Source organism: Pongo abelii, chromosome 1, assembly GCF_028885655.2.
Source record: "Pongo abelii isolate AG06213 chromosome 1, NHGRI_mPonAbe1-v2.0_pri, whole genome shotgun sequence".
In the NCBI taxonomy this organism is placed as follows: domain Eukaryota; kingdom Metazoa; phylum Chordata; class Mammalia; order Primates; family Hominidae; genus Pongo; species Pongo abelii.
Genome location: NC_071985.2, coordinates 127,540,232 through 127,684,410, shown reverse-complemented (window position 1 = coordinate 127,684,410; position 144,179 = coordinate 127,540,232). Strand labels below are relative to the sequence as shown.

At 34.6% G+C, this 144,179-nt stretch overlaps 1 long non-coding RNA gene across 2 annotated transcripts; it reads left to right on the top strand.

Moving 5' to 3' along the window:
• The first annotated feature begins 37,555 nt into the window (after positions 1–37,555).
• On the top strand, positions 37,556–123,109 carry LOC129049866 (uncharacterized). Of its 2 annotated transcripts, XR_008513251.2 has the most exons (7): positions 37,556–38,222; positions 39,459–39,572; positions 41,774–41,874; positions 116,753–116,935; positions 117,117–117,279; positions 118,478–118,601; positions 122,907–123,109. It is a non-coding gene; the product is annotated as an uncharacterized LOC129049866 (long non-coding RNA). The 2 variants fall into 2 exon arrangements; XR_008513252.2 differs by lacking the exon at positions 116,753–116,935.
• Positions 123,110–144,179: the final 21,070 nt, after the last annotated feature.

The following is a 144,179-nucleotide window of genomic DNA, read 5'->3' as shown; positions in this document are numbered from 1 at the left end:
GACCACAAAAACACCCGTGCTATCGATTATGTCCCCTTCAAGCTGTAGGGGGAAGGGAATTTGGCCCTACCCGGGTACATGTCCCCTTCTCCCTCTCTGATTTAAAGCAGATCAAGGTAGAAGATTTCAGATGATCCTGATAGGTACATAGATGTCCTACAGGGTCTAGGGCAAACCTTCGATATCACTTGGAGAGATATCATGCTATAATTAGATCAAACCCTGGCCTTTAATGAAAAGAATGTGGCTTTAGCAGCAGCCTGAGAGTTTGGAGATACCTGGTATCTTAGTCAAGAAAATGATAGAATGACAGCCAAAAGGGACAAATTCCCTACCAGTCAGCAAGCCATCCCCATTATGGATCTCCACTGGGACCTCAACTCAGATCATGGGGACTGGAGTCGTAAACATCTGTTGACCTGTGTGCTAGAAGGACTTAGGAGAATTAGGAAAAAGCCCATGAATTATTCAATGATGTCTACTATAACTCAGGGAAAGGAAGAAAATCCTTCTGCCTTCCTCAAGCAGCTATGGGAGGCCTTAAGAAAATATACTCCCCTGTTACCTGACTCACTAGAGGGTCAATTGATCCTCAATGATAACTTTATTACCCAATCAGCCACAGATATCAGGAGAAAGCTCCAAAAGTGAGCCCTGGGGCCTGAACAAAATCTGGAAGCATTATTAAACCTGGCACAGTAAGTGTTCTATAATAGGGACCAAGAGGAACAGGCCCAAAAGGAAAAGCGAGATCAGAGAAAGGCCGCAGCCTTAGTTATGGCCCTCAGAAAAACAAACCTTGGTGGTTCAGAGACAACAGAAAATGGAGCAGGCCAATCACCCAGTGGGGCTTGTTACCAATGTGGTTTGCAAGCATACCTTAAAAAAGATTGTCCAACAAGAAACAAGCTGCCCCCTCATCCATGTCCACTATGCTGAGGCAATCACTGAAAGGCACACTGACCCAGAGTGCAATGGTTCTCTGGACCAGAATCCCCCAACTAGATGATCCAACAACAGGACTGAGAGTGCCTGGGGAAAGCACCAGCTAATGTCATCACCCTCACTGAGCCCCGGGTACATTTAACCACTGAGGGTCAGGAAATTGACTTCCTCCTGGACACTGATGTGGCCTTCTTAGTGTTAATCTCCTGTTCTGGACAACTGTCATCAAGGTCCATTACCATCCAAGGAATCCTGGGACAGCCTGTAATTAGGTATTTCTCCCACCTCCTCAGTTGTAATTGGGAGACTTTGCTCTTTTCACATGCCTTTCTTGTTATGCCTGAAAGTCCCACACCCTTTTTAGGGAGGGATATAATAGCCAAAGCTGGAGCTATTTTCTATGTGAATATGGGGAACAAGTTACCCATTTGTTGTCCCCCTACTTGAGAGGGAATCAATCCTGAAGGCTGGGCATTGGAAGGACAATTTGGAAGGGCAAAAAATGCCTGCCCAGTTCAAACCAGGCTAAAAGACCTGCAGCTTTTCCTTATCAAAGTCAATATCCCTTAAGGCCTGAAGCTCATAAAGGATTACAGGATATTGTTAAACATTTGAAAGCTCAAGACCTAGTAAGGAAATGTAGCAGTCCCTGCAACACTCCAATTCTAGGAGTACAAAAAAGAAATGGTCAGTGGAGACTAGTGTAAGATCTTAGACTCATCAATGAGGCAGTAATTCCTCTATATCAGGTTGTACCCAACCCCTATACCCTGCTCTCTCAAATACCAGAGGAAGCAGAATGGTTCACTGTTCTGGACCTCAAGGATGCCTTCTTCTGTATTCCCCTGCACTCTGACTCCCAGTTTCTCTTTGCCTTTGAGGATCCCACAGACCACACATCCCAATTTATGTGAATGGTCTTGCCCCAAGGGTTTAGGGATAGCCCTCTTCTGTTTGGTCAGGCACTGGCCCAAGATCTAGGCCACTTCTCAAGTCCAGGCACTCTGGTCCTTCAGTATGTGGATGATTTACTTTTGGCTACCAGTTCAGAAGCCTCATGCCAAAGGGCTACTCTAGATCTCTTGAACTTTCTAGCTAATCAAGGGTACAAGGCTTCTAGGTCAAAGGCCAGCTTTGCCTACAGCAAGTCAAATATCTAGGCCTAATCTTAGCTAGAGGGACCAGGGCACTTAGCAAGGAATGGATACAGCCTATATTGGCTTATCCTCACCTGAAGATATTAAAACAGTTGCGAGGATTCCTTGGAATCACTGGTTTTTGCCAACTATGGATCCCCGGATACAGTGAGATAGCCAGACCCCTCTATACCCTAATCAAGGAGACCAGAGGGCAAATGCTCATCTAGTAAAATGGAACCAGGGGCAGAAACAGCCTTCAAAACTTAAAGCAGGCCCTAGTACAAGCTCCAGCTTCCCACAGGACAAAACTTCTCTTTATATGTCACAGAGAGAGCACAGATAGCTCTTTGTGTCCTTACTAAGACTCGTGGGACAACCCCACAACCAGTGGCATACCTAAGTAAAGAAATTGATATAGTAGCAAAAGGCTGGCCTCACTGTTTATGGGTAGTTGTGGCAGTGGCCGTCTTTGTGTCAGAGGCTACCTAAGGAAAGGATCTTACTCTCTGGTATACTCATGATGTAAATGGCATACTGGGTGCCAAAGGAAGTTCATGGCTATCAGACAACCACCTGCTTAGATACCAGGCACTACTACTTGAGGTACCAGTGCTTCAAATACACACGTGTGGACCTCATCCCTGCCAATTTTCTTGGAGAGGATGGGGAACCAATCGAGCATGACTGCCAACAAATTATAGTCCAGACTTATGCTGCCTGAGAAGATCTCTTAGAGATCTCCTTAGCTAATCCTGACCTTAACCTATATTCTGATGGAGGTTTATTTGTAGAGAATTGGATATGAAGGGCAGTTTATGCCATAATTAGTGATGTAACTTTATTTGAAAGTAAACCTCTTCCCCCAGGGACCAGTGCCAAGTTAGCAGAACTAGTGGCACTTATCCGAACCTTAGAACAGGGAAAGGGAAGAAGAATAAATGTGTATACAGATAGTATGCTTATCTAATCCTACGAGCCCATGCTGCAATATGGAAAGAAAGAGAGTTTCTAACCTCTGGAGGAACCCCCATTAAATATCACAAGGAAACCATGGAGTTATTGCATGCAGCGCAAAAACCCAAGGATGTGGCAGTCTTACACTGCAGAAGCCATCAAAAGGGGAAAGAGAGGGGAGAACAGCAGCATAAGCAGCTGACAGAGGCAGGGAAAGACCAGAAGAAAGGAAAGAGAGAAAGAGATGAAAATCAGAGAGAGAAAGAGAGAGAGGAAGAGACAGAGACAAAGAGGGAGTCAGAGAGAGAGAGAGAAAAAGAGAGACAGAAAGTCAAAGAGAGAGAGGAGACAGACAAAGAGGGAGTCAGAAAGAGGGAGAGACAAAGAAGAAGTTGAAGAGCAAGAAAGAGAGAGATAGAAATAGTAAAGAAAAAATAGTGTACCCTATTCCTTTAAAAGCCAGGGTAAATTTCTGTCTACCCAGCCAAGGCATATTCTTCTTATGTGGAACTTCAACCTATATTTGCCTATCAGATAGTTTGCAAGAAATAACGAAATCTATCCTTACTCTACAATCCCAAATAGACTCTTTGACAGCAGTGACTCTCCAAAACCACTTGCCCTGCTGTTACCTCCACCAGAGCCAAATGCTGGTATCCACAGCTAAAAGACCTGAAGATGGATCACATCACAGGACTCTTTGCAGACACGCCCCAGTGCCAGCCCAGAGCCTGGTAGCTCTGCTGGGTGGCTAGACCCAGAAGAGAAAAAACAATCACTGCAATTCAGCTCCTAGAAAGCCCCACCCCAAGGAGAATGGGGAGAACACCACATCAATACATCAATAGAGCACCCCATGCCACAAAAGAATCTGAACAGCAGCCCTTGAGTCCTCGATCTTCCCTCTGACATAGTCTACCCAAATGAAAATAAATAAATAAATAAATAAATAAATAAATAAAGAGACACAGAAAAACAATTCTGGTTATATGACAAAAGGTTTTTTAACACCCCCAGAAGGTCACACCAGCTCATGAGCAATAGATCCAAACCAAGATGAAATCTCTGAATTGCCAGAAAAATAATTCCTAAGGTCAATTGTTAAGTTAATCAAGGAGGAAACAGAGAAAGAGGAAATCCAACTATAGAGCTACAGTCACCAAAACAGTACAGTATTGCTATAAAAATAGGCACATAAACCAATGGCAGAGAATAGAGAACCCAGAAATAGAGCCAAATACTTATAGATAAATAATAATAATAATAATAAAACATAAGTGGGGAAAGGACACCCTGTTCAACAAATGGTGCGAGATAATTGGCAAGCCACTTGTAGAAGAATCAAACCAGATCCTCATCTATCACCTAATACAAAAATCAACTCAAGATGGATCAAAGACTTAAATCTAAGACCTGAAACCATAAAAATTCTAGACGGTAACATCAGGAAAACCCTTTTAGACATTGACTTAGGCAAAGGCTTCATGACCAAGAACCCAAAAGCAAATGCAATGAAAACAAACATAAATAGATGAAACTTTAATTAAACTATAAACACTTCTACAAAACAAAATAAATAATCAGCAGAGTTAACACACAACCCACAGAGTGGGAGAAAAATCTTCATTATCTATACATCCAACAAAGGACTAATATCCAAAATCTACAAACAATTCAAACAAATCAGTAAGAAAAAAGCAAGTAATACCATAAAAAGTAGGCTAAGGACATGAATAGACAATTCTCAAAAGAAGATATACAAATGGCCAACAAACATATGAAAAAATGTTCAACATCACTAATTATCAGGAAAATGCAAATCAAAACCACAATGCAATATCACCTTAATCCTGCAAAAATGGCCATAATCAAAAAATAAATGTTGGTGTAGTTGTGGTGAAAAGGGAGCATGTTTACATTGTTAGCGGAAATGTAACCTAGTACAACCACTTTGGAAAATAGTGTAGAGATTCCTTAAAGAACCTAAAGTAGATCTACTGTTTGATCCAGCAATCCCACTACTAGAGGTATCCACCCAGAGGAAAAAAATAAAAGTCATTAAACAAAAAAGATACTTGAACACGCATACTTATAGCAGCAAAATTTGTAATTGCAAAGATATGAAACTGCCCAAATAGCCATAAATCAACAAGTAGATAAATAAATGAATGTGATATATATATATGGTGTATATATATATGATATATATACATGGTATATATATATACCATGTAATATTACTCATCCATAAAAAGGAATGAAATAAAGGCATTTGCAGCAACCTGGATGGAATTGGAGACTATTATTCTAAGTGAAGTAACTCAGGAATGGAAAACCAAACATTGTATGTTCTCACTCATAAGTGCTATGAAGACACAAAGGCATAAAAATGATACAAGAGACTTTGGGTACTGGGAGAAAAGGTAAGGGGGGGTGAGGGATAAAAGACTACACATTGGGTACAGTGTACACTACTTGAGAGATGGGTGCACCAAAATCTCAGAATAATTAAATAACTTATTCATGTAACCAAACACCACCTGCTCCCCAAAAACCTATTGAAATAAAAAATGTTAATTAAATAAACATCTAAGGATGATATATTTTAGCCTTATTAATCACCTCTCTGTAACTCAGACATTTAATTAGCATAAAGAGCTCCTTATATTGTATCAATTAACTAAAATATCTAAATATTGATACTAGTTCTGTCTGCATATGCAGAACAATTTCAAATCTTTACTTTTCTCTTTAGGACGATGGAATTAGTTTGTATAGAAATATTTCTATACCTAAAGAACTTTTGAGATAACTTTTTTTTTTTTTTGGAGACAGAGTCTTGCCCTGCCTCCCAGGCTGGAGGGCAGTGGCATCATCTCAGCTCACTGCAACCTTCACGTCTTGGGTTCAATAAATTCTTCCGCCTCAGCCTCCTGAGTAGCTGGGATTACAGGTGCATGCCACCACACCCGGCTAATTTTTGTATTTTTAGTAGAGACAGGGTTTCACCATGTTTGTCAGGCTTGTCTCAAACTCCTGATTTCATGATCAGCCCGCCTCAGCCTTCCAAAGTGCTGGGATTACAGGTGTGAGCCACTATGCTTGGCCGAGAATACTTTTATGTGAGATTGCTATCGAAACAGCAAGGGCACAATGTAGGAGAAATACTAGTTGAAGATTACAAAGACCATATTTGCTATTCAGTGATTACATTTGTTTTTCATGGAGCTGCACTCAAAACATGGTAGCCTGTGCAAAGTAAGGGATATAGAAGAGTTCAGAACCACAGCCACTTAATCTTCTGTAAAGTTTTATACCTCTGAAGGGAAGGGGTGGGGTAGCCAGGAAGTATACCAACCTTAAAGATTTCATTCTCTTATCGTATAGGAACTTTTTTCCGTCCTAGGTTTGCATCATTCACTGTCTGTTTCTTACTGGCTCATAAGCCTTGGTCAAGATTTTCTAGCAGCAGACCTGTCCATAGCCAACAATAACTGGGCTTCAGTTATTTTAACACTGCCCTACTAACTCTGCTTCACCCCTTAAGGCCCAAGCCAGCTTTTACAAATTCGGAAACTACATTGACTAAGGAAAACAATAATGTATAAAGAAAGCAAAATAATGTAAGAGCAGAGATGCAGTCATGTCTCTGAGACAACTATTACGTTGGTGCAAAAGTAATTGTGGTTTCTGCCATTATGTGTATGAAAATTTCATTCTTTTTTACTACACAACAGCTTCTCCTACATGTTTGCAAACAAAGAACTTAGAGACACCAGTTTAATCTCCCTTCAATGTCACTTGCAGCGGAGATTTGCTTCAGTATCTTTGGGTGAGTGATAACTTACTGGTCAATATACAGTGACTGTGTATGGGAGGGAGGTCATATAATTTGCCCGGTTGGAGTCAGCTGACTGCCCCTGGAAGAATTCCATTGTTTTAGGTAGTGACATAATGTATAAAATATCAGCTCTGTAGATATCTAGCAAGATGGTAATAGCTGTTAGTTCTCCAGAGAAGAGAGGAGAGTGTTAAGAAAACAAACCTAGGCTGGGTGCAGTGGCTTACGCCTGTAATCCCAGCACTTTGGGAGGCCGAGGTGGGTGGATCACGAGGTCAGGAGATCGAGACCATCCTGGCTAACATGGTGAAACCCTGTCTCTACTAAATATACAAAAAAAAAAAAAAAAATTAGCTGTGTGTGGTGGTGGGTGCCTGTAGTCAGGGCTACTCAGGAGGCTGAGGCAGGAGAATGGTGTGAACCCAGGAGGTGGAGCTTGCAGTAAGCTGAGATTGCACCACTGCATTCCAGCCTGGGCGACTGAGCAAGACCCCATCTCAAAAAAAAAAAGAAAAAGAAAAAGAAAACCTAAAGATAAAAAAGAAAGGAAACAAACCTATAGTTGTATACTTAATACTTCAAGAATATGAGAGCCCGAAAGGAACACAACATCACATATATGGCCTCACATAACTCTTAGAAGTAGGTCTAAATTCATTATCATTATTCCTAAGTAGAAATTCTAGCATTTTTATCTTCCAAACAGCTTCCATTTCTGTATTGCAGGTATACTCCATGGGGCTTTGAATGCTAAGTTCCCTCATCTTTAAGACATTAAACATGATGTTTCCTTTACTTGGGATAATCTACTTAACTTTTTTTCTTCATCTGTCTATTCTCTACTTATTATTAAATTATACACAGTCATCCCTCCAAGAAAATTGTTCACACCTCTTTTGAGAGGTCGGTTCTCTGAACTCTATTTCATATCCCTGCATTTCTCCATATAGTGACTAAGATGACTTACTGTAATTTTCTATGCACTATCTCCAGTATCTTTGTTTTTAATTTTATCTCTAAAACCTAGCACAGCACATGAAATTGAATAAATATTTAGTAAAAGAATGAATGGATTGTGGGGCTTGATCAACATAGATGACAGTAGCAATTTTACTACCCTCGTTTTTGATGCAATTCTTATTATACTGCTTTTTAAGGTCAAGTTAACTCTTAGGAATAGGAATAAAAATATGATTTATATTAAACTTATAGCTTAAACATATTGTCTTTCTTTTGCAGAAATAAATGTGAGAATAAAATGACATAAAAAAGTATTTACCAATGGAAAAATAAAGACATTAATACTAGCAGTTAAGCTCTTTTATAAATTTATTGTGAAAATATAAAATCCAAAATTATTTTGAATCAATGAAACCATAATTGACTTGCATGTATAGTCTTCCAACACAAATAATTTTGAAGAACTAATCATTTGTTTGTGAAACTTCCATAACATTGTTCAATAGCTATATTTTATGGTTTGGCTGTGTCCCCACCCAAATCTTATCTTCAATTTTAGCTCCCATAATTCCCACATGTTGTGGGAGGGACCTGATAGGATATAATTGAATCATGAAGGCAGTTCCCCCATACTGTTCTTGTGGTAGTGAATAAGCCTCAGAAGATCTGATGGTTCTATAAGGGGTTTCCCCTTTTGGTTAGTTCTCACTTCTCTGGCTTTTTGCCACGTAAGATGTGCCTTCTGCCTTCTTCCGTGATTGTGAGTCCTCCTCCATATGAGCCACATGGAACTGTGAGTCCACTAAACCCCCTTTTTTTTTTTTTTTTTTTTTTTTTTACAAATTACCCAGTCTCAGGTATGTCTTTATCAGCAGCGTGAAAATGGGCTAATACACCATATATCAACTATAACTCCATAAAAATTTTATACACATGGTGCTTCTGGGATGATAATCTTTTGAATAGTTTATTGAGCATTGTTTTTTTCTAATTATGGAATTGTCCACAGATTCTCTGAGATTCAAAAATTGATTACATATTTAATTGAAATGTTTTAAATTTAAGCTTTTCTTTTTTTTGAGATAGAGTCTCATTCCATCACCAGGCTGGAGTGCAGTGGTGCCATCTCAGCTCACTGCAACCTCCGCTTCCCGGGTTCAAGCAATTCTCCTGCCTCAGCCTCCCAAGTAGCTGGAACTACAGGTGCGCGCCACCCTGCCCAGCTAATTTTTGTATTTTTAGTAGAGACGGGGTTTCACCTTGTTGGCCAGGATGGTCTCGATCTCATGACCTCATCATCTGCCCACCTCGGCCTCCCAAAGTGCTAGGATTACAGGTGTGAGCCACCGCACTCAGCTGAAATGTTTAAATTTAAATGTTTAAAATGTATTATTTTAAGAATGTTTTGTTTTATCAATGTGTCTTAGTTTACTTAATGTGGTTATAACAAACTACCTGAGACTGGATAATTTATAAAGAAGGCTATTTTTCTGTTTTGGAGTCTGAAAACTCCAAGTATAAGGCACAAATATCTGGTGTTTGGTGAAAGCCTTCTTGCTGTGTTATCTTTATATGGTGGAAGGTGGAAGGGCAAGTGGGACAAACCTTGTGTCCTCATATGGTGAAAGAGCAAAAGAGATGAAGAATCCACTCCCCTTTTTATAGCAGCATTAATTTATTTATGATGGCAGGGAACTCGTGAACTGTTTACCTCAAAAAGGGCCACACCTCCCAATACTGTTGCATTGGGGATTAAGTTTCCAACACACAATTTTTTTTTAATTATCGCTTTTATTCAGTCTCAGCTCTAAGAATATCACTACCCTTTTATTATATTGGGGACTCCCTTATTTTCTAGATCATGACTTTCTTTTTCTTTAGATTTATAATAGGGTAAAGTTTGAAGCTTTAATATCTAATGTGGCGTTTTTCTTTAATCAGAGACTTGGCTGTAACAATCCTTCTACTCGAGGTAATATGCCATGTTTCTTGACCTCCTTTTACTAATGATTCTACACTTATATGGTCCCAGCTTATGTGAGCTTGAAGCATGCCATCTTCCCTGAATAAGATTTAAAACCCAAATGTTTCACTCTTCGCCTATTTTTAGGCTCGGGTTTCACCTGAAATAACACATTTGCCATTATAACATGGTACTAATACAATGAAAATATAGGAAAAATGGTCATTTATACAGGAACTGGCTTCCTTCAATTCAAAATTAAGCTCTAATTGCTTTAAACATTTGTGTGTGTGTTTTTGTGGACTATATTTCTAGCAGATTCTATAGATCTTCCTTTTGATATTTTATTTTTCTGGGGCTTTTTTTTTTTGAGACTTTAATTAAAAAATTCTATCCAAACTCTGTCTATGTGGAAATTTTGATTAATTTAAAAATTGTGCAGAAACAATGTGATTAGGGACCTACACAGTTTATAAATAGCTCTCAGTTCCCTCCCACACAGCACAACATAAACCAGAATATCATTTTGACTTTGATATATAGTTTAATATTTCCTCTAAGAATATTAAAACTTCACTTTTCCCAAAATTCAAATGTGAAAGACACGAAATGTGTTTATATATCACATGGGCAGAATTGAACTTACATCAATTTACACTGATGGCACTAAGCAAGTTACATGTATATTATCAACTTTCATCACGTCAGCCAGTCTGAACATTCTTTTTTCTGTGGGGAGGCTTTTCTCAGGTCCTTTCTCCTTCTTTAGTCATATTCTCAATTCTAGGACAGTACTGTTATAAATTCAAAATGTAAGTTCATAGAAAAGGAAAATATTGAAGTTAAGCTGAAGCATGGTAAGAGGGCAATAATAAGAAAGTTTCCTATCTAAAAGAGAAAGTGCAGTGATTATAAAGAATGTTTGCATTTCATTTTATTCAGTTGTATTAGAGAAACATCCCACAACCACAATACTTTTTTTTGCAAGTTTCCATTCAACTGTACATGTTTAAATATGCTTTATTATAATATTTTCATAAAATTTATCATGTATGTTAACTAAAATTGATTTTATTTTACTCTCTTACTAGAATGCTAGTTTCATGAGTTAATGAATTTAGCTTATTCAACACTACTATGAACACTAATGAAATGACCTGGTATTATTATATCAAGAATATTTGCTAAGGCAGTGAACAAATGAATATACAAGTTAACATTTTAATCCTTTCTGAGAGCATTCTAAAGTGATATTTTAAAAATACATTGAGTAATGGAAGTATCATTGGGATGAATATATAGCATTCCATGAGAAATAAAGACACTTTGAAACATTTATTAGAAAGTGCGTGTGTGTGTGTATATGTATAATATACATATATATAATACATATGTATAATATACATATACACACATACATACATATATACATGTGTATTTATATATACATAAACACATATACGTATTACACATTATATATTATATTAGTTTATTTGGACTACTACATAAATTGTCATAGACTGGGGAACTTACAAGCAACAGAAATTTAATTCTCACTTCTGGGGAATAGAAAGTCCTGGACCAAGCTACTGGTGTCTGGGAGACTCTGTTCCTCATAGATGGTTCCTTCTAGCTCTGATCTCACCTGGAAGAAGCATATAGCTAGCACTCTGGGGTCTTGTTTTTAAGGGCACTAATCCCATTAATGGGTGCCCTAAACTCATGACTCAATCTCTTCTTCAAAGCCCCACCTTCTAATAGCATTATCTTGGGCATTAGCATTTCAGCATTTAAATGCTGGGACACAAACATTCAGACCATAGCATATACGTACATATATTAATGTGTGTGTGTATGTGGAGAGAGAGAACAGGAAGGAGGGAGGGAGGGAGAAAGAGAGAGACAGAGAGAGAGCAAGAGCAAGGGAGAGAAGAGAGACAGAGACACATAGAAACAGATAACAATAAAAGAAACTTTAAAACTCATATTACAGAATATATATGTCTATGTTCGCAGTTGTGTGTATGCACACCTACATCACCTATGTATTGAATGTATTGAACAGTTACTAAACATTTCTGTAAACATTTTATTAGCATTAGATAATTTTTCTCTTTCCCTCCAAATACTTTTTTTTATAATGCTGTTGGAGTGTTCATGTGCATTTTTGGAATCAGTTAAAGGAAGTAGACAATTTTTTTTTTTAACTTTGTGTTCAAAAATACCTCCATACATACTGAAGATGTTCCTGGTCATCCCCAGAGAAAATAACCATGCAAGAGAATAACATTCTGCTGCTCACCAAATTGACTCACCTGGCACAATGACCCAAGGTTGCAACATCAGATTCTATGTAATGGAAACAAGTCTTCAGGTCTCTGACAATTAAGATATAGGGAGGGTAGAAAAGAATCAAAATATTTAATGCATGAAGCCAGAGACCAGCTACGGAAATTTTTCAAATCATTATATTGTATGTATAAAATGATTCACAGGAGATTTAATTCTATCAATGCCTAGCAAAAATGAAAGTCTCATCCATCAAAATATACTGGATAATGCAGTATTTATAACTATATGGGCCTTGTAGATATGTGTGGAGTTTCCAGTGAATTTTCACAAAATATACTTTGCTCATGGGACACAAGTCTTGTACAATACTTCAAATAATAAGATGTGAAATCTCATTTCACCGATCCCCAAATATAGACCTGAACATTAGCATATTTGACTCACCAATTCTCTTGACAGAATCCTGTAGTTCCAATGTACGGCATACTAAATTACCACAGATGCTGTGAAATTGTCTATAAAACATTATCAGTAATAAAATATCAATACTTATTTATCAATAGATCAGGGTATATTATATAATAAGAATTTTGTTCCATAGTTCAGTATAGAATGGTGGAAATTTTAAAGAACCTTGATTACATATTAATATTAATTTTTCTGTTTCACAATTATAATTATGCCAAAATGTGAATACAATAGAAAGGAATTGTCTACACAGAAGATAAAAGCATAAACAAAAATACCCAGAATTATAAAATATCAAGTCTCTTTTTCAGCATTATACTGCAACTAAAATCATGGGTCAAGATCATAAAAGTAAGAAAAATCGTCCTTATAGCCCATAAATTATAGTTAATAAAATGATAATTGGCCAAAAAAATAGCAGTTAGACCACACTCAAACTAAAAAATTCTAAGCAGAAGGAAAATAAAATTAATACAAAAATATCACTAGACTCATCGACAGAGTATAGATGAAGGTCATCAGCAATTTAATTATGTGAATTCATTAAGAACTACAATTCTTTTGTTATGACCTCTTATAAGCAATGATTTTATATAGTTTTTTAATGTTATTGCAGTTATATTTACAGAGAACCAAAACAAACATAATAAAACAAGCAGATATGTCTAAACAGATGATTTTTAATAAAAACAGTCAAACTTAGATATTGCTAGCATTTTTTTTTCACAACCAAAGTTTGAATATATTCTTTGATTTTTATTTCCAACAAGAAATACATTACATCTGATGGAATTACAAACTGGATAAGTATATGGAAAATCTCAAAATATCTTGAAGATGCCACAGAGCAAAATAAGACTGTTTTTATTTTATGTATATTATATAGAAGAATATTTGTGTTATCCTTAGCTTTTAAAATTTCTATTTTAGGCCGGGCATGGTAGCTCACGCCTGTAATCCCAGTGAGGTATGGTTGCAATATCCTTCCTTTAATTGGATATGCATTTGGTCCAGCACTGTTTGCTGAAGAGAGTAGTTTTTCCCTATTGAATGTTTTTGTTGAAAATAAATTAACTATATATATGTATGTATGTTAATAAATCAAATTATAAATATATATATTTGGGTTAATCAATTTTATTAACCTTTTATTTTAATATTTCTAGTTCTCATTGTTTCTTTCTTAGAAGACAACTACTCAAAGTATTAAGCAAAATGGGGGAAATGAGAGAATTATTATCATAAGAAATCACTTGAAAGTATTTGGAATAATGGCAATATTTTGTAATTAAATTAAATGTTTATTCCTGCTAATATAAACTCATTTGGACTACTGAAACATTTTATTTTGAAATTAATAGAAACAATTCAAAAAACAAACTGGAGCTTATAGAAAAGTAATAATGAACTTAAAATAACACTTATTTGATCTAATATTCACGTACTATTAAAGAAATTATAGACAAATAGAACCTAGGTAATACTTTTTTTTTTTTTTTACCATATTACCTATAGGTTTCAGTGTGATTTCTTGATGTGTAATTGTGGGTGTATATTATTAAAGTCTGCAATTATGTTTTTTTTTTTCTTTTAGAATAATGAAGTATAATATTTTGTGTTGTATAATTAATTTCATTTACATGTTAATTTGCTTTTTTTCAAGGAAAGAAGCTATAAACACAAAATATAGACAATATATTTTCAAGTCTAAACCATAGAAACTACACAAAATAAACATATTTATATTTCCAGCATTCTTGTGAAAATTATTAAACTTAGCCAGCACATTTTCTGAATACTGAATTATAGATGCATATATAGTGGTTGGAGACAATAACTTTAAGATGAATATTATGAACATAGCAGGGCAATAAATCATCAAAAACATTTTAAGTCCTTGTATTACACAGAATAGCTATTGTTTTACCTCAGCTATATAATTTTCTGAGTTACTAGCCTCACTAGTCAAGAGGTTTTTAGAACATGCATCAATTAATATTTAACACTGCCTTTTCTCGATTAATGATTCAGATAAAGACCTAATAGCATTCTGTACAAGTGTAGTACCAGCAGAGTAATTAAAAATTAAGGTAGTCACAAAAGACAGAGGTTCTACCCTGGGAGGGCATAAATACACTAACTGTTTAAGCTAGAGAGATCATTTGATTAAATCTAATGTGATAACCTTATTGAATAGAAAATTTAGGAGATACTGACTGGGGAAGTTTTTATTTATAGTGTCTAAACTAGAACTAACATCTATGTAAGTACCATTAGGCATAGTAGCACTCTTAATGTCAGGTTTAAAATATTTCTAGAACAAATGATCTACAGAAGCCTCTGTGAGTTCTAGTTTCCTTAAATCTACAGGTTTATTTAAGTGGCATAATATAATGCTATCCAAACCTATCATTTACAAGACAGTAATGCTTGGTAGAAGGTATATATCCACTGTTACAAAATCTTCTAAAAATGTAAATTCAATCTACTGAAATTAAAGCTTATCCTCCAGATCTGCCCCCAATCCTTGAAAAATATTACATCTCTATTTTTATACTGAGTACTTTTATATAATCATTTGGTGAATTCTTTACCTGATCATTTTATTATGCTGTCAGACTTTGTGAAATCTTTGACTTAATTTTAAATTTATTTAACTAAATATGAATGCATAAAAGGATATTCACATAGCTTGTGTAAAAGATACATAATTACAATTAAATTAACACGTACCCAATATCCAGCTCAAGAAACGAAGTATTACAATAAAATTTATATATTTTTTGTCTCTCTTGATCCTCTTACCTGCTTCTGCCTTCTACAAAGGAAATCGCTATTATAAATTGTTTTTATAATATTCTTCATTTTCATTATGTATTTACTACCTATGTCTCTGTAGTCCCTACATTATTTTCTTGCTTTGAAACCCTATGGGTTTATTCTGAACATATCCTTCTGCTACTTGTTTGTTTACTTTAATGGCATTATATTCCTGATAATTACACAGATTGAGGCACAGAGATATCATTTATTAATTTTGCTGAAATATAATATTATTCATATATATGTACAATTGTTTTATTATATGTAATAACTTTATTCCAGTTAATTACTATATTATTTGTAAATTTTAAATAGATCAATGCATATTTAATGAGTATAGTGAATAGTTTCTTAAAATCACAAAGTAATATGACTGAAAAAGAGTAATTAGGATTGAAATACAAATATATTACACTTTATTCATTCTGTTCCTCATATGATGTGTACTACATATATTGAGCTATACAAATTCTCTCATACATTGTAACATAACATTTTTTTTCTGCACATCTGCATGTCCTGTTGCCTGTGCTTGCTTAAGCTATTTTGCAAGACCCATTAAATTTTAGATCTCCTAGTTATCATTCATTTTATGCACAAAATTATACTTTAACTTTTCAAATTTTGTACTCATTTTCAAGCTTGAACATAAGATGATTCATTATTTTGGAGCTGCAAATGTGCTTTATGATAGTAATTAAAAATTTCTAAGAATTAGTTACTTTTGCTGTACCTCAAATAATACTAGTAACAAAAAAGTTATCGAAACACAATTGTTTGCTGATTAAATTATATGATAATAATTTAAATATAATGTATATAACAAATTAAATAATGTTAACAGCAATCTATAAATGATGTATAAGCTGTTATGTGGTGAAAATTAGAATTCTCATTGTGTGATGTCAAACTATCTAATCTCATAAATCAATAGTATTATATATTTATAATGTAGTATTCATTTAGTTATTTTTTTCTAAATTTATAGTAACATGTATCATTATATTGAATGGAAAGAGCATAAAGCTTAATTTTAAAATGTATTATATAGTTTCAATTGTTCTTGCTGTGTCTTTGTTTTGGGGTATTTCTTCTATTTTCAGAGGTTTTTTTAATGAATGCTCTACTTGTTAATATTTAAATTCTCCATTCTGCATCAGGCATATAAAATTCTCACAAATAATAAAGGCAGTAATAATATAGATAAAAAGTTTATCTCACCTTTTCAAGCGTTTTCTTTTTTTTATGATATGTACCCCATCTTTTGATATTTGCCCTGAAGATAATTTTTTGCTGGTAAATGATAACTTTTCAAGAGTCTCTTTAGAACAAACTTTTTCAAAATTGTTTCCCTTTCAAGTTCTCTATGTAGTCTGTAATTGACTGTTTGCTTTGACTTTGGCATTTTGTTTATACCCACACAAAAACTGGAAACCAATAATAACATTGTTTTCTTTTATTCTGACAGTTTCACATATAGACATCATTTTTTCTTTGTTTCCTTGACTAACACCGCTTGGGGCCATTCATTTAATCTCAGTTGACTTCTATAGTTTCTAGATTTTTTTGTGATTTAATCCAACTGTGATAAGTGTATTGTCACTTTCAATGGAGACTTCAATATCACAGTGATTTCTATTTCTATAGTCTCACTCTACTTATTCTTTACGTTACTACATTTAAAAGACAATGATCATATTTTTAAGTAATATTTTAAATAATTATTTAAGAGGTGACAGAAGAGCTCATCTCCAAGGCATCATTTAGAAAAAAAAATTGTATTTTTGGCATCACTATGTGACATCTTCTTCCAAAGTTAAATTTTCTGCCTGGTCATAGGATGTACTGCTACCTCTTATCACTAATCAGAAAAGCAGAAATTATTGGTCATGATTAGGTATCAAGAAGAATGTGTTGCTTAGAAACAGAGCTGAGCTCTATCAACTACAAATGTTTTCTATAAGAATTATCTGTGCAACACCGTGGCTTGTTAAGGTAACTGCTATTGCTGAAATACCTATTCATGGAGGTTTCCAAGGATACACTACTACAAACCTTTTCTTAAATTAAGTGGGAGGTAATAAGCATTCAACAAACAGCCTGAAAACCACTGGTCTCTTTAAAACATCCAACTTCCCTATAAGAAATTATATTCAGTTTGATTTGGGCAATACTGTGTAGGGTGTTTTCTTCAAAGGTAAGGTTTCCTTAACAATTATCCACTAATTTAAAATTAAGCTTTATGCTCTTTCCATTCAACCCTTAGGAGGGTTAAAGATTGGGGGTGTGAGTGGGGTCAAAGGTGACTATGTAGAGTGGTCTTAGCCTTCCCAATTGTCAAGTTCGAGCACCAGCTGAAGTCTGAGGGAAGTGGGTGGACGCGGAGAAGGAAGCTGGAAGAACACTTGAGAGGCAGCAGGTAGATGAAACATAGCTTTATTCTGGAGCTCTCTCACATTGCCAGCCTTTGTCTCTGCTGCCTCTTCTGACTGCAGCACCTCTTTAGCAGCCAGCTCTGCAGCTCCTGCTGCTCCCAAGCTTATAGCTGCACTCCCTGGCGCACTTGCTAGTTCCTAGCTACCACCCACGCCTCCTGCGCCCCCCCAGCCCCCACCCCCACCCCCCACCCCCCCAACACGCACCAGTGTTTATCTGTAAGATGGACAGCTCTCCCTCACAGGGTCAGCAGTTTCACTCTCTCCCTCTGGGCGCACGCCAGCACTGCTTGCCTAACTCCTGCAACTCAGTGGGAGTATAAGCACTATAAGAAGTGTGTTCCACCACGGTAGGGGTGCCCTTGGCCTACTCCTGGGGCCCCATGGGCTGCTCATGTTCTATCTTCTGGGAGATCATGGGGACTGCAGAGGAGAAGCTTCCTCCTCCTCCTCAGCATCAGACAGAATGGGAGTTTCCAGCCAGAAGGATGGGCTCAAGGTCGCACTGACGGCCGTCTCCAACTACTGTTCCAGGCTGTTTATCTGGGCCTCTAAGTGCCCTGTTTGTACCTGGAGGTCCCTTACCCCCAGGTTTTGCTCCAAGCTGTGCATTTGGGCCCCCAGGTGCACACCTTGTGCCTGGAGGTCCCTTGTTTGTGCAGCATCTTGCAGAGACTGAGCATGTACTTCCGCAGTACAGTCAGAAACTCCAATCCGACGCTGCTGGCAAAGCTGCTCTCCTTCTTGGTGCTGTGTGCTTCCAGCTGCTTCATTGCCTTCTTCACAGTCATGGGAGGCCCTTCCACTTCTTCCCACGTTTCCGTTGTGGCCCATCCTAGCAGCACCACTGCATCTAGGTACCACAGCCCATGCTGTGGCCACATAGCCGACCTGGGACCCTCAGGGGCTGAAGACCCACTCATCTCATCCTGCTGACTCTGTCAAATGTCAGGTTCCAGCCCTAATTGGGGTCCGAGGGGATGGAGTGTAAGGAAAAGAGATATGCTTTGGTCAAGAATAGGCCGAGGCAGACATCCCGGCCAGCGTGGCGCAGGCCCACAACTCTGCTTGTTATATAACCTGTTTGTGTAATCTTAAACCTGGCTCTGAGCCACCATTTTCTATAAAAGGTAAAACTGCCCTGCTGACAGTGTACATGAGGTGCGCACCCAGAGGGAGAGAGTGAAGCTGCTGACCCTGTAGGGACAGCCAGCCGTCTTGCAGATGGACTGGGGGAAAGGGGAGCTAGGAACAAGCAAGTGTGCCTGTGAGTGCGGCTGTAAGTGTGAGAGTGACAGGAGCCACAGAGCCAGCAGCTAAGAGAGGCTGCAGCTAGAGAGCCAGAGCAGGCAGCCGAGACAAAGGCGGACAGTGTGAGAGAGCTGCTGAATAAAACCATGTCCCATCCACCTGCTGTGTCTCAAGTGTTCTTCCAGCTTCCTGCCCCCCTGTCCACCCACTCCCCTGGGACCTTACCTGGGGCTTGAACCTGACACCACTGCCATCATCAGTTCCAATGCCAAGAGTTTCATCACTGAAATCTGACTTGGATCCACCAGAACTAATATCATTATGCTCTTTTTTCCTATTTTTGACTATGAATATATGCGACCCCAAAATTCCAGACAGGTTTTTTACCGCTGGCTCTAATCCAACCCCTATGAAGCTTTGCACACCCTCAATCTTGTCCATTGTATTCACCTCACACTCAAACCTCAATCTTGTTCTTTATGCCCTCTAAAATTCACAGTTTGCCAAATCCCTACATCATTAAATTCGTTTCTAAACTTTGTCCTTTCTAGTTCTAATAGAAACCTAGCCTTTTCTATCTTGCTCTCCCATAATGAAAATGTGTTCCCAAAAGCCCTCTAAAATATTGGTGATTTTTTCTCCCATATCATTTATTCCAATAGACCTGAAGAATTGGTAGGCATCTTTCTTTAATCCTCGCGTCTACTTTTTAAGTTTCCTCCTTTTATTATTAATAAATTCTTCAATCTTGAATTTCATGTAATTAGATTATATACCTAATTACTCCTCATTGTTGTTATCTAACTACCCCTCATTGTTCCTTCTGAAGGAGATATTATGATGGATTCAGAAATCAGAGTGATGTCATAGCTTGGAAGGGGTCCACAGGCCAAGAAATACCAGGAGCCTTATAGACGCTCGAAAAAGCATTGAACAGATTTTTTTCTAGAGATCCCAGAAAGCATACAGACCTTGCAACACATTGATTTTAGCCTAGTAAACATACTTTTAAGTTATGACCCAGAACTATACGAGAATACGTTTGTGTTGTTTTAACCTACTAAATTTGGATTAATTTGTTACAGCAGCAATAGGAAGCTAACACATCTTCTAAGATGGAAACGTGCATTTTCCTTTTGCACCTATGAAATTTATTTTCAATATAAATGTCAGAGTAATTTTTTAACACGTAGATAAAATTATGTTCCTTATCAGGCGAAAACTCTGCAATGATTTTCTGTTTTACTCAGAGTAAAAGTTGAAATCTTTACATAAGGTGCACTGCTACCTTTCTGATTTTCTCACTTGCTCCTTCTACTTCAACAACTATGAACTCCTTACTATTTCTGAAGCATATCAGGCACACTCTTACTTTAAGAATTTGTTTTCTTCTTGTATTTTCTTCTTGGAACACTTTCCCCCTAGATATACCTAGATGAATACCTCACCTCCTTCAAAGATGTGCCGAATTTTCACCACTTCAAGGAAGACTACATGAAATCTGTCCCTCTGCCACCTATTTTCTTTCCCTGACATGTTTCTGCTCTAATTTTGGTTTGTTTGATTGTTGTTTCCATTGTAGCATTTATCACATTATTGCACAGTAAAATAATATTTGTTATGCTTATCATTCATTTTCTGTGAAGCCCATTAGAACATAATTTCCATAAGGTTAGCAATCCTAGTCATGTAAGTGACATAAGTACTTAGAACAATGTTTGATACATATAAGGTGTTACAGAATTTTTTTAATAAAAAAATTAATTCAGGGACTTCTATGCAGCAGGTACTATACCATGAGCTATATTTATAACAGCATATAAAATAAGTATAGTCTACCTTGCCTGAAGGAAACAGTCAGGAAAAAAAAAAAGGCAATTACTCAAATTATATGTATCATAATATGTGGAGCCAAGATTTTACATGAGCATATAGAAAAACCATTTTACTGGTTTGGGGGACATCAGTGAGGATTGCCTTGAGGAGATGACAGCAACACGAAACATGAAAGAATATTTGCAAGATAAAAGATAACCGGATGAAGGCCAGGCGCCGTGTCCCATGCCTACTATCCCGGCATTTTAGGAGGACAAGGTGTGCCGATCACTTGAGGTCAGGAGTTCAAGACCAGCCTGACCAACATGGTGAAACCCCATCTCTACTAAAAATACAAAAATTATCTGGGCATGGTTGTAGGCACCTGTAATCCCAGCTACTTGGGAGGCTGAGGCAGGAGAATTGCTTGAACCCAGGAGGCACAGGTTGCAGTGAGCCAAGATTGTGCCACTGCACTCCAGCCTGGGTGACACAGTGAGACTCTGTCTTAAAAACAAACAAACAAACAAACAAAAAGGATAACAGGATGAGACAGTGAAGAGTATTTCAGGTATATCAAAAGTAAGTACACAGGAATGAAGGGAAGAAAAAGTGTGGTCTTAGAAATCACTAAATTTAGTAAATATAGATTGAAAAGAGAGGTCAGCGATGAGACATGGTGAACACGTGGGTAATGTCCATTTGATTTAGAGCTCTGTAGGCCAGAAATAGTGGTTTGGGCATTTACCTAAAGCAATGGGGACACATTGAATGGTCTTAAGCAGGGAAGTTAAAATGATTATATAGTTGTTTTAAAAAGTGATTAATTGTTTCAGTTATTGGGAAGAACTCACAAAAAGTAAGCTCTATGACGAGACTGTGATAAACTTGGAAATGATTGTTTCAGTAGAGTGATGGCCATGGATGCTGTGAAAGTGAAAAAGTAATGAAAGTGACCATTAAAAAATTTAAGAATTGGCCGGGCATAGTGGCTCATGCCTGTAATCTCAGCACTTTGGGAGGCTGGAGCAGGTGGATCATGAGTTCTGGAGATTGAGACCATCCTGGCTAACATGGTGAAACCCCATCTGTACTAAAAATACAAAGAATTAGCCGGGCGTGGTGAAGGGGACCTGTAGTCCCAGCTACTCTGGAGGCTGAGGCAGGAGAATGGCATGAAGCTGGGAGGCGGAGCTTGCAGTGAGCCGAGATCACACCACTGCACTCCAGCCTGGGCAACAAGAGCAAAACTCCATCTCAAAAAGAAAAAAAAATCCAATAATTTCTGGTGAATACAGAGATTTAGAATTTAGTGGAATAAGTAAGATTTATGGAAAGTCTGAGAAAAGTTGTTTGCATTTCTGGTTTTTTAGGGTTATATTTTAAAAAGAAAACAGGCCTTCAGCTATCAAACAAGATGAAATAAAAAGAACTAGATTTACTCTGCCTCCTGAAACAAGTAAAACAATAAAAAGTAAATGAAATAGATAAAGCAATGGTTTGCAAAACAGTGAACATCAGATAACGAATGACATTGATTCCTGAGAGACAAGAGAAACATGACATGAGGCCTACTCTTGCCTCAGGTCACTGCCTTTAATTTCCAGGAAATGGCACAGGAAAAGCTCAATGAACTTTCTTAGTTGGAGAGATGGAGCTGAGAGACTGGAGAAAGCCAGACAGATATTATTTTCAAGACGGAACTCCACTGAAGAGAGCCATACAGAAAACGTTAATATCTGTTGAGAATTCCCTTCAAGCATTCACTTGAGTAACGATCTGTGCATATGTGTGAGGAAACTACTGGCGTCCAGTGGAGGAACCAAGTGAGAGGATTAGAGAGAACAGAGTTCAGCACTCACATATGGTTGGGGATGATGCCTATTCTACCAGGCAAATCTGTGAAACCTCATAATTCATGGAGGAGAGTAGATATAAGTAGAGTACTCATAAAGGTTTTACATCCGTAGTAAAAAGTTCTACCTATTTTTTTAAAAAACTGAGAACCTGAAAGGAGCAAATTGTTTCCATGTAAGTTAATTGCATCCAACAACATTTATAACAATATTGAACAATTGTTCAATAATATTTATATAACTTTAAAATGCCTATCATTCAGCAAGGTAAAATTCAATAAAAAATTCCTGGCTGTGCAAAAAAGCATGAAATCTTGAGCCATAATGAGGATTAAAACCACTGATAGAAACTGTTTCAGAAATAACACAGATGATTGAATTAGTACTCAAACACTTTAAAATACTCTAACTGTATTTACATGTGTGGAAAGTTAGATAAAATGTTGAACATGTTAAGTAAAGAAAAATAAAATATAAAAGGGCTCCCAAATAAAAGTTTTGAACATAAAACTACATGATATTACATTAAACATGAACTCGATTGGTTTAAGGGCAGCTTGAACACAGCAGAATAAAAAAAATAGTGCATTTAAAGACACATCAATAAAAGTTATCTAAAATGATAAACAGGAATTTTAAAATAATTTAAATAAAAACATTGGTGAGCTGTAGAACAACTCCAAGTGGACTAATAAGTTATCCAAGTCCTTCAGCTGGGAAAGGGTTTGATACTTACAGATGTAACAGAAAAAAAAATTTAATTTGATAAAAATGACAAACCCATGAATCTAAGAAGCTCAATGATCCCTAAGCCCAAGGAACAAAGAAAAGGACACCAAGTCAAATCTTTCAAATTCAGTGCTCAGTACAAAATCTTAAAAGTAACCAGAGCAAAATATATATTACATATTGAAGAATACATAAAAGAATGGCAACATATTTTTTATCAAGATGTTGTAAATAAGACAGTGGAGAGCTATTTTTAAAGACATTGAAAGAAGCGGGCATGGTGACTCACGCCTGTAATCCCAGCACTTTGGGAGGCAGAGGTGGGCAGATCACCAGATCAAGAGACGAAGACCATCCTGGCCAACATGGTGAAACCCTTTCTCTACTAAAAATACAAAAATTAGCTGGGCATGGTGGCGCATGCTTGTAGTCTCAGCTACTCAGGAGGCTGAGGCAGGAGAATCACTTGAACCCCGGAGGCAGAGATTGCAGTGAGCAGAGATCGCGCCACTGCATTCCAGCCTGGTGACAGAGCAAGACTCTGTCTCAAAAAAAAATAAAAATAAAAATAAAATAAAGAGAGAGAGAGAAAAAAAAACCTGTTTACTTAGAACTTCATACTCATTGAAAATATATTTCAGAAATAAATAATTTTTAAAAAACATTTTCAGACATATGAAAGGTTAAAGATTATATTAGCTGCAGTCTCACCCTACCTGAAATGTATATATAATTCTGCAGAAAGATGAAATATATCACCAGATGCAAATAGTTCTACACAAAAGAAAAAAGAGCACCAGAAGGCCGGGCGCAGTGGCTCACGCCTGTAATTCCAGCACTTTGAGAGGCCGAGGCAGGTGGATCACCTGATCCGGAGTTCGAGACCAGCCTGTCCAACATGGGGAAACCCTGTCTCTACTAAAAATACAAAATTAGCCGGGCGTGGTGGCGCATGCCTGTAATCCCAGCTACTCGGGAGGCTGTGGCAGGAGAACTGCTTGAACCCGGGAGGCAGAGGTTGCAGTGAGCCCAGATTGTGCCATTGCACTCCTGCCTGGGCAATGAGAGTGAAACTCCATCTCAAAAAAAAAAAAAATACTGTAGCATTTATAACATGTGCATGTATAAAATCTGTAACAACCACAAAAATAGTAAAAAGAACAATGAGGTGAAAACACAAAGTGGTATCCTATTATTTAGATGTAGACTGATAAGTTAAAAATGTATACTGCAATCTCTACAGCAACCACTAAAATAAAGAAACAAATAATTAAAACTAATCTGCCAAGAAAACAAACTAAATAGAATCAGAAAATATGTTAAAAATTAATTCCAAAGAAGACAGAAAAAAAGAAAAAGGGAAAAACAGATGACAGCAGATGGTAGCCTTAAACCTAACCATATTGATAATCACATAAAATTATAAAAGTCTAAACATCTCAATTAAAATTGGATTGAAGAAAAAAGTAAGACAAAAAGATACAAATAGTTCTAAGATAAAAATTGGAGTGGGTGTATTAATATTAAAGCAGAGTTTAGAAGAGAGACATTTATTAGAGACAAAGAAATTTATTTGGTCATTTCCTAAAGATAAAGGGGATAAATTCATCTGTAGGATGTAACAGTACTAAGTGTTGTTACATATAAAGAGAGCTTACCATACATGAAGTAAAACTGACGGAACTAGAAGGAGACATAAGCAAATCTACAATTATTATCATGTACTTTAATTTCTTTCCTGATGTTGACTAAAGGTGAACTACTTCTTGCTAATCTCTTCCAAAGTTGCATATTTAAGAGAAAAAATATTTTTAAGGCTCTAAATTTTGGGGTTGTTTTCATGGTGACTGGAAGCATTTTGTTGTAGAAAACATTTAAAACATGTGCAAGTGTCTTAAGGACCAGCTGGTTAGATGAAGCTTGAAGGATGTTTAGAGAGTGTTGATCAAAACCTAAAAGGCTTCAAGGAGTCCGTTTCTGTAGCCTAATGTTGTTGAAGAAAATATCAGTGGAGGCTTAGAGGAACAGGAGGAACATGTGAGAAGCTAGAGGAAGTGGGATTTTCATTATGTACAGTAGGAATTAAAACTGTCAGCTTTGTTAACCTGAAAAATTTTAAAAAAAGGTACCTAAGACATGGGTAATTTATTTAAAGATATTTCAAAATAGAACCATCAATGCACCACTTGGATTTTATCCACTACCTATAATAAAATGAAAGGGAGAAGAAATAGACTGAAAATTTAATTGTTCAATTTTTAAATAAAATTGTCAAAAAATTGAAAGGAATCAGTACTAGGTAGTTTCAAAATTAAAATTATGTTTCTTATTCTTAGGCCTTCCACTATTTTCAGGTGAAAAAAGGGCATTGGCGCAAAGGTGAAATGCCAGATAAGACTATGTAACCCTCCGTGAAATGTCAGAAAGGCATAAGCAGTGCCTTAGAGAATGATTGTCAGAAAAGTACCAATGACACATCTCTCTATCCAACAATAGACTTTCTAAGAAACTTCACTATGTTGCCCAAAGCAGCCTTTCAAGTATTTGAAGGGAAAGCAAGGATTATCCTGATGGAATCTGTGGGTCTTATGTAGGTCAGACTACAGCCCGGGTTGATAAACTCAAGAGTCAAAGAACTATATATGAACCTTAGAATGGAGACTCTAGCATCAGAATAGTTTATCACTTCAAATACTGCAAAATAACTCCTCAGATCAGATCTCTGTTCTTAAAGGACACACAGTTCAGGAGCAGATGCTCCTTAAATTAAAATTTACAGGCCCTAAAAATTTAGAGATGGAGGAGAATAAAATACCCTAATCTACTTAGCCGCATGATTTTTCTCAGCTTTTCACTTTCACAGAGCTTTCCTACGGCCTTGATTTTACACATTAGTATACAAGTGGTGGAAAGTTGAGTTATTACTAATACTGGATGTAACTTTTTGCTGCAGAGCACGGTCGAGGGGAAGCAAAGAAAACTCCAACTCCTCTCCTCTCTTACCTTCCATAGCCTGCTTCTTACCCCAGGACAAAACCTCCAGCCTCATATCACATATCAATGCAGAACTTGTCTCACAATTTTCTTGGTTCCTCCAGAGTTGCAGGGCAGCCTTGTTCTGCTTCCTAACATTTGAGCTCTTTATTTACACTTTCTACCAAAGATTATATTAATTATTAGATAATATGAAGAATGATTTTCCACTACTAGTAATGATTCTTTGTTTTAACTATTTCCATAATCCTAAGACGAATAGAGAAAGAGAGTTTCTCCCACACTTAAATTTCAGGAAAGTTAGCTAGTCAGTACTATCCTGGGGTTGAATTTATCTGCTTCCGTTTTATATTGAGGTGGTTGATACTAATGATATATGATTGTAATATTTTCTTTACCATTCAAATCATTGAGACTTAAACCTTCTCTAGTAATTACAAGAAATATATATTAAGAATGCATTTTTAATCTCATAGAGCAAACTATAAATATAGAATAACTCTTATGCAGTGGTAGCATATCATTTATATGATCGCTTCTTTTTTAGATTATTATATAAATTATTACTGAGAGGCAGACATTTTTTAGCACATTTTACACTCAGATTTCATTTTTTTTTAAAGTTATCTGGTGAAAAAATAAGTTATCTCAACCCTAGCTGATGTGGCATTCTTCAGTTCTCCTTAAGAGTTGTGAAGAGAAAAATAGCAGGAGTGTTGGTATTTAAGACGTATTAAAATATTGGCTTTTTTAACTCTCAAAGATAGGAGGAAGAGGGGATTGGTTTCTATCTGGCTCAGCAACAATAAAGAATTGGAGAAAAAAAAAACACAATTACTTCAAGTTCAACAATAACAATATTCTATATTCTAAGGCATTAGTTACAATTATACCATTTGTTTGACCCAACCTGAAAAATCATTCATTATAGTCAAGTCCAAATTAACCTCAGCAGTCCAAGGATTATGTTTCTGTTTCACGTAAATTGTAACTTAAATCTTGTATTCTTTTTCAGGCCTGCCATTTTCATTCAATGTATGAGGTGCTCTATTAATTAAAGTATCCTAGGTTTGCTGCCTGTGGTCTTATGGGTTTTTTTTTTTTTAATTTTTCTACGAAGTGTCTGTTCAAATCTTTCTTTGCATATTTAAATTAAACATGATTCCTCAATCCAGGATTAGAATTGGTTTATCTTTACCCAAGCTTCAGAAAGCAGTTAGGTGTAACTGCTTTTCTTAGGAAAAAGAGAAGAGAAATCTTTTTCAATGAATCAGAGGCTGGGTTTCCCACGTTGACCAGTGAAATGAACCTTCTGAGGGTTAAGAATGTACAGACAGGTGGTGCTGACAAGTAGGGCAGTTAAACATTTAAGACAGTTTCTCAGAAGAATAAAATAAATTAAGTTCGTGAAGGTCACATCTGGACATTGTAACTTTTGGGCAGATTGCACTTCACATACCATTGGGACTCTAAATAGTATTATAACATGGAACTAAGTAAGCCATTCCTTCTAGATATATTTTATTATCATGTTATATATTAATAATTCTTCTTACGCTATAAAATTATTCATTCTATAGTAGATATTTCAGTTTGAAACATTACCTTTCACTTTTTTTTCAGACCTTAAGAGCAAGCTCTATTATTTATATGTTTTTTTCCAGAATCTACAACTTCAGCTCTTTTTACAAGGCTGGCCTCTTGTTTAGGTTGACTATGGCAATAGGTAAAAGTTGACAGCTCAAAAATTGTGAGCAATATCTCCAATACTGGCAGTGTTTCTGAGAGTTGCTACCCCTAGAGTAGAATTGTCTGTTTCTCACCAGTGATGTCTATGCCTTCCTATCCCGATTTGACCAACTTTGGAGTCTAAAGACGTCTAATGTTTAATGGGCGTAAGGACTTTGGACTATATTTTATAAACCTACAGGTCATTCAGATACTTAATATCCAAAATACTCAGCTTTTACTGTGCTCTAGTAATATTTAACAGTTTTACAACTCTGGACGTGAAATAATTTGAGGGTCTTGCTATTCAAAACACAAAATATTCACTGATTATTATATCCTCTTTAAATAAATATTTATTTTTAATTTTTATCTGTTGCTAATAAGGTTCTAATTATAATTGGCACCTGCTCCAGTGCATTTGGTTATCAACTTTAATTTTTACAATTTTAGATTTTTTTTCACAATTTAGGATTGTCTTCATAAAGCAAACTCCAACTAAGAACTACTTCTGGATATTAAGGACAATTGGTTGGGAGGAGTGGCTCATGCCTGTAAATGCAGCTCTTTGGTAGGCAGAGGCGGGTGGATCACCTGAGGTCTGGAGTTCGAGGCCAGCCTTGCCAACATGGTGAAACCCTGTCTCTATTGAAAATACAAAAATTAGCTGGGCATAGTGGCACACGCCTGTAATATCCCAGCTACTTGGGAAGCTGAGGTAGGAGAATCGCTTGAACCCGGGAGGCGGAGGTTGCAGTGAGCCGAGATCATGCCATTGCACTCCAGCCTGGGTGACAAGAGCAAAACTCCGTCTCAAATAAAAAAAAAAAAATTATAGTGGACTGACTGTCTTTGACAAGTCACATACTACAGAAAACCACTAATGTTCACGTGTTTTCATAAGGGGTTACCTAAAATGCTGTTACAAACTTTCTTCTCCAGAGGTAACTGCCTCATGTACTAAATAGAAACATGCAGATGGGTAGGCCAATGCCAGTACAGTGAAGCCTCAACTTAAAATTGTATGTGACATGAAGTTTGTGCATTAGTTTACCCTATCAATGCTAGAAGACATTACCACAAATTTTGTAACTTAAACAATTACTAATTTTACTATCTTACAATTCTGGAGAGCCAAAATCTGAAACAGGTTTTTCTGGGCTAAAATTAACGTACTGACAGAATTTTGTTCTTTCTGCAAGCTCTAGGGAGAATCTATTTCTTTCCCTTTCCCAATTTCTGGAGGCTTTCTTTATTTCTTATCATTTCTGACCCTTTCTTCAGTCAGCAGTGTGGCATCTTCAAATCTCTCTCTGACCTGCTCTTCTTCTTGCCTCCTTCACTTTAATGGTATTTGTGATGATAACATTAGGTTCACCCAGATAACCAAGAACACTCTATATATTTTAAGGTCAATTTATTAGCAACATTAACTCTATCTGCAACATTAATCCTCCCTTGTCATGTAACATAGCATATTCATAGGTTCTGGGGATTAGAACATGAACTTCCTTGGAGGCCAAATGTTCTTTTACAATACTTTCTAAAAGTATTTATGAAATAAATGAAACTTAATGGTCTGTAATGACTTTATATTTTAGACTTTATATTTTAAACTTTTAGATTTCTAATAATTTTTTATATTTAAAATATATACAATATTAAAATACATCTAAAATGTATACACACACAGAGGCATACCTTGTCTTATTGTGCTTCACAGATACTGAGTTTTGTACAAATTGAAGGTTTGTGGCAACCCTTTGTTGAGCAGGTCTATTAGTGCCATTTTTCTAACAGCAATTGCTACTTTTGTTTCTCTGTGTCACATTTTTGTAATTCTCACAACAGTATAAACTTTTCAAACTATTATATTTGATGTGGTGATCTGTCATCAGTGATCTTTGGTGTTACTACTGCAATTGCAGATGTGGTGGAAATAGCAAGAGAACTAAAATTAGAAGCAGAGCCTGAAGATGTGACTGAATTGTTAACAATCTCGTGATTAAACTTGAACAGATGAGAAGTTTCTTCACATGAATGAGCAAAGGAAGTGGTTTCTTGAAACAAAAAACTATTCTTGATGAAGATGCTGTGAACACTGTTAAAATAACAAAAAACAATTTAGAAAATGCCATAAACTTAGTCGATAAAGCAGAAGCAGGGTTTGAAAGGATTGACTCCAATTTTGAAAGAAGTTCTATTTGGGATTAAATGTTATCAAACATCATCACAAGCTACAGAGAAATATTTTGTAAAAGGAAATATTTTGTGAAATCCATTTGCAAACTTTAAGAAATTGTCACAGCTACCCAACTTTCGGTCAGTCAGCAGCCACCAACACTGAGGCAAGACCCTCTACTATTTGTGGCTCCCTGAAGGCTCAGATGATTATTAGCATTTTTTAGCAATAAAGTATTTTTAAACTGAACTATTTACATTAAGGTTTTTAGACAAAATACTATTGCATACATAAAAGACTACAGTATAGTGTAAACATAGCTTTTATATGCGCTGGGGAACCAAAGTTTTGTGTGACTTGCTTTATTACAGTATTTTCTTTATTACGGTGGTCTAGTACCAAACCTGCAGTATCTCTAAGGATGCCTGTGTGTGTGTGTGTGTGTGTGTGTGTGTGTGTGTGTGTGTGTGTTTTCTGGCAATCATGAGTTTTGAAACAGAATGAGTTAGGTTTTTAATTAGGCTCAATTGCTCTCTGTTTGACGTTGGTCATGTTACTTAAACTCAGGAAAATGACAAAACTACCTAAATTGCCGGGAAGTACTAAATTTGGGGAAGTAAAGTTTTTATCACAGCAGTTTACACATTGTAAAAGCTTAATTAATGTCACCTATTATTATTTGTGCTGAATACTATTCTAAAGCTTTTTTTTTTTACAAAGCTGCATAAATATTTTTAACTGTAACATACATAATAATGTGAAATTAAGTATACAGATCACAGAAATTTTATAAATTAAGCATACTTGTGCAACTCATATCTGAACAAAAAGAAAGAATATGGGTAACACAAGTTTTGTTTGTACTCTGTTACTTCTTAGGTAATCACTATCCTGACTTTTCACAGCATAAATTAGACATGTCTAATATGTCTAATACTGTATTTGTACTTTATATAAATGAAATGCCTCAGTGGATACTTTTTTTGTGTCAGACTTCTTTGGTTCAACAGTATGTCTCTAAAACTCATCCATATAGTTTAAAGTAGTTGCAGCTGTGCTCCTTTTCATTGTTGTATACTATTCCAGTATAAAATTTCATTGTGTGAACGTAAATTTTTAAATATATTATTTGCTGATAGACATTGGGCTGTTTGGTGTTTGGTTATTACACATAGTGTGGTTCTGGGTACTATAATATTTATCTTCTGGTTAAATTATGTATGCTTTTTGCTAGATATAAAAGTGACACTGGATTTACTGGATGTGCTAGACAAAATAATGTCCCCCACCCAACCCAAGATGTCCACATCCTAATTCCTGGAACCTGTATTCCTATTATCTTATATGGCAAAAGGAATTTTGTGTATGTGAGTAAGTTAAGGATTTTGAGATGGAGAATTTATCTCAGATTATTTAGGTAGGCCCAACCTAATTACATGGGTTCTTAAAATCTGTGAAAGTGTCCTGGCTGAATTCAGAGTGAAAGTAAACTATGATTACAGAAGATCAGTTAAAGAGAGCTGCAACCTTTCTGGCTTTGAAGATGAACGAAGGGATCCAAAAGCCAAGGGATGCCTTCTAAAAGCTGGATAAACAAGGAAATGGCTTTTACTCAAGATCTTCTATTAAAGAACCTTGATTTTAGTCTAATAAAATTTGTGTTGTAATTCTACAGAATTGTAAGGCAATACATCTATGTTGTATTGTCACTAATTTTGTGATAACATTTAATAACAATAATTGAAAATGAATACACTGGGTGATTGAATAGGCATATGTTCAGTCTATGTAGCCCTCAACATATTTTTTAAATGGTTGACCAAATTACAGTTTAACGTGCAGTGTGTGAGAGTTTCGATTGCTTCCCACCTCTACCAAAACTTACTAATTTGTACCTTTTGCATTTTACTCATTCTAGTGGATGTATGGTGCTGTCTCATAGTAGTTTTTATTTGAATTACCCTAACGGTTAATGTCATTAAAAACTTATTCATATGTTTGTTGACCATATGAATATACTCCTTTGTGAAATGTTTTTGTCTGAAGGATTTCAATTATTTTAAATTTGTCAAGGTTGTTTTAAATTATTTTACTGTCAGTGTAGTCTGATTGTCTTAACCTTTTATTTACAGTATGTAGTCCATATTTTATGAAATAATTCATATAATGGGGTTTATAGTTGCTATTTTATTACTTGTTTCCTACTGGATAAATCCGTTGTCTTTTTAAAAATCTGCTTAGTTTAAATATAATTTACATTAAAATTACACCCTAAGTGTATAGTTTTATGAGGTCTAAAATACATACACGTATATTTCTATAACTTTAACCAAAATCAAGATGTAAAGCATTTCTCTCACCCTAAAAAGTACCACCATGCCCCTTTACAATCATTCATCTACACTTCTGGCAGCAAGAAACACAAATCTGCTTCCTGTCAATATAGAATTATTTTGTGTTTTCTTGGTATGATTCGCCTTTTTTTTTGACTTTCATATGAGCATGTATTATTTTGTGTCTGGCTTCTTTCACACAGCACAATAGTTTAGAGATGTGCCTATGTTGTTGTGTATATTAGTCATTTGTTATTTTAAACTCATATTACAAAGTGGGAGATTCTATTATCTCATGTTCCCATCAACAATTGATATCATTAATTTTATTTATTTTAAATTTAATCACATTTTAGAGGAAGCAGCCTTTCAATGTAGTCTTAGCATTTCCCTGATAACTAATTATGCTGAATATCTTTCTATGTGTTTACTGGGGATGCATATATTTCCTTTAGTGAAATTCTTTTCTTCAAATTGTTCTTACCCAATTTTTGGATATTTTAACTTCATTAATTTTTATTTATTTGTTTTAATTGATGAGTAAAAAATTTATATATAGCCATTATGCCATGTATAAATTAAGTTAATTAACACATTACTATTACTTCATATACTTACCTTATATTCTTGTCACCTATTTTGTAGTAAGAACACAAAATTCACTCTCAACATATTCATTTATATAATAAATTATTATTAACTATAGTCATCATGATGCACAATAGATTTCTTAAACCTATTTCTCCTAACTGAAATTTTTTGTCTTTTGACTAACATTTTCCCAATCACCACCAGTTCTAATAATAACTACTGTACTTTCTTCTTTCGTGATGTGACATTTTTGGATTCTACATAGAAGTGAGATCATGGGGTATTTGTCTTTCTGTGCCTCACTTATTCAATTGATATGATGGTTTCTACGTTCACCCTGCAATGTGTTATAAGTGACAGAATTTTCTTTTTTAAGGATAAATGGTATTCCATTGTGTATATATTTGTCTGTTCTCATACTACTAATAAAGACATACCCAAGACTGGGTAATTTATAAAGGAAAGAGGTTTAATGGACTCACAGCTCCACGTGGCTGGGGAGGCCTCACAATCATGGCAGAAGGCAAAGAGGAGAAAGTCACATCTTACATGGATGACAGCAGGCGAAGACAGAGAACTCGTGCAGGAGAACTCCTGTCTATAAAACCATCAGATCCCATGAGACTTATTCACTATCATGAGAAAAGCATGGGAAAGGCTTGCCCTTGTGCTTCAATTATCTCCCACTGGGTTTCTCCCATGACAGGTGGGAATTGTGGGAGCTACAATTCAAGATTTAGTGACACAACCCAACCATATCAGTGTATATACGCCACATTTTCTTTATTCATTCATCTATTGAGGGACATTTCAGTTGATGCTATAACTTGGCTATTGCAAATAATGTTGTGATGAACATGAGAGTGTGGATCTCTTTGAGATACTGAATAATTTTCCCTGGATACATATCTAGTAGTTTGCTTGATCATACAGTAGTTCTATTTTAATGTTATGAGGAAGCTCTACATTATTTTCCATAATGTCTGTACTCATTTATATATCCACCAAAACTGTAAAATGGTCTCATACCCATATCCTTGCCAACACTTGTTATCTTTTTTTTTTTTTTTTAGTAAAACCAGCTAACAAGCATGAGGTGCTATTCCAAGGTGGTTTTAAAATGCATTTCCATAAAGTTAAGTGCTTTTACATATAACTGCTGACCATTTTTATATCTTTTTTAAAAAAAAATTGTTCAGGTCCTTTGACAATTTTTAAACTGAGTTATTTGTTTTCTTCCTATTGACTTGAGTTCCTTACATATTTTGAATGATAATTACCTAACAGATATATAGCTTGCAGTTATTTTCTTCCATTCTATAAGTCGTTACTTCATGCTATTGTTTACTTAGCTGTGCAGAAGCTTTGTAGTTGGATATAATCTCATTTATCTATTTTTGCCTCTGTAGCCTGTGGTTTGTGGATGGTACCAAAAAAAATCATTGCCTAGACCAACTATAAGAAAAATTTTCCCAATATTTTCTTCTAGTAGTTTTACAGTTTCAGGCCTTACATTTAAGTCTTTAATTATTTTTAGTTGATTTTCATACATAATGTAAGATTAGGTTCTATTTTTATTTCTCTGCATGTGGTTATGCAGTTTTCCCAGCACCATGTATTGAGGAGAAGACACTATGCTTGCCCTATTGTGTGTTCTTGACATTTTTGTCAAAATTCTATTCAGTATTAATGAATGGAATTATTTCTGGGCTCTATTTTGTTTCATTGGTCTATGTGTTTATATTTGTGCCAGTACTATACTGTTTAAATTATTTTATCTTTGTAGTAGATTTTGAAATCAGATAGTGTCACACCTCTAGCTTTGCTATTTTTGCTAAGGATTTATTTGGTTGTTAACATCTCTTGTGGTTACATACTAATTACAGAATTTCTTTTTCTCTTTCTGTGAAATATGTCATTGGAATTCTGGCAGGAATTTCATTGACTCTGGAGATCCTTTTGGGTAAAATGCTAACTATTCCTATTGATAACACAGAATATCTTTCCATTTATATATGTTATCTTCAATTTCATTGATTTATATATGTTTTCTTCAGTTTCATTGATCTATGTTTCATAGTTTGTACAGCTCTTTCACCTCCTTGACTAAATTTATTGCTAAGTATTTTATGGTTTTTGTAGCTATCGTAAATAGAATTTTTTTTATATACTGTATGGACAATACAGCTCCATGGATTGTTTCTTTATTTCTATTTTGAAAGTTTGTTTTTACTATATAAAAGTGCTACTGATTTTGTGTGTTTATTTTGTATTCTGCAACTTTACTGAATTTATTTATTAGATCTAACAGTTTTTTGATGGAGTCTGTAGGAATTTCTATATACAAGACTATGTCAGACACAATTAATAATTTAACAATTACTAATGTATGCAATTCAACTTTCTTTTCAATTTGGATACTTTTTATTTCTTTCTTTTGCCTAATTGTTCTGACTTGGACTTTCAGTACTATGTTGAATCGAAGTGGGGAAAGTAGGCATCCTTTTCTTGTATCTGATCTTAGAGTTAAACTTTTCACCACTAAGTACCATCTTATGGTACTTTATACATGCATAGCTGGGCTATTCATCTGTGGCTTTATTTTATTGAGGTATATTCCTTCTATACTTAATTTGTTAAAAGGTTGTATTATAAAAGGATGTATAATTTTTTGTATAATTTTTCTGCGTGTATTGTGATGGTTGTATGGTTTTTGTCTTTTATTATGTTTAAGATTATGTATCAAATTTATTATTTGACATACTTATTACATTTCATAAAATTCCTTCTTTTATTTCTAGTTTCATACAATTATGTTGGGAAAATATATTTGATACATTTCAAATCTTCTTAAATGTGTTAAGACTTAGTTTTTGGTCTAAAAACTGAATTATTCTGAAGAATGTTCTATGCGCACTTGAGAAGAAACTGTATTCTGATGCTTTCAGATGAAATGTTCTGTATATGACTGTTAGGTCAAGTTTACCTAAAGTATAGTTCAAGTTTAATGTTTTCTTATTAATATTTTGCCTAGATGATATGTCTATTGTTGAAAGTGGAACAATGAGATACCATATTATTATTGTAGAGCATTATATATTTTTGTTTAAATATATTAACGTTTGCTTTATATATTTTGTTACTTCAATCATAGGTACATATATTTACAATTGTTATATCCTGTTGATAAATTGACTCCTTTATCATTATATAATGGCCTTATTTGTCTTGCTTTACACATTTGCTGTCTAAAAACTCTTTTATAAGATTTTTATTATTTTATCTGTGTAGCTACCTTTGCTTCCTTTGGCTTTCCATATGCATAGAATATCTTTTGTTCATTTTTTAAATTCGTGATCTATCTGTGTCTTTGAAAGTGATGTGAGTCCCTTTAAGTAGCGTACAGTTGGGTCTTTGAAAAAATCTGTTTAGTCATTATATGTCTTGATTAGAGAATTTAAACAATTTATATTCAAAGCAATGACTGATTGATAAAGAGTTACTATTGCTATTTTGTTAATTGCGGTTTTGCCGTTACTTACAATGGCAAAACAGCAATTATTTTTGCACCTACCTAATAAATGTCTGGGAATGTCCTTATCTCTCTTTTATTTCTGAAGGACTTCTTTGCCTGGAAAATTCTGCTTTTTTTTGCAGTTTTTTATTCATTCCGCACTTTGAATACATCATCTCAGTTTCTTCTAGCATGTAAGATTTCTACTGAGAAATTTATTAATAGCCTTATTAGAATTTTCTGGTATGTGATATATTTATTTTCTCTTGAGCCTTTCTGGCATCTTTCTTTTTCTGTGACATTTTGCCAATCTTAACTATAATATGTCATAGTACAGTATTGTATAGATTGAACCTGATTAGAACTGTTTAATCTTCCTCTACCTGGACATTTATTTATATCTTTCTCCAAATGTTGCAAGTTCTCGGCTATTATTTCTTCATTTTTTGTTATTTTCTTCTCTTCTCTTTTCTAAATCCTATTAGATGAATGTTAGCTCTCTTGATAATATTCTATAACTCTTTCAAGATTTCTTCATTGCTTTTCATTCTTTTATTCTCATCTGACTGTACCTTTTTCAATAACCTATCCTTGAGTAACAGATTCTTTCATCTGCTTGAACAATTCTGTTTTTTATGCTCTTTATTGAATTTTTCATTTCATTCATTCTATTCTGCAGTTTCCAACTTTTTAATAATTTCAATTTCTGTAAATTATTTATTTTGTTCATTTCTTGTTTTCCTGATTTATTGGAATTGTTTATCTGTATTTCCTCAAAATTCACTGAGCTTCCTTCAAACAATTGTTTTGAGTTCTTTGTTAGGCAGTTTGTAGAGCTCCATTTCTTTATGATCAGTGACTGGGGAATTATTGTATCCTTTGCTAGTGATACTTTGTTTTTTTTCATGTTTCTCATTGTCTTATTTTGATATCTGTGCATTTGGTGAGGTTATTTTTTCTAAGCACTACTGGTTGGTCTTGGTGGGGAAGGCCTTTGTCTATGGAAGATTGTAAGGGTGATGGCTGGGTGAGGTGCAGCAGTTTTGGTTTCAGTGAGGGTGCAGTAGTGTAGTCTCTGTGCAGCTCTGTCAATCTTCAACTACTAAAGATTGTGAGATTCCTCAGCAGCCAACCATTTGAGTGTCCACATCAGGTGCAAAGCCTATTGGGGTCCTCAGTGGCAAAATCCACATGGGTCCTCCTGATATCTTTTTATTTTTTTCTATCAGATAACTTGTGGCCAAGAGGATCCTTCTTGGCACTAGATACGGCTTGCAGGCTCACTCATACTAGTGGCAGCACCAATGTCTAATGAGTGGTGCTCTGGCAGTGATCATGAAGCCAAAGCTTGAAGTTTGGACACATTTGGAAATACTACACCAGAGGCATTCACCCCCACTATTGCATTGGTAATTGAGTAAAAGGTGTTGATGCTTGTGAAGTAGCCAGAGAGCCAGGTTCAAGAGCATAGGCACGTGCAGATGTATAGCACCTCCTTAATCTGGGGCATAGGCTACCCTTCATTGGTAGCTAAGCTACTGATTTTAAAACACAGGCATTAATGGACGAAAATTAGCTCTGGGTTCTGGGGTATACACTAGCCCACTATGGTGGTGGCCCTAGTGTCTGAGGGTTGGGTGACTACAGGGCAACCACAAAGCTGTAGTCTGGAATATGTGCCCTCATGGATCAGGCACAGTTTGGGAGTCAGGAAACGTGTGCAGTTTGTAGAAGTCATGGCTTCAGTCCCAGGGCAGCACAATAGCAGCTGTTTCTGTTGAGAGGGGAGTGAGTGAGTAGCCATATCTTCCTTCCTGAGGCTCCCCAGCAGAAATGGCTTTGGTTACCTCAGTGACAAAAGGTATCAGTTTCCTCTGTGGAGCAGCCACTGGAAACTATGGTGGGTCTCACTGCATGGCTCACACTGATAGCCTTCAGTTTTCTCTTATGTTTCTAGCCATCTCTAGGCATCTCAGGTATGTCCATCTCACCATGAATTATTTTCCGTATGGATATCCTTAGTTATGTTTTTATTTTCTTCTATAGTGTTGCTGCAGATTCTTACCTGTGCCCATGAACTCTTCCAATGGTATTTTGATTTGTAGATTGCTATTTATAATTTTGTTTTGTAAGAAGATGAATGCTAGTATCTCCTACCCCGACATCTTGGGGATATTTCTGTTTATCTTTTTATTATTGAGTTTTTAAAAAACATTATAAGTACACTGTATACACATTATTTGTCTGGCAATCTGGAAATGGATTCAATAATTTTCTCACATTCTGAGACTATCTTTTTTTATTTTCTATTGATACCTTTAGAATATTATAAACATTTAATTTTGATGAAGTTCAATTTCATGCTTTTTCATATTTGGTTGGTGACTTTTGTGTCCTCAGATAATTTTCTACAGAATATTGTAATTATTGTATTTAATGTTATCTTGTAGAAGTTCTAAATTTTAGCTTTTTCATACATGTCAGATAATTTTGAATATATATAGTAAAGGAAGGGTCCATGTTCTTTTTTTTGTCATAGAAATATCGAATTGTTTAAACTCAGTAGTAGTAGTCCTTTTTGTGTTGATATAACAGAATATCTAATATTTAGTAATTTAACAAAATTATAGATTTATTTCTTATAGTTTCAGGGACAAGGAAAGATTAAGCTTGAGGAGCCCACATCGAGCAAGGGCCTTTGTGCCACATCATCTCATGTTGGAAGATGGAAGTCAAGAGAGCTCTAGAGAGAGCAAGAGGTGAAATTCACAGGGTCAACAACTTTTCCATTTTTAATTAATCTGTTCATAAGGGTGGAGCTCCATGACTTAAACATCTTCCATTAGACCTCACCTCCCAGTAGTGTTGAATAGGGGATTAAGATTCCAATACATGCTATTTAAAGAACAAATTTAAACTTTAGCATACCACCTCTGGCCCCCAAATTCATGTCACTATTATATACAAAATATATTAATTCCATTCCACCAGTCCTAATGCTTTACTAAGCATTGCCCCAGTTAGAATTTCGACATATGAATTTTGGAGGGACACTTTTTGGAGGGCTACTTTTTCTGTTCATTTGTTTTTTTGAGAGGGAGTCCTGCTCTGTTGCCCAGGCTGGAATGCAGTGGTGCAATCTCGGCTCACTGGAACCTCTGCCTGTTGGGTTCAAGCAATTCTCCTGCTTCAGCCTCCCGAGTAGCTGGGACTACAGGCACATGCCACCATGCCTGGCTAATTTTTTTTTTATTATTATTTTTAGTAGAGACAGGGTTTCACCATGCTAGCCAGGCTGGTCTCAAACTCCTGACCTCATGATCCACCCGCCATGGCTTCCAAAGTGCTGGGATTACAGGCATGAGCCACTGAGACCAATCATTTTTTTTTTTTTTTGTAGTTTTAGTACAGGCAGGGTTTCAACATGTTGGCCAGCCTGGCCTTGAACTCCTGACCTCAAATGATCCATCTTGGCCTCCCAAAGTGCTGGGATTACAGCCATGAACCACCACACCCAGCCTTCCCACTGCCTTTAATCTTTAGCTCTGCTTGAGAAGTATCCCTTATGTATGGAAGTTTTCTCTGATGACAATTAGGTACAATTACTAATAGTTGTGGGATCTTCTAGAAAATTAAAAAAAAATTGTTTTTTCTATCTAGTATTATACAATTAAATATTGAGAGTCTAATAGCCTAATTTGTGCCAGATTATCTTCAGGGCACTGAGGTTAAAGCAGTGAGTGGATAAGACATCAGCCCACTCAGAGCTCAGTAGTGGGAGAGAGAACCCAAGATAAATACTTAAAGTAATATTAATTGGTATAAGAATTAAATAGATATTATAAAATGTCAGATATTTATGACAATTGAGGTTAAAAACTAAGCAGGAAAAAACAACTGGAAAGTGCCATTGAGAGCTGGTGTTTGAAATTTTTCATTGTTTCCAGGGAAGATAACATTTGAATAACAGTGTTAAGGCTTCTGTTCAGTTTCATTTTTGCCTGATTCTCTTATATTTTAAATATTAGTGATTTTAAGGTCTTTTTTTTTTTTTACTTTTTATGTCTGTTTGTACTCTTTATATAAATGTTTCTCAAAGTGTTATCTGACAAGTAAATATTTTAGAATAACCCAGAGAACACTTTAACATAGCAACTTATTGAACTGCACACAAAACTTTGAGTCTAAAGATTATTTATTATATTCCCAATTATTAACAAGTGCTCAAGTTGATGCCTACGCAAAATAAATTAGAAAACAACTCCTTTTGATGAAAAAACAATTGAATCTATTTTCCATGGCTTTGTCTGCACAAAAATATGTTGACATTTTTGCCTCTCCACGGATTCATAATAAATCTCTATTGAGTAAATTAAAACTTGAAAGACTTTCAAATAATTTCTACACAGAGCTGTCACCTGTGTCCTACTCTAAATTCTAGCTGATTGCTAAATAGTTCTACCTAGTTGCTTTTTAAATTTTGTATAATGAAATTCATAATTTCAGCATAAAATTTCTATATATGTACCTATAGTCTAGTTTTGATATTACATTTTGGTGTACACCACATGCAAATATATTAACCAATTAAACTCTTAACTACTTGTATTAGTTTTTTGTTGTTATACAATGTTATTTAATGAAAAACTAGAAAACCTCAGTGGCATCAAGAATATACTGAACCCTCAACCCCAGAGGTCTATAGGTAGACTGAGAAATTATCTTGATTTGGGACTGATTAAACCAATTTCAGATGGGCTCACTCGTATCTGAAGTCAGCTGAAAGGTCAGGTTTAGTTTTCTTATTCTAGAATATCCTTAGTTATGACAATTGTCTCATCATTGATGTTATTCATGAAGATAAGCCCTGTGATATTTATAGGAGATGCTATGTATTGGATTTTAAATCTTGTAATCAGTCGATCTAGATAATCTCTACAATACTTTTCCATCATTACAGGTTATTTATTGGAGAATCAAAATTAAACAAAAATACAGTAATAAAAAAATGAGAATATTCATAAAATACACATATAAAAGTCACATTGGAATACATATCAGGTAAGATGTTATAATTGCAGATTGTTACATTATTGTTGATTAGTTACTTATCCGTGAAAGTTGAATCTTAACATAGCCTGTGACACAAATTTTCATATGCAATTTCTGTCTTTTAGTAAGTTATATGATATGCTTCCCTCATCTGAAAATGCATGGTTAGAGGACCTAAATGATGTGAAAGAGTGAGTGATGTAGATACAGGAGATGAGAAGAAATAATGTGTGAAGGCTATGAGATAAGCATATGTCTGACTTGATAAAATAACAAAAATATTTGTTTGGTTGGAACAACATGAGAGAAGAAAACTGTGACATTGAAGAGTAATTCAGATAAATGCTTAGAGGACTTTGAAAATTGTTTAGATTCTTATAGTAAAGAAGATGCAAAACAATGGCAGGACAATTCTATGGTAGTGCAGAGATGGTAGGGAAATATATATGAGAAAATGAGGTCAGTCTGAGTTATAATTGGCCAATAAGAGATGACGAAGGCTTAACCTAGGGTTTAGTGGTAAAGTGGTAAGGCAGGATTGCAAATGAGTGGCACTTTGCTGACAGTATTTGCTGTTGCATATACGAGTGAAAGTCAGTGATAAAATTTACTATATTCTCTGTGTTTCTGTTTCACCACTTTAACTGTGGACTTCTCTCTGAAGTTGACCAGGTCATAAATTTCATTATCATCAAACTCATATTATCTAATGTGTCCAAAATATATATGAGATATTATGTAAGATTATAGATACTATGAAATATATATTCTGACATATAAGATTAACTTTTATTTAATTGTCAATTTAATTCTTAAGTAGTAATTTTCTTTTTAGGAGAGATAATCGTGTATTTGTATTTTGAATGTGCATTGTCCAGGTATTATTTTGGTACTTGTTCATGAACATAGGACATTTTCAGTGTTATGCCATTTGCTTTCCCTATCTTTTTCCTCTTTTCTTCTTCTTCCTCTAAGAACTCTTCCTCTCTTTTCCTTCTTTTTATTTCTTTTCTTCCTCTTTCTTCTCCTTATTTTTGTTCTTATTCTTGCAAAGACTTGATTTTTTTTTTCACTACAATTAGAGTTTTACTAGACTCATTAATCAACAGTGGCAGAAAAGCTCCTACTAAGAATACCAACAACATGTGAAGGGTCTACTTTATCTATCTAATATGAAAAGTCTATAAACTGTCTAACAGTTTACTACTCTCATCCTTTATTTATTGTGTAACCAGTCTTAACTGTTAGGGGACTAGCAGTTCAAAATATTGTTTAAGTGAAGCAAAAGTGTTGTTTCCCTCAGTGTTAAAAGTGGGAATCTAAAAGATAAGGAGATGCTCCCATAACAAAGCAATAGTAAATATTTGAGTTGATGAACATTCTAATTACCTTGATTTGATCATTACACAATGTCTTCGTGTATCAAAATACCACGTATACCCCATAAATATGTACAGTTATTATTTATAAATTAAAAAATAAATAAAAAATGATTAAATGTCTTAATAAGTAAAAAGAAATAAATATAAGAACATGGCTTTTATGTGTCACAAAATTATGGCCTTTTAACAGGTAAATGCTCAAGTTTTTATTTTTTTCTAATAGTACCATTAGCCAGTTCTTTTCTTCTAACATAATCCAAATAACTTGAGTGCCATTAAAATTTACTTGTAATGCATAAGCCTCAACTGTTTTATCTGTATATTTTGACATATTGACATTAAATATAAATGACTATTATGATAATTCATACATTGAATATACATAGGATTTCTAGCATGAAATTGATACTCAACAAAATAAATTGGTATTAGAGATAGAGCAACATAATGAGAGACTGTTCATAAAATAATAGTCTTACCAATAATAATAGTAATGATAATCCCAATAACAAATAGAATAGGATTTTTTTTCTCATATGTGTTTCTAATTTGAAAAATGGAAGAATCCATATGAAATTTAGGATTGTTTTTTCTAGTTCTGTGAAGAATAGTGGTATTTTAATGGGAATTGCATTGAATTGCTTTTGGCAGTAAGATCATTTTCCCAATATTGATTATATCCACTAACGAGCATGGGAGATGTTTTCATTTGCTTATGTTATCTACGATTTTTTTTCCAGAGAGTTTTGTAATTTTCCTTGTAGAGACCTTTCATCTCCTTGGTTAAGTATATTCCTAAGTATTTTATTTTATTTCTTTGCAGCTATTGTAAAAGAGGTTGAGTACTCGATTTAATTCTTAGCTTGCTTTCTCTTGGGGTATAGCAGTGCTACGTATTTGTATACATTAATTTTGTATCCTGAAACTTTACTGAATTCATTGATCAGTTATAGGAGCTTTTTGGATGAGTCTTTAGGGCTTTCTAGGTATACAATTATATTATCAGGGAAGAGTGACAGGTCGACTTCCTCTTTACTGATTTGAATGCCTTCTATTTCTTTCTCTTGTCTGATTGATCTGGCTAGGACTTCCATTACTATGCTGAATAGATGTGGTGAAAGTGGGCATTCTTTTATTGTGAGAGTTCTCCAGGCAATGTTTTCAACTTTTCTCCATTTAGCATAATATTGGTTATGGATTTGTCATAGATGACTTTTATTACCTTAAGGTGAATGAAAAAAGAGCCCACACACATAGGTAAAGCAAACACTAAGCAAAAGGAACAAATCTGGTGGCATCCCATTAGCCAACTTCAAACTATATGATAAGGCTATAGTCACCAAAAAAGTATGGTACTGGTATAAAAAAAGGAACATAGAACAATGGAACAGAATAGAGAACTCAGAAATAAAATGAAATACTTATACCCAACTGATCTTTGACAAACCAAACAAAAACATAAAGTGGGAAAAGAACACCCTAGCCAACAAACAGTACTTGGATAATTGGCAGGCCACATGTAGAAGAATGAAACTGGATCCTCCTCTCTCACCTTATACAAAAATTGACTCAAGATGAATCAAAAACTTAAATCTAAGACCTGAAACCATACATATTCTAACATTGGTAAAACCCTTCCAGACATGGGCTTAAGCAAAGACTTCATGACCAAAATCTCAAAATCAAATTCAACAAAAACAAAAATAAATAGATGGGACTTAATTGAACTAGAGAAGCTTTTGTACAACAAAATAAATAATCAGTAGATTTAACAGAACACCCAAAAAGTGGGAGAAAATCTTCAAACTATGCATTTGACAGAGGACTAATTTTCAGAATCTACAAAAAACTCAAACAAATCAGAAGGAAATAAACAAACAATCCCCTCAAAAATTTGATTAATGACATGAATAGACAATTCTTAAAAGAAGATATACAAATGGCTAACAAACATGAAAAAAGTGCAACATTACTAATTATCAGGGAAGTGCAAATAGAAACCACAATGTGATACCACCTTACTTCTTCAAGAAAGGACATAATCTCTTTTATTGTGCAGAAGCTCTTTAGTTTAATTAGATCCCATTTATCTATTTTGGCTTTTGTTCAACAGGCAACCTATAGAATGGGAGAAAATTTTTGCAATCTATCCATCTGACAAAAGGCTAATATATAGAATCTACAAAGAACTTAAACAAATTTACAAGAATGAAAAAAACAACCCCATCAAAAAGTGGGCGAAGGATATGAACAGATACTTCTCAAAAGAAGATATTTATGCAGCCAAAAAACATGTGAATAAATGCTGATCATCACTGGTCATCAGAGGAACGAAAATCAAAACCATAATGAGATACCATCTCATGCCAATTACAATGGCGACCATTAAAAAGTCAGGAAACAACAGATGCTGGAGAGGATGTGGAGAAATAGGAATACTTTTATACTGTTGGTGGGAGTGTAAATTAGTTCAACCATTGTGGAAGACAGTGTGGCGATTCCTCAAGGATCTAGAACTAGAAATTCAATTTGACCCAACAATCCCATTACTGGGTATATACCCAAAGGATTATAAATCATTCTACTATAAAAACACATGCACATGTATGTTTATTGTGGCACTGTTCACAATAGCAAAGACTTGAAACCAACCCAAATGCCCATCAATGATAGCCTGGATAAGGAAAATATGGCACATATCCACCATGGAATACCATGCAGCCATAAAAAGGATGAGTTCATATCCTTTGCAGGGACATGGATGAAGCTGGAAACCATCATTCTCAGCAAACTAACACAAGAACAAAAAAACAAACACCGCATGTTCTTACTCATAAGTGGGAGTTGAACAATGAGAACACATGGACACAGGGAGGGGAACATCACACACCGGGGCCTGTTGGGGTGTGGGGGGAGTGGGGAGGCATAGCATTAGGAGAAATACCTAATGTAGATGATGAGATGATGGGTATGTGTATACCTATGTAACAAATCTGCACGTTATACACATGTATCTCAGAACTTAAAGTCTAATTTAAAAAAAGAAAAATGATTAACAACTGACCAGAAACTAAAAAAAAAAAAAAAAAACAGAATGGCCATAATAAAAAAAATCAAAAAATAATAGATGTTGGCATGGATTTGGTGAAAAGGAAACACTTTTATACTGTTGGTGGGAGGGTAAATGAGTACAACCACTATGGAAAACAGTGTGGAGATTCCTTAAAGAACTAAAATTAGATCTACCATTTAATTCAGCAATCCCACTACCTGGTATGTACCCAGAGGATAAAAAGTCATTATATGAAAGAGATACTTGCACACGGATGTATATAGAAGCACAATTTACAATTACAAAAATATGAAAACAGCCCAAATGCTCATCAATCAATGAGTGGATAAGTAAAATGTATATATATATATATATATATATATATATATATCATGAAAAAAGTAATATCTATGTGTATGTGTGGGTGTGTGTATTGGATTACTACTCAGCCATAAAAGGGAACTAATTAATGCCATTCATTGCAACCTGGATGGAATTGGAGGCCATTATTCTAAGTGAAGTAACTCAGGAATGGAAAACCAAACATTGTATTTTTTCACTCATAAATGGGAACTAAGCTATGAGGAAGCAAAGGAATGAGAATGATACAATGGACTTTGGGGACTCAGGGGAAATGGTGGGAGGGAGATGAAGGATAAAAGAATATACATTGGGTACAGTGAACACTGCTCAGTTGATGGGTACACCAAAATCTCAGAAATTACCACTAAAGAACTTGTTCATGTAATCGTAGACCACCTGTTACCAAAAAACCTATTGAAATTAAAAAGAAAAATGAAAGAAATATATCAGAGTTTTGGGCAATTCTATTGTAGACTGAGTAGATATTTTTACATTTATGTGATTAACCTAAACATATCCTGAAACCAAAGCTATAGCATAATAAAACAATTCACTTCATTCCTGTTGTGATAATTTTTCAAACTTTTGATAAAATTACGTTAATCTTGATTTAAAAGCATTATGTCATATATAAGAGGTGATATTATTTAATTAACATATGTATTTACATTTTCTGATTTATTAAAAGTTTGTTTAGTATGTGATTAAATTAAAAAATAGACACTAAATCTCAGCTCTGCCTCATGTGCTATATGAGCACAGGAATCTTAAGTAGTCTAGGTATCTTAACTTCACCATTTAAATTGGGTTAACTAAAGTAATTACTACATATGATACTTGTGAGAATTAAGTTAATGTATTAAAAAGGTGCTTAGAATGGTGTATAACACCATTAACTATCTGTCATTTGCCAAAATTGAAAATCATTTCCCCTTACAACTGATTGATAAGATAATAAAATTAAAGGCAAGGGCATTTTTATAACTGCAGAAACAGGTTAAACTTGGGACAATAATCCCTCTAAGATAAGAGAAATGACTCTCACAGGATAGAAGTTAGTGAGATAAGAAAAACACCCTGGTCATCTAGAGAAGATTTATCTCAATTTACACCTTGCCTAGAATAAGCGTTTCTTCCATCTTTTTCTTTTAACTCCTAGCATAAGGACATCACTGCCAAAAGGAAAGCATCAATATAGTAGAGCCTTGAAAATCTTTACATTCATCGCACAAATAAATGCTTCAGTTCTAGTTTGCAGAGAAATTGCAACACGTATAACATTGCAATCATTTGTAAGGAGAGTCATTAATATAATAGGCATTCCGGAAGTTAAATAAAATCCTCAAGAAAATCTTATGCTACTTGAAGTGTACACAACATATGCAAAAACAGAGACAGTAAGGAAAAAAATTAAATACACACAGGTGAAAATAAACTGTATTGTGACATTTGATTGATCAATTGAGTAAACTGAAGCATAGTACCTGATGTTGTAAAATAAACATTGTTTTCACTTCTAAAAATCATTTTTTTCTTAACTGCTTAATTTCCCATACATTCAACTATATCAAAGATATCCATATACTCTAATATCAGCTAAGAAATATGCTTCAGTGTTGAGAAAGTTTAATACTTTGTCCATTATTAAAGCTATTATATTTTGCTGCTGCTAAATATGTTAGAAAATTGATATAATCTTATCAATTAATGGCAGAACATCACTGTTTGATATTTACACTTATACTTAATGAGAAATTCTTTGAAGAAATAAATTGTAAAGTTCATTTATTTTAGCATCTTAAACAAGTCCTTTACTTTTTTACATGTCATGCATTGCTTTCCAGATGATCACAGACTAAAACTTTTATATACATTCGTTGAATTTTACCAATGACATATGTATTCTTCCTTGATGATGGAAGTTTTTATATTGATGAAATTTATTAGTAGCTTTGACCTCTCGAAGCACCACAAAACACATACATATACATATATTTTTTCATTTATATGGTAGTTTCACAACCAATCCATAAATTTTAAATGTTAAAGTGGAAAGATATTGTATTTTTTTTTAAAAAAACAAATTTATAGTACAATTGACTAAAAATATTTAAAAAGTATAATTAAATAAGTATTGACATGTACACAACTGTAAAACCACAAAATTTTTTTATAAAACTGATGTTTTATTTTCATATGCATTTAGTACTCATGGTGACATTTTATCCATACATTACATACTTTTAGATATTTCTCTGTGGTTTTGTATGCAAATTATTAAACAGTTTTTTTTTTTTTTTTTTTTTTGAGACGACATCTTGCTGGTATCCAAGCTGGAGTGCAGTGGCATGATCTTGGCTCACGGCAATCTACGCCTCCTGAGTTCAAGCAATTCTCCTGCCTCAGCCTCCCTAGTAGCGGGGACTACAGGCACCAGTATTGTCATTACAAACTTGCCCCTTACCTTTTCACAATGATATGACTAACTCAAAAGCTAAATATGTAAAATATGTACTAACAAAATAAAGGCATACAAACCTTCATTAGCTTAATAAAATCCTGTCAACTTGTGCTCTTGCATCCAAACTGATATTCACATAAAGAAAATGCGGGCCAATGGGCACATATGTGGAAATTCTTTAGAAAGATTGGTAATATTAACATTGTTTTAATGGATAAGTTATTATATAATTTAACTGATAAAATTATTTTTATGATATCTCAAAAATACTTGATTTTAAGATAGTTGCAACTGTTGTTTCTATTATACAAAATTATAAATCATGAAAAAGCACTGTCATTCTTTTAGATGAAAGTTATTTAAAATGCAAATTATGTATTTTCATGGATATCGTGATGAACTAAAAAAGCAGCAATAATTGTCTTCTGTAGAAATCAAAGGCGGCTTAAAATATTATAGTGATTTATTCATGTAACTTTATTTATTACTAAACAAGAACTATGAGTCTTCTTTATTACTTAAATTAAATATAGAGTTGTAGATTTTGACTTCTGAAGAGAGTGGCTGTTACTCTGAGTTTCAAATAAGAGAAACTGCCTTGTGCTTGGAACAAATAAATTGTAACAAAAGAAAAAAAAAACTTTTGTTAGCATTCACCTATTTTTAATTCACATAACAATTAAATTTTTATAAATACGCACTATTACCAAATTTCATTTTGTCAGTCTTTCAATGCTGAACTTTAAAATGATCGGTACAGGCAGTATGTCCTCTAAGGGGCTACTCAAAGGTGAGAAAGAACAAGATGGTGGGATGTGTCGCACACAACCCTAAAAGTAAGGTAAAATCAGCTATAATATTGAAGAATGGTTAGAATGGAGTATGTCTATGAATTAATGTTTATAAATATAATAAATAGAAGAATTTGTATGAAAAGTAAAACTTTTTACTGAGTAGGAAGCTAAGTGCAACGTATAAGATGAAGTCAGAAATATTTTCAAAAATAAATTAAAAATTGAGGCAGATCTTTAACCTTGTTGACTTGATTTTGGAAAGCTACAGAGTCAGAGAGTAAATAATTTTGTAATAATACCTAGACTCCTGTTGAGAGCAATGCTAACAAAATTTAAGTGAGATCATTTTACTATACCTCAACTGCTTACTTAAATAAAAACTTTGATTTTGGCATTTGCTCCTGGTAACACAGAAAAGAGAAAATGATAAACTTGGCCTCAATAGCATAACTAGTGTCACTCATTTCACTAGGTAACTCTTTATAATTATGACCACATATCGCTGTGTATTTCTATGCTAAATATTGTGTTCAAATACTGCAAAAGTACATAATATTATTATTCTGTAATAATAGTCTTTGTACTGCAGGTCTTGTAAGATTTAGTTAAATCCACTATTTAGGTTGAACTTACTACAGTTGATATTTATTTTATTTAGTTTGTTAATGAAAAGAACATAGCATTGCTGATATCATTTCTCATTTAACGTAATTTTTAAAATAATTTGAAATTTATTATAATAATTTTCTCAGAGTGAGCTTAAAATTGTTTAGGGTTTCTACAAACGTTTTTATTCAGTATCTTTTATGTACCAGGCAATGTTCTTGGTGTTTAGGATATTTCTGTGAAAATATATCTTTTTCTATCTATATCATTTATCACAGTTCTTCATTCATTCATTCATTAACAAACACATCATTTGTTTCCATATCTTAGCTGTTATTAACAGTGCTGCAATTAACATGGAGTGCAGATATTTTTATAGGGTGGTAATTTTAATTCCTTTGAGTGTAAACCTATGCAGGGATTTCTGGATCACATGGTAGTTTTATTTTTAGTTTGTTTAGAAACTTCCATATAGTTTTCTGCAATAACTGCACCAATCTACCCTCCCAGCAACAGTGTACACAAGTGTTTCCTTTTCTCCACACTCTTGTCAACACTTGTTATATCTTCTCTTTTTGATAACAGCCACCCTAACATGTGTGAGGTGATATCTTATTGTGGTTCTAATTTGTATTTCTGTCATGATTAGTGTTTAACTTTTTAAATTTTTAATTATTATGGATATATAATTGTTATACATATTTATGGTATACATGTGATTTTTTGATACAAATATATAATGGGTAATAATCAATTAAGAGTTATTGGGATATCCATCACCTCAATCATTTGTCATTTCATTGTGTTTAGAACATTTCAAATCCACTCTTTTAGTGATTTTAAAGGATACAATAAATTACTCTTAAATATTATCGCTCTGTTGTGCTACCAACCACTAGATCTTATTCTGTGTATGCATATATTTGTACCCATCTTCACTACTCTTCCCAGCCACTGGTAACTATCATTTATTATTTGTCTCCATGGTTTAGTTTTACTTATTTTTATTAGCTTCCAGATAGTGAGAAAATTAGATACTTGTTTTTCTGTGCTGGGCTTACTTCACTTAACACAATGTCTTTGAGTTTCATCCATGTTGTTACAGATGACAGAATTTCATTTTTTAAAAATCTCTCAGTGGTATTCTATTGTGCAATATATATCATATTTTTAAATTCATTTATTTCCTGATAGACATTTGACTTTATAACTTGGCTCTTATAAATAGTACATGGGTTGGCAGATCTCTCCTCAATATACTGATTTCCTTTTTTTTTTTTTTGGATATCTACACATCAGTGAGACTACTGGATCATGTAATAATTCTATTTTTAGATTTTTGAGTAATACCTATACTTGTAATAATTTACATTCCCACCAATACTCTGTGAGTTTTCACCTCTCTCCACATCCTCACCAGCATTTATTATTGCCTGTCTTTTGAATAAAAGCAATTTTAACTGGGGTAAGATGTGATCTCATTGTAGTTTTGGTTTGCATTTCTCTGAAAATTAGTGATATTGAGCATTTTCTCATCTATTTGTCACATGTATGCCTTCTTTTGAGAAATGTCTATTCATATCTTTTGTTCAATTTTTAATTAGATTGTTTCTTCTTTCCTGTTGAGTTGTTTGAGTAGCTCCATACACATTCTGGTTAATAATCTCTTGTCAGAAGAGTAGTTTGCTAATATTTTATTTCATTCTGTGGGTTATATCTTCACTTTGTTGATGGTTTCCTTTGCTGTCCAGAGCTTTTTTACTTGATGTCATCCCATGTGTTAAATTTTGCTTAGGTTCCCGGTGCTTTTGTCACATTACTCAAAAATTCTTTGTGTAGACTAATTTATAAATCTATTGGCTATCCGTATGTCCTCTTTTGAGAAATGTCAGGGTGTTTTTCCATTTAAAAAAATTGAATTACTTGTTTTTATGCTACTGAATTATTTGAGTTCTTTCTATATTTCGAAGATTAATCCCACAAAACTACTAGAGTTAATAAATAAATTCAATACAGTTGCAGAATACAAAATCAATCTACAAAAATCAGTTGAATTTCTATACAACAATAACAACCTTTCCAAAACTAAATCAAGATAATCTCATTTACAATAATATCAAAACTAATATAATACTCTGGAATAAATTTAACTAAGGAGGTAAAATACCTGTACACTGAAAACTTGGGAGGCTGAGGTGGAAGGATTACTTGAGTCCAGCAGGTTGAGGCTGCAGTTACCCATGATAATGTCACTGTTCTCCAGCCCAGGCAATAGAAAGCCTGTCTCAAAAAAAAAAAACAAACAATAATTATATTGTTAAAACATCTGTATTACACAAAGCAATATACAAATTCAATGCAATCAGTAACACAATTCCTCTGGCCTCTGGCATTTGTTTTCCTTTCTTTTTTTTTTTTTTTTTTTTTGATAGGGTCTCACTCTGTTACCCAGGCTGTTGTAGAGCTGCAATTATAGCTCACTGAAGCCTCAAACTCCTGGGCTCAAGTGATCCTCCTAACAGCTTCCTGAGTAACTAGCACTACAGGTGAGCACCACCACAGCCAGCTAATTTTTTTAAAAAAGATTAAGTAATGGAGTCTCACACTCTGTTCCCCAGGCTGGTCTTGAACTGCTGGGCTCAAGCAGTTCTCCTTCCTCAGCCTCCCAAAGTGCATGGGTGCAGGCATGACCCACTGCACCAATGGCATTCTTCTCAGAAAATTAAAAAATAATGATTCTAAAATTTATGTAAAACCACAAAAGACCCAAAATAGCCAAAGCAGGAAAAACAAAGCATTATACTTCCCTGATTTCAAATTATATTATAAAGCTATAGTAATCAAAATAATACTACTGGCATAAAACAGACATAAAGAGCAATGGATCAGAATGGAGAACCCAGAAATAATTTGAAACATATATGGCAAACTAATTTTCAACAAGGACACCAAGAAGATAAAATGGGAAAGATAGTCTCTTTAATACATAATACTGGGAAAAATGGATATCCACATGCAAAAGAAGAAAATTGGAACTGTATCTCACAAAGCCAAATCAAAATGGGTGAAATACCTAAATATAAGACCCAAAATAATAAATTTATTACTAAGACCTCAAAAACAAATGCAATGAAAACCAAAAGAGACAAATGGGACTTAAACTAAAAGGCTTCTACACAGCAAAATAAATAATCAAAAGAGTAAACAGACAACCTATGGAATGGGATAAAATAGTCACAAACTATGCATCTGACAAAGGACTAATATCAAGAATCCAAAAGGAACTCAAACAACCCATCAAGAAAAAAAACAGATAACCCCATTAAGAAGTTGGCAAAGGGCACGGACAGACGTATCTCAAAAGAAGACATAAAAGTAGCCAACAAAAATGAAAAAATGCTAAACATCACTAATCAAGAGATATTCAAATCAAAACCATAATGAGATATTATCTCACACCAGTCACAATGACTATTACTAAAAAGTCAAAAAACAAAGATTTTGTCAACGATGAGTAGAAAAAATAATTCTTATACACTGTTCACCGTTGGTGCAAATGTAAATCAGGACAATCTCAATAGAAAATAGTATGAGAATTTCTCAAGGAACTAAAAATGGAACTATCATTTGATCCAACAACCCCACTCCTGGGTATCTTCCCAAAAGAAAAGAAATCATTATATCAAAAAGTCATCTGCACTCACGTGTTTATAGCAGTACTATTCACAATAGCAAAGTCATGAAATCTAAGTGTCCATCAATGGATGATTGCATAAGCAAAATGTGGAATATATATGCCATGAACTACTCTGTAGCCACAGAAAATAATGAAATCATGTTTTTTTTCAATAACATGGATGCAGCTGGATGCCATTAGTCTAAGTGAAAAATGCAGAAACAAAATAAAAAAACTGCACATTCTCACTTATAAGTGGTAGCTAAACAATGCATACCCATGGACAAACAGAAAAATAATAGACACTGGGGACTCCAAAAGAGTGTGGGAGTAAAAGGGGAGTGAATGTTGAAAAATTACCTATTGGGTCCAGTATTCATTATTTTGGTGATGGGTACACTAGAAGTCCGAATCCCACAATATGCAACATATCCACGTAACAAACCTACACATGTACCCTATGAGTCAATTTTTAAAAAGAAAACATAGGAGAAAGGCTTCTTTATGTTATTCTTGACAATGATTTTTGTGATATTATTCAGACAACAAAAGCAAAAATAAATGTATGGGACTACATCAAAGTAAAAAGCTTATTTCTGCACTGTAAATGAAAAATAACAAAATAAAAAGGCAGCCAATGGATTGGGAGAGAATATTTGCAAACCATATATTTGACAAGGGGTTAATATAATTTACTATTTCTTTAGAAGTTGGTCTCGGTGTTTGTTTGTTTTTTTTTTAATTTTCATATGCTTGCCAACATGGTGAAGCCCCATCTCTATTAAAAGTACAAAAATTAGCTGGGTGTGGTGGTGTGCACCTGTAGTCCCAGCAACTGGGGAGGCTGAGGCAGGAGAATCACTTGAACCCAGGAGGTGGAGGTTGCAGTGAGCCCAGATCGCGCCACTGCACTGAAGCCTGGAGACTGAGCGAGACTCCGTCTCAAAAAAAAAAAAAAAAAAAAAAAATCTATCTATCTATCTATCTATCTATCTATCTATATATAGCCTTCAATTTTAAAGAATGCTTAACAGGATATAAAATTATTATTATTTTTTTTTTTTCCTGAGACAGAGTCTCACTCTGTCACCCAGGCTGGAGTGCAGTGGCACAATCTCGGCTCACTGCAGCCTCCACCTCCTAGGTTCAAGTGATTCTCCTGTTTCAGCCTCCCAAGTAGCTGGAATTACAGGCCCTCACCAGCAAACCTGGCTAATTTTTGTGTTTTTAGTAGAGATAGGGTTTCACCATGTTGGCCAGGCTGGTCTCATACTCCTGACCTCAAATGATATACCTGTTTCAGCCTCCCAAAGTGCTTAACTCTTGATTGGCATTTTAAATTTTCTTTTAGTATTTTAAAGATGTTTTAATATTTTCTTATAGCTTTTTTTGTTAATTCATTATAAGTCTTATTTTTGCTCCTTTGGAGGTATCTTTTTTGAGCTCCTTATAATAACTTTTTTATTTTGTTTTAAGCAATTTATTAGGGTGTGTGTGAAAGTGTTATAATTTATATTAGACTATTATGAGTTTAGTATCCATCTTGTAATTTCTGGAGTGAACATCAAAACTAAAATAATATATTTATAAATAAAGAAATTATAAATAATACATTATTCAATTATCAAAAAAAAAAAAGACTGAAAAGGTAAGAAAGGTGCTTAAAAAGTCAGAAGGGCTGGGCACAGTGGTTTACACCTGTAAGCCCAATACTTTGGGAGGCCATGGCAGGAAAATTGCCTGAGGCCAGGAATTCCATCCCAGCATGTGCAACATAGTGAAACCCTGTTTCTACTAAAAAACATAAAACATTAGCAGAGCAGAGTATCGTGGCCCATGCCTTCAGTCCTAGCTACTTGGGAGGCTGAGGCAAGAGGATTACTTGAGCCCAGGAGTTTGAGGTTACGCAGCTATGATCATGCCACTGCATTCAAGCCTGGGCAACAGAAGAAGACCTCATCTTTATTTATTTATTTTTTTTAAGTAGAAGATATAAAGCAGAAAACAAAGAGAGTAGACTTATCAACGCAGATAAATATGCAATTATATTTAATATATGTAAAATTTTAAAATGCAACCAGAAAACTAAGGTTTTTTTGATAAGATACAATTACACAAAACCCAGTGCATTCTGTTTATGAGGTTTAATTTAAAATTAAGATAGCAGAAAGATTGAATGATTTTCAAAAAAATGATACACAAAAGATATAAAATTCAGTTGCCAACCAAAAAAAAAAAAACTGAGATAGTTATAGTAATATTGACAACATAGATTTGGAGTCACGTGTTATTGCTAGACAAAAATTGGAACATTTTGTAATAATATAATGGTGAGCCAATATGACAAAAATATGTAAACTGAAATCTATATGCATCCAAAAGTGTCAACATATATGAAGACAAAATTGACAACGTTAAAGGTAAATCTATGGAAATCTATAATCATGGTCAGAGTAATTAAAAATGCCTCTTAGAAAAAATAGAGGGAAAACAATATGTATATAAATCATGAGTAACACAATTTAAAAGGTTGACATGATTGAGATATATGAACTAAGGAAACAATAATTTGTCAGATGCTCAAAGAACAATTATATATGTGCAGAATTTTATTCCTCATAAGGAAAACAACAGCTATTATGCCATGATTAAAAACATGAAGAGTATGTTCTTTGGCCACCGTGTCAATTTGTAAAATGAAGATAACTAGAAAATTTCCAAGTACTCAAAAAGGACACTAATATTTCTCTTTCCAGCCCAGTCAGACTGCCTCAAATTCTAGTCTATTACTTTCTGTTTGGAATCCATGATTTATATGCTCACTTAGCAAATGCCTCAGAAGGAAAAAAAAAAGGGGCTTCTAATGTTGGGCCATCTCAACTTCTTCCATTCTCTCTGAGAGTTTGATTTCTTATGTCTTCAATGCTTGATTTATCACAATACTTCCAAAAATATTTTTGTTTTATTTTAATCCAGCTTGCTCATTTTTTTCTTAATGTGAGGCTTTTTCCAATTATCCACAACTGTGTAATAACTATAAATGGATGTCTCAACTGGATTTTAACATAACAGGTAAATACATTTCTATCATTATTTAAGTTGCTGCTGTTTTCAGTCTTTGTTACTCACAATTGATTCTAATCCTATCAAAACACATTACTAAAATTATGAAAAAAATAATAGTTTTAAAGTATATGTGGTTATTTTAACACACACAGCAGTGTATACAAATGAAAATGAGTATCTCAGAAATATGACTTATTTATGGAACACTTAGAGTGTAATTTAATTATCAAATTTATGTATTATATAAATTTCTAAACAGACTTCTAAAGTCATGAGCATCAATCAGATTTGCAAAGCATCCACAGATAGAGGATCTTATATACTGGCTTTAAGCATTAGTTTGGCTTTAAGTAACTAATTCTGCATCACATGAACCACCATCAACAAACAGGTTATAAGTATGAGACTCTGTATTTCAGCTTGTTACCATAGATCTTCTTTTATACTATGTATACAGGGTAATCCTAAAATTTGTAAACTGTTGAACAGTCAGTAGTTTATATTAAATATGTTAATCATATAAAGTATACAGCACAAGTATTTTGATAATTTTCCCTTTGGTATTATGACTTTTTATGGCATGTAAGTAACATTGCCATATGTATTATTCTTTCTAATACTCCATCAATTTTTCACATTCTCCCATTATTTACTATGTTTTACATTTTTAATAAAATTTCCTGATGTGTTGTTGTTGTTTTTTTTTTTTTTTCTCTTATGTTATCAACTTTTCTTTCTTTAAAAAAAAATAGACTCAGGGAGTACCTATGTGCAGGTTTGTTAGCTGGGTACATTGTTTGATACTAAGCTTTGGGATATGAGTGATTCTATCAGCCAGGTACTTAGCCTAGTACCTAATAGTTTTTCAGCCCTTGCCTCTCTACCACCCTTCCCTCTCAAATAGCCCCCAGTTTCTACTGTTGCCATCTTCATATAATGAGTATCCAATGCTTAACTCCGACATAAGTGAGAACATGTGTTATTAGGTTTTTTGTCCCTATATTAATTCACCTAAGATAACGGCCTCCAGCAGAACCCATGTTGCTGCAAAGAAAATTATGTTGTTAGTTTTTATGGCCTCACAATAATCTATGGTGTATGTGTACCACATTTTCTTTATCCAGCCTATCATTGATGGACACCTAGGTTGAATCCATATGTTTGCCACTGTGAATAGTGGTGCAATGAATACACAAGTACATGTTTCTTTTTGGCAGAATGACTTTCTTTATTCTTATTAGTCTGAGGAACACTTTTTTCTGTATTTTTGGTTTATTTGAAATATACTCCTGTTTCTCATTCAATTCTACTAACCCATTATTCTTCAAACTCACTTTCTTTATGTTCTTATTGAGGTTTGGAACTATATACTTGGATAATATCATTTAATGTGGATTTTTTTGACACTGGTTCTCTTGCATTACTATGTAAAGCTAATAGATTTTTTTCTGTAATAAGTTATTCATTTATTTATCATATTGTTAACTATTATTATTTTTTTGTAGAAGGAATGAACTATGAAAATGTCTAAAGCTGATCTTTTTTGGATCCACTGCTTGGAGTAGAAAATGTATTGAATTTTTCTTTTTTTTTTTTTTTGCTCTTTTTTATTTATTTATTTTATTATTATACTTTAAGTTCTAGGGTACATGTGCACAACATGCAGGTTTGCTACATATGTATACATGTGCCATGTTGGTGTGCTGCACCCCTTAACTTGTCATTTACATTAGGTATATCCCCCAGTGCTATCCCTCCCTCCTCCCCCAAGCCCCGACAGGCCCCGGTGTGTGATGTTCCCCACCCTGTGTCCAAGTGTTCTCATTGCTCAGTTCCCACCTATGTGTATTTATGAACACATACTACTGATGTATTTCCATATTAATAATATATTTCTATATTAATAACTTTATAGTAAAGGTATTTATTCTAGAAATATATTAGTAGTATGTGTTCATAAATACCCAAGTAGATAAATCTTTTCAATAAATTTTGATAGCCTTTATTATGAAGCTGTCTGTACATTGTAGTTGTCATTTTTTTCTATTTCAAATATGAAAGATTGTTTTATTTCCTTAGCAAAGGATCAAAATACAAATTTTAAAATCTGCATAAATATCAAGCTCAATTGGGCTAAAAAAAAGGCTCTGAGGTTTATAATACTTAACCTTCTTAAGTGAATAATAATCCTGAACATCTTGACTTAGAGGTAAAATGGTATGTGATATAAATATAATTATTAAAAACCCAACTTTCTACAAAGAGGGCACCCAATGAAGATGATGAAAAGTGCTCCTAGATTGTGGAAATCTGATATTTTACTCTAGGATGTCTTTTAGGCTAATGCAATCTTTCCTTTTTGGGCCAATCCAGCCCTTGCTATCACATGAGAACTTCATACTGGTTAATTGATCTTCACAGAGCCTCTTATACACTGAAAGCATGGTGCAGTGGATTGGGAATTATAATTAGAATTAAACTGAATTTTAATTTAGCTTTCTTCCATGCAGGTAGTCTAACCACCCTTTTCTTTTAAATATCAACTTGGTAAAGGAGAATTAAGATCAACACATTGGACAATATTACCGACTGATCTCACTGGGAAATAAAATTGATACTTAAGTGTTTTAAATGAGGTTATTACTTTCAGCAATGCACTTGAGTATATACAGGAGACACTTTTATTTTCAACACAAAAATGACCTTTTAAAGAAAACATTCAACATTCTGAATCAGTATCCCTTTTTTAAATGGGAATCAGGGAGCTAAGTAATAAAATTGACTTGAAAAAATTAAAAAAAAAACTTTGAGCTGTCTAGAAATAGCCTTATATTTTTTTCTCGAAGGAAAACATCTAATTTTATTCAACAACCTAGTATTTAGCACCTTATTATCTATGAATTTTCTTATTATACTTAGAATCAAAACCTTTATACTTTTAGGTACTTTAAGTTCTGAAACAGTTGGTTTTATAATTTTATATACGTCTGTATAAACAATAGAAATTACTTAAACAGTAGATATTTTCATTGCTTTTTGGAGTGCAATTTGTTCACCTCTTTTAGGCTGAAAAATTGTCTTAAAGTCATTTCTTCAAAATTTCTGCACAGGTCATATGCAGGCCATGCCATAGCTTTTCTTTTCTTTCTTTTTCTTTTTTTTTTTTTTTTTTATGTAGGCTTAGCCACAGACGATCCCAATTACATCTAGTAGTTTTTTTGGTGTTGGCCTGTAGCCAATAACACAGTACAAGAAAGCTGAACTGAGACTATTGCTAATGTCACTATTTTTTTAAATACAAATCAACTGAGTGGGGTCAGTATCACAACACTCTTTTCAGTAATGTCATACTCTATGTTTCCCATGTCAACTATTCTTTCAGGGCTCTCTTCTTCATACCACAGTGCTTATTCCATGTACTTGGACTTGTTGAAGAATAAACTGGTGATAAAAAAGAGCAAATTAGGTACATACGCATTTTGTATAAATTTCTTTAATGAGCAGTTATCCAAAAAAGTGATCTTTCATAGGTTTCATGCCCGTCCATGTGAAGAGACCACCAAACAGGCTTTGTGTGAGCAATAAAAGCTTTTAATCACCTGGGTGCAGGTGGGCTGAGTCCGAAAAGAGAGTCAGTGAAGGGAGATGGGGTGGGGCCATTTTATAAGACTTGAGTAGGTAAAGGAAAATTACAGTCAAAGGGGGTTTGTTCTCTGGCGGGCAGGAGTGGGGGTCACAAGGTGCTCAGTGGGGGAGCTTTTTGAGCCAGGATGAGCCAGGAAAAGGACTTTCACAAGGTAATGTCATCACTTAAGGCAAGGACCGGCCATTTTCACTTCTTTTGTGGTGGAATGTCATCAGTTAAGGCGGGGCAGGGCATTTTTCACTTCTTTTGTGATTCTTCAGTTACTTCAGGCCATCTGGGCATATAAGTGCAAGTCACAGGGTATGCGATGGCTTGGCTTGGGCTCAGAGGCCTGACATTCCTGCCTTCTTATATTACTAAGAAAAATGAAACAAAATAGTGTTGAAGTGTCGGGGCGGCAACAATTTTTGGGGGGTGGTATGGAGAGAGAGAATGGGCGATGTTTCTCAGGGCTGCTTCAAGTGGGATTGGGGTGGCGTGGGAACCTAGAGTGGGAGAGATTAAGCTGAAGGGAGATCTTGTGGTAAGGGGTAATATTGTGGGGTTGTTAGAAGAAACATTTGTTATATAGAATGATTGGTGATGGCCTGGATATGGTTTTGGATGAATTGAGAAACTAAACAGAAGATAACAAGGTCCAAATAAAAGAAGGAGAAAAAATGGGTATTAAAGGACTAAGAATTGGGAGGACCTAGGACATCCAATTAGAGAGTGCCTATGGGGATTCACCATAATTACTTGCTTGGTTGGCAAGTTTTTGGGCTCTATCCCTGAGTTTTTTTATGTTGTCATACACCAGGCCAGATTGATTTAAGTAAAAACAACACTCTTCATTTAAGAATATACAGAGTCCTCCTTTTTCAGCAGTGAGTAAGTCAAGGCCTCGGCAGTTTTGGAGGACAATTGCAGCTAGAGTCAACTTGGGCCTGGAGGACTGATAAAGTTGGTGATATGTCTGTGATGCTAGCAGAGAAGTCATTAGACAGGCTACGGAAGGTCGTGACAGACTTTGAAATGCCCGCTATTCTGGTACTGAGAGCAATAGTGGAGGCAGAAAGTCCTAAACTGACCAGCAAGGGAATTAGTGGAATAACTCTTTTTTGTCGTGTTGGTGTCATGAGGGAATCAGAGAGCTCTTTGGTCTTATTTGCAAATTAAATTTTGGGGGTAAGAAAAACTAGTGTGCATGTGCCTGTCTAATTAGCAGGTAGACACATCTAGGTAGAGGATCTACAAAGGAAGAAGAGACCTTGTGCGAGGCAAAACTGGAGATGCAAAGTAAAAAGGTGAGAAGGAGTGCTGAAAGGGGTGTCTTTTACTTAGACTCTTAGGGATCCAGCTAGGGCAGCAACCATCAGAGGTTGTAATGGGGACTGATGGGGTAACTGCATAGAGGAGGAGGTTCAATTTTCATGTTGTATGAGAAAATGTTGAGTATCTACAAACAACTTTTCACTGTTATTTTTGGGGCTGGGTATAAGTAAACAAGAAGAGGGCCTGGGAGGAGAGTCTGATGAGCAAGGGGAAGGTAGCCAAGGATGGAGTGAAATACAGGGTAAGTGTCTTCCTAAGCAATAATTACTGCTAATGTTTTTAAGTTTGTCAGCATTGATGGAGGGCTTGTCTGTAATATGGAGTTGGAAGGCTCCAATTGTTTCAGTGATGTGTGTAGTTGGGCTTTGGAGATGAAGAGTAAAGGAACATGGAGAAGGTGAAAGATTACCTAGGGGAATTCCAGTGGGTCTTTGCCAAGAAATACATAAAGGAACGGCCACAGGAATAGTAGTTTGTGTTGTGAGAAGTCCAAATATGGAGGGAGTAGAGTTAATATAAGGAGAAAGGTTTTTTAAATAAGTGTGGAGGAGGGCGGCAGCTTGCTGATGTGAAATGTCTGGGGAAGTCTTGCTGGACCTGTCTAGAAAGTAAATGAGTTCTTCAGGAGGGTAAAGGTGAGGGCTGTTAAAGGAAGTTCAAAGGTGTAAGGAGACAGGAGATGTTGCTTAGTCTGTCTGTAAGGCAGGGACAGCTGTGTAGGTACTGGAAGAAAGGGAAATGCAAAGCCAGCAGTTGTTCACTAAGGAGGGATTAGAAGCAGCTAGGAGAGAATGGGTAAGGTTGATAGTGTGGTGGAGATAGCTGGGGAGAGGTAGAGGGTGGCATAAGAATGGGAATGAGAATAAGAGTGAGTATAAAAGTAAAGAATAGAACTTCATCAGGGTGGAAGCATTGGAGGGTGTCCTGCCAGCAAAGATCATCTACCCACTCTAAGAGGGAATTAAGAGTGGCGGTTTGGGGATAGCACCAAGAGATATCAGCTGTGATGGCTTGAAGAAACAGTGTAAACCAGAGTGTAAACAAGAGTAGGGCATGTATGAGTAGTTGAGAATGGTGAATAGGAGTATGACTAGAAAGAAGATAGTAGGGATGACAAGTTTTCATTCTGAGGACAGGTCTGACTTCTGAGAAGGGAAAGTGGTAAAAGTATTGTCTAGTCCTTTTTAAGTTGGTGGCTGAGCTTGGTGAGGTGTGTTTTTAAAAGACTTTTAGTCCATTCTACTTTTCCTGAAGACAGAGGACTGTAAGGGATATAAAAGTTTCACTGAATGCTAAGAGCCTGAAAACCTGCTTGGCTGATTTGACTAATAAAGGCTGGTCTGTTATCAGACTGTATAGAGGTGGGAAGGCTAAACTGAGGAATTATGTCTGACAGATGGGAAGAAATGACTGCGGTGGCCTTCTCAGACCCTGTAGGAAAGGTCTCTACCTATCCAGTGAAAGTGTCTACCTAGACTAAGAGGTATTTTAGTTATCTGACTCAGGGCATGTTGAGTAAAGCTAATTTGCCAGTCCTGGGTGGGAGCAAATCCTCCAGCTTGATGTGTAGGGAAGGGAGGGGGCCTGATTAATCTTTGAGGAGTAGTAGAATAGCAGATGGAACACTGAGAAGTTATTTCCTTGAGGATAGATTTCCACGATGGAAAGGAAATGAGAGGTTCTAAGAGGCGGGCTAGTGGCTTGTTCTATAGCATAGCCTGCCTTTGCTGGTGTGTGGTGATTAGGCCTGGTGGAGCTGCTATCAATAAATCAAGCATGATCAGGGTGAGGAACAGGAAAGAAGGAAATATGGGGAAATGAGGTGAATGTCAGGTGGATCAGAGAGATACAGTCATGGGGGTCAGGTGTGGTATCAGGAATAATGTGGGATGCCAGATTGAAGTCCGGGCCAGGAACAATGGTAATTGTGGGACTCAACAAAGAGTGAGTACAGCTGAAGGAGCCAGGGAGCAGAAAGTATGTGCATCAGGTATGAGGAAGAAAATAGATTTCAGAAGTTATGAGAACTGTAGAGAGTGAGTTGAGCACAGTTTGTGAATTTTAGGGCCTCTAAATGTATTAAAGCAGTGGCAGCCACTGCACGCAGACATGAGGGCTAGGCTAAAACAGTAAGGTCAAGTTGTTTGGGCAGAAAGGCTACAGGGTGCGGTGCTGGTTCTTGTGTAAGAATTCTGACTGCACTAACCATGCCTAGGAAGGAAAGGAGTTGTTGTCTTGTAGAAGGGATTGGGGTTTGGGAGATTTGCTGGACACGATCAGCAGGGAGAGCACATGTGTTTTTATGAGAATTCTGCTGAGATAGGTAACAGATGAGGAAGAAATTTGCGCTTGACTGAAGTAATGGGGGCTGTCTGTGAAGACTTGCGGCAGTACAGCCCAGGTAATTTGCTGAGCCTGATGGGTGTCAGGGTCAGTCCAAGTGAAAGCGAAGAGAGGCTGCGATGAAGGGTGCAAAGGAATAGTAAAGAAAGCGTGTTTGAGATCTAGAACAGAATAATGGGTTGTGGAGGGAGGTATTGAGGATAGGAGAGTATATAGGTTTGGCACCATGGGGTGGAGAGGCAAAACAATTCAGATGATAAGGCATATATCCTGAACTAACTTGTAAGGCTTGTCTGGTTTTAGGACAGGTAAAATGGGGGAATTATAAGGAGAGTTTATAAGCTTTAAAAGGCCATGCTGTAGCAGGTGAGTGATAACAGGCTTTAATCTTTTTAAAGCATGCTGCGGGATGGGATATTGGCATTGAGTGGGGTAAGGGTGATTAGGTTTTAATGAGATGGTAAGGGGTGCATGATCGGTCACCAAGGAGGGAGTAGAGGTATCTTATACTTGTGGGTTAAGGTCGGGGGATACAAGAAGAGGATGCAAAAGAGGCTTTGGATTGGGAAGAAGGGCAGCAATGAGATATAGCTGTAGCCCAGGAATAGTCAGGGAAGCAGATAATTTAGTTAAAGTGTCTTGGCCTAATAAGGGAACTGGGCAGGTGGGGATAACTAAAAAGTAGTGCTTAAAAGAGTATTGTCTAAGTTGGCAGTAGAGTTGGGGAGTTTTAAGAGGTTTAGAAGCCTGGCTGTCAATACCTACAACAGTTATGGAGGCAAGGGAAACAGGCCCTTGAAAATAAGGTAATGTGGAGTGGGTAGCCTCTGTATTGATTAAGAAGGGGATGGACTTACCCTCCACTGTGAGAGTTACCTGAAGCTCAGCATCCATGATGGTCTAGGGGGCTTCCGAGGTGATTGGGCAGTGTCAGTCTTCAGCCACTAAGCCAAGAAGATCTGGGAAGGAGTCCAAGAGCCTTGGGCCAGAGTTCCAGGGGCTCTGGGAGTGGCTGGCAGGTGAGTTGGACAATCCGATTTCCAGTGGGGTCCTGCACAGATGGGACACAGCTTAGGAGTAATCCTGGGTTGCAGGCATTCCTTGGCCTGGTGGCCAGATTTCTGGCACTTGTAGCAAGCTCCTGGGGGAGGAGGTTCTGGAGGAATGCCTGGCTGCTGAGGTTCAGGCATTTGGAAGTTCTTGTGTGCTGGAGATGTGGCTGGGGTTTGTCTCACAGTGGAGGCAAGGAATTGCAACCTTTTTCTATTATTGTACACCTTGAAGGTGAGGTTAATTAAATCCTGTTGTGGGGTTTGAGGGCCGCAATTTAATTTTTGGAGTTTTATTTGATGTCGGGAGCAGATTGGGTAATAAAATGTATATTGAGAATAAGACGACCTTTTGACCTTTTAGGGTCTAGGGCTGTAAAGCGTCTCAGGGTTGCTGCCGAATGAGCCATGAACTGGGCTGGGTTTTTTATATTTGATGAAAAAGAATCTAAATGCTAACTGATTTGGGAGAGGTCGGATAAAGAAAAAAGAGCATTAACCTTGACTATGCCTTTAGTTCCAGCCACCTTTTTAAGAGGAAATTGCTGGGCGGAGGGGGGAGGGCTAGTCACGCAACGAAACTGTAAGCTGGAGCGGGTGTGAGGAGGGGAGGTGATAAAAGGATTATAGGGTGGAGGAGCGGAGGCTGAGGAAGAATTGGGACCTAGCTTGGCCTGGAGAGGAGGGGAGAGGTCAGATGGGTCTGTAGAAAAGGAAGATTAGAAAGACTCAGCGACACTGGGGGTTGGGACTGAGGGGACAGGCTGGAGGGAAAAAAGGAAGATTTGGGACAAGTTGCATTGCCAACAGAGACTAGGGAGGGACTGATGAGTAAAAGAGTGCCTGGATGTCAGGCATCTCAGACCATTTGCCTATTTTACAACAAGAATTATTTAGATCTTGTAGGATGGAAAAAATGGAAGTGCTATTTTCTGGCTATTTGGAACTACTGTTGAGTTTGTATTGGGGTCAAGTGGCATTGTAGAAGAAAATAAGGCATTTAGGTTTTAGGTCAGGTGTGAGTTGAAGAGGTTTTAAGTTCTTGAGAATACAAGCTAAGGGAGAAGAAGGAGGAATGGAGGGTGGAAGTTTGCCTATAGTGAAGGAAGCAAGCCTAGAGAAAAGAGAGAGTAGAAACACAGAGGGAGGGAGTTCAGGGGTTCTTACCTTCCAGAAAAGTGGGAAAGGGGTCGGGGTGCAGAAATAAGGGGTTGGGGCACAGAGATAAGATGTCAGGGTGCAGAAATAAGGGATTGGGGCACAGAGATAAGAGGTCAGGGCACAGAAATAAGGGATCAGGGCGCAGAGATAAGAGGTTGGGGCATGGAAATAAGGGATCGGGTCACAGGGATAAGAGGTTGGGGTGCTGAAATAAGGGATTGCAGCTTCTTGCCACTTAGAAAAGTGGGACTTGCCGCTAAGGGTGAAGGAGAAGGGGTTGAGGGGTTCTTGCCCCTCCCCCAGAAAAGTGGAGAAGGGGTAGAGACATGGAGAGAAGGGGTCGGGGTACTTGCCCTTCCTCCAGAAAAGCGGGACTTGCCATTAAGGGTGAAGGACCAAGGCAGGCATCCCTGCATGGTCTGACACCTCTGAAACCTGGGTGAATAATCAGAGAGGTGTCCCTGCAATGATTAAACACCAAGGGAAGGCTGCCTCCCCTAGTCTGTGACCGGCGCTGGAGTTTTGGGTCCATGGATAAAACGTGTCTCCTTTGTCTCTACCAGAAAATGAAAGGAATTGAAATTAAGAGAAGGGAGAGGTTGAAGTGTGGTGCCAAGATGGAAAGGAGAAAGACATTGAGGGATAGTGAGGGAGGTTGGAGAAGAGAGTAAAAAGAGGCCACTTACCAGATTTGAAATTGGTGAGATGTTTCTTGGGCTGGTCGGTCTGGGGACCTGAGGTCACAGGTGTACCTTTCTCAAGGAGCAAAGAGCAGGAGGACAGGGGATTGATCTCCCAAGGGAGATCCCCCGATCTGAGTCACAGCACCAAATTTCATGCACGTCCATGTGAAGAGACCACCAAACAGGCTTTGTGTGAGCAATAAAAGCTTTTAATCACCAGGGTGCAGGCGGGCTGAGTCCGAAAAGAGAGTCAGTGAAGGGAGATGGGGTGGGGCTGTTTTATAAGACTTGGGTAGGTAAAGGAAAATTACAGTCAAAGGGGGTTTGTTCTCTGGCAGGCAGGAGTGGGGGTCGCAAGGTGCTCAGTGGGGGAGGTTTTTGAGCCAGGATTAGCCAGGAAAAGGACTTTCAAAAGGTAATGTCATCACTTAAGGCAAGGACCGGCCATTTTCACTTCTTTTGTGGTGGAATGTCATCATTTAAGGCAGGGCAGGGCATTTTAACTTCTTTTGTGATTCTTCAGTTACTTCAGGCCATCTAGGCGTATAAGTGCACGTCACAGGGGATGCGATGGCTTGGCTTAGGCTCAGAGGCCTGACAATAGGAATGTATTATTTCTGCCATTGATGTATACATTTACAACTTAAAGTATAATTGTTGATATCACTTGTTTATAGCCAATAAATCATGATTATAAACATCATGTTAGGGAGAATGAGAAAGAAGTAAGTTTTCAATGTATAAAAGGCTCTGCGAAGATCAATTAACCTCTATGAAGTCCTCCGGAGAAGAAAACACAGGTAATAATTTATATATCAAAGTATGAATTAGAACAATAAAATAGAGCTTTCTAAACACCAAATAAGTCCTGGCGTTAAACAAAAGTGTATGTGATTTATATACAGAGCTTGAATCCCAACAGCCAATGAAGTACCCCAGGGATGTCTACATTAGCATGTGGATTTAGTTTTATATAATATGATGTAATGGAAAATTGAATAACAGTATAAAATGTGAATCAAGTAATGGTTTTACATAAGCTAAAGAGTTTCCATTGCCTGGTGTCATGTGCTTTTGTACTGTCTTTTCAATTATGGAAATACAAATCAATGGATTTGTAGTGTTCCATTGATAGATTCCTTTGATACTTGATAATGTCATGCTTTTCTAAATCAGCTCACTAAGATGGCAGCATTGCAAGAACCAAGAAAAAAATTCCCTAATAGCCCATAAAATAATTATATACTTCTTCTCAAGTAAAGAAGTTATTCCAAAACCATATACTGAAAAGCTGTGAATTAAAATATCACTATGATGTTTCTATTTTGAAAAAGCTGTGTAATAAAACTATCATAAAGCGTATGTGCTTTTAAGAAAAGAACAAAATTGGTAATTACCTAGATATCACTTCATAGGAATGTTTGAATACAGAATATATCTAACATTTACTATTTACCTGTATCTTTTCTTCATTCTAGAAATATTCAATCCTACTTTTTATTCTGTTATAATTCACATTACATATCATCATATCCCCATTGAATATCTCTGTGAACTGTAATTTACAGACTCAAGCACATATAGAGTGTTCAGACAGGTATTTAATCTATTACAGTTTACTTTTAACCAATATGAGCAGTCATATTTCATTTAAAAATAAACTTCTGTTTTTGACATTTATAAATAAGTGGACAATGTTAAAAATTGACAGTTTTTACACATTTAATAATTATGTGTATATTTATTGCTAAGGGCTCTTTTTGCCAACTGTCACACTGGATCATCTTCTATTTTGTATTATATCACAAGCAGATCAGGAATCTAGTTCTGGGCATCTTAACATACCGGTACACTTCTGCATTATCTATTTCTCTCAGAAATACATATGGTTTGGTTTCCCTCCATGTTACAAGCACACAAATATGAAGAAATCAAGTCAGTATTGATTTACACCACAGATAATTATAGATGAATGTGTGAGAAGGCTCTCTAATAGAATTCTGTCAATCAACTCCAGGCCAAACTTTCTCATTATGTGTTTGCTGAAACTATATGATGGAATTTGTCTGGTGACATTTCAGGGATAGTGACTTTGATTTCAAAGGAAATGTTTCAGGTTCATTTCATTACCTTAGAAAAGTAAAAGCAAATTTGCCTTATACAAAGCAATTACTTCTTAGCTGACCAGTGCACAATAGCAATATAAGAGAGATTTCTCATTCCACTATTTAAATTCTGAACCAGCAAACTAGTGTTTGATTTTGCTTTAAGCCAATTTTACTGTGTTTGAATTGCAAAAGCATTTAATCTTCGTAAAGTAGGTCATTACAATGGAGATCATACTGTATTGGTATGGAATACCAGGTAAGGGGCAATAAGTTGCTGGTATTTTTTAAAGTATTTATGACATCCTAAAAACAATATTTGGTAGAAAATATTTATGAACATTTTAAGAAATACAGAGAACATATTGTAAATGGACATTGCATGATTATCGGCTTCTGCAGTTACACTTTTATTCATTTCAAATCATAGTTCTGTGAAATTTTAACTGATGAATATTAAAAGTATTTTAATCTACAGTCAATATAATGACTATTATGAATAAAATATTAGAAAAACCTGATCAATTTTTTTTTTTTTTTTTTTTTTGAGACAAAGTCTCACTCTGTCACCCAGGCTGGAGTGCAGTGGTGCAATCTTGGCTCGTTGCAAGCTCCGCTTCCCGGGTTCATGCCATTCTCTTGCCTCAGTCTCCCGAGTAGCTGGGACTAAAAGTGCCCACCACCACGTCCTGCTAATTTTTTGTATTTTTAGTAGAGACAGGTTTCACCGTGTCAGCCAGGATGGTCTCCATCACCTGACCTCGTGATCCGCCCGTGTCGGCCTCCCAAAGTGCTGGGATTACAGGCGTGAGCCACCGCACCCGGCCACCTGATCAAATTTTACTCACAATTTCATCAATACTTTAAATGTATGCTCCATAATAAAAACATTCTTAAAAGAGTTTTTTAATTTAAATAATAGTTCACAAGTTAGAAAAACAGAAGTAGCGTCCAGAGAGCCAATTGCTAGTATGCATGCATTTATTAACCTTCAGTATCAAGTCTAATAAAGGGTTAGAGGAAATCTACTAATCATAAAAATTGTTCTATGAGTATTATACAGGACAAAAACATAAAATTTGAGATTAACAAACAGAAAAAATGTAAGGCTTAGTTAGTCGAAACAAGATGATTTTTGTTTATAGTGCTGACAAAGAGCTTTGTTTAAACTTAATCTCAAAAATAAATCTCCAGTGAAGAATATGAAAAGAGAAAAAGTATCAACAAATTAAAAAAATTCAAATATAGATGAAGTTTGTCTCTAAATTCAAATAAGCTTTAAATGTATGACATTGGAAATAGTAAAAATTATGGTATGAACACAAATGTTAGAATTTTAAATGATAAAAATTTAAGAATGTATTTATTTATATACTTATTTGTGAGTATCAAAATCTCAAGGGCAGAAGGTTAGAATATCTCATGTTATTTTCTGCCAAAGTGTTTATTATTTTAGACTATTTGAATACAAATCAAAGTATTTCTTACAGTTTGAGGTAATAGGTTATTTACATACCACTATGTGCTAATAAACGTTTAAAATTTTTCTTTCAATAGTATTTTGCTTAGAGCCATCAATTATGATTCATTTTTTGTCGATGAAACTACAATAAAGTTATATACATTGAATAACCATCAGTGAATCCTTAGTGCTATAAAAAATGTATCATTAAATCTAACAGGTATATTTGAGTCTTATCTGTATGAGTACAAAATAAAACTATGAATAAAAATGATCTATAGCTGTCACCATATACAAAAGGAAAATGATAGAAAGCTTTTATATTCTTTTCAGGATGCAAATCACCCAGAGACAGTTAAGTCCAATGAGATATAGGGGAATAAAGACAAATTAGCTAAGTGTTAGTGGAAAAATATGGGAACAGTGCTTGAGTCAAACAAAGAGACCTTCATGATCAATTGGGATAAATAAGATAGGCACATGGAACATGTACAGGTAACAAAAAACATTGTTAGTGGGTAGAAGATAAGTTTACAATTGAAATTCTAAATTAAGATGAATATTTGCCAATGTACTTAAAAACAATGTAGGCATAAGTTAGAATTTTTTTTAAGATTAGACTTTTTCATGAACTTAAGAAAATTAGTTTCAATAATATAGTTGTGATTATTTAGTGAAGTGAAAATAGTTACTTTCAGATATTTTAAAATAGGAATCAAAAGACAGAAGACTTTTTTAAAAAAAAGTCTTCTTTTTTAAAAGAATCTTTTTTTAAAGATTTAAAGAAAGAATCTTTTTTTAAAGAATAAGAAAATATACATTTTCCACATAGCCCCACACGATTAAGAAAAATATATCAGGAGCATCTTAAATGTTTTCTCTACTTTTGAAGCTTTTTTATTTTTATGTAGAAAACTGGTTGTGTAAAATAACTGAGAGAAAAATTCATGACAAATGTCCCTCATCTTTTTCTTACAAATAGAGGAAGTATAATATTGTTAATGATAATGTATTTCAAGTTACTTAGTTATTGAGGCATTAGAAATAAAGTATGTATACAAATTCCAGTAGTGGTGTCCTTAACAATAATAATATGGTTTCATTATTATTTAAGAAATTTTTGATAGCTCATTATTTCCTTGTGGCTTAATCATAAATCAGTCAGCTTCCCCAGATTCAACTCCTGAAAACTTACATTCTGAACTCAACATTACTCAATATTCCCCCAATATAGTACATACTCTAATACTCCCACGACTTTGCTCCTAATTTTCTCTTTGCTTTACACACTTTTGAAATATACATTAAACATTACTTTCTTTGTAAATCTGTGCCTGCTTTCATTAGGTATGATTAACTCCTACACATTCATGTTTCTTTCAAGCCTCTGCGTAAGTATATTCTGCATAAAATATTGCAAATTACTCACCCAAGTGTCTATGAATTTGTGCGGGGCAGAAGTTTTCTTATTCAGTGCTATATCCTTAACACGCACCACAGAGCCTGATGTGCATTACCCTGTGATGACTAAATACAATAACTATAGGTGTTAACTACTAACATACAATAATAACTACTGATTAACAGTTGTGATAACACTTGTCCACTAAGTTCTTTACAATTATTTCTTGTTTAATTGATCCAACAACTCTATACGATTGATACCATTATTATCTCTACATTACTGCGGAAGAAACTAAGGCAAATAGAAGTAGTGCAACTTATATATAGATGTTTGATGAATATGGATACAACTCCAAAGTAGTCAGATTGAATTGTTTTTCCTCTATGTGCAACTTTCCAGTTCAGTATAACTAAAGACAACTGTATCTCTAAGTTTGAGAGAGTTTACCACAATTGAGGCTCCTCAAGATCTTTGAAAGATCATTTGGGCAAAAATGACATTTGGAGAAAAAAGTTATAAACAGTCTGCTAAAAGTTACTTCCCTGGAATAAAATTTAGACACTGCATCTGGGCATCATTTAACCAGCTTTGATCAGGGCATTTTCATGATAGAACTGTTTTCAACCTACCAAAGTACCATTTCATTTGCTCTCCTGGCTTGTTCTGCTTATAAAAACAACCAACCAAGGAAAAAAAATAAAACACAAAAACCAAAAAAAACAGCAAACAAAAACACAGATGCTGCTTGGCCCTGAGTCCCTACATCATTAGCAGCAAGGACTCATTCCCATCTCCCACCAAAACTGACCCAAAATTTTGAAATTTGGACCCACATCCCATTTAATTATTTACCTGCCAACTCCAAATCAGATTAGTATCACAAACTTCTGTCCTAAGATAAGCAAGATTAGTTTCTAGATTTTTATTTTATTCTCACTATAATTCATACTTCTTTAAATGTTCTGACAGAAAAAAATAAGTTTGGTAAGTTTGGCACCATTTCATTGGATATGGCTTATCTTCTACTCAATGTGAGATTCTGAGTCTTTTCCTAATGCCAAGTTAAAGGACAGTGGAGGCAACAACAAATAGACTTTTCAGATCCTAATATAGTTAAAAAAAATTTAAAAAAAAGAAAGAAAGAAAATGAAGAAAAAAGGGAGATTATTTAACTCAAGATTTCAATGAAAAAGACAGAAAACTCCACAAAGAAACACTAACTTTTAACACTTGCAAACATTTAAAAAATATGAAAACAGATAAGTTGCCCCTAAAGAATGTGTTGTTTTAGTATTGAAAATGAAGTAATGGAATATTGCAAGTAACAATCACATACAACATAAAACTTATCAAATATGACAATTTTATGATTTCTACAATGCTATATGTTCCAAATTTAAGATCTGCTATTCTAGATATACATTATGTTCTATCTAATTGCCAATCATTTTAAAATATTTTTCCAAAGCAGAAGATCTAAATAATCACTCAACTTAATTAACTAATAAGGAATTCTAATAAGTTACTGAACTTCCTGTTTAATTGTATTCATTAAAATCTGGAATAAAATGCTGGCATTTGTAAAGAACATTTTCAAGAAATTATATTTAGAAACAAAATTATTTCTAACCAAAAGATAAGCACAATAATGCAGTAGACAACAGTAAAGAAAATACTTTAAAACAAGTTATAATTTGCATAAAATAGTGTTAAAAGAAAACTACATATACAGGATAGATGAGATATTAAAGAAAACAAACCTATTAAACATTATTTACTTAAAGGCACAATTCTAGTTGCATACACTTTGTATATTTTATATTTTTATTATAGCCACAACCTAGCTACTATTAGAACATGCAATATAATTCATTTGCATGTCTGAAAATCAGGTCATCTACTTTTTGACTATTTCATTTTTTTTTGGCTGATGCATCTATTCTTTGTCAATACGAAATATAGCCTCTGAGAGTCTCATTTAAGATTTTCTATCAACTTTTCTGAAAATCAAGTGAATGTTGTTTGTTTCACTGCAAAATGACTTGTTCTGCTGAAATTTTTCTAAGAATGAAATTAAAAAGACATACCATACCATAAGAATCTCACAGGGGAATAGTAAACAAAGAGCAAGACAAGTGCAGTTACCTATTTTCAAGAGACTAGAGGACAATATGAATGTGACACACTGGCATTTGGAAGCCACAAAAGAAGCCTTGGCATTAAGTATTCTTATCTAAAAACAGCAATCAGAAGCCAATTGAGCAATAATAAAATAAGAAGCTGCAACAATGAGCAAATGAATGAATACAAAGATCACAGTAACCTAGAAGATGTTATTACCAAAATAATGTTCAGATCTTACTTCAAATAATATCTACACTTTTTAAAGAGGAAGATTCAATCTCAGAGAAATTGGTTTGGTTTCTCAGCCGGGAATATTCATTTGGTCACAGTAAACAGTTGGGCCAGTGGATCAGCAGTAGCTGATTGCAAAATTCTTAAGTAGACACACATTACATTTTGTAGGGGATCAAAATATGCCATCCTCAAATATGCCAATTAGGCATAAGATTATTTTGAACTGGAAATACATAAGATTTAACAGATGCAGAAAGCAGCCTTCCAAAGCTTTCCTTATTTGACTAAAATCAGAAAATTCCAAAAAATGATGACTGCTATAAAATCCCCTCTCCTAGGGAAGTTTTATGGCCATAAGAAACAAAGTAGGCACCACAGTGGACTATACAAATACTTCATTAGTTTCTCCCACATATACTTACCCCCTGATGGTTTACTGCCTTGAAATCCTAAAAGCCTTTTACTTTATCGTCATATTTGTCTACATATTTATTGTTCTTTGCTAAGATGTTACACAAGCCCAAGGTCTAACCACTCCTTTGAATTACTGATCACTGAGGTTTCTCCCATGTGATATGTGTTAAACATAATAAACTGTTTATTTTTCCCTGATAATCTGTCTTTTGTCAATCTAATTTACAGGCTCCCAAACAATAAACCTAAGATGGGTATTGATATGGTTTGGCTGTGTCCCCACACAAAATCTCATATTGAATTGTAATCCAAACTGTAATCCCCACATGCTGGGGGAGGGACCTCATAGGAGGTGATTAGATCGTGGGGGTTGTTCCCCTACACTGTTCTCATGATAGGGAGTGAGTTCTCAGGAGATCTAATGGTTTTATGAAGGACTTTTCCTCACTTTGCTTGCACTTCTCTCTCCCGCTGCCATGTGAAGTAGGATGTGTTTGCTTCCCCATCTGCCATAATTGCAGGTTTTCTGAGGTCTCCCCAGCCATGGGGAAATGTGAGTCAATTTAATATCGTTTTTTTAAATATAAATTGTCCAGTCTTGGGCAGTTCCTTATAGCAAAAATGAACTAATACAGGTACTGAAAAAAGTTTTATTTTTTCTTAACTACACTTTTAGCCATTTATATATAACAGATCCACGCCATCATCAAGAAGGGAGATATTGTGTTAAATCTGCTTTTTGTGACAATAAGTATTGAGTGCTAAAAGGGATTATAAGAATCATCTAGTACAATGTCCTCATTGTGTTATTGTAAAAAGACAGTCAAAAAGCCAACTTACATAGGTAAATGCAGTTTAAAGTTGAATCAAAAACAGTTGGCTAGAACCCAATTCTCAATTCTCTTGAATTCTTCTTTTATTTTTTTCTTTTCTTTCTTTTTTTTTTTAAATGATTATACCACAATGTCCTCTCTACCACATTGACAAGTGGCAATCTTTCCTTTTCCTAGACTAAAAATGAAACTACACCTCAATGTCATAGGTTAAAAGGATATAATAAAGCTGGCTTTGGTGAAAATTAATATTTTGGCTATTCCTCCAATTTCAAATATAATAGATATCTATACAAAGATATTTCTTTTTTGACAACTTAAGTAATAACTTTATAAAATATTAGGTCTATACCCTGCTGCTATTGTAATAGACTTTTGCTGCAATCTTTTGGTATTGTACAGTTTCAAAAGAACACTATGTCTTCTGATACCCTGTGAAATAAAAATAACAATTTTCTTTAGCACAATTATTTTTCCAGTGGAAATGCTGAAAATTAAAAGGATATTAATATGTTTCTACTGCTAGTGAGTTGCTTTTGCTTCTTTTGGGACAGAGAGTAATGAATGAGCACTGAAGTATTGAGGGCTCCTGCAGTTATTAGTCAGAGAAGTTCTTAATTTAAGATACTCAAAACTGCTGTTATAGAACATCTGAAGTAGTCTGTGGAATCCAAATTACAATTGAGTTTATTTTATCTGTTGTATAAATTAAAGGTAGAGTTTAAACTTTATTGCAATAAGTAAAAATTCAATATCAAGTGTAATCTGGCACTTGCTTGGTTGGTCTCAACTGTCTTCAAAATGCTTATTGGAAACTGTTAGGAAATAACTCTTGTAGTATTAGAGATAATTCTGTAATTAATTAAAAATACAGTGCAATTGTGACTACACCTGGAATGGATATCTATCCTGTAAATCATATCAAAGAGAAGTATATAGAGGAAAAATTTATAGAAGGAAATGAAAAAGACTGGTCATGCTACAATTGAATGGAGAAATTGATAACAGTTTAAGAAAAGACAGACTAATGTGTTATTTCAACTTTGAACACTGGGCAGATGATACTGTATGAAGGGTGGTATAAGGAAGAGAAATTTCCCTAGATAATTTTGGATTACAACAACAAACATGGTAAAATCATTATGATACAGTTGTGACACTATAGTAAATACAATCTCACATTTGTTCTGTAATTTTAAATACAGCAAATATATATACTTATATATATATTATTTCTTTACTAGATTTCAAATACCTAGTTTCTTTCTAAAAGAAAAAAACAAAGTAATGCACTATAAACCATACATATTGAAATTGTACAAATTGACAGGCATTGGCATATGGATACATGGATACAATCATGAACCTATCATCGCAATCAAGATAATGAACATTGTTATCATTTTAAAGGGATCCCTTTTGTCTCTTTGCAATGCATTCTATCCTACATAATGCCCAGAGCCAGGTTATTACGTTCTGTTGCTATAGATTCCATTTTATTTTTTTAAAATTGTGTCTGGAGTCACACAATCTGTATTATTTGTATTTGGTTGCTTTTCTCACTACAATGATTCAGAGATTCAGTCATGTTGTTTTGTTTGTAAATTGTTTGTGTCTTTTTGTTGCTGAAAAATACTCAATTAAATGAGCATACCACAAATTATCCACTCAGCTGTTGAAGAACTTTATTTGTTTGTTTGTTTTTTCTTCTAGTTTTTAGTTGTTACAACTAAAGTTACTATGAACAATTGTGTAGGATATTTGTGTGAACATTTGATCTCTAATTTTTTTATTTTTATAATTTTTTTCTACTATTTTTGCTTTATCAATTTCTACTCTTATCTTCATTATTTATTTTTTTCTGCTTACTTTATGTCTTTTGCTCATTTAGTTTCCTAAGGTACAGACGGTTTTATTTTTTAAACTAATTTTCTAAAACATTAGGCTGGTGCAAAAGTAATTGCAGTTTTGCGTTAACAACAACAACTTTTGCACTAACCTAATAGTTGTTTAACACTATAAACATCTCTCCCAGGATTTCTTTTGCTACATCCCAACCCATGACATATTTTAAGTTGTAGTTTTTGCTTGTTTGTTTGTTTATTTGTTTTTTGAGATGGAGTCTCGCTGTGTCACCCAGGCTAGAGTGCAGTGGCGTGATCTCGGCTCACTGCAAGCTCTGCCTCCCGGGTTCACGCCATTCTCCTGCCTCAGCCTCCCGAGTAGCTGGGACTACAGGCGCCCGCCACCACGCCCAGCTAATTTTTTTGTATTTTTAGTAGAGAGGGGGTTTCACTGTGTTAGCCAGGATGGTCTCAATCTCCTGACCTCGTGATCCGTCCACCTCGGCCTCCCAAAGTGCTAGAATTACAGGCGTGAGCCACCGCTCCCGGCCAGGTTGCAGTTTTTATTGTTTGAAATATTTCCTGATTACTTTGCAATGTTTTGACATAACGTTTCTTTTTAAAAACACTCTCAATTCTGTTTTATTGATTTATATGTCCGTCCATTTGCCAGCATTACATTGTTTTGCTTACTGTTGCTTTGTATTAAGTTTTGAAATAAGTGTGAGTCCTACTACTTTGTTAGTCTTTATCAAGTGATATTCCACTATTTTGAAACCCTTACAATTCCGTATGAACTTTAAAATCAATTTGTCAATTTCTATAAATACATCATTTTTGATCTGGTAGTGATTATGTTAAATTTGTAGATTAGTTTGAAGAGTATTGCCATTTTAACAGGTTAAATTGTCCAATGGATGCACACGGAATGATTTTCCCAATTACCTAGATTTTCTTTTAATTTCTCTGAAAAACATTTTGTGGTTTAAGAGTATGTACTGCACTTCTTTTGTTAAATTTGTCCATTTAAGTATTTTAACCTTTTTGGTGCTATTAAAAATGGAATTTGTTTTTAAATTTTATTGTTGGATTGTTTATTTGTATTGTGTCTTTGACTTTTAGCATTTTTATTATCATGTGTCTATGTAGATCATTTTGCATTTGTCTTGTTTATTATAACTACTTTAGCATGTTTATGTGTATAAAATATAATTTATATATATGATAATCTGACATATTGTTTTTCTAAGGCTGTTTATGTTGCCTGTTTTTTTTGTTGTTGTTGTTGTTTGTTTGTTTGTTTCCTTGGTGAGGCAGGAAAATACGGTCTGGAGGCAGGGAACATAAGGCCAATTTACACTTCAGCTATGACAGGAAATATCTTCTCCATAGGGCATATGCTGTAAATGACTTTGTAACTTTACTTCATCCTCTCCATTCACATACAGCCTACCCCAAGTAACTAATGGAATCTGCTAGGTGGTATTGAAACTTTTAAAAATTCTGTAACAGGGGCTTTGAGCCCCTGTGATCAAGCCTGCTCGCACACCGTGGCAAGTATTTAATTTTCAATAAAACCCTTCATTCCTTCCTTGTTTTGTTTGTACGTTTTGTCCAATTCTTTGTTCAAGATGCCAAGAACCTGGGCACCCTCCAGTTTCTTTTCATGCCTGATAATGTTTTGTTGAAAATCATTTTAGATAATATATTGTAGCAACACAACCCACCCCTTTGGGACTTGTTGTTTTGCTTGTTTATCTTTATACTTACTAACTGAATTATTCTAGTGAAGTCTACTTTTCCGCCTACAATGTTTAGACTCTGATTTTTTTCCTCTGAGAAGGGAAGCATCCCAGAGTCATCCTGATATGATGATTTCTAGGTAGGGATAACTTCTTTCCCTCACCACACTTAGTTATGATACTTCACTAATTGCAACTCATTGCTTTATTATTTTCAACAATGCCCTCAGGAGTAAGTTCCTCTACACACTAATCCATTTACATTCTGGCTTCTTTGAAAGTATAATTTCTGAGATCAATGTTTTATTTTTGTTCTGACTCTAGGAGGACTCTTCCTAGCTGTATTATTTCCTGTTTTCTTTCTTTTTTTTTTTTTTTTTCTAGAAAACTGGGTAGCTTATAGTTTATCTCATAAATTAAATCTCTTTCTAATCGCATATCACCAGAATCTTCATTTCTTCATTCTCTTTCAACTGAGGTTAGTTTATTGGGAGGATATTATAAACACTCTGTTTTATGGTCTGTTTCTTCCCCAGGCAAGATTTCTGAGCCATGGCTTTGTAGCTGGAGGTGGAGGCAATGGAAAACTTTTTTTTTTTTCTGAGTGACACTGCTACTATAGGAGTAAAGAAATTACTGGACAGATGTCAGGATCCAGGGGTCATCTCAGTTGCCTCTCCTACTGTGAAAATGGCAAAATGATCAGGGCCCCAGTATTGTCAGCACACCACACTCAAGGTAATACCTCCATTATGCAAGTGGAAATTGGACAAGAAAAGGGATCCTTCATCTCTTAACTGCACTCATGGGGAAGTAGCCTCAGCAACGTGTAGCAGTAGGCATGATGAGAAACACATTCTGCTCTTCCTTGGAAGAAATTCCTCTGTGTTAACTGTGTTATTGCTACAGCTGACTGAAATGGAGTCTTTATCTCTCCGAGCTACAAGCGGTGAAGGAGAGACCCTTGGTTCAAATACCAGACTCTTGCCTTTCTTACTGAATTTGTGTAGATGTTCTGGAGTATATATTCATTTGCTCTTTACCCTAAGATCATTTCTAGAGACTTCAAATGGTGGTTCCTTTTTTTTTTTTTTTTTTTTTTTTACAGCTTTTACGAGTTTAACTGGAGAGAGGCTTATACTGGTTATGCTTGAAATCAATCTTCTGTGTGTTTTTTCAGCTTTCAAATATTTGAGGATTTTGAGTCTTTTTGTATTTTTGAAATATATAATTATTTTATCATCAGAACACATTCTGTGTGATTTAAACACCTTAAAATTTTTAATATTTGTTTTGTTGTATAGAATACAGTCTATTTTAGCAAATATTTTATGTGCACTGAAAAAAATGTGTTGATTTGTCTGTTGTTGGGTAAAATTTTCTAGACATATCAATTATGTCAAGGTAATTATTAGTGTTTGCCAAGTCTTCAATAGTCTGTTGAATTTCTACTTGCATGCATTATTGAAGAAGGAGTGTTGAAATCTTACTAGCACTATAAATTTATTCTTTTCTCCTTTTAGTTTTAATTTCAAGTATTTTAAAAATCTGTTATTACATGCATAAACATATACTATTGCTGTGTCCTCTACATGAATTGACCCCTTACTCATTATGAAATGAACTTCTTAATCTCTGGTAATATTCTTTTCTTTATCTATTTTTTTCTTTTTTTTTTTCTTTTTTTGAGACAGGGTCTCTCTCTGTCGCCCAGGCTGGATGGAGTGCAGTGGCGCAATCTCGGTTCACTGAAAGCTCCGCCTCCCAGGTTCATGTCATTCTCCTGCCTCAGCCTCCGGAGTAGCTGGGACTACAGGCGCTTGCCACGTCCGGCTAATTTTTTGAGTTTTTAGTAGAGACGGGGTTTCACCATGTTAATCGGGATGGTCTCGATCTCCTGACCTCGTGATTCGCTCGCCTCGGCCTCCCAAAGTGCTGGGATTACAGGCATGAGCCACCGCGCCCAGCCTATCTATTTTTTTCTAAAAATTAATATGATTATTTCATTTTATTTTGGTTAGTGTTAGCATGATATATCTTTTTCATTCCTTGTATATTTAAGCTTATATAAAAGCTGGCCTTATATGAAAAATGGATTCCTTGTTGACAGTATATAGTTCATTCTTGCTTTTAAGAGAATCAAACCTGGTAATCTCTGCATTTATGAAGCATGGTTTCAACAATTTACATTTAATATGATTATTATGGTTTAAATATAAAATTTTGTTATTTATTTTGTTTTTTTTTTCCATCTGTGTGCAAATCTTATTTGGAAAACTTTACCATATCTCAGAGCAATAGGATGTTAGATAACAATATATTTGTATCTCATACAAGTACATCAAGAAACAATACTGGAAACTATGTTTATATGTAAGAGGTCAGATTACTATAATCTATTGGTGGCAAATGAAGCTTTCTGAACATCATACCAAAAACAAAACTTATAAAACCTATTAGGATGTTTAATAATGAAAGCATTTGGAGGTCAAAGATAATAATAAATAATAAAGCAAATGCTAGATTAAAAGTTAAATTACAAAAGTTTACAATCTTTACTTTCTGAGATTTTTACAAACCAAAACCAGAATCCTTATAAAGAAAAGAGAAGTAAAATACATTATTATGTCATCCACCGCAGTAAGCAGAATTCAAGATTACATCTAACGAGTAATGTCCTTACATAATTCCCTTCCTCTATGTAATAGCTAAGCATATGTCTATATCAAACCAAATGAATTTAGCAAAAGTACTGGGGTAGTCATTACACTGATAATTTCTTAGGTGGCTGGAAAGAGATTTTTCTGTTGACCTTGAAGAAGGAAGCTGCCATGTTCTGAGAGAGCCTGTGAGAGTGACATCTGATAAAGAATTGGGAGCAAACTCTCAGACATAAGATTAGCCGTCAGCTATCAGCCAGCAAGAAAATGGAGCCAACCACCACATGAGCTGGGAAGAGAACCCTAAGCTTCAGAAAGAAATAATTGCCACCTTCATTTCAACCTACGGAGACCAAAGAAGAGGACATAAGTAACTCATGCATGGACTCTTGACCCACAAAAACTGCAATATAACAGATGCACGCTGTTTAAAACCACTAATTTTGTTATGCAACAATAAAAACAAATGCATTTGTAGTAGAGTAAACCTCACCAAAATGCTGAAAGCCATAAGAAAATATAATGAACAACAATAAATGAAACTTAAATGAATAAGGAGATGTCTTTAAGTAAACTTAAATGTGTTAAATGAACTTAAATGATGTCTTTAAATGTGTTTTAAGTAATCAAAGACATCAAAGATATGTCTTTGACCATTTAAAAACACATAAAATAATAACTTACATTAAATATTTATACTTGTATTCATGAATCTATAATTATTTTTATTATAATTACTATAACAGATAGTGAAATTTTAATTTTTGTATTTGAATTATTACTACATATATTGGTTTTATAATTGTTATTTGAGTGTAACATAATGTGTTTTATTTTGTGACCATTTATATATAAATGTTACTCTTTTCATTGCTTATAAGCTCCTTGAGATGATGAGAGGTAAGAAGTCATTTTTGTCAGATGCTTAGTCAATATGTGTAGAAAGAAATATATAAATAAAACTTATAGTGGGAAGTAATGTGGCTCTTTACGCACAAGAATACTTTCTTTTTCAAACAATCTCTTTGAAAAAATTCATTATTCTGAATTACTAGTCTAGGTTTCTTTTCCATAGTTTGAAAACGTGGTAAATTTTAAAAATATTGGGGATTGATTTAGCAACTTTTTTTTTTTTTCCCATGCAAAGTACCATTACCACTCAAAGGCACTAATTAAACTCAACTGAACCCTTGGGAAGCATTAGACAGACAGAGTTGCTGCCTGCTGTGAGCCTAGTAAGCTCGGTTTAAGGGATATTATTAAGAAGGAAAAAGCAAGGCTATAGCTCTAAAGGTGGAGTCAGTTGGAGTCACTCCATATCCCATGTATGCCTCTGTACTTTCACATAGTTTCCTTTTAGTTTTCAAAAAACCTATGGAGAACAATATTGAATCTAATAATAAAATTTTGATTTATCTCCAAATATGCTAAGACTGACACCTTACTTCTCAGGTGGCCATTCTTTATTTCTCTATACGTTGTCAACAGGATAACAAAATGGTTGTTTCTTTCTTGGTGGTTGCTGTAGACAAAAATTTTAATAGAAATCCAGTAATAGAGTATTAGAAGGAATAGAAAGAATGTATTTACAATACAACTACTACTAATAGTTAACATCCACTGGATGCTTATAAGTACTGCACCAAATGGTTTACACGTTTTCATTCTTTTAACATTTTCTCAGATTAAAATTACCTTTGTCACAATTGTGAACACTACAATAACTCTAAAGTACATTTATTGTTCTTTTGTAAGACTCCTTATTTAATCTCTGATAAGCCTAAGGAAATGAGATTTATGAAAGTATGCTTGTAAGAGTAATAATTTTGGCCGGGCACAGTGGCTCATGCCTGTAATCCCAGCACTTTGGGAAGCTGAGGTGGGTGGATCACAAGATCAGGAGTTTGTGACCAGCCTGACCAACATGATGAAACCCTGTCTCTACTGAAAATACAGAAATTAGCTGGGCGTGGTGGTACATGCCTGGAATCCCAGCTACTCAGGAGACTGAGGCAGGAAGATCGCTTGAACCCTGGAGGTGGAGTTTGCAGTGAGCCGAGATTGCACCACTGCACTCCAGCCATTCCAGCCTGGGCAACAGAGCGAGACTCCGTCTAAAAAAAAAAAAAAAAAAAAAAAAGTAATAGTTTCAAGGCCTATACATGACATAATATAAACAAGGTCTTTGCTACTGGTTTAATGTTCTTTCACTTAACACTCATATGAAAAGAAATGGTTACTAATATATTACTTGGATCAGATAACTGACAGGAGAAACAAAAATTAAAAATCACTTACTCTGTCACCCAGGCTGGAGTATAGAAAATATTAAATCTTAATGTAATATGTGAAGCGTGACATACTCTGGCTTATGGCTCCTGTTCAGCCTCAGTTGAAGCCACACCAGCCTTTACAATTCAGCCACATTGCACTCATATGCCTCTGTGTCTGTCAAACTCTGTGTTTCCGAGCCTTTTCAGATTGTGCTTCTGATCTAGAATGCTCCCCAAGTTAAACCCACATATTGGGGCCTTTTTTTCCCTCAAGGTGGTGGATTAGAGGCATTGCTAGCATACCTCTCTCACTTGAAAGGGCAAAATATTGTGTAGAGATTCACATTCTGAACTTTTTTTCAAGAAAGAACACAGGAACTGAACAGTAAAACCAAAGGAATCTACAGACCCTTTAAAGGAAGGAGGTGGTTGTAGCCTACCCTGTAAGTCACATGAAGGGCTGCAAGTCCCAAGAGTGTAAGAAAAAATAGAGTTTGCCTCTGGGATACATACTCCGATCAAGGACCCTGAAAGTCCAGAACATGGGAGAAGGCCCTAACCCCACCCAGTTCAGGAACTGACTTGCAGAGGGTGGAGTAATATAAAAGTAGGAGTAACAGTGGGAAGAACCTTGCATGCACTCTCAAATCCCAAATGACCAAGGGCAGCCATTCCTTGCTGTTTCTGTCATGGAGACCCTGCAGAGGACAGCAAAAAAAGTTCAGTAGTTGTCACAGGTTGAAAGAATCTCACAATGGAGTTCATTATATAATCTTGGGTAGGGAAGAACTCACTTGGCCAGACCAGGGTTGGGGAGAGTGAAAAGTGGGCCGTAAGTGCAGAAGGCATGAGTGCAGGAACTGTGGGTTCAGGCACCTTGAGTACAAAAGCAGGTGGCCAAGCTTTGCAGCAGACAGGGAGGGTTGTGACGTGAAAGTTGTGGTCCTTATCTTGCAGGGAAAGCTTATGATTCCCAGCAGTAGTAGCAAGTTCTGATTATAGGCTGAATGGAACCCAGCTTGCTGCTGACAGTGGAAAACTGTAGGAGCGGATCTGCTTCCCCAAGTGCATTATAACTGTGGGACTTACCACGGCCTGCTACTACTCCTCACTCCTGCACAAACTCTTCTGTGCAGCAGAGGAAGCAACGCTTCTCTCTGGAACATCAACCCAGTGGTCTGAGACAAACTCCCATCCCCCAACACCCAGAGGTGCTGCTGCTTGCCCTGCACAAAGAGACTCAGAGTGCAAATCCACCCTATACGGTCCCCTCCTGGCTTTTCCCCACCACCCACCCTGATAGCTTAACACAAAGGACAGAATCTCTTGGGAGCTACACCCACCCCCACAATTCAATTGCCTGAGAAACCACAGTACCCAGTCTGAGTAACGTAAGGCAAGCAAAAATCCCACTGCTACTACCACAGCTGGTGCTCTTTTGCAAGCACCGTCTCATGGATGGAGGACAACCAAAACAGTTCATTATAATATCTCCTGGTAAAATAACACTGTGCCCAAGGAAGAGAAAACAGGTGCACAGTCTCAGCTATTGCCACCACCAGCACCACTCTGGCTAACTGGAAGGTCCTGAGTCTGTACATACGATCAGTTTATTACTACTATAATCAGCATTCAAGAAAGGAACACACTAAGGCTATCAATAACCAAGGAATTTCACTGAGGCTGTGTCACTCTCCTGCCACTCCATTAGAGCTGGTGCTGCTACCCATTGCTGGGAAACTTGAGGACAGGTCACATCACCGGATTCCTTGCAGACATTCACCAATGGCAGCCTGGATGTGGCAACCTCACTGGGCAGCTAGACCCCGATGAGCAACAACACTAACAGTAGTCTGGCTCCCAGAGACTCCTACTCCTAGGTGGAGTGCACCCTATCAAAAGAACACCCTGTGGGACAAAAGAATTTAGATGGCAGGCCTTGAGCACCAGGTTTATCTACTGGTAGAAAGCTGCTTTCAGCAGAGGCAAAGTTGAAGTGCTGGGCTCGGCAGGGAAAGTCTTCAGCTCTGTTTCAACAGTCAGACAGCCCTTGTGTGCATAAAGGGTCTTGAAGAAGAGGAAGTCTTTTCCACCTTGTCCACCACTGTAGGCACAGTTGGGGCTTCTCCCACAGGAACTTGGCTTAGGTGCAATTATAGACAGCCTTTCTGGAATACATCAGTGTGACTGCATCCCCACATGAGGAGTGCCCTCAAGGTTCAGGCTCGCATTAGAAACAGGTCACAATTCCTATTTGGAACACCAACATTACTTTAGATGAAAAGAGGTGCCTTTCTGATCTAAACAGCAAGAGCTCTGAGACAGGAACATGTCTGAGAGATGGATAACTTTCCTGCTGCCCTGGCAGGGGAGCTGAGGTGGCTCCAACTCTTCCCCCAATAAGATGTCAGTGCAACTCACTGACAGCTCCTCCAGCCATCTCTGTCAAGGCTGGGACTTCATTTACCCACCTGCTTTAGCCACACCCAGTTCCCACTCAGAGATACCCCCCTCTACTGGCCTGAAGCCAGAATCATCAAACTGGGGAAAATAAATAAATAAAAGTGGGCAAACCTCAGGAGAGTGAGATTAAGCTTTAAGAGATCCAATCATTTCAATCTGATAGGGGATAGTAAACTTTTTCACACGTTGAGCACATTGCTACTACAACCAGTATATGAGAAAGCCATTGTATTATTGTATTCTCACCCTGCTATAAAGACATATCTGAGACTGAGTAATTTATAAATATATGAGGTTTAATTAGCTCATGGTTCTGCAGGCAGTGCAGGCTTTTGCTTCTGGGGAGGCCTCAGGAAACTTATGATCATGGCAGAAGGTGAAGGGGAAGCAAGCACATTTTCACATGGCCAGCAAGAGAAAGAGATAGTGAAGGGGGAGGTTCTACACACTTTCAACCAACCAGATCTTGTAAGAACTCTACCACAAGAAAGCATTAGGGGGATGGTGCTAAATCATTAGAAACCACCCCCATGATCCAATCATTTTCCATCAGTCCCCACCTCCAACATTGGGAATTATAATTCTATATGAGATTTGTGTGAGGACTCACAGCCAAACCACATCAGCCTTCATACAAAGATTCTCTAAAACGAAGAAACTCTTAAAGAGTCTTTGCCCCTGAAAACACCAAGAACAGATTTAAGCTATAACTAATTGTAAGCACTAAAGTCTCATCCTTAAGGAAAAATAGAAATTTAAAAATAAACAAAAGAAACACAGTCAAATCAAACATAAATTCAAGATTAATTGGAAGAAACACTCTACCTAAATGAGAAGGAAACAGAAAAATAACTCTGGTAATGTGACAAAACAATGTGCTTCAACACCCCCAAAATATCACACTAGTTCTCCAGCAATGGACCCAAACCAAAATGAAACCTTTGAAATATCAGATAAGGAATTCAGAAAGTCAATTATTAAGCTACTTAAGAAAATATCAGAGAAAGATGAAAACCATTATAAGTAAATTAAAAAAGCAGATCACGATATGAATGACAAATATTCTAGAGAGATAACTAGCATCCAGAAAAACTGATCAGAATTTCTAGAGATAAAAGACACACTGAGGAAATTACAAAATGACGTGTAAAATTTTAACAAAAGGCTAAAACAAGTAGAAGCTTGAAGACAGCCTTTTGAATTAACACAATCAGACAACAATAAAAAGGAAATAATAAAAATAAATGAACAAAGTCTCCAAAATATTTGGAATTATGTAAAATAGCCAAACCTAAGAATAATAGGTGTTTCTGAGGGAGTAGAAAGTCTAAACATTTGGAAAACCAATTTGAGGGAATACTTGAGAAAAACTTCCCTGGTCTGGCTGGAGATCTAAATATCGAAATAAAGAAGCTCAATGAACTCCTGGGAAATTTATTGTAAAAAGGTCTTCACCAGCCAAGTGTGGTGGCTCACACCTGTAATACCAGGACTTTGGGAGGCCAAGGTGGGTGGATCACTTGAGGTCAAGAGTTCAAGACTAGCCCAGCCAACATGGCAAAACCCCGTCTCTACTGAAAAATACAAAAAGTAGCTGCATGTGATGGCTGTAATTAGATGTAGGCTGTAATCCCAGCTACTCCGAAGGCTGAAGCAGGAGAATTGCTTGAACCCTGGAGGCAGATGTTGCAGTAAGCAAAAATCACACCACTGCACTCCAGCCTGGGTGACAGAGTGAGATTTCACCTCAAAAAATAAATAAATAAATAAGGTCTTCACCAAGGCATACAGTCATCAGGCTATCTAAAGTCAACATGAAGGGCAAAATTCTAAAAGCAGTAAAACAAAAGCATCAGATAACCTACAAGGAAAACCTGTCAGACTAACAGCAGATTTATTAGCAAAAATCATACAAGCCAGAAAGAACTGGGGTCTTATTTTCAACCTCTTTAAACAGAACAACTCTTAGCCAAAAATTTTATATTGTGCAAAACTAAGTTTTGTAAATGAACAAATAAAGTCATTTTCAGACAAACACATGTTGAGGGAATTTGTCACTGTCAAAGCAGCACACTATAAGAAATGCTAGGCCGGGCACAGTGGCTCACACCTGTAATCCCAGCACTTTGGGAGGCCAAGGCAGGTGGATAACTTGAGGTCAGGAATTTGAGACCAGCCTGGCCAACACTGTGAAAACCTATCTCTACTAAAAATACAAAAATTAGCCAGGTGTGGTGGCATGCACCTGTAATCCTAGCTACTCGGGAGGCTGAGGCAAGAGACTCGCTTGAACCCGGGAGGCAGAGATTGCAGTGAGTCAAGATAGCACCACTGAACTCCAGCCTGGGTGACAGAGTGATTAAAAAAAAAAAAAGAAGAAGAAGAAGCTGAAATGCTAAAAGGAGTTCTAAAACTTGAAACAAAAGCCTGATATGCACCAAAACAAAACCTTTTAAATGAATAAAACTCACAGGCCTATAAAACAATAACACAGTAAGAAAAAAAAAAAACTAGGTAATAATCACCAAATAAACAGAACAGTGCCTCATATCTAAATGATTGCATTGAAAGCAAATGGCCTACACATTTCACTTAAAAGATACAACATTTTGGAATGGATAAAATGTCAAAATCCAAGTATCTCCCGCTTTCAAGAGACTCACCAAACACAGAAGGATTAATAAAAACTCAAGGTAAAATTGTGAAAAAGGGCATTTCATGCAAATAGAAATAAAAGCAAGGAGGAATAGCTACTCTTATGTTAGACAAAACAGACTTCAAAGCAACAACAGTAAAAAAGACAAAGATGATCACTATATAATGATAAAAAAATCAATTCAACAAGAAAATTTTACTATCTTAATGGTATATGTACCTAACATTGGAGCTTTTACATTCATAAAACAATTACTATTGGACCTAATTAATGAGATAGGCAGCAAAACGATAATAGTAGGAGACTTCAATACACCATTGACAGCACTAGACAGACCTCTGAGAGAGAAAGTCAACAGAAAAACAATGGACTTAAATGACGAGCTAGAATAAGTGGACTTAATGAATATTTACAGAACATTCTACCCAGGATCTGAAGAATATACAATCTTCTCATCAGCACATGAAACATTCTCCAAGATAGACCATATAATAGGCTACAAAACAAGTCTCAACACATTTTTAAAAATATGAAATCATATCAAGTATCTTCTCAGACAACAGGAATAAAACTAGGTATCAACTCCAAAAGGAACCCCTAAAACTATAAGAATACATAGAAATTAAATAATCTGCTCCTTATTGATATATGGGTTAACAATGAAGTCAAGATGGATATTGAAAAATTCTTCTAATTGAATAAAAATAGTGAGACAAGTTATAAAACCTCTAGAATACAGCAAAAACAGTGCTAAGATGATAGTTTATAGTGCTAAATGTCTGCGTACAAAAATCTGAAAGAATACAAATTGACAACTCAATGTCACACCTCAAGGAACTGGAAAATCTAGAACAAACTAAACCTAAAGGTGGAGGAAATACTAAAGATTAGAGCAGAAGTAAATGAAATTCAAACAAAAAAATAAAAGATCAACAAAACAAAAAGCTGGTTCTTTAAAAAAATAAACAAAATTGATACACCATTAGTTAGATTAATCAAGAAGAGAGAAGACTGAAATAAGCTCAATTAGAAATAGAACTGAAGACATTACAATTGACAAAAAAATCCTTTGAGACTTCTATGAACATCTTTATGTGCACAAACTAGAAAACCTAGAGAAAATGGACAAATTCCTGGAAATATACAATTCTTTCAGATTAAATCGGAAAGAAATAGAAACCTTGAACAGACTAATAACAAGCAGAGGAATTGAATTAATAATTTAAAAATTGCCAACAAAAAAAGTACAGGACCACGTGGATTCACAGCCGAATTCTAGCAGACATCAAGGAAAGAATTGATACCAGTCCTACTGAAACTACTCCAAAAAATTGAGAAATAATCCTCTCTAAATCATTCTATGAAGCCAGCATTACCCTGATACACAACCAGAAACGGACACAACAACAACAAAATAAAACTACAATTTTCCTGATGAATTTAGATGTAAAAATCCTCAACTAAATATTAGCTAACTGAATCCAACAGCACATAGAAAAGATAGTTCATCATAATCAACTTGATTTCATCTCAAGGATGCAAGAATGGTGTCATGTATGTAAGTTAATAAATGTGATGCATCACATAAACAGAATTAAAAACGAAAACTATGGAATCAGTTTAACAGATGCAGAAAAGCATTTGGCAAAATCCAGCACTGCTTAAAATAAAAAACTTTGAACAAACTAGGCGTAGAAGAATTAAAGCCATATATGACACACCCACAGCTAACATCTTAGTGAATGTGAAAAAAATTGAAAGCATTCCCCCTGAAAACAGAAATAAGAAAAGGATGCCCACTTTCGTCACTTCTATTCAGCATAGTTCTGGAAGTACTAGTTAGAGCAATAAGACCAGAGAAAGAAAAAAAAGTAGAGCATTCAAATTGGAAAAGAGGAAGTGAAATTATTGGTGTTTGCAGACATGATTGTATACCTAGAAAACCCTAAAGACTCCTTCAACAGACTCTTATATTTGATAAGCAAATTCAGTAAAATCTCAGGTTTCAAAATCAATGTACACAAAACAGTAGCACTGCTATACACCACCAACAACCAAGCTGAGAATTAAATAAAAAACTCAGTCTCATTTACAAGAGCTTTAAATAAATATAATAAAATAATATACCTGGTAATATATCTAACCAAGGATGTAAAAAAATCTCTACAAGAAGAATTACAAAACACAGCTGAAAGAAATCATAGGTGACACAAACAAATGGAAATACATTCCACGCTCACAGATTGGAAGAATCAATATTTTGAAAGTGACCATGCTGCCCAAAGCAATCTATAGATTCAATGTAATTTCCATCAAAATACCAGCATCATTTTTCAGAGAATTAGAAAAACAATCCTAAAATTCACATGGAACCACAAAAGAATCCAAATAACCAAAGTAATCCTAAGCAAAATGTACAAATCTGGATACATGAGATTACCAGACTTCAAATTATATTACAACACTGGTTACCAAAACAACATGATAGTGACATAAAACTAGGCACATGGACCAATGGAACAGAATGGAGAACACAGAAGTTAAGGCAAATAAGTACAACCAACTGATCTTTGGCAAAGCTCACAAGAGCATATATTGAGAAATGGGAACTCTACTTAATAAATAATGCTGGGAAACTGGCAAACCACATGTCAAAGAGTGAAACTGGATCCCTATCTCTTATCATATACAAAAATCAATGCAAGATGGAGCAAAGTTAAATCTAATATGTGAAACTATAAACATTCTAGATGACAATAGTGAAAAAACTCTTCTAGAAATTGGCCTAGGCAAATAATTCATAACGAAGATGCCCAAAGTAAATGCAACAAAAACAAAAATAAATAAATGAGACTAATAGTTAAACTAAAAAGTTTCTGCACAGCAAAAGAAATAGTCAACAGAGTAAACAGACAAGCCATAGAATGGGAGAAAATACTGCAAACTACACATCCGACAAAGGACTAGTATCGCGAATCCATAAAAAAACTCAAACAAATCACCAAGAAAAAACAAATAATTCAATAAAAAGTGCAAAAATACTTGAATAGATATTTCTTAAAAAAAGGTAAATGATCAACAAACGTGAAAAAGTGTTCAACTTCACTAATCATCAGGGAAATGCAAATTAAAATCACACCTCACTCCTGCAAGAATAACCATTATTAAAAAGTCAAAAAACATTAGATATTGCCACGGACATGGAGAAAAGGCAACACTTATACACTTTTGGTGGGAATGTAAATTAGTACAACCTCTATGGAAAAGAGTGTGGAAATTCCTTAAAGAATTAAAAGTAGAACTACCATTCAATCCAGCAATCCCAGTACTGGGTATCACCCTAAGAAAAATAAGTCATATGAAGAAGACACCTGCACACATATGTTTACAGAAGCACAATTCACAAGTGAATTGACACGGAACCAACGTAAGTGCCCACTGGCTAATATGTGGATAAAAAAATGTGGCATATATACACCATGAAGTAATACTCAACCATTAAAAGGAACAAAATAGTGTTTTTTGCAGCAACTTGGATGGAGCTGGAGGTCATTATTCCAAGTGAAGTAACACAGGCGTAGAAATCCAAAAACTGTGTGTTCTCATTTATAAGTGGAAGCTAAGTTATGAGTACACAGCAGCATGAAGAGTAATATAATTGACTTTATAGATTCATAAATGGGGGGGTGAGAAGGGGGCCAGGGATAAAAAGCTACACGTTAGGTACAATGCACTCTACTCAGGTGATAGATGCACTAAAATCTCAGAATTCACCGCTATATAATTGATCCAGGTAACAGAAAACTACTTGTACCCTAAAGAAATAAAATTAAAATAAATAAATTAAAAAATTGAAATAAGAAATTGTGGATTGAAGAAGGAGGTTAGGTTGTCAGGTTATAATATTTGGAACTTTGAGAGTTTTAAGAAGCTATAATCAGAGAATTGGAGATATACATTAAGATGTAATTGATATAACTGAGTAGCCTTATAGGCATAATTAATACTTTGAATATTAGGAAGAGTAAGAATTAAGTGAATATTAACAGGCAAATATGTTGCGATATTATGCCAAAAATATATATCTAAACACATCGTTATGTCTGCAGAGTAGAAAATACATTGTAAATATTAAAAGAAAAATAAATAAATATAATGTTACAGTTTTAAAAAATCGCAGTAACCAAAGGAAGCCACATTAATCCTTTATATAAGGCAGTATCTGTGTAATTAAGTATTTATATAGCTCAAGAGATTTAAAAGAAATAGCAGAAGTAATAGTGTTTACATTTGCTGGGGAAATTCAATAGAAATAAATAACAAGCATTACCACTTTTATCTGCCATTCACAATGTAAATGCTTTACTTTCAAACATCACAATAATGTTTTTCCTTAGATACATATCTTCTTCACAATATATATTTTATTAAATTGAAATTTTAAAATGTGAATGGTTTGCTGAAGTTCAGAAAACTCTATGTGGCAGAAATATGTTTGAGTCTTTATAATCTAATTTTAAAGAGTAGCCATGATATAGAGTAAGAAAAGCGAATCAAGAGTAAAACTTCACATTGTTGAATGGGAAATTGGGTATAACACACAAAAATTGGGGGGTTGTTCTAGATAAAATAATTTATAAGACCCTCTTCAATTATCTAATTAGTGCTGATAAAATGTTTTTGTTTCACATACTGTTTGATTTTTTAAAAATTTCTTGGCCGGGCGCGGTGGCTCACGACTGTAATCCCAGCACTTTGGGAGGCCGAGACGGGCGGATCACGAGGTCAGGAGATCAAGACCATCCTGGCTAACACGGTGAAACCCCGTCTCTACTAAAAATACAAAAAAAAAAAAATTATCCAGGCGTGGTGGCGGGCGCCTGTAGTCCCAGCTACTCTGGAGGCTGAGGCAGGAGAATGGCGTGAACCTGGGAGGCGGAGCTTGCAGTGAGCCGAGATCGCACCACTGCACTCCAGCCTGGGCAACAGAGCGAGACTCCATCTCAAAAAAAAAAAAAAAAAGAAAAGAAAAAGAAAAATTCATAGCTTTGGTAGAATTATTTAAGTATTGGCTTATTTTTTTCAATTGAAAAAGTTCAAATTCTAATACATAAATTTTCAACCATTCTTTTAAGGATTAGCAAATGATTTGTTAAAGGGCTAGACAGTCAATCTTTGAAGAATCTGGGTGATACATTTTCTGCTGCAATTATTTAATTTTTCTGTTGTGGCTTCAATGCAGTCATTGATAATCTATACATGGCTGTGTTCCTATAAAATTTTATTTACAAAAACAGGTGGCCAATTAAACGAGCTATGATTTGCTAATTCATAATAACACACATTGAATATAAATAGATAACAGTTCTACCTGAATAAGACAATTTTGTAATGTGAAATAATTTAATTTACTATACATAAAATAAAATATGCTTTAAGACAATGTATGTGACAAGTATTAGTAAAATGTATCATTTAGATTAAACCACATTTAATCAGAGTGCTTCTTATTAAGAATAAAGAAAAATTGTTGGTGTTGTTAATAAGATAAATTATCCAAAATTTACAATGAATGCCAAGAATACAGCATGTTCTGCTGTCACGCTGTGTGTTGCTTAATTTTCCATCTAAGCATTATCTAATTATCTATTTAATTATCTAAGGGAGTGAATTTTTGTTTTAGCTGTTTGCTGTTAAGTGAAGACTCTCATTCTGTGAGTTTGCAGAGTAACTGGTACTTCTTCCTGTAGCAGCATGTTTTGTCAGCTAAAAAAATAAATTTGTAGGTTATGATTGTATTTGCTGGTAGGATATCATTTAGTTTTGTCTCCAACTTGGAATACCTTTTCTGATTAAATATATAACCCCAGATGCATCTAATTTTCCTTTGATCTAGGTTTACTAGCTTACTAGTTCTCTCATTAATGAAGTATTACAATAAATGATTTCAAAGTGCTCATTTTGTATTTGTATGAAGAGACATTTTAGGCATTTTTTAACATTTAAAACATTCCACTCTAACAATATTTGACATTTTTAATGTTTTAATATGTTTTTGAATAAAATACATGTAATATTTTGTCTTGTGAACCCTCAGATCTATGGTTCTTAACCTTTCTTGGTCAGAAAACCTTGAATCAATGGATGGAGAATAAGAGCTCTATTTGTAGAAAATATAGTTGCTCACAATTACACTAAGTTTCCTTTCCTCCTCCCTGAATCTAATTTTTAAAATATTGATTTAAAGAATGTTGAGATGGGCTTTATTGCCTATGTAGAAAACAGATGTGGAGTCTATTTAATTTCCTAAAATGCACTCTTTTAGCTTTATGTTTGTAGTATTCATCATACCTTTTGAGATAGGTACACTTTACAAATTTATCACATTTATATTCTTCCTACTTCAAATTCATATTCTGTTTAATTTACTTACGTAAGAGAGAAATAACTGCTATAGTGTTTAATCTTCCTAAAATACATGTAATTTAACAATAAGGAAAAGCTGATATCAAATTAAGACGTATTTGTAGAATTTTAGGCATTAAATGTAGCCAAAAATAAATGGGGCAGGCACATTTATTTCAAAGGTATCTCATCTTCTGTCTATACATCCAGCCTCAGTTGATCAATGAAGAGTAGTGTCTATTAAATATGTTTCAGACATTTACAGTGGGCTGAACTGGAGTCTTTTCAGGTTCATGAATTTTTGTTTTGTTTTGTTTTGTTTTAAAATGTAAACATTTTTATTTTTATTTATTTTTATTTTTATTATACTTTAAGTTATAGGGTACATGTGCACAACGTGCAGTTTGTTACATATGTATACATGTGCCATGTTGGTGTGCTGCACCCGTTAACTCGTCATTTACATTAGGTATATATCTCCTAATGCTATCCCTCCCCCCTCCCCCTACCTCATGACAGGCCCCAGTGTGTGATGTTCCCCACCCTGTGTCCAAGTGTTTTCATTGTTCAATTCCCACCTATGAGTGATAACATGCGATGTTTGGTTTTCTGTCCTTGCGCTAGTTTGCTGAGAATGATGGTTTCTAGCTTCATCCATGTCCCTACAAAGGACATGAACTCATCTTTTTTTATGGCTGCACAGTATTCCATGGTGTATATATGCCACATTTTCTTAATCTGGTCTATCATTGAAGGATATTTGAGTTGGTTCCAAGTCTTTGCTATTGTAAATAGTGCTGCAATAAACATACGTGTGCATGTGTCTTTATAGCAGCATGATTTATAATCCTTTGGATATATACCCAGTAATGGGATGGCTGGGTCAAATGGTATTTCTAGTTCTAGATCATTGAGGAATCACCACACTGTCTTCCACAATGGTTGAACTAGTTACAGTCTCACCAACAGTGTAAAAGTGTTCCTATTTCTCCACAACCTCTCCAGCACCTGTTGTTTCCTGATTTTTTAATGATTGCCATTCTAACTGGTGTGAGATGGTATCTCATTGTGGTTTTGATTTGCATTTCCCTGGTGGCCAGTGACGAACATTTTTTCATGTATCTGTTGCCTGCATAAATGTCTTCTTTTGAGAAGTGTCTGTTCATATCCTTTGCCTACTTTTTGATGGAGTTGTTTGATTTTTTTTCTTGTAAATTTGTTTAAGTTCATTGTAGAATCTGGATTTTAGCCCTTTGTCAGACGGGCAGATTGGAAAAATTTTCTCCCATTCTGTAGGTTGCCTGTTCACTCTGATGGTAGTTTCTTTTGCTGTGCAGAAGCTCTTTAGTTTAATTAGATCCCATTTGTCAATTTTGGCTTTTGTTGCCAATGCTTTTGGTGTTTTAGTCATGAAGTTGTTGCCCATGCCTATGGCCTGAATGGTATTGCCTATGTTTTCTTCTAGAGTTTTTAAAGTTTTAGGTCTAACATTTAAGTCTTTAATCCATATTGAATTAATTTTTGTATCAGGTGTAAGGAAGGGATCCAGTTTCAGCTTTCTACATATGGCTAGCCAGTTTTTCTGGCACCATTTGTTAAATAGGGAATCATTTCCCCATTTCTTGTTTTTGTCAGGTTTGTCGAAGATCAGATAGTTATAAATATGCGACATTATTTCTGAGGGCTCTGTTCTGTTCCATTGGTCTATATCTCTGTTTTGGTTAATCAGTACCATGATGTTTTGGTTACTGTAACATTGTAGTATAGTTTGAAGTCAGGTAGCGTGATGCCTCCAGATTTGTTCTATTGGCTTAGGATTGTCTTGGCAATGCGGGCTCTTTTTTTGGTTTCATATGATGCTTAAAGTAGTTTTTTTCCAATTTTGTGAAGAAAGTCATTGGTAGCTTGATGGGGATGGCATTGAATCTATAAATTTCCTTGGGCAATACAGCCATTTTCACAATATTGATTCTTCCTATCCATGAGCGTGGAATGTTTTTCCATTTGTTTGCGTCCTTTTTTATTTTGTTGAGCAGTGGTTTGTAGTTCTCCTTGAAGAGATCCTTCACATCCCTTGTAAGTTGGATTCCTAGGTATTTTATTCTCTTTGAAGCAATTGTGAATGAGAGTTCACTCATGATTTGGCTCTCTGTTTGTCTGTTATTGGTGTAGAGGAATGCTGGTGATTTTTGCACATTGATTTTATATCCTGAGACTTTGCTGAAGTTGCTTATCAGCTTAAGGAGATTTTGGGCTGAGACAATGGGGTTTTCTATACAATCGTGTCATCTGCAAACAGGGACAATTTGACTTCCTCTTTTCCTAATTGAATACCTACCCTTTATTTCTTTCTCCTGCCTGATTGCCCTGGCCAGAACTTCCAATACTATGTTAAATAGGAGTGGTGAGAGACGGCATCCCTGTCTTGTGCCAATTTTCAAAGGGAATGCTTCCCGTTTTTGCTCATTCAGTATGATATTGGCTGTGGGTTTGTCATACATAGCTCTTATTATTTGGAGATACATCCCATCAATACCTAGTTTATTGAGAGTTTTTAGCATGAGGGGCTGTTGAATCTTGTCGAAGGCCTTTTCTGCATCTATTGAGATAATCATGTGGTTTTTGCCTTTAGTTCTGTTTACATGCTGGATTACATTTATTGATTTGCGTATGTTGAACCAGCCTTGCATCCCAGGGATGAAGCCAACTTGATTGTGGTGGATAAGCTTTTTGATGTGCTGCTGGATTCTGTTTGCCAGTATTTTGTTCAGGATTTTTGCATTGATGTTCTTCAGGGATATTGGCCTAAAATTCTCTTTTTTTGTGGTGTCTCTGCCAGGCTTTGGTATCAGGATGATGCTGGCCTCATAAGGGAGGATTCCCTCTTTTTACATTGTTTGCAATAGTTTCAGAAGGAATGGTACCAGATCTTCTTTGTACCTCTGGTAAAATTCGGCTGTGAATCCGTCTTGTCCTGGACTTTTTTGGGTTGCTAGGCTATTCATTATTGCCTCAATTTCAGAGCCTGTTATTGGTCTATTCAGGGATTCAACTTCTTCCTGGCTTAGTCTTGGGAGGGTGTATGTGTCAAGGAATTTATCCATTTCTTCCATATTTTCTAGTTTATTTGCATAGAGGTGTTTATAGTATTCTCTGATGGTAGTTTGTATTTCTGTGGGATCAGTGGTGATATCCCCTTTATCATTTTTTATTGCGTCTATTTGATTCTTCTCTCTTTTCTCCTTTATTAGTGTTGCTAGTGGTCTATCAATTTTGTTGATCTTTTCAATAAACCAGCTCCTGGATTCATTGATTTTTTGAAGGGTTTTTTGTGTTTCTATCTCCTTCAGTTCTGCTCTGATCTTAGTTATTTCTTGCCTTCTGCTAGCTTTTGAATGTGTTTGCTCTTGCTTTTCTAGTTCTTTTAATTGTGATGTTAGGGTGTCAATTTTAGATCTTTCCTGCTTTCTCTTTTGGGCACTTAATGCTATAAATTTCTCTCTACACACTGCTTTAAATGTGTCCCAGAAATTCTGGTATGGTGTGTTTTTGTTCTTATTGGTTTCAAAGGACATCTTTATTTCTGGCTTCATTTCGTTATGTACCCAGTAGTCATTCAGGAGCAGGTTGTTCAGTTTCCATGTAGTTGAGCGGTTTTGAGTGAGTTTCTTAATCCTGAGTTCTAATTTGATTGCACTGTGGTCTGAGAGACAGTTTGTGGTGATTTCTGTTCTTTTACATTTGCTGAGGAGTGCTTTACTTCCAACTATGTGGTTAATTTTGGAATAGGTGCAATGTGGTGCTGAGAATAATGTATGTTCTGTTGATTTGAGGTGGAGAGTTCTGTAGATGTCTATTATGGTTCATGCATTATTTTACTACCCAATATTAACTAGGGGTTTTCATCAGTTTTCTTGGAGTATGCATATGGACAGAGATTTAAGCTCTCTGATCGTTTTAAACACTTCCACTTTAAATACAGTTGGCACTTATATTTTTCCTCTTAATCTCTAAGTTATTATTTAGCCAGCATTTTACATTTGCCTAACTTTTCTCTCCAATTAAGCATTAATTATATACCTTGTTGGAATTATGTTTCTTCTTTCGTTTACAACACAATAATCTTGTGGAATTTATATGACTATATAAGGTACACATAGAAAACCTAATGAAATACAAGACTGGAGATAATAATTTCAGGTGATTGTTTTGGTGTGGTTAGTGAAGAAAACAATATTATAGGAGAAAAATGTAATTTTAGTTTATTCAAAATAATAGATTCCCAAATGTGACTTAAAAAAATCAAAATAATACTTTTCATCAAAACAGATTTGAGAATCTTAATTGTATAGCACAGACATATTCCTAAATATTTTTTTTTTACTTTCTTAGGAATACATCACAAACTGTCATATATTAGAAAAGGCAACGGATCATAAAAGTTTTCTTCTTACCTAAATTTCTCATTGTCGGAATTGTTCAGCAGATGGCACTATGTGAATAACTCATTTAAATTAATTTATTGCTACTTACTCTATTTTAAATTATTTTAAGTGTGCTCCTGGGGAGCAGGTTTTGCTAATCATAAGGCACACTCATTCTATATTTAATGCAGAACATAATTCTTTAGTTGGCACAAAATGGATTCCTGTCTTTGAATCCCATTCCAGAAATTAAATTTTCCCCTTATTATTAATGACCAGGGTATAAAATTTTACCTTGATTTCAATAGAAGCTTTCCCGTCTTCATTTCTGTCTAAAATTAAAAATTGCCTTAGGTGAGTGTCTCTTGTTTTTTGAAGTCTTTTTGAGTTCTGGAGTTCTGCTCCAGAATCCACAATTCACTAGCTAAGCTTTCATTCTTTTGCCATATACACCTACACCAACGATCATGCTTTAATCCCTATTTTTTTGTTTTGTATTGTTTTTTGATGTTACAGAGGATATCTGGAAAGAAGTTTTAGATGGTGTCTGTTTGATAAGATTTCAGTGTCTTCTGTTATGCTTTCATGATCTCACCTTATTTGTCTGTTGGCACATCTGTGTACATGTAGAATACACCTGTTATGCTTCTACCACCTGTCAGGACTTTCTCTTATGTCCCCCAAGTGTGCCTCTCTTTAAATCTTGTTCCTGGTCTCCACGAGATACAGGAAATCTCTTAACCCATTCAACAGCTAAAAAAACCTTGCACTACAATCAAGGAAAAAACTGTTCTAATACTTACATAATTGGTGTTGATTTTTAAAATGAGTTCTGGAAAGTAAAATCTATCCTTGAATTCTAACCTAAAAGACAATTTTAACGATGGCAATTTTGGCTTAGTGTATTAGGAAATGAGGGTTTATGTTTTACATTTTTATGTTTTAGCAGATTTAATAAGCACGATGGGCAATGCTGTCTAAAACTATATTACAATAAAATATAATTATTCAGAAATTAGATGGGCAAAAAATGCTGACGAAATATAGTGACTGCAAAGATATGGAGAAATGGTTACACTCTTTATTTCTGGTAAGATAGAAAATTTTAAAAATTTTACAAAATTTCTCTGGTAATTTTAACCAAATTAAAAGTTTCTATCCATTTACTATGCAATTATACTTTAAAACCTTTTCCCTACCAAAATAAAAGCAATAGCATATAGAGATATATTGGTAAAATGTTTATCATAGCAATATTTGTTTTTGCAGAACAAAATAATACAAAAATTGTTAACCTTATGTATATCATAAGATATCATAATGAAAAGAAGCATATAATGTATTCTTATTTGTATGCATTAAGAAGTTACTAACAATTAGTTAGATCTGCATATTAGCTCAGAAAGTGGTTCATGATGTATTCAATTAAAATGTTGCAAAGTAAAGTTATAGAATTCCCAATCTATAAAGAGAAAAATCTGCTTCTTTTTCTCCCTTTCTTCCTCCCTTTCTATCCTTTCTCTCTATGCACTCACACAGAAGGACACAAGCATACACAAATACATGGATATTTGGGAGCATAAGTGTAGATATTATGAAAAATTATAATACATAATATATATCATAAATATACCTAAAGCTAAGGAATGTTATTAAAGGAGGTAAAAAGAAAGTTATTTTTTTCTGTTGTATACAATCTGTATTGCTTAACTTTTTACAATAAAGATTACTAAATCTGAAATTATAATAATCAATAAAATGTAAAGATAACTAAGGGAAAACGATATCTAAAAACTGATAATACAAAAGATTACAGGGATCCAGTATTTGATAAAATAGATCTAAAGTACTTTTGAAAAGATTTTTATAATAACTAACAATCCCTGATTTGTTCCTTCCCAATTTCCCATTGAAATAACCAAAATACAAGGTAAACTTATGTTAATACTCATTACTAGAAATATTAATAGTTAAGAATTTGCCAGTGACTGAGAAAGGGAAATTTCACTCAACCAAAAGGACGATTGATGTCTATTTCAGGGACATTGGCCTTAGTGACTATGGAGTAATAAAAAACTCAATTGATACGTTTTTGAGCTGGCCATGTTTATTTGACTTTCCTACACTTTAACAATTATCTCTATTTCTAAACTTACTAGAAGATTAATTTTTTTTAGTAATTCTTCATAGATTGGCAATGAAATTGGACTGGAAGAGATTCAAGAGACTGGTTAGATTGCAAAAGCCCTTGAATATTAATAAAGTATTAATATTTTATCTGTCAATTATGGTGGTGAGGTTCTGTATATTTGTGTTTATTTTGGCTAGTTATATATCTGTCTTTTATTTTATTTATGGTTTTAAGTTTATAGACAAGCTGAGAAATTTTGGTGATAATTTGCTGTTATCTGTGTGCTTATTTTCTTATACAGAATCCATTTCCCCTCTCTATAGCAACCCTAATTAACTTTGTGGAAATTATCTCTTATGTATTGTATATAGCATTTGTGATTCTATAAACTAGGTATCCTGCCCTCTTCTATCCAAGTAGTGGATATAACACTCAAGCTAGATTTATCAGATAATTTCTCCTGAAGACATACAAGTGTGAAAGATAACGGCTAAAGCACATTCTTTCCCATGCTGCTGCCTATGTAAATAATTTTCATAACCTGATCTCTGATGAATATATTTATTTAATGGATTAAGTCAACAATTATAGCATATATACAGTTGCCCTGCATTTTTCTGGGTTTCACATGCATGGACTCAACCAGCAACTGTGGGTTAAAAATATAAATAAAATAAAAATAAAAAATACAAGAAAATATAATGCAATTTCAAAAACAATACAGCATAACATCTATTTACATGACATTTGGATTGTTTTAGGTATTATAAATAATCTAGAGATGGTTTAATTATAGGAGAGAATATATGTAGGTTATGTGCAAATACTATTCCATTTTATATAAAAGACTTGAGCATCTGTGGATTTTGGTACCCACACGGGTCTGGAAACAATCCCTAGTGGATACTGAGGAACTATTGTAACTATAATATTTTTCTTTATAATTAAAACATATCTATATCCATTAAATAATACAGGAATATTTTATATGTTTCTACAATTTTATTTCACTCACCCTGTTATAACCCTATTCCCTGGCTCATTATAAGAATTAAAATTTAGGAAAGAGAGATTCTCAGGTATAATGTGTCAGAGATACTTGTCACACTGATTTTAATAAAATATTGCATTTTACATTATTGAAAGGGCTTTGTTAAAACATCTTCCACATTACAGCATCCCTGTCAAAACACTATGGCATGATGTTGGACTGTCTTTTCTTTAGGTGGATTCAAACTAGCAGGGATGATCTGAGAGTCCTTTTAACCAGTATACAATACAGCTTGTGACTGAACTATATTATTTCTTTTTCACAGAGGCATGTTTGACTACTAAAATAAATATGACATGATGAGAGCTTTTTGAAATATTCATAAAATCCATTTTTTTGCTTACTGTATAATAATCAAAAGATACGTATAATTCCATGCTGTTACAGTAATAATAGCTTAAATGAGACTTATCTATTTTATTGTGCTCTGAAAATATACAGTGTAACTTAAGTATATAACCTGCTCATTTTAGGTATTCCTTTCTACTTACTAAGTAAAATTAAAAATAGAAACTTTGCAGACCCTGAGCACACATTTAATTCACATATCTTGATGTAATCACATAAAATATTTTATCCAAATGAAATTTCAAAATGCCACTTTTAATTAATCAAGTGGAATATGATTTTAAATCAATTGTTTATATATTTTAAAGGCTTTAGATTCAAAGACATACTAGAAAAATATTAAGGTATTCATCAAATATATTTTATAGCACACAGTGTTTTAATCTAGTCAGATGCCAAACTTTTGATATCACTGTACTGAAGAATGATATAAGACATTATTCATCTAATACTGACCAAGCACAAACAACAGAAAAAAGACATAAGAGCTTCATTTGTCAAGAATAATATTAAGTTACTAGAGTTTTATGTAAGATGGACAGAGGGTGATGATTATAGAAACTATGCATTAATAAATCTCCACCTTAATGAATGACATATTTAACTAACATTCATTGTATGGTTATTATGAAGTATAAAATATTCTAAGTGTCTATAGATAGATAGATAGATAGATAGATAAACTATTTGATATGATTGGCTGTGTCCCTACCCAAATCTCTTCTTTAATTGTAGCTCCCATAATTGTGGGAGGGACCCAGTGGGAGATAATTGAATCATCGGGGCTGTTTTCCTCATACTGTTCTCCTGGTAGTGAATAAGTCTTGTGAGGTCTCATTGTTTTATAGAGAAAACCCCTTCCACTTGGTTCTCATTCTCTCTCTTGTCTGCTTCCACGTAAGGATGTGTATTTTGCCTTCCGCCATGATTGTGAGGCCTCCCCGGCCATATGGAACTATAAGTCAATTAAACCTCTTTCCTTTATAAATTAACCAGTCTTTAGTATGTCTTTATCAGCAGCATGAAAATGGACTAATGCAGTAAATTGGTACCAGTAGAGAGGGGTGCTGCTGTAAAGATACCTGAAAATGTGGAAGCAACTTTAGAACTGGGTAACTGGCTGGAACAGTTGGGAATGTCTCAGAAAAAGACTGGAAAATGTGAGAAAGTTTAGAACTTCCTAAAGAATTATTGAATGGTTTTGACCAAAATGCTGATAATGAGATAGACAACGAAATCCAAGCTGAGGTGGTCTCAGATGGAGATGAGGAATTTGTTGGGAACTGGAGTAGAGATGACTCTTGCTATGTTTTAGCAAAGAGAGTGGTGGCATTTTGTCCCTGCCCTAGAGATTTGTGAAACTTTGAACTTGAGGAAGATGATTTAGGGTATCTGACAGAAGAAATTTCTAAGCAACAAAGCATTCAAGAAGTGACTTGGGTGCTATTAAAAGCATTCAGTTCTAAAGGGAAACCGAGCAAAAAAGTTCAGAAAATTTGCAGCCTGATGCTGTAATAGAAAAAAATAAAAATAAAAAACGTGTTTTCTGAGCAGAAATTCATGCTGGCTGCAGAAACTTGCATAAGTAATGACGAGTCAAATGTTAATCTCCAAGATAAGAAAAATGTCTCCAGGGCATGTCAGAGATCTCTGTGGCAGCCCCTCCCATCTCAGGCCCAGAGGCCTAGCAGGAAAAAATGGTTTCAGGGGCTGGGCCCAGGGCTACTTTGCTGTGTGCAGCCTAGGGACTTGATGCCCTGTGTCCCAGCCACTCTAGCCATGGCTAAAAGGGGTCAAGGGACCATTGGGGCCATGGCTTCAGAGGGTTCAAGCCCAAAGCCTTGGCAGGTTCCACAAGATGTTGAGTCTGCTGGTGCACAGAAGTCAAGAATTGAGGTTTGAGAACCTCTGCCTAGATTTCAGAGGATGTATGAAAATGTCTGGATGTCTAGGCAGAAGTTTGCTGCAAGGGTGGGGACCTCATGGAGAACATCTGCTAGGGCAATGTGAAAGGGAAATGTGAGGTTGAAGGCCCCACACAGATTTTCCACTTGGATACTGCCTAGAAGAGCTGTCAGAAGAGGGCCATTTTCCTCCAGACCCCAGATTGCTAGATCTGCTGACAGCTTGCACTGTGTACCTGGAAAAACCAGTCACTCAACTCCAGCCTGTGAAAGAAGCTGGGAGGGAGACTGTACCCTGCAAATTCACAGGGCTGGAATTGTCCAAGACTATGGGAACACATCTGTTGTATCAACATATTCTAGATATGAGACATAGAATCAAAGGAGATCATTTTGAAGCTTTAAGATTTGACTCTCCTGCTGGATTTTGAAGTTACATGAAACCTTAGACCCTTTGTTTTGGCCAATTTCTTCCATTTGGAAAGGCTTTATTTACCCAATGCCTGTACCCACGTTGCATCAAGAAAGTAACTAACTTGTTTTTGATTATACAGGCTCGCAGGTGGGAGGGACTTGCCTTGTCCCAGGTGAGACTTTGGACTATGGACTATGGACTATGGACTTTGAGTTAATGCTGAAATGAGTTAAGACTTTTGGAGACTGTTGGGAAGGCATGACAGATTTTGAAATGTGAGGACATGAGATTTGGGAGGGGCCACGGGTGGAATGATATGGTATGGCTGTGTCCCCACACAAATCTCATCTTTAATTGTAGCTCCCATAATTCCCACATGTTGTGGGAGGGACCCAGGGGGAAATAACTGAATCTTGGGGGCGTTTTGCCTCATACTGTTCTTTTGGTAGTGAATAAGCCTTGTGAGTTTTGACGGTTTTATAAGGGGAAACCCCCTTCACTTGGTCCTCATTCTCTGTCTTGTCAACCCCCATGTAAGACATATATTTTGCCTCCCACCATGATTGTGAGACCTCCCCAGTTATGTGGAACTGTGAGTCAATTAAACCTCTTTCCTTTGTAAATTACTCAGTCTTGGGTATGTCTTTATCATCAGTGTGAAAAAAAAACCTCATAAACTCTTTTTAATTTTATTAAAACCATTTATGATGAGTAAAATTATCACTCTTTTATAGACAAGAAGCTGAGGCACAGAAGCTAAGTTAGTTGCTAAGTTCACACAAGTATGAAATAAAAGAGGGGGGATTTTCACCCAGAGAAGCTGGATTTAGACACTATGATAAACTGTCAATCAATGCTCTGGGCCCTATTTGATATAGTAGGTTTCCATTAACTGCTTATTAATAATAGTAGTTTTTGACAGTAGGAAAGACATTTTATACATTATAGTACAATTAGTAACAGTAATACTGTATGTCATTTAAATTCCTATTAAACATAATTCACATCATCTACCAATTTATGACATAATCCTTTCTAGAAGCTTTATTTTATCTTAAAATTGTATATTATAATTATTAAAAGTTTTTATAGAATTGCCAAATTATTTTTGACCTCCTTATTGTATTTAGCATCATAATATAATTTCAAGATGCATGAAAAGTATTTATTAGAATAGGCACATCAGCTTCAAATATTCTAAAATGTGAAAAATATGTTGTATATTTTGTATAAAGTTTTTATTTATTGATTAGTTATAACAACTGTAGTACTACTAGATAATCTGTATATGGATTATGTTATCAAATTTTATTCCAACTCTTTGAGTGTTATATAATATCAATTTAAAATGAGTAATCAAAATAGTGTGGTACTGACATAAACAAGACATAAATATAGACCAATTGAACAAAGTAGAGACCAGAAATAGACGCTAGTATATAGTAAATAACATTCAACAAAGATGTTAAAACCATTTAATAGAGAAAAAAGTCTTTTCAACAAATAAAGCTGGAATAATGGACTATTCAGGCAAAAGAATAAAGTTGAGCCTTTATCTCATACTACATAAAAATTTAACTGAAAAGGGATCAAATACCTCAACAGAAGAGCTAAAGCTGTAATCCTCTAAGAAGAAAAAAGCTAAGGGGCAAAAGCTTAATGATATTTAATTTGGCAATGATTTATTGGATATAACATCAAAAATATAGACAACAAAAGAAGAAAAATACATAAATTGGACTTCATAATAATTAAACAATTGTTTTTATCAAAGACACTATTAACGGAGTAAAAAAGCAATTCACAAAATGGGAGAAAATATTTGTAAATCATTTATCTGATAAGGAATTAATATTCAGAACTTATATAAAACTCCTAAAATGTTTCTTCAAAGAATGTATACAAATGACCAATAAGTACATAAACATCACTTCTTAGGAAAATGCAAATCAAAAACACAATTTGATATCACTTCAAACCCATTATGGTTACTGTGAAACACACACAAACACACATACACAGAAAATAGCAAATGGTGGTGAGGGTGTGGAGAAATGGGAACCCTGTGCATTATTGGTAGAAATCTAAAATGGCGTAGCTACTTTGGAAAACAATATCGTGGTTCCTCAAAAATTAGAAAATAGAATTACTATATTACCCAACAATTCCATTTCCGAGTATCTATAGTTAAAAGATTTAAGGCCAGGCGCGGTGGCTCATGCCCAGAATCCCAGAACTTTGGGAGGCTGAGATGGTTGGATCACTTTAGGTCAGGAGTTCGAGACCAGCCTGGTCAACATGGTGAAACCCGTCTCTACTAAACATACAAAAATTAGCGGGACATGTTGGCAGGAACCTGTAATCCCAGCTACTTGGGAGGTTGAAGCAGGAGAATCTCTTGAACCCGGGAGGCAGAGGTTGCAGTGAGCCAAGATTGTGCCACTGCACTCCAGCCTGGGCCACAGAGCAAGACTCTGTCTCAAAAATAAATAAATAAATAAAAATAAAAGGAGAGTCTCTAAGAGATATTTTTATACACATGTTCATTTCTACCTCATTAACATAAACTAAAATGTGGAAGAAACTAAATATTCATCAGTAGATTGATGGATAAGCAAAATGTGATGTATACATATAATGCATTGTTTGTAATACAAAGGATAAATGCTTGAGGTGATAGGTATCTCATTTATTCTGATGTGATTATTGCACATTGTATGCCTGTATCAAAATATTCCCTATGCCGTATAAATATATACACCTACTATGTACCAATAAATATTAAAAAATAAAAAATCCTGACATATGATATCACATTGATAAAACAAGAACATTATGCTAAGTGAAATATCAGTGACAAAAAGGCAATATTGTATGATTCTGCATATATGAGCTACTTCAAGTAGTAAAATTTATAAAGCTAGAAAGTAAAATGGTAATGAGATTGAGGACATTCAGGTTGGTTTTCAAACTACACATCTGACAAGAGATTAATAACCAGAGTATATACAGAGTTCAATTTAATGAGAAAAAAATAATTATTCAATTTAAAATAGGCAAAATGTATGAATACAAATTTCTCAAAAGAAGACCTACAAATGACCAACAGATATATAAAAAATGCTCAACATCACAAATCATCAGAGACATAAAAATTGAAGCACAATGAGATAATCTCTCACCCAAGTTAAATGGCTTTTATCAAAAAGACAGGCAATATTAGATGCTGGCAAGAATGTGGAGAAAGGGCATCCCTCTTACAATATTAATGGGAGTGTGAATAGGTACAGCCACATGAAAAACAGTATAAAGTTTCCCTTAAAACTAAAACTAGAACTACCATATAACCCAGCAATGTCACTGATAGTTATATATTTTTAAAAAAATGAAATGAGTATATTAAGTATCTATACTCTGATGTTTATTGCAGCATTATTCATAATAGCCAAGGTATGGAATCAACCTAAGTGTCTATCAATAGAAGACTTGACACAGAAAATTTGGCATATATACACAAAGGAAACATAAAAATGAATGAGATAAAAATATAAAACCATATTCAGCAATAAAAAACAAATGAGATCCCTTCATTTGCAACAACATAGTTCGAATTGGAGGGCATTATGTTAAGTGAAATAAGCCACAAACAGAAAAAAAACAAATATTGCATGTTCTTATGTATATGTGGGAGCTAACAAAAAATTGAACACCTAGATATAGAGAGTAGAATGACAATTATCAGAGGCTGGGAAGGGTAGTGGTGAGGGAGAGATACAGAAGGGATGATTAACAGGTAGAAAAATGTAGTTAAAAGGAGTAAGATTCAGTGTTTTGTGACACAATAGGGCAAATATAGTTAATATTTTATTGTATATTTCAAAATAACCAGAAGAGCAGAATTGGAACATTTCTAACACACAAAAAAGACACATGCTTGAAGCTATGGATATCCCAATTACCTTAATTTGTTATACATTAATACATTTGCTTGTATCAGAGTATCACGTGTGCCTTACAATATGTACAACTCTTATGTATTCATACAAATTACAAATATAAATAATTTTTTAAAGTACAATGGTTCTTACCAAGGGTTGAGGGGAAGGATGAATGAGAAATTATTTGTTTAATGTGTATATGATTTTAGTTTTGCAAGATGAAAGGAGTTCTAGAGATTGCTGATATTGATGATTGAACAATAATATGGATATACTTAAAACGATTGGACAGTATAATTAAAAATTATTCAGATGATACATTTTAAGTTATACGTATTTAACCACAATTTAAAAAATTGTGCAAGTGCAAACAAAAAAAATGAAGAAGCCAAATACAAAAAGCATGAATTGATTTAACTTTTAATTAATATTTGGCATTTAAAACTAAATATTTCCCAAGAAAAAGCCTGCACCTTATTTTTTTATCGCAATACTACTATTCCTGGTGTCAACATACGACGAAAAATTTGTGAGATCTGGGCAAATGGAAAAATCCCAGAGCATCCTAATATGGAGTGTAGGCACTAAGCTTAATTCAGGAGCCAACTCTGCTTATGACATAAACAATGACGCTGTTTAAAATAAAATTAAATAAATACTTATAGGCTTAAGAGAGCAAAAATATCATGAATAAAATAAAGGTCTAAAGCTCTCAAAGAGCTATAAAAAATACAATGTACAGGAAGGGCTGGCAGCCTACTTTCTAGTGAATTATATTATACTGCACAATCATTTTATCTGTAGCACCAATTTTTTAAATTCAAGTAATAATCTTTTTGGAAAAAACTATGTTCATAACCACAAACTTCAACATATGAACCATTATGTGTTCTACTACAGGAATAACTTGACTCCTTTAAGTTATGTTTCCTTATGACCCATGTCAAAAATGTGAGTGGTATTTGAATCAAGTAATTATTTGGCTCAATACCTTTCATTTTTTAGGGTGTAATATGCTCTACAGTATTCCAGTTTTTCTTGAAATTACTTAGAGCATTAATTTTACATATGCAAACTCAATCACTTGAATAACTACTAAATACATCTGGTGATTTAGTAAAAACATACCATGAACTGTAATAATGGCTTTAATCAGGATTTTAATCTTTTGCAATTACTTAAAAGTTATCAAACCAGAAATGTGGAAGACTAATGTAATATCAATTAAAATAAAATGATTTATAATGTTAATTTTTTCAAAATACTGACTTCTTTCTCATATTTTGTCTAAAAATTGTAAGTGTAGAACAACTAAGGCATTGGTGGAAATTTTTCTGTGAGCAGGATTTATAGGTGCAGATTCCCTTATTGCCTGGGCAATAATTATATTATATCAAAGAACACTAATTCCAAGAACAGCATTTCCAGGAGAATCTGATTTAAAATGTGGAAAAGTAGGACAAAAATAATCTAATACAAAGAAATGAGGAAAATATAAATAAATATTTTCTGTTATCATACAAATACCATCATATTTAAGTTACTATAGCCTTGTCATATATTGTAAAGTTACGTAGTGTGATTCTTCTAGATTTGTTCCTTTTATTATTGTTCCTTTTATTAAAATTTATTTGGCTATTTATTTGAGCTTTTTTTGGTTGTTCTTTCATGAAAATGTTAGAATTTTTTTCTATTTTTTGAAAAATGATAATGCGTTCTCACTGTTCAGTGAGAACACATGGACACAGGAAGGGGAACATCACACTTCGGGGACTGTTGTGGGGTGGGGGGAGGGGGGAGGGATAGCATTGGGAGATATACCTAATGCTAGATGACGAGTTGGTGGGTGCAGCGCACCAGCATGGCACATGTATACATATGTAACTTACCTGCACATTGGGCACATGTATCATAAAACCTAAAGTATAATAATAATAATAATAATAATAATAATAATAATAAAAGAAAAAAAAAGATTTGGAAGAAGTTACATAAAAAAAAAAGAAAAATGATAATGCTAGATCACGTTACGTACTATGATTATTTTTACTGTGTTAATTCTTCCAATTCATGAATATGAATTATCTTTTTCTTTGTTTGTCCTCTTCAATTTTTTTTTTAGTGTTTTGTAGTTTTTATTGTAGAAGTCTTTTCTTTCATCTGATTGATTAAATTTATTCCTAGGTTTATTTATTTATTTTACGTATTTATTGTTATCTACCTCACAGTCCTGATTTGGCTTTTTCCGACTTCTTTTTATTTTCTAATCTTAAAAAATCTGTAAGACCACTCATTTTTTTCAGTTAATAATGTAAAAAGATTGCACTAATACAGTTACATTCTTGGGCCCCTCAGTTCTTTGGGGATGGACTAAAATGCTGGTATTATCACTTATCAAAGTTACTTGACCTTGATGAAGCTCATGTTGAGGAATAATGTTTATGTTTTTAAATTTTATCTTTTAATTCCTTTTTACCACAAATATTTTGAGTCACCTCGTATTTACTGATTTTTGTCTGCCCTTCTCTTAGGTACCAAAAAAAGGTTTTTAATGTACTTCATTATGTTGAACGTGTTTATTTCTTCATTTAGTTATTCTGTTTATTTCAAAGTCCTAAAATCAAGCAAGGTATAGCATTTAGACATATTCTTATCTTCAGTATGGGTTAGATTTTGGGGGTCTTTTAATTTTTATTTAAAAACTAAACTAAACTGTCAAATGCTATAAAGTAGTCCACTGCTTTGAGAATCTATAAGTCAAATTGATGATAATATCACTGAATAATTGTGACTCGTCTCATTCACATATAGCTATATTTCATTTCCAGTACAACATTTTATTCAGGATTAATGATTTTTTCATTTTTATTTATTTATCTTTTTATGTGACTTGCTAACTTTTCTCTTAATACATAAACTTCATAAATCAACTTTGAACAGTATTATTCACCATAATTATAATAATACATCTACAAATATTAATGAAAATCAAGTTTAAATCTTCATTTAAGGCATTTATTTTCCAGCTTTTCATTTTTAAAAAAATTTTCAGTATTATCATCCTTAGTTTAAAGTCTGAAAATTCTACTCACTGGAGGGAATTACAAAAAAGAAGCTTATTGCTTCTCGCTAGTGCCAATATATCACTTGAAACTGTCTATAAACCAGGACTTTTTCCTTCCTTAGGAAACTGGGTATTTGTACAGATTCATGAGTACGTACATGAGGAAAATGTGAAAGTACTACTGATATAAGAGAATTAGATAAATCACGTGCTCATGTACATTACTTGTGTTTTTAGGAATTGAAACATATGCCTTTCTTTGTATGTGTTTTCAATGGAGATGGAGCACTGCTGCACATACTCAACTTTATGGTTTGCTGTATCAGAGAACCCTTAAATCATGATAGGGAGGTCATTTTGTATATATTCTGATGTTGTAAGATCTAGTGTTCAGTTTATCTCAACAACAGTATAGCAACTGTTTCTCAAAATAAGAATAAAAAGTTTATTTATAGAAAAAACGTTTTTGCTATAAAATTCTAGAAACATGTTATATAGTTTTCCTGTTAGTAATTGTTTCAGTCTTCATAAGCAACCTGATCTGCCACAGATACTTCAAACAACATTGTATTTACTCAAGGTCAGAGCTGCTTGCATCATGGTCTGAAATGCCTGGAGAAATTCACTTTCCTCTGGGCCATTTTCCCACAAATCTAGCAATCTTATGAGCTAGGTCCATGCACATGAGGTGGTACATTTATCCTCTAAAATTCAACGGGGTCACTGGCTATTGTGCTCAGATAGACAAAAAAAAAGTACATGCTTTTTTTTTTCTTTTAATTTTAGGAAGAATATACTGGCATGCTCAAGACTTCTGATACTCTAAAAACTGCACTTATATAGTTCTTCAGATTTTTATAACACTTTACTCTTTTAACATGCATGGATCTTACTGAGTCTTCTCAACTACTCTTTACTCACTGTTCCTCAGGTTACGTAATCTGTATGTCATCAACATAAATGCAAGTATAAGAAAGTATGCAACTAAATTATAACAGAGAAGCACACATTTTTATTGGATTTAAGGATGAAGAATGAGGTTGTGTCCCTGTCTCTTACAGGTTGAAACTTACTTATATTAAGTATTATTCTCTGCTTATTGGCCAGCTTAGTGGTTGTGAACCACACAAAATGATGTAGACTGATTTGCTCCATTATATGAGACAACTGAAAAGTATCATATATTACTTTTATCACCTAATTATATTTATAATAATACATTGTTATTCTTTCAAGATTCATATGCTTTTTTCACAGACCCACGAAACAAGCTAAGTAGATTTGAATGTCAGAAACATTTTCTTCTGACAAATATCCCAGAATTGTGAGAATACTCAGAGTGGATGAATTTTCATAGCACAACTTCAAGAATGTATGGCAAGACAGATTTGTGTCCAAATTCCATTCCTTTTCTTAATTCAATGATGCCCATTCTGAGGGAAGGACCATTTGCTTTCCTGGATTATAAAATGCAAGCAATACCTCAGAACCAGAATCCAGTCATTTCCCAAATGTCACTTTTCCTCCAAGAACGATCACTCCAGTATATGATCAGCAACGGCTTTGTAGAAATCAAGAAGGAATAAGTATGTTAAAAACTTTTGCTGATATAATTCAAGATAGTTTAGGAAGGACACATGAATCATCATCACAGTAATATTCAACTTCCCCTTTATCATAATTATATTTTATTGTAACTATTGTTTTATAGATATTTTAGAGCTTTTGTTCATTGCTCATCTATATATTTCATAAGTATCTTAAAATTCATGGAAAATAATCAAAGGTTCTTTTGGGATAAACTTTCTTCCTTTTACCTCTCCAGCCATGCTACAATAATTATTCTTATTCTGCTGGCTACGCACTGCCATTTGGGCTCTATCACCACCAAAACGTTTACTCCTTTTAATCAGAGAACTCTTATACAAGGCAGCATCTCCTACCCTCATCACCAGCCTGCAAGGACAGTTACTACAGAATTTAATCTTAGTGCCTTGGTGAATTTATTCTCTTCAGAGTTATCTCAGATGAAAAAAAGTTGGGTAAACTTAAGTCACAAAAATATTTTATGTTCTTATCATTTAATATTTCTTCTTCAACATTAAGCCAAGGTACCTCTGATGTCCAAATGTTTTTAGGGTAGACCATTGTTAGATTGAGCTTTCAATTAGTCAACCAAGCAAGCAGTTAAAACCACTCTGAGCTGCTTAAGGTATCACATTGAATTCAGAATATAGTATGTATATCTAAATATTTATGTCAAATTAAATTTAGAATTTATGCTACCTGTTATAGCTTCACCTACTAGCCATTCCTATATATATATATAATTAATACACATGCTGATTTTTAGGATAAAATATATAAATTGTAATTTTTTATGTCAACAGAGTCAAATAATTTTAATTTCATATGATTCAAACTAATAAATAAAACCTCATCTCATTTTGAGGAGCACTTGCTATTGTTCTTTTGGATATTCCATCTAATTCTTCTTATATATGAAGAAGAAATGGAAGCAGCATAAACAAAACTCTTTTGAAAGGTTACTACCTCAAGCAATGTATAGGGTTTCTACACAAGGTAGATGCAAGCTTCTTAAACAGTGGATAAAAGACTGCTTATGCTGGAATGGTTTGGGGTATTCAGCATCAACTGAATCCACCCAAATACAACTATTTCAGTGATTTGGATACTATTTTTTTTTCAAATCTGCACCCATTTTTTAATTTTATTTAGGACACCTAGAAAAATCTGCGAATTCAACTATTCTCTAATTTAGCAACTTAAAGCACGAGATTTGTGTGTGACTTTAAGCTATGTTATCTGTGTGGCTAATATAAAAGAAATTATTTCAGGATAGTCATAAAATCTCCCTAGTTCTTCATCATGTGATGAATTAAGCATTAAAGCTCTGCTGTTGTCTCTGTGTTTCTTGAAATATTTTGATTCAGACAGGAATTACCAGTCCACCCATTTGTTCCTTGCATTCTTTATTTACAACATAATGGTAATCAGATTAGTATTTGATTACAGGTGACCACAAATAATAATTTCCATATTTTGTTTTTGCATGTTATGAATTACCAATGTCCCATTTCCAGGTGATTATGAGCCTCACTGCAAACTCAACAATGTCAAATAAATCAATCTGTTTCTCATCTTTGAGTCTACGTTTGCCCACAATCATTTAGAGTATGTAATAGCTTGTCAGTAAAGATATATAGAAAAAGTAGAAATTATTTTATGTATTTAGTAGAATGTAATTTAAAACAAGAAAATAGATGACTAAAATTTATTAGAAGTTCCAAAGGACTTGACTCCAGGCTAAGGCTTCTTAGGTGATTGCCAGAAAACAAAACAACAGACCCCTGATAGAGTTATTATCTTTGCCAGTTATGAATGTGGAGCACTAAGAAATCATTGCTGGAACTACTGGGGTAATATATGAACACTCAACCTGAAATTCAAGAATCCAAGATCAGAACATTGCTGCGAGAATTTGCACGAGATGATAAGACACTGGACAGTGAAATCCAGCGGCTTTTTGCGCTGCAATTATCTTTTAATATATATTAAGTGAGTGACTCAACATTATAAATCTGTGATCTTGTTCAACAAGATAAAATGCCCAATGTGGCTTCTGCTTAACTACTTGTCTTTCAAATTTTATGGAATTATCAAATTTGTGAAACTTTACTCTTATTTAGAGTGTAACATTAAGGGACTCTGAAATCAATGTCCTATCTCTGCAACACAGGGAAGAAAACTAGAAGGTGGAAATAAATGTTGATCGTCAACGATATCCAGTCCAACTTAAAAGCCAGTATATTGAATGGGTCATGCAAAGAATTGTTTGAATTACAAAAAATGATGAACATCCTTGGAGTAGAAAAGACTGAGCCGGCATCCAAATTCTTCAGGTAATGAGAATAATTAGACACAATGATACTATGTTTTTAGATCAGGAGTTGACAAATTACAGCTTGCGTCCTGTCTCTATATGGTGCTTGAGCTCAAAATATATTTTACATTTTTAAAGTGTGGAGAAAAAAAAATGCAACAAAGAATCTACAGCAAACCCTATGAGGTTGCCAAAACCTAAAATATTTACTATCTGACTCTCTCCCCGCAAAAAGTTTTCTGACCCTTGTGTTAGACTGAGAAGAACTAGGTCAAAAAGCACATAATACATTGTGATTTAGTATTAATGGAGCAATAGATTTTTGTCTGCCTTTTTGTATAGTCATTCCTGATGCCTGGTGCCTGGTACACAGTATGTAGGTGTTTGTTGAATAAACATATAATATTTACAACATTACCAGTCATTGATAGATTTTAACATTGCCTTCTTAAGGTGTATATTTTTCACCTACACATACACATTCTTTTACTGGTAATGCAACCACATACACAATATATTATATGAGACTGGCATGTCAAAGTGGTGTATAGACTTGTATCCAACCACATATAAAATAGTCTTATTTTGATAAAGGCTTTATCGCCACTCAGTTTTCTTTAATTTTGATCTCTTTCTACTCTGATGAAATTTATCTCAAGATATATATTTCATGTCATTTGAAACCTATTAATAATCCCAGTTTAATGGTGACTTCTCTTCATGTAGTAAAAAATAAAAATAAAAAATGCTGTATGCATTTTTTTAAAAGGAAAGAAAACCAAAAATCTCTATTAAGAAATAAATTTTCCTTTGTAACAACTAATGGGCTCGTGCACAGAATCAATTGTTTTTACTATGGACATGACAAGTAATTACTATAATTGGAAATACAGTATGCATTCATACCATTTTTATACTTATTTTTGAACACATGAATAAACACATCTATATTTTTGAAAATATATTTCTCCAAGACAATGTTGTTATAATATCTGATACTTATATCTCTGATTTTTATACATCTGTATAATGTGCATAATATAAAATACTCCCTAAATATGTATTTAAAAGTGTTCAAATGAAGACAAAATACAAAATTACAAGTTGTAACAGCATGATAAGCATGCTAGTATTTGAATAAGTGAATATGACATTAAATAGAAATAAATTGTAATAGAAGTAAATGCACAATCTTTTACAAACTCTTTTGTCTCTAGATTCTTTAAATTCCAAATGGAGTTCACAAGTGGCACTTTTGAAAATGTCTTGCCAATACATAGAGAAATTAGATACTTGTGTGCCTGCTTCTAGAGAATATTTTATGATGTAATTTATTTGCAGGTAAGCCTTGTAGCACTCTTTATATCCTAATTCAATGAAAAGATGGAGATCTTAAAATTTTTTTATACTCAGGAATTTGGGTTAATTTGCAAGCTAAAATTCCCTTCTAATAAAAATATGACTTTTTTTGGTTTGTTTGTTTTTGTTTTTGTTTTTTTGAGACGGGGTCGTCTCGCTCTGTCGCCCAGGCTGGAGTGCAGTGGCGCCATCTCGGCTCACTGAAAGCTCCGCTTCCCGGGTTCACGCCATTCTCCTGCCTCAGCCTCCCGAGTAGCTGGGACTACAGGTGCCCGCCACCACCCCTGGCTAATTTTTTTTGTATTTTTAGTAGAGACGGGGTTTCACCGTGTTAGCCAGGATGGTCTTGATCTCCTGACCTCGTGATCTGCCCGCCTCGGCCTCCCCAAGTGCTGGAAAAAAATGACATTTTTATTGAAATATTGAACTATAATTATAATCAACTGGCAGGTAAAATAATAACCACATATTTTTTCTAAAAAAACAAATTGAGCAATTGAAATATTTATTTTCTGAAAATAATCTTTCATTTTAATACCTTGTATTTTCTTAAATATGTTTCCCTTTATGTTCAATGACACATTGAAAAGTATTATATTAACATGTAATATTACATTTCTGAACTCAAGGAACTCAAAATACTAGTATAATTTTGGAAGATGAAACTGGAGTAAAATTCCTAAATTCTACCTAACGCAAAAATTTGATAAAGTTGCAACAGAGGCCTTAGCCCCACAGAGAGTTCTGAAGGCTGGATGACTATTCAGAGAAGCTATAAATTAAGATCCTGGCATTTCATCAGTCACTGGACACAGATTGCCCCTAACAAAATAATTTAACCTGGGGTAAGGCAGCTTCTTTAGCAGTAAACAATTTCTGGCTGAAGAAAGGAAAGCTTTGGCTCCTAAAGAGGGGATCCAAGTGGTGTACCACAGAATTCAATATCATTATTGTGCCACTCAGATCTATTTGCTTCCTATGGTAAGTCTAATTTTTCTTGGAATAAAGTCCCCCAGAATCCTGGTTAATGTGTTTTTCTAAGGAAATTTAAAAGAAGAAAGTTAGTGGACAAACTACATACCATCACACTATAGTCGGTCTTAAGGAAATTACTGATAGTCATCATCTTCCTTCTCTACTGCTCATTCAAATTACTTTCAACCTTGGTTACTACTTCTGCTCACCAAATTGGTTTACTTGATAGGGAGACCTGCACTATCATCCCCTATGGGGTCTAGGTTGCACCATACATTTCTCAGACCTTGACTGCTGCATTTGTCTTTTATATAAGACAATTGACCATAGGAATAACAAGACACACATCAGTGGATCATCTCAGTAGCAAGCAGAATTTTCTGTCTCATCATTGGAATGGCAGCCCTTCTACTTCCTACAGTAAGGATAAATTACTACTAACCATAAGAGTGACTCTTTTTCTTGCTTCTGGCTTTATGCAGAAGCTAGTCTGATGTGGCTAAAAGTGTAAAGGGAATATATTCACATGATTGCCCCTGGAAGATGCTCGCCCTCTCTGAAAAAGGGCAACTAGAAAAATAGAGGCTAAAGGTATGGTAAAAGAAAGCACAAATTCATATAGTCAATCACTGGCAGTGATGGTAACTGGGGTCACATACACTTTCAAATGTCAGTTCTTAGACTCATATCTTCTGCCATTTGGGGATAAAGGTTTTTATAATAACTACTGATCAGGAAGTAAGTGGTGATACATCCTCAAATTCTGTCTTCTCCAAAATGATGAAGTAAATACACATTCAAGGCTTATCAAAAGGCTATTTGATCACTCTGAAAGTCTGAGAGCTCTGGTTGGTAAGTGAGAGATAAGGAAGAGGACTAGAGGATCCCATCACCGTGTATTTACAACCATACTTCTTTTGCTGTAAATTGGGCCTTTTGCTTTGGGGCAATGATATGTATGATTACAAGCCAGTGTATTAAACATTTTGTTAGCCCTCAGATTGTTGCTGGCTGAGGCCCTGTGGAATAGAATGATATATGACTGAAATATACATGGATTCCAGTCAAGAGGAACTGCTACCAACTTTCAGGATGAAAGAGTTCAAATTCAATAGACTCACCATGAAGTTACTGGTTAATCTTCTCAAGGGACAACACTATACGGCAGACTCAACTTTAGTCTTTGCTGCTGACTGGTTATATATTTACCATAGATCAGCCCTGATGTGTGGGATCACAGCTGTTGAGCCAAAGAAATTTTACCTCCTTGCAGCCATGGACACTCTTTAATTAGCCTATTGTGCCAGTCTTGGGATGTTCCATGTAAGAATCCTGTTGACATCACTCTCCAAATATTTCTATCTACCCTAAGTTACTCTAAGTAGCTAGTTTGATTCTACTTTGTGATCAATACTGTGTGGTGAGGGTTAGCAAATTATGTAAATCTCTTCACTCACTCTGCACCTACTCACCTAGGACTCTGTATGCTTTTATACCTAATCTTTTTATCCCTGATTTTCTAATCTTTCTCCTTTATGGCCCTCACTCACTAGCTAAGTCACTCCCCAGTTCACTACTTTATGTAATTACTACCTAGGACAACTTTCTACTTCACACAAAGTACTCTTCTTGTTTTTCAGGGCCACCTCTTTTGGGGCCTATATTACAGCAGCTGTCCACTTTCAGTTACCTCTTCCATATTCAACTGACTCATCTTGAATGCTACTGTCTACCCTACTTAAATATTTACTGCTTCTAGTTCCCTTTTTTATTTACATGGATATAGAAAAAAGCATTGACCAGATCAAGTTTCCTATAATTATATCATATTTGGCAAAGCAGCTACATCAGAAACAATTAAATTTATGATAGTTCACAATTATTCACTAGGATCTATCTGGTATTTGAAATGACCTGGTAGGTAAATTAAATACAGATATGATGAGATTCACCATCTCTGCATCTTTTAAGTTTTTTACGATGGTATTAACCTTGGTATTTATTTAGGATGACATATTGTTTTTGATTTGTAATTTTTGCCAGAGTTGAAACGGAAGTGCACAATTTCATAGGCTTACACTTGGTCTTCTGCCTTAGAAAGGCTTTTATCCCAAAAGCTAAGGAATTAAGTAAGAGTGTAAGAGTGTGAGAGTGTGACAACTATAAAATAGTCTCTTTTAAGTTATATATTCAGGGACCAGAGACTTTTATTCAACTGTGTGTTCTAATTAGTTTTATCTATCAAACTCAGGATTTAGGTCAATACAGTCTTTCTGAGGTATTATTACTTCACATTGGATAGATTCTGATGCTTTGTTGGCTTATGTTATCTTTTATATCATAACAAGATGAACACTTTTTTGGCCAGGTGGTAATGTAGTTGACCCTAGTCAAGTGTATCCGGATCCCATGGAGGTCATGCATTGTCTTGCAAGGCACAGAGTGGTCCGCAGCAATGGGAGAGCATTAGAGTTTAACAAGAAGTAGTCCATTTCTACAGGTCCAGAAAGACTTGAGGGTAGTCTGTTGTTTCAAGCTTCTTGGATGCATGTATCTGTATGTCTGTTCCAATTCTCTAAGTTGTATTCCTTCCCAATGAGTACCCTGACTGTGGGATAGAATAGTTTCTGGGATTGAATGAAATTACAAAGATGCCCTACTTTAGTTTATACTGAAGTATAAAATAAGTAGTATAATTGGTAACATAGCCTTGTGAAATGGTAAGCACATTTCTCATGGCACTTGGGAGGCTGAGGTGGAAGCATTGCTTAAGCCTGGGAGGTTGAGGCTGCAGACAATGAGCGGTGATCGCACCAGGGCATTCCAGCCTAGGCAACACAGTGAGATCCTGTCTCAAAACAAACGAACAAACAAACAAAGAAACAAAACCATTGTATTCTTTCATTTTTCCTGGTTAAAATAAAGAATTTGCCATATATACAATATTCAATACCTGAAGAAACTATTGGTCACTTTTTAACTTTGGTTAACTATCTCCGAAGAAGAGAGGAGAAATATGGAGTAGCTGGTGAAGAGAAAAGTTAACATCAAAAAGGTTGTTATTGTTGTTATTTTTGATGGACTGTCTAATTGCATATTTTAGTGCTAATTGGCATGATTTTAAAAATGAAAGAAAAACTGATAATGCAGTAGAGAATTGAAAAATTGCTTCAGTGATACCTTTGAGTTGAAGGATTGGTCGTATGTTTAATCAGTACACTAAAAGCATACCAGCTGTGTAAGTGGGAGGCTTGGTGATGTGTAATTTGGGAAGTTCTCCTTTGATTGATTATTTTTTTCTTATGTTTTCAGTGAAATAAAAAGTAGTTATAAAATAAAGATAGAATGAAGAAAAGTTATCATGTGCCTAAGAGAAAACAATGTTTGAAATCACTATTCAGAGGTGTGAAAACATGACAAGACTAGTCAAAAATGGAAAGACAGCTTGGAAACACTAGAAGCATACTGAGGATAATGATAGTGAATATTATGGAATCCTAGTGAATAATTTCAGTTAAAAGGTAAGCAATTTTAATTGAGAAATTCTCAAAATAAAGTGGCTTATAAGTTTATCTCTTATAAATAAAGTGACTATATATATATATATATATATATTTTTTTTTTTTTTTTTTTTTTTTTTTTTTTTTGAGATGGAATCTCGCTTTGTCACCCAGCCTGGAGTGCAGTGGCACGATCTCGGCTCACTGCAAGCTCCGCCTCCCGGGTTCCCGCCATTCTCCTGCCTCAGCCTCCCGAGTAGCTGGGACTACAGGCACCCGCCACCACGCCCGGCCAATTTTTTTGTATTTTTAGTAGAGACGGGGTTTCACCAAGTTAGCCAGGATGGACTCGATCTCCTGACCTCGTGATCGGCCCGCCTCGGCCTCCCAAAGTGCTGGGATTACAGGCGTGAGCCACCGCGCCCGGCCTAAAGTGACTATATTTATCTCTCTTTTGAGTAACAGACCCGAGGTGATAGCTCCAGGTTGCAGAGCTATGCTCCTACTACAGAAGATTATTAAATGACCAAGCTTCTTTGCAGACTTTATTGTCTTTTTTTCTAGGGACTGACTTGAATTGCATATTAGAATATGACTCACATACACAAATGATCGCAGAAGATTGTTTAAATTCCTTTTTAAGTAAAATGACAAAGAATGAAAACATCGCTTCTGCTGACATTTAATCTGTTAAATTAGCACAGCTGCCATAAAGGCATAGGATGCTGAAAGTATAATGCAATACTTATCTACCTGGGTATCCAACTATTGTAGAAGAGGGAGATAATAGATTTGAACTAAATTTCAGTGCCTTGCTTATACAAAAAGCATTTAAAATATTTTCTCAATCCACATTCAGGTGTAAAGTAAGTGAAAAGAAGGGAGAGATGTCTAAGGAATTTGAGGGTGCATGCAAACAAGTGATTATGATATTGAAGCAAAAGATCCAAGCTTTGGAAAGAGTAAAATAAAGATGTAGGGGGCTGCTGCTGAGGGTTACTGAAAAAAAAAAAAAAAGATAAGAAAAACAGTTTTGTGGAAGTGGGTGTGAATGCTGGAGGAGACAATAAAAGAGTGAAACACATCAAATCAATTTTTTAGGGTGTGTAAATAGTAATTAGGAATTCTAAAAAATATACATAGGGCTGGATTGTCAATTCATGTTGCTAGACAACATAGTTGGAGAAGAATTCAAGGAACTCAGAGGCCAGTTCCGCAGATGTACACATTGAAATACTACACTGGAGAAGTTACCATCTGTGAGTCTACTTAAATGACAGTCATTCATCCTCTCCTCTTTCAACAACATCTTGGCACAGCTTTTCCGTATTTTCAGCTTTTCTTGGCACAGCTTTTTTGCTTGCTTATGGTTTTACCGGTGAGCCATTCCCAATCACTTCTTATGTGAAAAATTTAAAAACAGAAAATACGCCTTTACATTTCCAAATCAAGAGAAAAAAATAGAGTCCTACTCAATAGATTCAAACAGTGAATCAGAAAATATATCGTGTGTCTTTTCATTCTGGTTTTGATAAAATAATTTACACTGTCTGCCTGCCAACGCATGGGTAATCCATAAAATAACACATTTCACTATTTTATGCAGAAGGGCATTTAATACTTAAGGAGAAAGACTGTGCTTCTGTTTAGTAATTCAGCCAGGAAGTTATGTGTGTGTTTTAATCTTTACTTGACATAAAAAACCCTGCCACTTTTCATTCAGATTGCATTGCCTCTAATTCTGCTTCCTCCTCCAGAATTCTTTTTCTACTTGTTATTTACATCTTTCAAATATTTGCAGATTATTTTCATATTCCCTTAGCAAGCTATAAATTTTACACTACTTTAATCTCCCACCATAAATCAGACTCCCCTTCTCATTATTCAGTTTTTTTTTTTTTTCTGAACTCTTTCCAGCATATACTACACATGCTTGATATTGAAGTGCCCCAGAATTAACACAATATTGCAGCTGCAGTATCATCAATTACAGTATCAATTTCCATTCTGAGTACAAGACAGCTCTTCATTTTGTATTTATTGTATTCATGTATTTGTTTCTTTTTTGGCTGTGTTTTGTCACCTTTCTTTGTGAAATGTTTATAATTACCCTAGGTCTTTTATATATTGTCATTTCTAATATATACAGATTAGTCACCAGGGTATTCTCTAACATCCATGATTTTATTTCATATTTACTGTGATTTTGTTACTTAGAAACTTTGTTCTTCAAGTCATAAAAGAATCATATCATTTCATTGTTCATTCCCTAATTTAGATAATTTGCAAATGTATAAAAGAGAGGAGAAATAAAATTCAATGCTGGAGGTAAGCTAATTTATTACAGGTACTTTCTCTGAAGTAGGCACTTATCATTGATGATATTTAATTTAATATTTAACTCAAAAATAAATGTTTATATTCTCATAAATTAGATTATGAGACAGTAGCACTTCATAAGCTATTTCTATCCAAACTAGTAAGAATGAAATTTATACATATTTATATAAATATATATTATATAACTAGTAAGAATGAAATTTATATTTTGTAGTTAGGTTCTAGTGCCTCTAGAAAGGTATCTTTTGTTTCTCTTAAAAGGGTTCCCAATTTTATTTCTTTTTGCATTTTATGTGTTACTCTGTAAAGTGTGGTTCTGAATGACCTGGCATAATACGAGCCCCAAGGACATAGAACAGTCCTGAACATTCTGAAAAATATTAAATAGCTCCTGATTAATACTGTGATGCCTTGTCCCCAACTCCCCAAATACTATCCATAGTGTAGTATCAATGGGTTATATTAAAAAGAATACTGTATTTGTGTCTCTATGTGGAAGCTTAAAAAGGGAGCTAGTAACTCTTCGTATACAAATTATCCTAATGAATTTAACTTATTTTTGAGTTTTGAAGTATGGCTATATCATGAAAATGGAGATATTGAAAATGTGTAAATTGAATATATTTAACTGAATATTCAAAGGCAGAGAGGCTTAAAATAATATATTCTGGACAACAGATTTTGACTAGATAAGTTTGGGGAAATAGAAGAGGCTTCAGATGAAATTTAGGTGAATGAATGGTATTGGTTCCTACCCAAAATTCAATACCGTTATTTCCATTAATTTTGTTCAGGTTTCTAATTATATAATATGTGACTGAAGTGAAGATGATCCTATTTCTAGCTCCAGAGATTGTTTCTTATTAGTGATAGCCAATATCAGCCTACTCCATAAATGCAGGAAAAAATAAACAATTAATAGTAAGGTGCCGGTGTGTTACATAGGTATACACTTTCCGTCGTGGTTTGCTGCACCTATCCACCCATCATCTACATTAGGTATTTCTCCTAATGCTATCTCTCCCCTAGACCCCCACTCCACAATAGGCCCTAGTGTGCGATGTTCCCCTCCCTGTGCCCATGTGTTCTCATTGTTCAACTCCCACTTCTGAGTGAGGACATGTGGTGTTTAGTTTTCTGTTCTTGTGTTAGTTTGCTGAGAATGATGGTTTCCACCTTCATCCATGTCCCTGCAAAGAACATGAACTCATCCTTTTTATGGCTGCATAGTATTCCATGGTGTATATGTGATTTCTCCTTTGACCCACTGGTTGTTTAAGAATGTAATGTTTTACTTTCATTATGTTTGTACATTTTCCACTTTTTTCTGTTCTTGATCATGGTTTCATTCTATTATAGTCAGATAAAATAATTGGTATAATTCAAATACTTTTAAATTTACCAACACTTGCTCTGTGTCCTATACTGGAGAATTTTCCACGTGCGCTTGAGAATATGTGTATTCTTCTGGCTTTGGCTGAAGGCTGTTACAAGTGTCTGTTAGGTCTACTTGTTTTACAGTGTTATTCAAGTGTTTTATTTCCTTGTTTATCTTCTGTCTTGTTCTATTTATTACTTAAAATAGGGTATGGGAGTCTCCAATGATTATTGTAAAACTGTCTAATTCACTTTTTAGTTCTGTTAACTTTTTGCTTCATATATTTTGGGGCTCCTTTGTTAGGTGTGTATGCTTATAATTGTTATATCTTCTTGATGAATTTGCCTTTTCTCTCTGTATAATGTTGTTTCTACCTTGTGGCAATTTTTGACTTAAAGTCTATTTTGTCTGGTGTGAGGATAGCCACTTCTGCTTTCTTACTGTTACAATTTGCATGAAATATATATATTTTCATTCTTTTTTTTTCAACACTGTGTCTTTGGATCTAAAGTGAGTCTTTCGTAGACAGCAGGTAGTTGAATATATATATTTTTAAATTCACTGTTTTATTTTATCAGTTTAAGTTATTTACATTTTAATTATACATTAAATTAAATACATTTGTTTATAATGTATTTATTATTAATAAATACATTAATTATACATTTTAATTATACATTAAATTAAATGTAATTTAATTGTGTTTTAAATTATACACTATAAATTATACACTCGGCTCACTGCAAGCTCTGCCTCCCAGGTTCACGCCATTCTCCTGCCTCAGCCTCCCTCCTGAGTAGCTGGGACTACAGGCGCCAGCCACCAGGCCCGGCTAATTTTTTTTGCATTTTTAGTGGAGACGGGGTTTCACTATGTTAGCCAGGATGGTCTCGATCTCCTGACCTCGTGATCGGCCCTCCATTGCTCCTTTCTTTGGTATTTAATTTTTATAGTGTACCACTTTTATTCCTTTCTAACTTTATTTTTCATATACGTTTTAGATTTTTTTAGTGATTTAATTAAGAATTACGATTAAACTTTTTGATTTATGGAGATTTCTCAAAAAATGAAAAATAGAGCCACCATATGATCCAGCAATCCCACTCCAAGCTATATACCCAAAAGAAAGTAAATTGGTATATCAAAGAGATATCTGCACTCCCATATTTATTCACAATAGCCAAGATTTGGAAGCAGCCTAAGTATCCCTCAATAGATGAAGGGATAAATAAAATGTAGTGCATATATACGATGAAGTATTATTCAGCCATAAGAAGAATGAAATCCCATCATTTGTGACAACATGAATGAAACTGGTGGTCATTATTTTAAGTGAAATAAGCCAGGCACAGAAAGTCAAACTATGTTCTCACTTATCTTTGAGACCTAAAAGTTAAAACAATTGAACTCATGGAGATAGGTAGAAGGATGGCTACCAGAGGCTGGGAAGTGTAGTTGGTGATGGGGGAAAGTGGGGAACCGGGAATGGATAATAAGACCCACTGATTAAGAATGTGATGTTTTACCTTCATATGTTTGTAAATGTCATATATTTGTGAATTCATGAATTTATAAGTTTATAAAAATTTATTTATATTATTACCACTTTAGCTACAATGGTGTATAAAACTTTGCACTTATACATCTCTGACACTCCCTCTCTATGTTGTTGTAGTCCTGCGTTAAATATTTATAGATCATGTTCGTATGAATACTTATTTATAATAATTGTTTATTAATTGGCTTTGAAATCATATATCCAGAAGGGAATTACAGACCAAAAATTTAATTATCATAGCTTTTGTATTTATCTGTGTAGGTACATTTTCCAGTCTTCTTTATTTCTTGGTTTGGTCTCGAGTTACTGTCTAATGCTTTTTCATTTCCACGTGAAGGACTTGCATTAGTATTTCTTTCTTTCTTTTTTAATGTAATTGCCTGAATGGTTTGTTTTATTTTTATTTATCACAAAAACATGGATAAAACATATGCAGTTTTTCAGATAAACCCAAAGGATAGTGGAAACTACCTTCCTACTTATTATTGAATGCATTGTTCATAAAACAACTTGAAATCAAATTAATTCTAAATTATTCCCTCATTAAATAAAAACATTATAAACTCACAAAACCTAATGTTTAAACACATAAGACACAGTGTTGTTAGAGAAAGATAATTTAAGTGTTGTTAGAGAAAGATAATTTAAGTTTCTTTTTTTTTAAGTGTCTTCAATGTATTAGTCTATACGACTCATTGATAGTCAACATCTTGCAGGCAAAATGAATGCCAGTTTCATTCTAATGCTGTTGTTTTCCCCTTTAATGTTTTTTAATGCATTTTTTATTATTGTGGGTACATGGTAGGTGTATATATTTATAGGTTACATGAGATTTGTTGATACATACCTGCAATGCGTAATAATCACATCAGGATAAACAGAGTACCCATCACCTCAAACACTTAATCCTTTGTGTTTTAAGCAATAAACTATAGTGTGAGTCATTTTTAAATTAACAATAAAATTATTTTTACCATAGTCACCCTGTTGCGCTAGCAAATATTAGGTCTTGTTTATTCTATTTTTTTATTTTTAATTTTTGTGGGTACATAGTAAGTGTATATATTTATGGAGTACATAAGATGTTTTGCTACAGGCATGCAAAATGAAATAAGCACATCATGGAGAATGGAGTATACATCCCCTTAATCAAAAGGATAAATCCTTCGAGATACAAGCAATCAAATTACACTCTTTAAGTTGTTTTAAAATATACAGTAAATTTTACTTACCGTGTTGTGCTTTCAAATAGTAGGTCTTATTATCCATCCCCTATTCCCCTCTTTTCCCAACCACCCACTACTCTTCCCAGCCTCTGGTAACCATCCTTCTACTACCTATGTAACCATCCTTCTACTACCTATCTCCATGAATTCAATTGTTTTAACTTTTAGCTCCCAAAGATAAGGCAGAACGTACGAAGTTTGTCTTTCTGTGCCTGGCTTATTTCACTTGACCAAATGAGCACCAGTTTCATCTATGTTGTTGCAAATGACAGAATCTCATTCTTCTTATGGCTGAATAATACTCCATTGTATATATGTACCACATTTTATTTATCCCTTCATCAACTGAAGGATACTTAGGCTGCTTCCAAATCCTGGCTGTTGTGAATAGTGCTGTAATAAACATGGAAGTGCAGATACCTCTTTGATATAGCGATTTTCGTTCTTTGGGATATATAGCTTGGAGTGGGATTGCTGGATCGTATGGTGGCTCTATTTTTCATTTTTTGAGGAATCTCCAAACTATTCACCCATAGCGGTTCTACTAATTTATATGCCCACCTACAGTGTATGAGGGGTCCCTTTATTCCACATCCTTGCCAGCATTTTGTCATTAGCTGTCTTTTGGATAAAAGTCATTTTAACTGGAGAGAAATGATCTCTCATCGTGGTTTTGATTTTAATTTCTCTGAAGACCAATGATGTTGAGCACCTTGTCATTTACCTGTTTCCCATTTGTATGCTTTCTTTTGAGAAATGTCTATGCTAATCTTTTCCTTTTCTTTTCTCTTTTCTTTTCTTTCTTTCCTTGATGGAGTCTGGCTCTGTCACCCAGGTTGGAGTACAGTGGTGCAATCTCGGCTCACTGCAGCCTCCACCCCCTGGTTTCAAGCAATTCTCCTGCCTCAGCCTCCCTAGTAGCTGAGATTACAGGCATGGACCACAACACCTGGCTAATTTTTGTATTTTTAGTGGAGACAAGGTTTCACCATGTTGGCCAGGCTGGTCTGGAACTCCTGACCTTAGGTGATCCACCTGCCTTGGCCTTCCAAATTGCTAGGATTAAAGGCATGAGCCACCATGCCCTTCCCTTTGGCCCATTTTTTAACTGGACTATTATATTTTTTTCCCATGGAGTTGCTTGATATCCTTATATAGTCTATTTATTAATCCCTTGTCAGTTGGGTAGTTTGACAACATTTTCTCCCATTCTCTGGACTTCAAGTCCTATGTTGTAGAACAGTGGCAAGAAGAGACATCCTTGTTGTGTTTCAAATATTACAGGAAAGACTTTCAGTTTTTCCCCATTTAGTATAATAGCTTTGGGTCTATTTTATGTAGATTTTATTATATTGAGGTATGTTTCTTCTCTACCTAGCTTTTGTGAATTTTTTTTAATCATGAAAGGATGTTGTACTTTATCAAATGCTTTTTAGCATCAATTGAAATTATCACATGGTTTTCAATTTTTGAAATCTGATTTTCATATATAGAACCATCCTTGCATCTCAGGGATAAAACCCATTTGTTCACTATTAATGATCTTCTTAATGTATTGTTGAATTTGGTTTGCTGGTGTTTATTTTTTTTTAATTTTTACATCAATAATTCATCAGAGCTACTGGCTTGTAGTTTTCTTTTTTTGATGTGTCTTTGTTTAGTTTTGATATCAGGGTAATACTGGCCTCATAGAATGAATTTGGAAGTATTTCTTTCTCCTTTATTTTTTGGAATAGTTTGAGTAGGGTTGATATTAGTTCTTCTTTAAGTGTTGGATAGAATTCAGCAATGAAGTTATAGGGTCTCAAGTTTTTCTTTACTGGGAGACTTTTTATTATGGCTTCAATCTTGTTACTTGTTATTAGTCTGTTCAGGTTTTGGATTTCTTCATGGTTCAATTTTAGTAGGTTATATGTGTCTATTTCTTCAATATTTTACAATTTATTTGCATATATTTGCTCATAGTAGCCACTAATTATCCACTAATGGATTGCTGCAGTTTCAGTTGTAATGTCTCCTTTTTCATATCTGATTTCATTTGTTTGGGTCTTCTCTCTCTCTCTTTTTTACTTAATCTGGCTACAGGTCAATTTTGTTTACTTTTTTAAAAAAACATTTTTGTTTTGTTTTGTAGAACTTTGTATTGTTTTCTTCCTTTCAATTTCATTTATTTTTGCTCTGATTTTTTATTTCTTTTACTAATTTTGGGATTTGTTTGTTATTGCTTTTTCAGTTCTTTAAGATGAATTATTAAGTTGTTTTTGAAGTGTTCTTTTTTAATGTAGATATTTATAACTATAATATTTCCTCTTAGTAATGCTTCTTTGTAGCCCATACATTTTGGTATATGATGTTTCCATTATCATGTGTTTCACCAGATATTTTAAATTTCCTTCTTTATTTCTTCATTGACCCACTAGTCATTCAGGAGCATATTGTTTAATTTCTAAGTGTTTGTATTCTTATCAAAATTCCTCATTATTGAGTGCTAGTTTTATTCCATTGTGGTCAGAGAAGATGCTTAATTGATAGCATTTCAATTTTTTGAATGTTTTTTAAAACTTGTTTTGTGACCTAACATACGTTTTGTCTTTCAGAATAATCCATGTGCTGAGAAAAAAAAAAATATGTATTCTGCAATTGTTGGATGAAAGCTTTAAATATTTATTAGGTATGTTTGTTCTATAGTGCACATTAAGTCTGATTTTTGTTGTTGTTAATTTTCTGTCTAGATGACCTGTCCAATGCTGAAAGTGTGGTGTTGAAGTCTCCAGCTATTATCTTGGGGTCTGCCTGTGTCTTTAACTGTAACAATATTTGATATATATATCTGGGTGTTCCAGTGTTGGGAACATGCATATTTACAATTGTTATATCCTCTTTCTAAGTTATCCCCTTTATTGTTATGTGGTAAACTTATTTCTCTCTTTTTATAGATTCTGATATAGGTATACCTACTTCTGCTCTTTTTCAGTGTTTACTGGTATGGAATATATTTTTAGATTCCTTTATTTTTATCATTTGAAGATCATTATTAGTGAAGTGTATTTCGTGTTGGCAACAGATCATTGCGTCTTATTTTATAATCCATTCAACTACTCTACCTCATTTAATTGGAAAGTTTAGTTCATTTACAATCAATGTTATCATTGGCAAGTAAGAATGTATTCCTTTCATTTTGTTATTTGTTTTCTGGTCATTTTGTGGCATTCTCTTCCTTTTATTTTCTTTCTTCCTGTCTTCCATTTAGTGAAGGTGGTATTTCTCTGGTGATATGATTAAATTCCTTGCTTTTCATTTTTTGTAAAAATATTGCATGTGTTTTGATTTGAAGTTACCATAAGGCTTTTAAATGCTGTCTTATAACCCATCATTTTAATCTGATAACAACTTTAAAATATTTTTGTAAACAAACATAAAGTTAACTAATAAAAACTCTACATTGTAACAGCATCTTTTTGCTTTTTATCTTTTTCTTTTTACTATTTATATCTTATTGTACTTTCTATGCCTTGAAAAGTTGTTCTAGTTGTTAGTTTTGATTTTTTCATTGTTTAGTCTTTCTACTTAAGAGTAGTTAATGCATCACAATTACAGTGTTATAATAGTCTGTGTTTTTCTGTGTATTTATTTTTACTGGTTAGTTTTCACTTTTCAATAATTTCTGACTGCTCATTAACATCCTTTACTTTCTTAATGAATTACTCCCTTTATCATTTCTTGTGGGAAAGATCTGGTGTTAATGAAACTCCTCAACTTTTTTGTTTGTTTTGGTCTGGAAAATTCTATATTTCTCTTTTATGTTCGAAGGGACTTCCCCCTGGATATACTATTCTTGGGTAAAAGTATTTTTCCTTAAGCAACAAAAAAGTATTTTTCCTTAAATATATCATGCCACTCTCTCCTGGCCTGTCTGTAAAGTTTCCACTGAAAAGTCTGCTGCCAGACATATTGGAGCTCCAGTGTATATTTTTTTGTTTTGTTTTGTTTTATTTTTTGTTTTGTTTTTTATCTTGCTGCTTTTAGGATTCTTTCTTTATTCTTGACCTTTGGGAGTTTGCTTAATAAATACCTTGAGGTCGTCTTCTTTGGGTTAAATCTACTTGATGTTGTATAACTTTCTTGTACTTGGGTATGGATATCTTTCTTAAGATTTAGGACTTACTTTGTTACTATCCCTTTGAATAAACTTTCTATCCCAACTCTTTCTCTACCTCCTGTTTAAGGCCATGAATCTTAGATTTTTCCTTTTGAGGCTATATTCTCAATCTTGTAGGCATGCTTTTTTATTTTTTATTCTTTTTTTTTGTCTTCTCTGACTGTATTTTCAAGTAGCCTGTCTTCAAGCTCACTAATTCTTTTTTCTGCTTGATCCATTCTGCTATTAAAGGACTCTAATGCATTCGCCAGTATATCCATTGCATTTTTGAGCTATTGAATTTCTGCTTGATTCTTTCTAATTATTTCAATCTCTTTGTTAAATTAATCTGGTAGAATTCTGAATACTTTCTCCGTGTTATATTGAATTTCTTTTAGTTTCCTCAAAATGCTATGTTGAGTTATCTGACTAAAAGATCACATATCTCTATTTCTCCAGGACTGGTGGTCCCTGGTAATTTGGTTCATTTGCAGAGACCATTTTTTTCCTGGATGGTTTTGATACTTATGGATGTTCCTTTGTGTTTAGGCATTGAAGAGTTATGTATTTATTGCAGTCTTCACAGCCCGGGTTTGTCTGCACCTGTTCTTCTTGGAAAGTCTATCTACATATTCAAAAGGACTTGGATGTTGTGAACTAAGCTGTATGTATCTGCATTACAGTTTTGGAAACACAAATATCACTCTATAGACACACATGTTACTATGTCATGCTTTAGAAAAAGAAAATGTGCTTCCATGCATTGTAGATTAATTAACTCATTCAACTATTCCACCAGCTATGTACTTTAGTTGTGGTTTTGATAGATAAGATACTTAATGATGCAAAGGATTTGAAGCTATACTGGTAGAAAGCAATAATCCTGAATTTGAAGCTCTGGTCTCATTAAACTCAAGAACTTGTAATATTCTGCTATTCTATAAATGTTTTGCCAAATGGTCAATTTTTAATTATCCAAATATAAATTATCAACAGCAGTCACCAGTTCATAAATCAAAACTTTCTGATATATTTTTCTTTAATTTTAAGTTTATTTATACATATTTTTATGGTGGAAAAATTGGCAAAAAATTATCATTTTATATGAGAATTGTTTGTAATTAAAAAAAATTATTTTATAAAGCTTTATTGACCACCCTTGTTGTGTCTTATAACCTGGGGAATCATTTTTATTTTCAGTTCTAGACTATGAAGAATTGATTCCAAATCTGCATAGCATATCTGGATATAAATAAATGAAACTCTGGCCAATTTTTGAGTCTATGCCTATAGAGTTAGATGAGACAAAGCTGCCAAGTATTACAAATCAAGTCTGGTTTTTTTATGCTTGGAAAACTGTTACTCCTCTTTCACACATTTTTCATAGTCTCTATTTAAATTAGTAGAATGTAAGTCCTATTCAGTTACATACAAATGTGTAAATTGACCAAATTTGTGAATTAGTTCCAAAGACTAACAAAAAGTTGTTAAAAGAAAAATAACTGTTGACAAATCATAAACTTCATACAAATACAATCTGCCTGCAAGAATAGATCTAAAGAGGAAAACATGGAATGTGCAGAAAAGAAAAGGAAAAACAAGAAAGATTGTCTTAGAAGCTGTCAAAATGTTGTTATACAGATGTTTTTTCATAAACCTACCACGATATTCAATTATTATATTGAAATTCTGTGCTACAATATTTCAATCACCATTAACAGTGCTCTCTATTCATTTGAATTAATGAATACTGGAATAACTTTTTTCATTGCTCTAATAAATTAAACTTTCAGTCCTTTCTGACTTGTTCACACAGTGCAATTAACCAGTGCCAGAGTAACTATTAATTAAAAAGTCATTTAATCTTTATTGTATTTACATGACACCTTGTTAACATTATTGGCTATACAGTTCTCCAATCTTTCCATTTTCATTTCCCAAATTTCCTACTCTTGTAAATGGTTTGTCTTCCTGCCTTAAGACATTTGTGTTTTTACCTTGAGTTGTTATGAGAGTTTTGGTATTTTAGGTTATTTTTCTGCTGAATGAAGAAATAGGATCTACATACCTCAGAAAAGGGAATATTGGTGTTTTTTTGCTTTTTGTTTGTTTGTTTCTTTGTTTTTGAGACGGACTTTTGCTTTTGTTGACCAAGCTGGAGTGCAATGGCGTGATCTTGGCTCACTGCAACCGCGGCCTCCTGGGTTCAAGCGATTCTCCCGCCTCAGCCTCCTGAGTAGCTGGGATTACAGGCGCACACCGCCACGCCTGGCTAATTTTGTGTATTTTTAGTAGAGACGGGGTTTCACCATGTTAGCCAGGCTGGTCTCAAACTCCTGACCTCAAGTGATCAGCCTGCCTCGGCCTCTCAAAGTGCTGGGATTACATGCGTGAACCACCACGCCCAGCCAATATTGGTGTTCTTAAGTAAAAGAAACAAGTATAGAGAAGATAGATTTCCCAGGTACAAGAAAAATAAATAACATTATAAAATAGGCCTCAATAAATCAGGCCACCATATTAGAGGATTACAAGAGAAGGTCATATGCCTAGGAAATTGGAGTGATGTGCGTGTGCGTGTGTATGTGTGTGTGTGTGTGAGAGAGAGAGAGAAGCAAACCATGAAAGAGAGAGGAAAAAAGTAGATAGATGGTTAGACATACAGAAAGACTGACTAACTGGATTTGTTTTTGTGTTTCTTACATTTAGCAATATTTAATGAACTCTTTTTTTATCAGTTGGTATATCAAATGTGAAAAAGAGAATAATAATGCACTAATAAAGTATAAAACCCCCAACTCAATCAGGTGATCCTGTGGGAGAGGGGTTACTGAAAATGGGAAAATTAGTATGAGTTTTCTGTTTGTGTTTCTTATTGGAAGAAAACAGACATTTTTTTCTCCAAAGATAGTCAAGGCCCTAAAGTCCCTTTTTATAGTACTTTCAAACTACAAACACAGCTAATGTTATAGAATGTCTCTTTTGTTCATAAAGAACATGATTAATCGGAGCAAATCCACAATGAATTGTGTTTAAACGTGCTGTGTCATCGGCATGGCCTTTTCTTTTCAATTAAAAGAATGCCATAAATTAAATCATAGCAATATTTGAATGAATTATTCATATTTTCTAATTAGGAAGAGTGGTGTACTTATTTTTATGGCATTCGTGAATTTTTAAAGAATAAAAGAAAGTGGACTGAATTCACAACTTAAATGTGCAGTAGAATTGATAGATAACAGTCCATTAAATATGCTGCCACTGTGCTTTATCTACTTAATAGCATGGAGAATTAGATCAAATTATTTTCCAACTGCATCTTATTTGTATATATGATCCAATTTTATGTAACATTAAGTTTTGTTAAACAATTTATTGGTGCTTCCGAAAATTATTTCCAGCAAAAATATTTACACCTGTGTTTATATAATAGAAATTGAAAAAATATGAATTTTTAATTAGTTCTATAAAAAATGCAGTGATTGAATCAATGTAATCAGTAATTGATTATCCATCTCTAGGTAGGCCAACTTCAAAATTATTAAATCAAGAAATAAGAAAAATGTTGCTGTATGTTTTCTTACGTGCCTACTTAAAATATTATTTTTTAAATGTTTAAACATATATAATTATATTTATTTGTTATTGATTAGAAGTGCCAAAAATCAAAATACCTCTTCAAATGGCTATTTTATTTTAAAACTTTTGTCTTCTCTAGTAAAAGTAAAGTATCTGAAACTTGATGATGCTTAATACATTTATTATGGATTAATAATTATTTTATTAGCATTTTCAAATGTCAGAGGATGTGACTAATATTCTAATGTAATAATTTTCCAATAATATTACTTGTCCAAATGTAATAATATAAAAGGAAGGAATTCCATTTTGCCTTCACAATTAATATGGTTTTCTAAAAATTAAAAATATAGATACGATTAATCTGAAAAATTAAATTTTTCTCACTGCAAAGCACACGAACAGACAGACGTTGCTTCAAAATAGTTGTGTATGTGTGTGTGTTTTGCTAATGAGAGTACTAAAAAGGGGGCCCTAAGTCTAAAGAATAAGGAGTTATTTAAATTAAAAGTAAATGAGATAATAGCTATAAGTGCTTCTTATTTTGAGCCTTTTGAAAAGCCCAGGTCCTTCTAATACTTATAAAAATAGAATATTATCTGTAAGCTTTAATGAAATAAAATCAAATGTATAGAATTATAAACAATCAACAGTACAACAATTGTCCAGAAATGCTCCTCCAGTCAATTTTTCATCTTTTTTAAGAAGTATATGTTGACAAAAGTAGATTACATAAAACAAGGACTTTCTTAGTAGTGAGTCCTCTTATGTGCAAGGACTTCTTAAAAGTGTCTTAGATGCAAATTTTTGTCATTCTGAATAACTTTAAGTAATTCCAGGTGATATATATAAGGTGTACTAAGTGGAAGAATTTTACAAGTATAAAGCTCACCCTGGAAAAATATTTACAGCATAGGAATAAAATACCACAGGGAGTGAAGTGCTTTATATGGATTTTCTCTTAATCATTTTTCCACCTACAACTTCCAACAAAAATTAAAATGATGTATTGTAATTTTTAAAATAAAACAATGACTCCCATATTAAAAAATGCCTTAAGAATTTAAAATTATGACACAATTATAATTTTAAATATATATGTAGATATGTTTGCATATATGTGTATGTTTGAGTCTTTACATACATATGTAAATAATTATTTTCGAATCATTCATTAATGCAGACTCAAAAGTGAATATTCAACTTTTAAATTATGTATTATTTGTTTGAGATATTCCTTATATCGCTTTAGATTTCAGAGCTAATTTGAATCTTTTAGAGACCATCTTTACTATTGTAAAAGCTCTAGAGATTTTGTATTAAGACAATCTGCTGGAGACATCTTTGTGTCCTGAAAGAGCTGTATATGGTTACCATCTCACAGGAACTACTTTCTATATATTTAAGGAATATATTACCTTTAAAAAATTATTTTCTTTTAAAATTTTAGGTATATTAGAAGCATGGAAGGAAACAATTCGTAAACATGAATAAATTTATTTTCATATGTTTTTAGAAACTGTCACTGCCCCAAAATTCTATTTGTTCCCTCTCCAAAGAATTTTAATAAATACAATCTGCCTCACCATTTATGTTTTTTTTTTTTCTTTTGTCTCCCCGTTAATCATTTGCTTCCCTCATAGTCACCATTGTAGTCTGAAAACTCTTGGCATATACAGAAATCCTTAGCCAGGTGAAACGTTCTTAACATTTTATTTCTACTGTTTATATTTTTACTGTTAAACTTCTGACATTCCATATACTAACCCATCATCCCAATCATATTTTTTGAATATGTTCTCTGATATTAATAACAAATATGATAATTTTTAAAATTAAAGAGTGTCTTTTTGGGAGCAAGAGGTTTGACATTCGGAAAGATATAGGTACAAAAAATACGTGTTCAAAATTTAGAAAACCAACTAGAGAATAGAATACATGTTCAACTTTCTCTTCAATATAAATTTTTGAAATGTATCTGTGTACAGACATTTTACATGGTAAAAATTCTCATAGATCTTCATTTATAGAAATGTAAAAAATGTGGTGATGTTAGAAAAGGCTAGAAAATCTCTGTGATTATACTACATATGATGGTAATGTTGAATAAAATAAAACAAAAGAAAACTAGGGTTCAAGAAAATGAACTGTTCACACTGTTGAATTATCCTCTTGTTACCCTAATACTCAGAATTCGATACATACAACCAAAGATGTCACACTAACAATGAAAACTAGTTTCCTACTAGTTGAAATGCTATTTGTTCTTATATTTAAAAATTGTAAAAAATCTACACTTAACCCTGAAACAACACAGGAATTACAGTCATAAAATCCCCATACAGTTAAAAATCCACATAGAACTTTTAACTGCCCCAAAACTTAACTACCACTAATAACCTTACTGTTGACTGGAAGCCTTACTGATAATACAAACATTAAATTAACACACATTTTGTATTTTATATGTATTGTATGCTGTATTCTTACCATAAAGCAAACTAGATTAAAGAAAATCTTCTTTAGAAAATTATAAGAAAAAATACATTTACAGTATTGTAATGTTTTTATTCATTAATACCATAAGTTTATTTTGCCCATTTTTAAGATATATTGCCTGTCTAAAATGACAGGAAACTACAGCTGCTGACCCCAATTTATGGTACATATCAAGCAATTCAACTTTTTCTTGTATTGTCATGACTTTTTTCTGCTTCTTGGGAACACTTCCTGCATCATTAGTGGCACTTAATTTTGGTCCCATGGTGTTACTCAAGGTTTATGGTATTGCACTACACATGATTAAAAAATACACATGAGAACTGCAAGAGATCACTTTTTACTGCAAAGTGTAATTTACTGGAAAGAGGAACTGCTCACGTGGCCGTGATGAGCGTCACACAGCGTTTTAAGCAGATACTCGCAATGGGAGATCATCACAATAGCAACAGGAGGTGGCTGTGAAATTATCACAGAAGTACTGTATGGAGTAGAGTCAATTTTATGCTGCAATTTAATACTGTATCTTTATGTTTGTTTACATTTCTCCCAACTGTGAATGGTGCCATGGATGGTCTGAAAGTGTTTGTGTGTATATGTTTTGATAAATATCAACTACTTATAATAGATTTGTATGTATTTTATGGTAAGAAAAAATAGATTGATGTCTGCATGTATTTTAGGCATTTGTGACAACTCCAACTGTTTTCTTATTTTTTCAATAGTTCTAGGCTATAGTTTGTGAATATTTTCAAATTTTTAAATATCTCTAAAAAATGTTCTAATATATTTATTGAAGAAAATCCACATATAAGTGGACCTGGGCAGTTCAAATCTGTGTTGTTCAAGGATCAACTGTATATATATATATGCAACTTTAAAAAAGGACAGATAACATTGTATGTTTTATTGTATACAAAATGATGGTTTTGAAGTACATATACATCGTGAGATAGTTAAATCTAGCCAATTAACAAGTGTCTTACCTTCACATAGTTATCATTTTGGTGGTAAGAGCACATAGCATTCACTCTCTTTACATTTTTGGAGAATACAACATAATCATTAACTAGAATCAAGTTGCTTTACAACTGATCTTTTGAATTTTTTTTCTTCTGTTTAACAATAATTATGTATCTTTTTTTATATTATGATTATACTTTCAGATCTGGGATACATGTGCAGAACGTGCAGGTTTGTTACATAGGTATACATGTGCCATGGTGGTTTACTGCAGCCATAAACCCATCATCTACATTAGGTATTTCTCATAATGCTATCCCTCCCCTTCCCCCAATCCTCTGCCAGGCCCCACTGTGTGATGTTCCCCTCCCTGTGTCCATGTATTCTCATTGGTCAACTCCCGCTTACGAGTGAGAACATGTGGTGTTTGGTTTTCTGTTCCTGTGTAAGTTTTCTGAGGACGATGGTTTTCAGCTTCATCCATGTCCCTGCAAAGGATATGAACTCATCCTTTCTAATGGCTGCATAGTATTCCATTGTGTTTATATGCCACATTTCTTTTAATCCAGTCTATCATTGATGGGCATTTGGGTTGGTTCCAAGTTTTTGCTATTGTGAATAGTGCTGCAATAGACATACATGTGCATGTGTCTTTATAGAATGATTTATACTTCTTTGTATATATACTCAGTAATGGGATTGCTGGGTCAAATGGTATTTCTGGTCCTAGATCCTTGAGGAATCACCACAGTGTCTTCCACAATGGTTGAACTAATTTAAACTCCCACCAACAGTGTAAAAGCATTCCTATTTCTCCACATCCTCTCCAGCTTCTGTTGTTTCCTGACTTTTTAATGATCACCATTCTAACTGGTGTGCATTGGTATCTCATTGTGCTTTTGATGTGAATTTCTCTAATGACCAGTGATGATGAGCTTTTTTGCATATGTTTGTTGGCCAAATAAATGTCTTCTTTTGAGAAGTGTCTGTTAATATCCTTTGCCCTCTTTTTGGTGGGTTGTCTTTTTGCTTGTAAATTTGTTTAAGTTCCTTGTAGATTCTGGATATGAGCTGTTTGTCAGATGGATAGTTTGCAAAAATTTTCTCCCATTCTGTAGGTTGCCTGTTCAGTTTGATGATAATTTCTTCTGTTGTGAAGAAGCTCTTTAGTTTAATTAGATCCCAATGGCAACAATGGCTTTTGTTGCCATTGCTATTGGTGTTTTAGTAATGAAGTCTTTGACCATGCCTATGTCCTGAATGGTATTGCCTAGGTTTTCTTTTAGGGTTTTTAAGGTTTTAGGTCTTATGTTTAAGTCTTTAATCTATGTTGAGTTAATTTTTGTAAGGAAGGGGTCCAGTTTCACTTTTCTGCATATGGCTAGACAGTTTTCCCAGCACCATTTATTAAATAGAGAATCCTTTCTCTTTTGCTTTTGTCAGGTTTGTCAAAGATCAGATAGTTGTAAATGTGTGGCATTACTTCTGAGGCTTCTGTTCTGTTTCATTGTCCTATATATCTGTTTTGGTAAAAATACCACACTGTTTTGTTACAAATACCACACTGTTTTGGTTACTGTAGCCTTGTAGTATGTTTTGAAGTCAGGTAGCGTGATGCCTCCAGCTTTATTCTTTTTGCTTAGGATCATCTTGGTTTATGGGCGCTTTCTTGGTCCCATATGAAATTTAAAGTAGTTTTTGTTTTCTAATTCTCTGAAGAAAGTCAATGGTAACTTGATGGGAATAGTATTGAATCTATATATTACTTTGGGCAGTATGCGCATTTTCATAATGTTGATTCTTCCTATCCATGAGCATGAAATGTTTTTCCACATGTTTGTGTCCTCATTAACTTGAGCAATGGTTTGCACTTCACTTTGAGGAGGTCCTTCACATTCCTTCTAAGTTATATTCCCAGATATTTTATTCTGTTTGTACCAGTTGTGGATGGGACTTTATTCATGATTCGGCTCTCTATTATTGGTGTATAGGAATGAATGTGATTTTTGCACATTGATTTTGTATCCTGAGATGTGGCTGAAGTTGCTTATCAGCTTAAGGAGTTTATGGGCTAAGACGATGGGGTTTTCTAAATATACCATCAGGTCATCTGCAAACAGAGACAATTTGACTTCTTCTCTTCCTATTTGAATATCCATTATTTCTTTCTCTTGCTTGATTGCCCTGGCGAGAACTTCCAATACTATGTTCAATAGTAGTGGTGAGAGAGGACATCGTTGTCTTGTGCCAGTTTTCAAAGGGAATGCTTCCAGCTTTTGCCCATTCAGTATGATGTTGGCTGTGAGTCTGACATAAATAACTCTTATTTTTTTGAGATGCGTTCCATCGATACCTAGTTTATTGAGTGTTTTATCATGAAAGGGTGTTGAATTTTATCAAAGACCTTTTCTAAAGGCCTTTTCTGCATCTATTGACATAATCGTCGTTTTTGTCATTGGTTCTGTTTATGTGATGGATTACATTTATTGATTTGTGTATGTTGAACCAGCCTTGCATCCCAGGGATGAAGCCAACTTAATTGTGGTGGATAAGCTTTTTGATGTGCTGCTGGATTTGCTTTGCCAGTATTTTATTGAGGATTTTCTCATCGATGTTCTTCAGGGATATTGGCCTGAAATGTTCTTTTTTTGTTGTGTCTCTGTCAGGTTTTGGTATTAGGATGATTCTGGCATCATAAAATGAGTTAGCAAGAAGTCCCTCTTTTTATATTGTTTGGAACAGTTTCAGAAGGTATGGTTCCAGCTCCTCTTTGTACCTCTGGTAGAATTCGGCTGTGAATCTGTCTTGTCCTGAGCTTTTTTTTGCTTGGTAGGCTATTAATTACTGCCTCTATTTCAGAACTTCTTGTCTACTGCTAGCTTTTGAATTTGTTTGCTCTTGCGTCTCTAGATTTTGTAATTGTGATGTTAGGGTGTTGATATTAGATCTTTCCTGCTTTCTCCTGTGGGAATTTAGTGCCATCAATTTCCCTTTAAACACTGCTTTAGCTGTGTTCCAGAGATTTTGGTACACTGTGTCTTTGTTCTCATTGGTTTCAAATAACTTATTTATTTCTGCCTTAATTTTGTTATTTACTCAGTAGTCATTCAGGAGCAGGTTGGACAGTTTCCATGTAGTTGTGTGGTTTTGAGTGAGTTTCTTAATCTTGAGATCTAATTTGATTGCACTGTGGTCTGAGAGACTGTTTGTTATGATTTCTGTTCCTTTACATTTGCTGAGGAGTGTTTTACTTCCAATTATGCGGTCAATTTTAAAATAAGTGCTATGTGGTGCTGAGAAGAATGTATATTCTGTTGATTTGGGGTGTAGAGTTCTTTAGAAGTCTTCTAGGTCCACTTGGTCCAGAGCTGAGTTCAAGTCCTTAATATCCTTGTTAATTTTCT